The sequence below is a fragment of the Panthera tigris genome, chromosome B2, assembly GCF_018350195.1.
Source record: "Panthera tigris isolate Pti1 chromosome B2, P.tigris_Pti1_mat1.1, whole genome shotgun sequence".
Classification (NCBI taxonomy): Eukaryota; Metazoa; Chordata; class Mammalia; order Carnivora; family Felidae; genus Panthera; species Panthera tigris.
Window position 1 is genome coordinate 44,789,131 of NC_056664.1, and position 144,179 is coordinate 44,933,309.

The window sequence follows — 144,179 nt, forward strand, 5'->3', positions numbered from 1 at the left end:
AGACTATAGATGTTGAAGACGATGTGGAGAAACGGGAACCCTCTTGTACTGTTGGTGGGAATGCAAACTGGTGCAGCCGCTCTGGAAAACAGTGTGGAGGTTCCTCAAAACATTAAAAATAGATCTACCCTATGACCCAGCAGTAGCACTGCTAGGAATTTCCCCAAGGGATACAGGAGTGCTGATGCATAGGGGCACTTGTATCCCAGTGTTTATAGCAACACTTTCAACACTAGCCAAATTATGGAAAGAGCCTAAATGTTCATCAACTGATGAATGGATAAAGAAGTTGTGGTTTATATACACAATGGAATACTACGTGGCAATGAGAAAGAATGAAATCTGGCCTTTTGTGGCAACGTGGATGGAACTGGAGAGTGTGATGCTAAGTGAAATAAGCCATACAGAGAAAGACAGATACCATATGGTTTCACTCTTATGTGGATCCTGAGAAACTTACAGAAGACCATGGGGGAGGGGAAGGGGGAAAAAACGTTAGAGAGGGAGGGAGGCAAACCATAAGAGACTCTTAAAAACTGAGAATGAACTGAGGGTTAATGGGGGGTGGGAGGGAAGGGAAAGTGGGTGATGGGCATTGAGGAGGGCACCTGTTGGGATGAGCACTGGGTGTTGTATGGAAACCAATTTGACAATAAATTTCATATTAAAAAAAAAATCCTTGCTGGAAAAAAAAAAAAGATAACATGTGGGTGAGGATGTGGAGAAAAGGGAATTCTGGTACAGTATTACTAAGAATGTAAATTGGTTACAGCCCTTATGGAAAACAGTATCGATATTTCTCAAAAAATAAAAAATAGAATGACTATATGATCCAGCAATCCCACCTCTAGGAATTTATCCAAAATAATTGAAATCAGGATCTCGAAAAAGATATTAGCACCTTCATGCTTATGACAGCCCTATTCACAATAGCCAAAATAGGGAAACAGATTAAATTTCCATTGAGATATGAACGGATAAGGAAAATCTGATATATACACACAATGGAATATTTAGACTTTAAAAAAGAAGGAAATTCTGCAATGCATGACAACATGGATGAACCTTGAAGACATGATGCTAGATTAAATAAGCCGATCTCAGAAAGACAAACATTATATGATTTCACTTATGTGAGGTATCTGAAATACTCGAATTCGCAGAACCAAAGAGTGGAATAGTGGTGGCCAGGGGTTGAGAGTAGAGATAAAATTAGGAGTTACCAATCAAGGGGGCATAAATTTTAATTAAGCAAAATGAGTAAGTTCTAGAGGTCTACTGTATACATTGCACCTGTAAATTATACTGTACCGTATACTTAAAAACTTGTCATGAGAGTCAATCTCATATTAAATATTCTTACCCCAATAAATGAAATTTTAAAAAGAATGAAATACGGCAATTAAACAGAAGTGAGCATCAGAGAGGTAGCACTTTTTAATTTTAAATTCTTACTCATTTGTACGTTTCCATGATTTTATAAATTCAGGTTTGTACTACTACATACATACTAGCATAACTAACATAAAAATACTGACAATATTGAGGACTAGCAAGGATGCAGAACAACTTGGTCTCTTATGCATAATGCTGGGAATATACAATGGTCCCACCACTACGAAAACAGTTGGTCAGTTTACTGTAAAGTTGAAAAAGCACTTAGCATATTATCTAACAATCCTATACCTGAGTATTTACCCTAAAGAAAAGAAATTTATTTCCACATAAAAGTCTGTGCACAAATGGTCATAGAAGTTTTATCCGTAATAGTCAAACACTAGAAACAGCCCAAATGTATTCATGAATAGTTAACGAACTGTGGTACATCCCTACCGTGGAATACTACTCAGCAGTGAAAAAGAACGTGTTTGTATGTGCAACAATTTGGTTAGCTCACAATGGAATTATGCTGAAGGAAAACAAGCCAATCTCAGGTTACATCCTGCATGGAGCCATTTATATAACACTTTCTAAATGACAAACTAGTGACAGAAAACAGTTGTCAGGGTTTAGGGTGGAGGAGAAGGTGTCACTATAAAGGGGACACGGGGGAGAGTTTCTTTGTGGTGATAAAGCAGTTATGTATTCTGATTATGGTAGTGCCTTCATGAATCTACATATGTGATAAAATTTCATAGTACTACACACACACACACACACACACACACACACCAAAAAAACAGGGGCGCCTGGGTCTGGGTGGCTCAGTCAGTTCAGTGTCTGACTCTTGATTTCAGCTCAGGTTATGATCTCCCGGTTCATGGGATCAAGCCCTGAGTCAGACTCTGTGCTGACAGCGCAGAGCCTGGTTGGGATTCTCTCTCCCTCTCTCTCCCCCCCTCCCCTGCTCTCTCTCTCTCTCTCTCAAAATAAACATTTTTTAAAGAAGTGCATGTAAACACTGGTGTGAGCTGAGTAAGGTCTGTAGCTTAGTTAGTAATATTATATGAATGTCAATTTCCTGGTTTTGGTAATATCATGGTTATGCAAGATGTTATCCTGGGGAAACTGGGCAAAGGGTGGATAGGAACTCTCTATACTACTTTTGAAACTTCTTGTGTATCTTAAATTATTTCAAAGTAAAAAAAAAAAAAAAAAAAAGTTAACAATGTGAAAGCCAAACAAAAAAGCAATTCAACTTCGGTCGATTCCAGATGAGATGCTCTAGAAGGGCAGCAATCCAGTCCACCTAATTTGTCATTTAGGACCATGCTTGGCTCACCCAGTTCTACAATGGTCTTCCTGGCTCCACCATTTACTAGCTGTGTGACTTGGGGAAGTCATTATCTGTGCACCAGCTTCCTCATCAGCAGAAGAGAAATTCTAACAGCTCCTGCATCATAAAATGCAGGTTAGGATTAGAGTGAATAATACCAAGTGCTTTGGATACTTTATAGGAGGAGGAGTTGTTTCATGAAGGGACATATACATCTGGACTCCCAATATGTGATGTATGCAAAGCAGTCACATGACTGGGCCTCGCGTCTTATCATGATGGTCAGCCAATATTTAAACAATATGAACTCCTTGCTTGCATAATAATGTCTACAATACCTACGTTTTCCTTTTGGAAAACTTTCTCTTTACAAACTATCTCTCTCCCCAGAAATTTGGAATGTATGGAACTGTAACTGTCTGCCCTTTCTTTTAGTGCAATGTTCTTTAAAATTAGAAGGAAGACTTCCACTAAAGGATTTTGTGACATTTTTTCCTTGATTCATATTTCATTTCTAACTCTCCTAATATCCTCTTTGTATTTCTATCATTTCATTTAGATACATTTGATTATAATTTGATTTGATTATAATGTCCATGTCTGTTTCCTTTCTGAGATGTGACCTTGAGGTCAGGGCCTGCATGCTTTTATTTACTAAACATAGAGTAACTGAGCGCCTACCATGTTCCAGGCATTGTTCTAGATGCCGAGGATACAGCGATGAACAGACAAATGCCCTGGTGTCGACGGTCGTTACTGGCTTGTATAGAATTCTTTGTATTCTTGGCTCTTGGCTTAGTGCTTCACCCATAGTAGGTGCTCACATGTTTCATGGATGGATGAATGGAGTGACAAAATGAATATTTCTGTTGATGGGTACCCTGTGTTTAAACAAAAGGGGCCAAAACCTGGCATGAAATTGTTCTAACTTCTAAAGAGAATGAGACACAATTGTCATAGGACTTTTGGAAACGAGCTACCTATGTCCCTCTTCTGCCTCCTTCATGGGATTTCTAGTTTGGCATCTTCCTATGGACAAAGCACTAGGTGAGTGAAAACAAGACAATGCCAGAGCAGAACAGAAGCGTCTCCTTTGGAGAGACGAACAACTATCATCTCAAGAAATCTTTGACCTTTTTCCTCCTGAAGATCTTAATTACAAGTGATTCCTGTATTGAGAAATATAAAAAGATGGGCCTTCTGGCCCATATATAGCTGCTATGTTCCACCTGTCTGAATTTCTCGGTTTGAAGTCCCCCCATCTAAATTTTGCATTAAGTTTGTTGGGAGCCAAGTCCGGGAAAAGAATCTAAAATCACAGATGTTGGGGTTGGCGGTGGGCAGAACGAGACCCTGTCTCCCTTTTGCAGATTTTACAAAAACGCCCCTCACAGAACTATTACTAACATTTTAAGCCTGGTTCATGGGACTCTTACCTTGCTCTTCACGGGTGTACATTCCCTGGATGCCTTAGAAATATTCTAAAAATAGTTTTTATTTATAATTTTTCAAATTCCACACACAATACACACACATGGTGCAAAACTCAAAAGTCTCCAAAGAACAAACCGTGGAAAGAACGTGTCCTTCCTTTCATCTTCCTGTCCCCTGGATAGCTCGTTCCTTTCCCCAGACGTATCCATTGCCATATTTTTTATATCCTTGTGAGGTACTTTATGAAAAGCTGTTATTTTGGAAATAGTGAGGCTCTGGCATCCAACATGCTTCACATATTCGGCTACTTGAAGTCAAATAGCATAAAAACTGTTTTAGATTTCTAATGCAAGTAACTCTTGGTCAAATCGCTAACTTCATTTTCCACCTGCTTTCAAGAAAAGAGGCCAAAGAAGTATCTCGGAATAGTGGACGAGTACTGGCAGGGACTAAGGTAACTGGGGTCTGCCATGAAGTAGCAGAAATGAGCCTAGCTTCCCACCTGAAAACCGCAAGGTTTCTAGACAATGTCCAAGTTTCCTTACAAAGGTAAGGGCCACAAGTCTGCTAAACAAGAGACTGATCACATCTCCTTTTCTCAAATCGAAGTGTAAGATAGGTACCGGATACATCTACAGGACCGTACATCGAAACTGACACTCCCATAGCCCAGGTGCTACCCACAGTCTGAGATTCTATGACATAGTCAGTGCAGTTATGACTCATCAGATCTTACTTTATTTTTTGAAAATTGGCAAACCTTCAATCAAATAGATATAGAAACATAAATCAGAAAAACATCACATCCCAAATATTCTTGATTAATCATACCTTATACATTATGCTCAAAGTCATGAAGAACTGGTCAGTTGCATCAATTAATTGTTCAGCAGTGCAATTAAGCCTTAAGATGTTGCCCATCCTTGCTACGTAGCGTATCAGTTCTTGACAGTTACATGTAGTTTTACAGTACGGTTATGGGTTCTAAAGCAAGCCTGCAGAGTTGAGTGGGATGATTTATAGCAAACTCACAATTGCAGATTTCCGAGTTCGCTCCCTGTAAGATTTATCCATCAGATCTGGGGTGAGGATTGCGAAGCACTCTCTCTTCACAAACTCTTAAATCAGTGGCTGCCCAAGCTGACTACACATTGGCATCTCTTGGGGAGCTTTAAAAATGCTGATTCCTGGGTTCCAGGCCCTTAGATTCTGACATCACCAGTATGGAGGTTGGCCTTGGCACTGGATTTCCCAGAGCCACCCTGCTGATTTCGATGTGCCGCCGGGATCAAGAACCACTGCTGTAGATCTTGACCAGGACTGCCTGATTCTGGAAATCTCTTTGGATCATCGGAAATCGTTTACTTCTCTCATTTGGAAATGGTGTCATCTTCTCCCACATCAGCACTACTCTTTGCATGAAAACGAGGCCCAGTTGCAGGCTACTCAATGTCGATCTAGAGACCAGCAGCATCCACATCACCTAGGTACCTATCCCCTCACCAACTGAAACAGAATCTGCATTTCAACAAGATCCCCAAGTGTTTCATGTGCTCATTAAAGTTTAAGGAGCACAACAAAGAGGCTTCCAAGGATGCATTCTAACAACCTCCTGGGTGCGGTGACAGCCCACAGTGGCAAGGATCTCAAGCACTGAGCCCAAGATTTTTCAGAAAAAAAAAATATGGGAGACACTTGTTCTGTACTTCACGGGAAACCTTCTGAATTGCACTCTCTGGGAACCTGCCTTTAGAACAGACTGCTCATTCCCAGGTGATTATTTACATGAAAGGTTGATAACCAGGTGAAGCACATCCAACTTTTTCCCAGAGTAGGAGATATTTTCTCCTTGGAAAAGCAGCCAGATCTAATTGTTTAAGAGCTCTTCTGCATTTCACCTAAATTGGCTTAGAGGAAACAGTATTACTCTCTAAAGAAAAATAAATTATCTCTTCCTTAGCCCTGCAAATAGCTGAAGATAGTCTTTCCCCTACCCAGATGATCTTCGTAGTCAAGTTTAGATTTCTCAACAAATGCTCCTGTCTCTGTTTCCTACTCTTCTGGTTATCCCTCCAACCCTGCATTGGAAACCTAGTTTAGCACAGCCCTCAAAGTAAGCTAGTTCACACCAGAGAAAACCTCCAAAGTGAGCCACATAATATATAAATCGGATTGTCATCAACTCTGACCAGAACATTATATATTTTTTTTAATAATGCAGCTTGGGTTTCCTTTGGGGGTAGGTGGAAAGCTATGTATTATATTAACTCAATATTAAGCTTCTGTTTAACCCTAACTTCCATGTCCCTTCCCCTTGTATCATCAAAAGATGCTACCCCCTTCTTACACTTCCACAATTATTCATTGAACTTAAGTATAAGGCTTTCTTTATAAGCCACATACATTTCATCACTGTGATCTCTGTATCCACGGCTTCAGCTTGACAAAATATTTCTGTTTATCAGTCCTGAATAAACACTTTTGGATTCAGATTCAAGTCTGATCTCTATCACTCTGTTGTAGAGCCTTAAGCAAGTTCCTTAGCCTTTATAAGCCTATTCTTCATCTATAAAATGGGTACAATAATAGTACCTATCTTAAAAGGTGGTTATGAGGTTTCAATGAGATATTGTAAAAGTCACTTTGTAAAGTACAAAGCTGTAAAGGTTAAGAAAATAATGATCTCCAAGCTAGAAGTAACTTACAAACTTAATAACTATGACACTGATTTGTTTTCAAGCCCCACAAAAAATAAGTCGCAGTCTCCAAATCCTCTGAAAAACCCATCTGTCTCCTTCCCTCCCATCACCGACCTATCCTAGTTTGTTTCCCTTTTGAAGAGTTTCTGTCTTCTGTTCACAAAAGAGGAAGGGAAACCTGGCCTGAGAACCATAAAACCACATACCAGAATTGTTCTCTAGAAACCAGCCACATGGGAGTGGATGAAAGCAGAAGACCCCTTCGATGTCCCTGACATGGGTGTCAAAGTGTCCAGACAGGGCACCCACTTCCAGTTTCTCACCAAAAGAGGAACTCAAAATTGCTGATGTCCTGGCCACTGGAATTCTATAGAGCCAGGGTTCCCAAGCTAAGGAGATATGATAACATATAATAAAAAAATAATATATATAATATGATGTAATACATCCATCATCATGAGACTTTACCTTACCCTATTGCCCAGAAAGCCCCTTGAAGTTACTCAGGGGCAATGAAGTTTCACACAGAAGTCTGTGAACTTGTACAGACCCCCTCCACCACCAACCCCCCCGGCCCCCGCGAGTGGTAAAATTCCTAGATGGAAATGAATAAGAATACACTCCAGGACCTATGTCATCGTTTATACCTTTCCACCTCCAAATCCTCTTTTCTTAAAATAGAGACAAAATAGGAGCCTAAGATTTACCCCCAAAAGACTAGGGAATGCTTGGTCATCTCTAACACTTGGTCATCCTTCTCTCTGAATTTCCAAATACTCTTCCAGACACAAAGCTCTGCGAATCTGCATGATTCACAGGTCAGAAATGCAGAGATTTTTAGAATACACACATTTTTTCCAAGAGGCTAACCAAAGAGTTGTAATTTGAGCACATGTACAAGGCTAGTAGTAAATACACTCAAACTACTCAAGTAACAAACACCTAATATTTATTAATAAATTAGTACACTTGAAGGCATTTTTTCTGCTATCAGTCCCTCCCCATGACCCACAAACCCCGCCCACACAAAGGGAGTCCACGCCACCTTTGCATTAGAGTCTGGCAACTGAGCGTTATTAGAGAGCATGTTTATAAACGGGAGCAGAGTTGCAAATATATCAGACAAGAGCTCTTACAGCTGCAGCCACTTTTAATTAAAGTGATTGAATGACAAAGGACACCCACCAAGACCAAGGCCTCGAGGGCAGACTGGCAGACTGGACCTACCGACTACGTGTGTATAAAAAAACAAGACATCTTTTAAAGCAAAACTGAGCGAATCCCCTATGGAAAAAGGTGCCACGGGCACTCAGTTGTGACTTTCCAAAGTGCAGCAATACGTTCCAGAATAGCTCAATTCCTAAAAGATGAAGTTCAAGTTCTTTGGTGGCCCAGGTGTCAAGCCACTTAAATAGCAAGGTCTGATGGCTTGAGGATTTCATGTCTCCAGCCCAGAGCATCATTAGCATAAGAGGGGCACAAGTAATCAGGCATTCTACACGGTGCCCAAGTGAAAATCATACAATCAGCAACAGTGTGGTCAAGTTTCAGCCATGAATATGAACTATACAACAAGGCATATTAAAACGGTAACTCAAAATCTATTGCATTACAGTAACGCAACGGGGTATTACACTTCTTTAACCCTTAAGAAAATTTGTAAATTACAAATAATAATAAAAAAAGTTACAATTAAAAAATAAAAAGCTGATGTGGATGTCGAGACATGAAGACTGCGTATAGAATTCACAAGATGCCATTACACTTTTAAGAAGTTCAGAGCCTCACAATCCAGTGTGCAGGAAAAGCCACACTGCATTTGTGGTACATTAAGTGAATTTAAAGTGCACAGAACAATTTTGAAAACACATAAGAAGTTGAAACAGAAAATATGGAACCTAAAAAACTTTAGTGGTGGGTATTTTTCAACAGTTACACCTTGAGTAAGGCTTATAAACTAACTTCCTAGAAGGGTTAAAAAAAAGAAAGAACTCAAAACACTGGCCATATACTCTGTTACACACACACACACACACACACACACACACACACACGTGCGTGTGCACATGCACACACACGCAACTAGAAAAACAGAAACAAAACAAACAAAAAACCACCCTGCCACTAAATTGAGTAATTTCCAGAGTGCAGTATCCCTCATGGTCTACAATAGATCGGGAAGATGGCTATACACAGAGTCCAAGAGGGTCTGGCTGGCTTCCTGACTCTTGACTCCAATAATCTCAAATAGCCGGTCCAGCTTGTCCTCAGCCTGAGGAATCTCTTCAATCACCCGCAGCTCCTCAGGATTCAGAATGTGGAGCATGTCGTCAAAAATAGGCTGTAAGTCACAGGGGTCCAGGCGTACCTGCCGCAACACCGTGTCCTTCTTTTCTGCAGGGAGGACAGGGAAGGTAAGGGGCGGTCAAGGGACTGGACTGGGGAAACAGAACAGCGCTAGGAGGGGCAGTTCCCCTCTCCCAGGCCGTCCCCACCCCCACCCCAAGGTGTGTGAGTGAACCCCTGGCACATTTTAAACGATACAATAGTTTTTACTTGCATTGCGCTTAAGATAATAAGATCTGCCTAACAGAGAGCAGACAAGGAACCACTTGCATGGGTTGTTGACTGTCCTTAGCGCGACTTTTGTCTAGACCTAAAAGACTTCGGGATTCTTCTATAACTCAGCAGAATGCTGAAATACTTAGAGAAACTTAAGGAAACAAAACAAAAAAAACACTTTTCCATCTGCAATGTGTTTACTAAACAAAGATCAGTCCGCCCTTTTCCCCTCAAAAATTCCAAGTCCATGTAATCTGCTTATCTGACTTTCAAATTACATTGCCACATTTCAAAACTAAACTACAAGGGCAAAAGCACACAAATAAGAAAATACTGCTTCTTGGATCACACCTTACAATGAGACAAGGGACTGTAACATATTTATTACTCCTCTAAAAAGCTTTCTCAAAAATATAATATGTAGCATAAAATACAAACTAAAATATAAATCTTTCCTATAAATATAAAATAGATAAATGTAAATAGGTAAGGTATATAAGAGAGAACATATTTTATAAACATAAACTACAACATAACATGAAATATAACCCTTTCTTTAAAATCTAACTGGAATTACCCAAACGGGGAAATTTCGAACAAAAACCCATTACAGATATAGTGTGCCTGCTAATTCCCTAGCCTGCCATGAAATATCCGAAAGTGGGAAATTATTTACCAAAAGTACCAATCCTCAATGTTTAAAACCTTGTTCTCTGCAATGATTCTGAAGAGAGTGCATTTTAATTTGAGTCACTGAAACTTACACTTCTGACCCCCAAGATAGGTTAGACTCTAAATCCTTGGATTCTGCAAACCCGGTCTGGTAAATAATTTTCAAAAAAACCTGCCAGACAACATTTTATCGGACCTTCCCCGAAACACCTTCGATAGCATCATGAGGATAAAGGGCGACCAATGCAGGCTCTCGGCCAGATCAAAAGAGCTGTAAAGACTTCCTGGGTGGGTCCCCGCTGTCTGATGCCTCGGTTCCTCTGAGGCCAGCCTCACCTTGGGGTCTGTTATAGGTTTTCCTGGGCAGATCACTCCCATGAGGCAACTACCTGGCTGTGAGCCTGGCCAGGGAGAAACCCTGGGGGCTCCTCTGGGGGAGGTTTAAACAATGAATATGCCCCGCTGCCGTTCTGCCAACGTCTGTACCTTTGGTAATAAAGGAGCCCGTCCTGCTCAGAGCCGAGGAGCCGCTGGATGTGGAGTCACAGCGAAGAAGAGGCTCCGACTCATCCACGAAGAAGCCCTTGTTCTTGTCCAGCGGGGAAGGCTCCACCGTCAGCAGGGTGGAATTCTCAAGTTTCGTGTTGGGGCTGGGGATGGGGCTCGGGCTAAGTGGGCTGGGGCTCATCGGGAGGGCCAGTTTGTCAGTTTCCAGCTGTGAGGGGAAACAAACAAATAAAAATGTTTCTTATTATATACTTCAAAAACTGTAGAGGAAAACAATGAAATCAAAACACCCTCTCAGATGCTATTTTTGTTCCATTTACTATTTTATAGATGAATTCTGCCATTCTAACAGTCTGTAACTTACATTATTGCTAGACACACATACACACACGCTTTTTAAACCGTCAAGAATATACGTGGTTCTGGCTAAGCGTTAAGCATTAAAAATTAGGAAGCATGTGCACAAAGCCGTTACCTCACAGGAACGGAATTGGACAAGGGAGTGAACAGGAAGATCTCCAACTTAGAAAAAAATGGATTGAGCTGGTGTAGGTCTTAGATAACATCTAGTATGCCCCCTCTGTATGAGTTGAATTATGTCCCCCCAAATTCATGCTGAAGTGGTAACTTCCTGTACCTCAGAATATGACTGTATTTGAAGATGGGGCCAACTAAGTAAGTTTAAAAAGAGGTGATTAAGGTATAATTGGGTTCTAATCCAATAGGACTGGTATCCTTAGAAGAAGCCTTTAGAAGAGGCACACAGCAGAAAGACCATGTAAGACACAGGGTGATGGTTACCGTCTTCTACAAGTCGAGAAGCCTGAGGACACCTCAAACTTCTAGCCTCCAGACCTGTGACAAGATAAGCGTCTGCTGTTTAAGCTTCCAGTCTGCGATACTTTATTACGGTAGCCCTAGCAAACGAACACATCCTCTTTTTACAAGTAAGGAAACTGAGGTCTAGAGAAATGACATGACTTTCTTAATTATGGGCTCCCAAAGAGTAAGGGGCAGAGCTAAGACTCATTCCCATTTCAAAGCAGCTCAGGAGAACACCAGAGGCCAAAGCAGCTGGAAGAGAGTGAGGACCACCCCACTGGGGCCAGTATAGAGCTCCTAAGGACTTAATGGAGACAGTGAAGCTTGCATTCTGGAGGGGAGGGTCAGAAAGACAAAAACAAGGAAGCAAACAAACAAGATGGTTTCACATGGAGATGGTGAGCTTCATGCCCATTGGCTGGTATGCAGAGAATGGATTTTGGGGGGCAGGGGAGGGTGGGCAAGAAACAAAAGAGAGAGCCCAGTTAGGATGATGCTACAGTGGCCGGGTCAGGTAAAAGCATGGTTTGTACCTAGGTGTGCAGTGGGGAAATGATAGGCGATATCACCCCATTTTACAGATGAAATGACCAAGGTCCAGAGAGGGCACACAGCCCTTGGGAGAAGGCCGGTGCTCAACTCAGGTCTGCTTAATACCTCTACTTAGCTTGTCATCTGACACTCTGCTTTAGAACTCTGGCAGGCATTTGTGGCATCTCTTAGTCCATTGACTTGAATCTTTTTATTGGCTCTTCTGGCATGGATGAAAATCTGGGGGCCAGGGGGCCAGATCGCACAGGGCAGGGTTCAGGGAGTGCTAATCACCACTTCTTAGAACCCTCATGACTTCACTCAGACACGACAAGCAAAACATTGTCAAGTTCCTCAATCAGGAAGACACTGACCCTCATTTCAAAGTATTGTGCTGAAGGGCTGTAAAACGCACAAGGCAAACACAGCTGCTTCTTTTACAACCTGTAAGGCCTGAGGAATTCTTGCAACTGACTGGAGATTCCAAAGACCACGGATTACTGCACCTGCCCACTGTTCCAACAGCAGTTTTCCTCTGCACAACCACCCACACCCTGCTTCTGCTTCCCCAGTACAAGCTGAAGACTTGCATAACGCATTCCCAGCTGCCCCCTTTCTGATCCACAGACAAAATTTTATGTTTCTGCTTTTACACTTTTAATTCAATAGGCCTTGGCATGTGCCCCTCCTCTCTGAAATGCACATGGCCATTCATGCCAATACACATTTTTTATTCACTCAATTAGACAAAGAGCACTTGTCTACACTCTGGTTCTCAGGGACCACATTACATTGGACGACATGGTCAGTCAATATAGTGCACTGTTCTTGCTTAAAAAAAGAAATTCCTGCCCACAAATCACATGCCAACAGACTAAGGAGTCCACCCACCTATTTCCTGAACTTAGCTCAAAACTTTAAATATTTTATTTTTCCCCCACTTTGGCCAAAGGATCCTATCAGTGGAAATTAAGTACGTGATTTCCAACACAATTCAGTGAGACAGAATGCTGCAGTGATGCTCTCTTATAATCAACGATGAGTCCAGCGAATAAGAAAATGTCCCTAAGAGTGGTTTTACCGTCCTCACCGTAGGGCTAACAATCACAGCCAAAGCCAGAGCTCATGTGACAATCATCTTTCTAGAAAATCTATTCAGCTACTAAATATAGGTATCTCTCCCTTTATGCAGGATACACAGCAGCTGGTTGATTTCCAGATTTCTCTAAAATTATTTGCACTTTTCCTATAAGGAAAAAAAAAACCCTGCTCATAGAAAATTAACTTCTTTCCTCCCTTTACCTTACTATTTACAATATCCATCAACACTGGGTTACAACACAGCAACTCAAGCATTGTATTACCTACGATACCTATTAGATAGCTCTAAATGGAAATTAAGTCATTGGGGGTCACCTGGGTGGTTTAGTCAGTTAAGCATCTGACTTCAGCTCAGGTCATAATCTAGCGGTTCATGAGTTTGAGCCCCACATCAGGCTCTGTGCTGACAGCTCGGAGCCTGGAGCCTGCTTCAGATTCTGTGTCTCCCTCTCTCTCTTCCCCTCCCCTGCTCGTACTCACTCTCTCTCTCAAAAATAAATAAAACACTTAAAAATTTTTAAAAAAGAAAATTAAGTCATCAGGATATGTGGAATAAATTAATTATTAATTCAGAAAGTTCATGTTCATTGTTGAGTTGATAGCAAATAAAGAATACTTATTAATAAGATTTAGATACTAAAAGACAAACACTCTAAACAAGAAAGCCAGAAAAGGGTCCTCTTGTTAAATCTTTAAGCATACACTTAGCCAAATATTCACAAAATAGATTATGAGGGACTTAATTTTTTCCTTATGCATCTTTGGGCCTTCCAAATTCTCTACAGGGACATATCAACTTCTATAACTATAAAACCAATACAAGTTATTTTTAAAAGAAGTTACCACAATGGGGCGCCTGGGTGGCTCAGTTGGTTAAGCAGCCAATTTTGGCGCAGGTCATGATCTCACGGTGTGTGGGTTCGAGCCCCACATTGCACTCTGTGCTAACAGCTCAGAGACTGGAGTCTGCTTTGGATTCTGCGTCTCCCTCTCTCTCTGCCCCTCCCCCATTCTCTCTCTCTCTCTCTCTCTCTCTCTCTCTCTCTCTCAAAAATAAATAAAATACTGGGGTGCCTGGGTGGCTCAGTCGGTTGAGTGTCTGACTTAGGCTCAGGTCATGATCTTGCAGTTCATGAGTTCGAGCCCCGCATCAGGTTCTGTGCTGACAGCTCGGAGCCTGGAGCCTGCTTCGGATTCTGTGTCTCCCTCTCTCTCTGTCCCTTCCCTGCTCATGCTCTGTCTCTCTCTGTCTCTCAAAAATGAATAAACATTAAAATTTTTTTTTCAAATAAATAAAATATTTTTAAAAAATTTTAATAAATAAAATAAAAGCAGTCACCACTGATAAGTGTATTTTCTATTTGCTAACTTGGAAATATTATGGCTACAGTAGCTCTTATTTATTTATATTGGTAGCCGAGGAACAGGACCACCTTGGAAGATCACCTACTTGGCAGAGCACCTCGCTATACTTCCGTTAAGTGTCCACAGGCACAAAAGGGTAACATTACCCTCCAATTCACTGCAGCGAGGTAGACACTCGACTTAAAAGAAAGGCCTCTGGAGAAATCTGGCCAATGAAGGCAATATATCCACCGGATATTTGAAGTCCTTTTGCAGAAACTTTAAAAATACAATTCTTTTTGCCTTACAGCCAGGAGACAAATCATGCTAACTTAGAAGACTCACTTGAGAAATGAAGTAGAGACGGTAAGACACACGGAAGGGGGAGGCAGCAGGGATAATGAGGGGAGAGCTCCCCAAGCAGCCAAAACCAGAACGGTTCTATTGTGCGGACTTCAAGAGCGTGCAATTTACTTTCGCCAAATGAGCCCCAAATGTCCTCCTGATGAGTTTCTATGCAAGTACACTTAGTCCTGCCAGATACTGTATTTATTAGTCCCAAGTGATAGGGGAAGGGAGATAGATAAATGATTCACCTACTCAACAGCTGAGTCACACCTAAAGGTCCACTGCTGACCTGACTGCTTTCCTTTCTGATTAGCAGAACCACCGAGTACAAGATACCATCCAAATGGATGAGGGAACCAAGGTATTGATTGAAATTGGTGGGCTTGACCATCCCGGGGCTGTAGAGGTTTGTAGCAGTCCTTGTAAGAACAGTGATTTAACTTGTATTTGGGCTAGACCGGGATGAGCCATTCATTTCCAGCTGTGTCTTTGTGACCCTCCACTCCTACGGCATCCAAATGAGCACCCACTCTGGGTGCTCAGCTCAACTACAACCTGAAACTGAAGCTCAGAAGTAATTCCTCTGTTTTAGCATCAAACCCCAAATCGCTTTCCTTGTTGACTAGCCTTGGGGATGGCGTAGCCAGGGATGGTAAAGGAAAATCCTTCCAAGCCTCAGTCATGGCAAAAGTGGTTTATAAATGAAATGAAATAAGGTTCCAAGACTACTCCCAAATATAGTCTGCAAACAGGAATCGGCCAGAGAATGCCAGCCTCAGAGGCTGTCTTTCCAGCATGCATTTCATGTGCCCCACAGTCAACTCCTCAACATCAAAATCATTAACATCCTGGAAATTCCACTGCAAGAGAGGAAAGGAAATCGACTTCCAACTAGCTGTGTGGTCTTGGAGAAATCACTTCCCTCCTTAGACCTATTTCCTCATTTCTGAACAAAAAAGATTAGACTAGGTCATCTCTGTTGAAATTATGTCTTATTTATTGTTTGCCATACTATGGCTATTTCTTTCTCTCCCCTCAACCCACCCACCCCCAACTCCCTTTCTCCTTCCAAGTTACCCCTAACTGGTTCACTCAACGAAAGTTTACCACTGAGTTATTTTCAATTACTACCCAATTATAATCTCCCTGTGGTTGCACAATCTGTTTTCATAAAACGAATTCACAACTTTGATGCATCAATGACCCCCTGAAATGAAGCATTAATTACCCAGCCTAGATGCTCCTTGCCAATCTGCTAAAATGGTTCAACTTAACCCCTTGGCTCCTGGCACTAGCCAGTTGGGATTCCACAAGATTTCATATCCCACCGATATGCCCGACAGCCTCAAGAAGAGAACTCCTCACAATCAAAAGCTACCCTTTCAGCTGAACTTTCCCTCCAGGCCTCCTCCAACACTTAGAAAGATGGGAGAATCCTATGTCACATTTGCGACGTTTTCCATCACTTTAATAATGGTGTTTAAAAGCCCATTTGCTAAATTCAATGAAAACTAATTGCTATTCCATCTGAGTTGACCAGCTTGTCACTCAGATCCAGCAAACAACAGGGACTTTAAGAAATAAACCATTACCAGTACTGTGCTTAAATGATTCAGTGTGAAATACACATATTCCATTTGCTGTGAAGGTAGCTCTTAGGGGCTTCATTTTACAAATGAAAAAACTGAGGCTCTAAGAGGTTTGACTACCCTGCCCAAGGTCATGGAGCCAGGATTCAAGATCAGGTCTTTCCAGTTTCAAAGCGACCCTCTTTGCTGAGCCATGTCACTTCTCTGTCTGGACCCACTACGTTTACAGAAAAATGACAAACCCCGTAACCTCAGTATGAGCAACCACATGACCACAAGGAGGTGCCCTGGCTGCTGAGCCAAAAGGAAGAAGCAAAAGGCTGGGTCTGCAAGGATCTGTAACTCAGTGGCAGAGCTTAGACTCCGGCTGGATGATGGCCCTGAGATAAAGATGAGAGAGAGATTCTGTAAATATCAGACACCTCAACAGTGGACCAATGACTTGCATTTGTATTTGAAAATATTTCCGATCCGACAGACCAGGGGCTGTTTAAAAAAAACAAAACAAAACAAACAAAAAAAACACGTAATTTCCACTGAAGTTTTATCTCAAAGGAATTACAGTCACAAATAAATACATAACTAAAATTATTTGAGGATTATGATATTATCTCAAGCTTGTTTCCCCTGCTCTCCCAGCTGCTCGTGTAATCAAAATCAAATTAGATTTCATGACGTCCTATAGGTCTGGTAGATATGTAAGCCGGGGCTCTGATAAAAGCAAGTGCTATCTTCCCCGCCCATATAAGCATCTAGATATCTGAATCTTATGCAGTCCCTTTGTTTAGAGAACAGGAATCCAGATGATAAGGAAACCTTTGTCATCTAAATCTATGTGGTTCCAGGATTTCATATATAAGTAAGGTTCAGATAATGATGGTTACCAGCTGTCTCTCAAAAAACTTATCTGAATCTATTCAATTCCTAAGTTCAGATACTGAAGAAAACCTGAGAAATACAACGATTTCTCTCTTTAATAAATGAAATACGGTGGTGATCCCAACAACGAAAAAGAGAAAAAATGGGTGGGACACAATGGCTTTATTCTTCTGAGTGTGAGTTCTTATTAAATTCACTCAGAGTAAAGGTGTTGGCAGGAATAATCCAAATTTACACCTAGTAAAATTATAAAATTTTCTTTTCACAAACAAAAAGAAAAAAAAGGAAATGGGAAGATGCTGATTCCTCAGCCTTTAAAAGAAGTGTTATCAGTTGTTAAGAAATTTGGAGGGAAGTCTTAGAAATGGGAATATGACCCGGAAATATACATTCATGTATATAGATAAAGCAAAGATGTTAAAATGTGAGTTAATTGTTAAATCTAGGTGGTTAAGCTTATGGGTATTTGTTGTACTGTGTTTTCAACTTCTCTTTGTTTCATAAGCCTTATTTTCTTAATTGGGAAAATAAATTTTAAACAAGGGCTAAGAGCCAAGTAACTATAAGACAAAAATTCCCCAAACTTTTCCTAGGCTTCTGATTTTTTTTTTTTTAATTTTATTTATTTTTGAGACAGAGAGAGACAGAGCATGAACAGGGGAGGGGCAGAGAGAGAGGGAGACACAGAACTGGAAGCAGGCTCCAGGCTCTGAGCCATCAGCCCAGAGCCCGACGCGGGGCTCGAACTCACGGACCGTGAGATCGTGACCTGAGCTGAAGTCGGACGCTCAACCGACTGAGCCACCCAGGCGCCCCTAGGCTTCTGATTCTTTAGTCTGTTGTCATTCCGTCTTTCTTCTCTTGCCCAGCCCCTGTCCCAGGAAAGGGAAACAAGAGGGGGCTTCCGTTGCATAAGCAGGGAACAGGGCTAACACTTAAATCTAAATCATCAGTTGGCAAGTGGGCATTGCTGGCCTCATGCTGTCTAGATCCCCCTAGGGCCACCGGAGGTCATGGGATGGAAGAAGGAACAGGAGTGCGATGCCAAAAAGCCCTGCTCGTCTTCCCTGGAAAGCCCGATGCCAGCCCACAGCAGTAGCAGAGCTCAGTGGACGCAGAGGTGTGCACTGTCCCCAAGAGCTGGGGACCAACAGCAGGACCTACAGTACTCATCCTCGGGAGGCTCATAGGATTAACTTGGCCCAAGAATGGCAAAGCCACCGGGAAATTATTTTAAAAGACACCTCACACCCACCCTAGATCTGTCCAAGCATAGCATCATGAAAGTATTTTGTATCGACTGCAACCTCAGTTAAGCCTATATTGAAACTGCATCCCAGGTTAGCTGGCCATAGTGTGTTTCTCCCTTAACTACGCCAAGCCCAAGTCAAGGCAGTTGCTACAGTCTTGTGTGTATATGTCATTTCTAAGAGTTAATTTCTAAAGGGAATCCCAAAGGCTACAAATCCACCCACATTTATGTGAAGGTGACTAATCCTTGCCCTAAGCAAGAGAACTGTTCCTCTCCTGAATGCAGAGGGGAAAAGCCACAGGAAGCCACAAGTAGTGCTGTATGAAGCTGCCAGAGCTGGTAAGAACCAGCTGGCTCTGGAAGGAGAAGGAAGGGAGGGTGAGCCCCGCCCAGCTGCTGGCGCTGTGTCTGCAAGCTGTCCAGCCTGCTGACATCAACGGTAACATTGCAGCCCTGAGCTGACTCACTGACTAGCTTTCTCGAAAAAGGAAGCGATGACAGAGAGAGTAAGTGGGTTCTCTTGGTTCCAGGCTGGAGCCCACTCACATCCAAACATACTGCTGAGCCTTACAAGAGCTCGGCCCCGTGGACACATGAGGAGGTCACGCTGCCGGGAATGACGTGGGTTTCCCTACATTTCACTCACTGAGAACCCATGAGGAAGCCTTTCCCACAAAAAAGTCTTTGACCAATTCTAACCATGAAAAGGAGGTGCATGAATCTGACAAAGCTTGCCTTAAGGCATTGTGGAAGACAGAAAGTAATTTCACAGGAAACTCATGATCTTGAGGTAAGAAGGCTCAAGCTCATCTCAGTGACTCAACTGTTTTGAACTTGCTAAGTTTGATCAAATTAGTATTATTTAATAAAATCATTAGTTGGATGCATGCCATTAGAATTGGAATATACCTGGTACATAATTCCAAAAGGAGCTACTGTGAAAAATACTTCTCCCTTATTAATCTCTGACTCACAGTTCTCATCTACTCGGTTCCCCTGCGGGTGGTGATTCTTACCAATTCCTCACGTGTTCTTCCTCCCAGTCGATACTTACACCAATAAAGAGGTATTATATAGTCTCTACCCTTCCCCACCTCTTCTTTAGTTGTTACTATTTTTCTTATTTTACTTTTTTTTTTTTTAACACAATACTCGCTCCTCTCGACAAATGCATGCTGTTCCACTGTCCGGGCGTTCCACAACTTCTACAACCAGTTCTCTGTTGAAGGTCATTTATGCTGCCTCCACTCCTTTATTACAGATGACGTTACAAGGAATACTTTACTTGGGACATTCTACACACATGGCAGAGGCACGTGGGACTATTCGTAGGACATAGTCCTGGAAGTACCAGGTCAATCATCAACTGCCATATACTTTGGTAGATAATACCAGATGGCTCTCCATAAGGGTTGGGCTCATGTACACACACATCGGCAACAGACAGTATCCCTTTTTCTCTGTACTCTCACAACACAAAAAATGGTGTCATACCTTCTCCTCCTTACCAATCTAAGAAGTTAAAATTGTATCTCTGTGCAGGTTTCCATTTTAATTTTTCTTGTTCCGAGCAAGGCTAAAAAAACTGTATACCTTTAGGAACCCTCACGATTTCCTTTTTTGTGAACTGTCTTGTTCACAGACTGCCCAATTTTCTTTTGGGTCCTTGGTCTCTTCATTAATTTGTAAAAGCTCTTGATTTTTTTAAGGTTGTTAACCCTATGTTGCAAACAACTTCTCCCAGTTATTATTCTTTTGATTTACCTATGATGTTTTCTGGCTTATCCATTTATTGTTAAGTAGTCGAATCTTACTGGTGTGACTTCAGTGTTTTCTATCCTTCTCAAAAGAGACTGACCTACTGTTGGGATAATAAGAACAAAGAAAAATTCCCCCACGTTTTTTTCTAGTACTTTTTTGGTGACAAGTCATGTTCATGGTTGTTCACTGCAGACTGTCCCCTGACAAAGTCCAACTGTGGGTAAATCAAAAGTTTCTCTGAAAAAAAAAAAAAAAAATTTAATGGGAAAGTCAGGAGTGAAAGCTACCTCTCCCAAAGAATATGAAGAATTAAGCATTGAAAGTGTTGAACTGAAATTAACTGGTATACAATAAAACCTACTGCTGGCCATGATGCAATTCCTCACCAGCACGTGTACCTGCGATTGGTACATGTGTGATAACAGAACAAAAGATAGTCTCATAAACATAAAATGGAGAAACTGGGCCCGAATTGGAAGCTACTAAGCTTTATCAAGATATGAGTTTTGGCTTTAAAAATAAATTAAAAATATGATATCCAGCACTGGTAATTGATGGAGAAAATAAGCTTCTTTTCGCCATATTGATTCTGATTTCATTTCAGTGGATTCTTTGAGAAAGCCAGTGAAGGTGTGGATTAAGCAATGGAAAATGTCATCAACTAATAGACTGCCTTTTCTGAACATGGAGATACCGTGCCTCAGGAAAAAAATAAAAGCCCACTTCAAGTCTACAGAATATCCTTTAACGTGGGGCTCAAATACCTACCCCTCCTGTAAAACTGACAGCAACTTGAGGGAGGATTCCCAGGTTTTGTGTTTTATGTGTGTCTTATACGTAAATGTTTCCATCTAGTATCTCCAGTGTTGGACACAGGGCTCGAAACATAATGGGCATTCCATTAATGTTTACTAAATAAGTCGGTTATGTTAATCCATCTATCCTCAAAAGCAGTTTTAAAAAGGAAAAGAAAAAGCATGTGCAAACACGTGTTGGGAGAGAAAATGTATCAATCTCAAGATCCCCAAGAAGCTCCTTATAAACTATACACCTCAAGCTCAACTACCATACTGGATTAATCCTACGATATGTATTTTTTCACATTTTAACATCTCTCAAATAGGGATAAATCTTACAACTATAATTGGCAGTGTTTTAATTGCTACCTTGGTAGTATATGCAATAATGGTGCATCTTACAATGGACATGGCCTTGAACTAAATACAAAATGATGTCTTAATTCTCATACCTACCTATACCCTGCAGAACGATGAAGCTTGCTAGATAATCACAGATGTAAAGCACCCAGACAGCATTTGGGACACAACAGATACTCAGCAAATGTTGGCTCCCTTTCTCCTTAATGTGCATTTATTGAAAGTAGAGTGGTATCATTTGCTCTTGAGTTAAAAACGGAAGAATATAGACTTTAATTTCAACACAGAAGATAGTAGCAAAACTGTATTGAGCCCCCACTGAATGGCAAGTGCAGGACTGGGTATTTACACTCCTGATCTCTAGTATACACACTCTGGTTCCAATCTTCCCCAGATCCTTAGAAGACAGCCATGAATTCACGAAGCTGAAAGTCAATTTGTTGGATCCGCCAATTAGTTCTATTAGTTCTTAAAGATTCAAAGTTCGAACTTCAGCACTTCCGTGAAGTGGGGCATTGGAAACTTATTTATGTACCTTTAACATTGTGCAACAGTGAAAGCTTTCTGAACAGCTTGCGACGGAGCAAAACAAAACAAGGTTCTCAGTAAAACAAGTGTTCTTTGCAGAGTCAAAAGCTTGAGAAGCCCTAAGTGTGATTAGGTAGGGCTTCCTCAGCAGAAACCAGACAGAAAATCTCGGGGAAGAGGACCAAAATACAGTCTTGAAAGAAACTACAGTCTGTTTTTTTAAGAGTGCCTTTTTTGGGGGGCACCTGGGTGGCTCAGTCAGTTAAGCGTCCGACTCTTGATTTCAGCTCAGGTCATGATCTTGCAGTTGGTGGGTTCGAGCCCCATGTCAAGCTCTGTGCTGACTTCGCAGAGCCTGTTTGGGATTCTGTCTCCCTCTCTCTCTGCCCCTCCCCTGCTCATTCTGTCTCTCAAAATAAATAAACATTAAAAAAAAAAAAGAGTACCTTTTTTTCCTTATTTATTTTGAGAGAGAAAGAGACAGTGTGAGTGGGGGAGGGGAAGAAAGAGAGAGAAAGAGAATCCCAAGCAGGTTTCACACTGTCAGCGCAGGGCCCAACGTGGGGCTCAAACCCACGAACGATGAGATCATGACCTGAGCCAAAATCAAGAGTCAGATGCTTAACTGACGAAGCCACCCAGGCGCCCCTAAAAATGACTTTTTCAAGTGGACAAATATACGTCTGCTATTGTTTTCTGTATTTTTGGGTAGGTCAATACCCCTGCTTTCTGCTACAACCTTATAATTTCCTGTGTACCCTTCTGTTATAACATTTGCTTATCACACTGAATTGCACATTATTTGCACAAGAGTCTTCCTCTCGGTGACCGAGCTGCTCAAAGGCCTAGAGACCACCTTTCTTCTTTACAGAGTACCAGACACACAGCTGGTGCTCCACAAAAGGTTGTTGACCAACTGAATGAAACCCTGGAATGTGATAATAAGTAGAATGGCCTGAAATGACATTAAAAACCTAAAAGCTTATTCACAGAGCTTGCTTCTTTATACGCGATGGCCGCCCTAAACACAAGCACCACGAAATGTACCTAAGCCTATCGTGTAGCAACAATCCCTTTATAAAGTCCCCTTGTCACCACACAGGGGTGTTCCCCAGAGCCCACAGTCACACCCTGCAAATTAAGTGACTTGACCTTAAATGACCCTCTATGCTGTGGTAACACGGCCGGCCGAGGACAGGCGCGAGATACAGGCTGAGTTCAGCTAGCGTCTTAGGGCCTTGGGATAATAATCCCTATCTTCTCAGAGATGACCAACTGGTAAATTAAAGAAGAAGACAAATCTGAATGGCCAAAAAGCCAACAGTTGAACATACAGCTGGTATTCGCCTTGATTCGCCCTCACTATGTTAAGTGTCTGAAAAGAGCTGGTCTCAGTCAGACCTTAGGTAAGGACAGCTGCATCCTGCAGCTGGTTAACAAAAAAAAACCCCAGCAACTGTAGTTCCCTCCGCCACAGAAACAGTGGCAAAATCAGAATGCCCAGTGCTGTCCCCAATGCAGAGACTGTCCCAGTTGATTATACAAAGCAAAGCCATCCAGTGTCCAAACAGCGTCGACTATAGTTGGGGGCCAGAGGGGGGGAAGACTCTGCCTCTGGGACGCAGGTCTCCTGCATGGTTTCTGGAAGGGATCGAGAATGTCTAACAAAGAGTCATTCTATTACCCAGCAGTCCACAACAACAGCACTGGCTTCAAGTCCACTAGTTACATTACAGCATAGTTTTGATCGGTCTTATCTAATGGAAGGCGGGCAGGAGGGGTAAGGTACCCAACTCCCCTGCTGGATTAGCACCAGTTCTTTACATTTGAGGATCGCTGGTCAAAGCAGAGAGCTGAAGTAACACTTTACATTATTTTCAATTGTTGCAGGTCTTCTTAATATTATCATTCTGTAAAAGGTGCATTCTATCCTTTATCAAACTGAGACAATAAAGGAATACTGAAATTCCAATCACAATTACTGTCGAACCTAGCCAGTAAGCATTGCTTTACTATGTCACTTTCTTACATCCCGCAGTTTAAGTGAACAGTACCTCATTCAATTTTGATAACCACTCGATCTTCCATTTTAAATAGAAAAATCTGGGGCCTTCAGAAAAATCTGAACCCCGTGTCGGGCTCTGTGCTGACAGCTCAGAGCCTGGAGCCTGCTTCGGATTCTGTGTGTGTGTGTGTGTGTGTGTGTGTGCGCGCGCGCTCAAGTGCACGCACCCCTCCCCCACTCATGCTCTGTCTCTTAAAAGCAAATAAAAGTTAAACAAAAAAAAAAAAAAGAAAAATCTGAGAGGGGAGGACAGAGAGAGAAGTTGAAGGGAGGGGAGGGGTGAGGAGGGGTGAGAGTAAATCTAGAGATTCAGTTGCTCAATTCTGTTTCCCTTTTTCTGACAGCCACTGAGAAAGCAGACCGTTATCTTCACACATACCATCACCTTTGTTTCTTCGCTAGAGAAAACATCCCCAGCCTAGGAACATTCGCTCAGGCAGCAAGGAATAAATATTTACCATTAGTGGAATTTCCAGTTCTTGGGCACTGAACCCAGATGGCAACCTGATGCTCAACCGCCCACTTTAACCAGTGTTGGAATGGGAAGTACCTCCCCACCCGACACTAAGTGGATGGATTTAAAGGATCCATTATGTGTATGAGTTGGAGCTACTTAGGAACACTTTTTCCATCTCTCTTGCCTCTAGAGCCCGGGGAATAATGGCAGCCATGAACAGTAAACATTCACGAAGTGCTTACTGTGGGGGCACACTCACCTAGCTCTCACAACACCTCATAGGACAGGCACTAATGGCGCTCCCATTTCCTCAGGAACAAACTGAGGCAGAGAGGCCAGGGTTCCCCGCGACGTGCTGCCAGGGCAGGAACTTCACCTGGCACACATCTCCACACTGAGGCTCCGATCTGGAGCCTTACCAGCTGATTAGCTGTATATCCAGCAACCCCTCCTCCCACCCTTGTGGATTTATTCCCTCACACTCCCTAAGTATATAGAAGTTTCTCCCATTGAACCATAAGCTTCCTTGACCGCACTGACTCTAAGACTGGTCTTTGCATTTGCCCCAAAAGTCTGGTATAATACTGCACATCTAGTCTGTTAGGTAATAGAGATTTGAACATAAAATCACATCATCTCCTTTGCTCTTTAGCAGAGGAAACTTACATACAGACATGAGAGCACTGGAAAGAAACAACGGTCCCACTAAATTCTCTTTTCCAGCTATCCTTCAAAACCAAAGGGCAAATAATGCAATTTATTTATTGAGTTGGCATTTTCCAGACACAGAAAAACAGAATTTATTGCCGGAAACCTACCCTAAGTATTCTTGGGGCCAAAGAAAAATGATCTCAGGTAGAAGCAGACGCTGCAGAAAGGAACAAGGAACAACAGAAAAGATCAAGATGCAGGTGTTATCCATGGGAATCCTGACGTGAAAAATCGTAATAATTGTGCCTTTTGGGGGCTAAGAAATGTGTGGTGTTAAAATTCAAGACAATAAAAAACATAATGCAAGAGAAGGATAAATAGAATTAAGGTCTCCTAAGGCCGTTGTGCTGTTTAGAAATAGTAAGAAGTACGCACTTATGAAACATCTCTCATAATTTAAGTTGTGATCTCTACGGTAACCATTAAAAGTACAGTAAAACATGTGTAACTAGCAAGCTAAAAAAGGAAGAGAAGTAGAATCATAAAAAATACTTGATTAATCCCAAAGAAGGCAAGAAAGAGGGGGAGAAAAAGAGATAAGACAAATACAAAACAAATAATCAGATGGTTAGATTTAAACCCAAATACATGAGTAATTACATTAGAAATGTAACCACACTAGAATTCTCTAATTAAATGACAAAAAGCTGTCGGACTAAATTTTTTGAAACCTTAAATATATGCTACTTACATAAGACTTCCTTTAAATAATGCCACAGGGGGGGAAAATCAAAGCAAAAGGTTGGGAAAAAAGAGATAACATACAATTTGGAATGCTGTATTGGGGTTTTTAAATAGCTTTGGCAAAGTCCCAATAACTTCCAACTACAGCCCCACTGCTGCTTCTACCAAACGCTGATGCCCTGGAAGGGAAAAATAGATCCGATTCTAGAAGGCTTTAGATGTTGAACTCCAAGAAGAGAGTACTGAAAAACAACTCACACCTTAGATAAAGAAAGAGTCAGGTAGCTGAATGGATTAATAAACTGGTACAACTAAACACTGGAGTATTATTCTGGGCTAAAAACAAATGAGCTATCGAGTCATGGAAAGACACGATGGAATCTTAACTGTATATTGCTAAGTCAAAGAAGCCAATCTGAGAAGGTTACATACTGCATGATTCCAACTATATAACATTCTAGAAAAGGAAAAACCATGGAGACAGTAAAAAAAAAAAAAAAAAAAAAATAGTGGTTGCCAGGGTGGGTGGGGTAGGAGAGAGAGATAAACGGGCACAGCATAGAGGATTTTAGGGACAGTCTAAATACTCCACATGATGGTATAATGATGGATATGTACCATTATACACTTGTCCAAACCTGTAGAATAGACACTTAGTGAACCCTAAGGTAAACTATGGACTTTGGCTGATCATTGTATGTCAATGTAGGTTCCTCCTTGGTAAAAAATGTGCCATTCTGGTGAGTGATATTGACAATGGGAGAGGCTATGTATATGTCGGAGGAGAAGGTATATGAGAAATCTCTGTACCTCCCTCTTGATTTTCTTTTAAACTTACAACTGCTCTTAGAAACTTAAGTCTTAAAAAAAAAAAAAAAAAAGAACACGCCAAAAAGTGAATTTTATTATGTAATTTTTTTAGTACATAAAAACAATTTTTTTTAGGTCAGACTATGGATGTGTTTAACTAAAACATGGCTAATAGGCCACCATGGTTAATAATGGCCCAGCTGTCCTTGCCAGAGGTAACTAAAAGGTACACCAGGCTAATCCTTTGAGTGGAAGCTAATGTGGGTGCTCTCGGGTTCATGAATAGCAAAAACTATTAACCATTTTTCAACATACGCACGCATAGTCATTTTTACACATTAAGCTTCCATTAACTCCTAGGGCAAAGTCTCAAGTCCCCAGCAGTTACCACAATACACCAAGAATACAAATCCATCATAAAGTGGGAAGAATAAGTCTCAGTTATGCCCCCTGCACTCTGTGTCTTGTTTGACTCAACTAATCTCAGAGATAAGCCGCAGACAATTACATACTGTGTGATTAATAAAAGCTGGCAGCCAGAAATCCATGCTCATTGGCTCTTAAAATGAGAGTCAGAGCTGGGTCCACAGGGTTGCTAGACAATGATGGCCATTATGAAAACACGGAACAAGAAGCTTCATATTGGCTTCTCAGACTCCATCATCACACATAGGCTACCCCAGGACTACAGAGAAAGCTAGGATGTGTGATGCCACTGTTCCTTAAAAAATAAGTAACAAAATAGATATTAGAATCTTGTTGGATATAGAGGAGATAGAAGAAAAGCGCTCAAGGGTACAAGAGTCTGGCACTTCAGGACTCAGTATTTTGTTTTGTTTTCGGATTCACTGACTCAGTGATTTTTGTTACGAATCACTCTCCTTGATACACAAACACAATCGCCTCCACAGAAACTTTGGAGCCTACCTCTCCCAACACCTGTGACAGTGCCTGGAATAAAGTAGGTGCTCAAGAAACACTTATGGACCTCAACGGAATCATCAGAGAAACATCCAAAGGTCATTTTTTATAGTCAACACCCTACCACCATCACCACCACCCCCAAAAGAGAATTACCCTGAAGATTAGGACTGAGTTTTCTAAGTGATTGCTGAGTATGCACAGAGAAATGAAACAGATTTGCAGAAATCAAAAAGTGAAATAAGTCTCGGCGATTTTTTTGGCAAATCTAACCCAACATCACAAACCTCAAGTCAGTCCTTGTAAACATTTACAAGGAAGATTGTCACACAAATATGGTCACACTGTCTACTCTCCCTAAACTGAAACAGGATGGCCCTCCCTCTCTCAATTCAGCAGTCAAACAAAGCCCTACCTACCCTTTCGCTTGTGCCCTTTCAGCTCAGTCATTTAAAACATATTTTAATGGGGACCTTGAGACCAGAGAGGTTTAGTAATTTGTCCCAGATCACACAGTGGGTAAATTGAGGATCCAGAATTTGGACTCTACACAGACTGATTCCAGAACGTACTTTCTTCAAATCTATACCAGCGACACATCTTTCAATTGTATGATTGGGGGTGAAGAGTGGGTATCACTTGATTTATGAAATCAGTATGTGAGGATAACTTGAATATAAATAAGTCACATTTGGGGTGCCTGGGTGGCTCAGTAGGTTGAGCGTTCAACTTCGGCTCAGGTCATGATCTCACACTCGTGAGTTCAAGCCCCGCGTCAGGTTCTGTACTGACAGCTCGGAGCCTGGAGCCTGCTTCAGACTCTGTGTCTCCCTCTCTCTCTGCCTCTCCCCCACTTGCACTGTCTCTCTCTCTCTCTCTCTCTCTCTCTCAAAATAAGTAAATATAATTTTAAAAACTTAAATAAGTCACATTCTATTTGCCATTTAAATAAATAAACTTTAAATCACAAAAGTAATGTGTTTTCATTACAGAAAAAAATAAACAAGAAAATTCACTTCTCACTGTACCACCTGGATTTAATGACATAACATTAATGCTTTCTCATTTCCCTATGTTTATATTTTCCTACGCTTGCATTTTTTTTTCTAATAAGACACCTTCTTTTCCCTTAAAAATTCATCATGATCATCTTTCTACTTTACCAAAGATTCCACTCGACCAAATGCTAACATTGCATCGATCACAATTTACATTTCTTGTAGGGATCATCGAAAAACCTAGAGGCTTATTCTCCAACATCTAAATCCTCAAGTCTCCTGCTTGCCCTGCCAGCTCTTTCCCTGAGTCAATATCCCAAGGAAGCCAGTTCATGTTTGCCTCTCAACTCCCTTATTCGAACGGCAGTCATTTCATCCAACTAGAGATTAAACATCTTCCTTTCCTTTCCCCCAGATCCAGCTAACTCGAAGCCAGCTTTAGTTGTGAGCCATACTTTTGGTCTCATTCTCAGGAAGTCATAAGACACTACTGTGTGCCTTTGAATGTTTACCACTGCATCTGTTCATAATATTTTTTTCTGGGGGCACCTGGCTGGCTCAGTCAGTTAAGCATCTGACTTGATTTCAGCTCAAGTCATGATCTCATGGTTGGTTCATGGCTTCGAGTCCCGTATTGCCTCTGTGTGACAGCACAGAGCCTGCTTCGGATATTCCCTCTCTCTCCCTCTCTCTCTCTCTCTCTACCCCTCCTCTGCTCACTCACACACTCTCTCTCTCAAAATAAATAAATAAATAACAATAAATAAATAGATACTTTTCCTGAAATTCCACATTTCAAAGAAGCTAAAAATATACGAGGAGTTTAAAGACCACCTTCAGTACCAATTAGCACCTATAAATTTTATCCACTCGCTTCGATAAAAGAGCCACCTCTTGACTGTTTACTTCAATGGTGAAGAAAGACTACACTGTTAGTACAAAAAAATAAAAGCACTTGGACCTCTTAGATATATAAAATTGAGTCTCTTGATACACAAAATTTGGTACAGAACAGTAATGAGTTAGAGTTGATGGGGGGAAAAACTCTCTCCAGCTCTTTAGGTAATGAGTTTGGAGCACTGGAAAATAACATCGACACAATGGCCTTTTAAATTTTAAGTGGGTTTTATCAGGTCTCGGTGGCAACATTTTCTTTACTTTGGGAATACATTCAGAAACTTCAATCGAAGTTTGTGACAAACAGAAGTCAATACTCAAATTTGTACTTAATTCATGGCCTTTCAGGGAAGCATATTATGATTAAAGGAAAGGCTAAGTAAAATCAGGTATGTTATGATCATAACTACCATTTGTAGAACATCTTCAACATATCAGGACTTCCATATACTTTATTTCTAATCTCAATTAGCCCTATAAGGCTGGCTTACAAATGAGAAAATAGAAGTAGAGAAAGGTGAAGTAACTTGCCCTTGGTCACCCAGATAATAAGTGTCACAGCCAGGATTCAAATCCAGCGCTGCCTGGCTCCAAAGCCAGAACTCAGTGACCAGTGACTATAAATAAGTCACACTCCTGGGTCCCCTCTGTTCCCGTCTGATGTACAGATTGAACAAGCCCAAGAAGAAGGATTGATCAATCCTGTTACCTACTGCTGTCAGCACCACGTGCAACCTCAGAAGGTAAGATTGAGTCCTCCTAAACTACATCACAAAAAATATCCTGGGGGAGGGTTGGGAAAGGGGAGAATAGGGGAAAAAAAAAAAAAGTCCTCCTTCTTGGATTTGTTCAGGTGTGTTGTGCAAAATGAGACCGTACATGGGATAACGAGATCTGGCTGCATAGTCTGAAGACAGAACATACCCCAAACACGATGATTCTCAACTCTGCGCCTCCAAATTAACACCATTTGGAGAGCTTTTTAAAATACTGATTTCTGGGGTGCCTGGGTAGCTCAGTCGGTTAAGCATCCAACTTCAGCTCAGGTCATGATCTCATGGCTTGTGAGTTTAAGTCCTGCGTCAGCTCGGTGCTGATGGCTCAGAGCCCGGAGCTTGCTTCGGATTCTGTCTCCCTCTCTCTCTGCCCCTCCCCTGCTCACGCACACTCTCTCTCTCTCAAAAAAAAAAAAAAAAAAAAAAAAAAATTAAAAAAAAATTTTTTTTTAATACTGATCTGTGGTGCTCCACCTACAGATTCTGATCCGACTGGTCTACAGTGGAATCCAAGTACCAGAAATTTTTTAAAGTTCTCTAGATGATCATAACGTACAACCACGGAGAACCACACGGTCCCAGAAGGGGAGTGCGTGTGACCCAAACACCCAATATCTGTATTTTTCCTTATTATACACACCTGGTAAAATCTGAACACAAGGACCCAAAAGTTAGTTGGAAAGACCAACAACCCAGGGACATTACCTGGGCCGTATCTTCCATCAGTCCCCGAATCTTCTCCACGACATCGTTGCGCCGGTGCTGGCGCAGGGCACTGATGAGCTGGGCGAGGCTGGCCTCAGGCCCCCGGATGGTCCAGTGCTGCAGAGCTGCGTAGGCCCGCTCGTGGTCGGCCGTGTACCCGTTCGAGAAAGCGGCCACCTCCCGCTCACTGGCATTGCACAGAAACTGATAGATATCCTTCCACTGGCTTCCCACTTGGGCTGCTACGAGCTTCAGGATGTCAATCCCTAAACCAGAGAGAAAATAAAATGAAAAACAGACACAGGCACACGAGGGAAGGTCTTTATATATGGCGACTGTTTTAATGACCTAAAAGAAGCATGCTCTCCCCTTGTAATAACATCCAAGGGAGTGGACTGCCTTCTATAAGCACTTAACATACACAGCCCCTCCTAGGGACTAGCCAGGTACCCTCCTATAAATTTCACTTCCTGAGTATGGAACCAGAAGAAGGCACATTCCTGGAAGTACAATAAATAGCCCCCAAAACGATGTTTTGAAAGCCAAATCCAAACAAAAGAACCAGGGACTCCTTTGTTACTGCTAAAAACAAGTGCATCCACAGCTCCTGAGTGGCTCAGCTGCTTACGCGTCTGACTCTGGTCATCACGATCTTGCATGGGTTTACGGGTTTGAGCCCCACATCAGGCTCCGTATTGAGAGTGCCAAGCCTGCTTGAGATTCTCTCTCTCCCCCTCCACCGCACATCCTTTCTCTCTCTCTCAAAATAAATAAATAAAACTTAAAAAAAAAAAAAAGTGTAACCAGAGGCCCCCGGACTAAAAAAGTGGTGAAATTAAGAAATTAAGAAATTCATGAGATTAAGAAAAAAGTAAGCCATGGATTAAAAGCGCAGTGGACTTTATCCAGAACCATCTGGGTAGAGTGTTCAGATTCTGGAAATAATGTCCTTTATGTCAACTGACGGTATGCCCAGCCATTCCAGCCCAATGGAGGCACTCCTTAAGAACCTCTGGCTCCTTGTGCTCTAATCCTATGCTCAGCAAGCAATTTTTTCATCTATTATTCAGTCTCCGAAGCTGACTTGCACAGTTAAAATGGAGACAACAACCAAAGTGAGACTATAATAACAATAGCTATTATCTCCCCGGTTTTATGTCTCAGGCACTAGCTCTTGGAACATCTTTATAAAGCGTTAACATTCCAATCACACGGATAAGACCACAGCACCTAGAAAAGTTAGACAATCTGCCCAACAGCACAAAGGCAGCTGGGTCGGAACTGAACCTGACTCACTGGGTCACGTATTATATGGTCACTCTGGTGGATCGGTCACTTGTAAACTCCGTCAGTGTGGGTCTACGGGACCCAGAACTGATGAACGCAGGGTGAAATGCTGAGTCAAATCCCGGCAGCTGCAAGCTCGAGGTGAGTGCCTGACATTGACCCTCTGTGAGGTGTGGCTCTCCCTTAGCAACACGCTTTGGTGTCTTCCTGTACACAGCACCTTCTCTCGGCATTTACACGTTGGCTTTGCCCAAATTGATCCACGGCATTACAGAGAACCTCACACCTGGCAGGCAGGTTTACCACAACAGGGGGTGAGCCCTCTCAGCCAGTACCATGTCTTTGAATGAGGCCATGCTCCCATGCCCAGATACCGGAGGTATTATAGTTAACTGTTATGTCTTTAAAACACTAACTACTCAAAAAAAAAAAAAAAAAAAAAAAAAAAGGAGTCAAGCTCCCACGTGAAGCTTAGGGGAAAAAAAAGAAAAGAAGAAAAGAAGAGAAGAGAGGGAAGATTCCTGGGATCGAGAACTGAATTTTTTAATTAACTAGAGGTTAACCAAGGGGAAAAAGTCTTTTTTTTTTTTTTTTTGATTCAGTCAGTTCTTGGGGAAAATAATTATAAAACTAGCTCTCAATGTTTGCCTAAGAAAAGAGCAACACTAATTCCAGAAGTTTCTTTGAAAATGGAGAGCTTTGTGTTTCCTCGATGTCAATCCTTACTCTGCCATGCAAACCTATAGAGGCAGATTTATCTGCAAGATTGCATACATATCCTGAACCAACCCCCTGCAACTGGCTTTTAGAAATAAGTTCCTGGTAGAAGGCTGCTTTCTTGTCAATTCTAAGAGTAGAATGCCACAAATCGAGGCATTACTGTACTTTCCACACGATTTTCCCTGGGCAGTGTGAAATACACTTGAACTAGTTGCTTTTCAATTTTCATGGCAATGTTTAGCCAGATACAGAGCTTTTGATTTCAAGCAACAGACACCTAAAAAAAAAAAAAAAAAAAAAAAAAGTCTATGTCCTATTTAAAACCCTGCAGGTAACTTTAAGGAGACAGCCAGCTCTTTGTGATTGATGCGGTAGGTTCTTCCAAATACCAAGAGGCTTGTTCATCCCTGAATCTTAATTTAGGTTAATTTGACTAAGGCCCACAGTGTCTTACACGAAAACATGACTGCATTTTCTTGTACATGGGACTTTTGCCTAAATCTTCATAATGCCCGTGACAGTGTGGCTTTGGGCAAACCACTAACTGTCATGTCCATTTCCTCATTTGTACAATGGAGATACTCACGAGAGTCCCTGGGGATGGGCTGATTAACATTTTCTATAGAGTTGATTTATTTTTGGAAGCACCCCGTCATTATAAATGCTCCATATGCTAAACACTAAAACTTAAGACTAAATGCATTTCTGATGCAAATACACAGCCTTTATAGAGTAATTACAGAGTTTAAAAGGCTCAAACCTAACAACAGTTCCCTCTCCCCAGACCCAGTATTTATACTTTGTTTCAGTCACAAAACAAAGAAAAAGGAGGAAAAAAAGAAAAACACAAAGAATGGATACAATGAAACTTTCCTTCAACTAACTGACTGGAAGCTAAATTTAAGGCCCACCGATCAGGTCTCATTTTATTTCTTTATTTATTATTTTTTTAATGTTTGTTTATTTTTGAGAGAGAGAGAGAGAGACAGAGCGTGAATAAGGGGAGAGAGAGAGAGAGGGAGACACAGAATCAGAAGCAGGCTCCAGGCTCCAAGATGTCAGCACAGAGCCCAACACAGGGCTCAAACTCACAAGCGGCGAGATCATGACCTGAGCCAAGTCGGACGCCTAGCGGACTGAGCCACGCAGGCGCCCCTCATTTTTTTTTTTTTTTTACCGTGAGAAAAAAAGAGAGTCAATGCACATGAGCTGCTCTGGGTCAGCAATGTTCTTCCCCACCACCACCCCTCCCATTGCACAGGGGATAGATCTAAAACAGCAGCCTTTCCACACCACAGGGGATCACAACCCAGCAGGAGACGGGCCAGTCTGAACTGGCCCAAGAGCCTACGGCCCCTGGTCCCCATCCCCACAAAGGGGAAAGAAAAACCTGTGGAGTATTTCAAGAATATTTGCTGAGCGGCCACTGCGGCTTACTGTGTTTGCTGGACTGATGACCCCTACAGAATTTTAATGCAGAAAGAATGATATCGCCAAGAAAGTGAAGTAATGCCAATGAAATGGAAAGTGTGATGGGCTCTGGAAGTGCTCTTTACTTAGAAAGGAGTTTTAGGCAAAACTAAGCCATACAACTATAGAGAAAAGCAGTAGGATAACTAAACCACATTGAGATAGTTACGTGGGGGCTGGGGGAGCGAGGCGGAGGTTACCGGGTAACGAAACCAGAAGGGACTTCAGAGGTAGTCACAAGGTTCTCTTTGTCAAACTGGATGCCGGGGAAATGGGTCCTCTTTTTATCTTGTTACTTTATTATTGGTTCGAGATCAGCTAGCCAGTTAGTAGTACCTCTACTGTTAATAGAGAACGTGGTGTAGGACAGGAGCTTTATTATATGCTGAAATTATGAATGCACTTGGGGTTGGATACAGTGTGTATGCTTCTTCCCGGCCTGTTATTACTGACCAAGCAGATGCTGGGAAAGTTTTCTGTGGGGCTAGTAAATTTATTTCTTTTCTTTAAAAATTATGGTGCCCTTAGAGGGGAAGAAAAGGGAGGTCAGCACAGGTTTTCCGTAAAGGACAACAGTAAATATATTAGGTTTTGAGTACCGCCATGATCTCTGGCCGAGGTCTCTTCCTCGACTCTGTTGTAACGTGAAAACAGCCATAGATGATACACGAGTGTGCCTATAAGAACCTTTATTTACAAAAACTGGGGGTGGCCTATGTATGGCCCACACACTGTACTTTGCCACCCCCTGAAGCAGATGCACTTAAAAGGGACCATAGCTTGGGGCGCCTGGGTGGCTCAATCGGTTAAGCGTCCGACTTCAGCTCCAGTCATGATCTCACAGTTCATGAGTTTGAGCCCTGCATCGGGCTCTCTGCTGTCATGATTGAGCCTGCTTCGGATCCTCTGTAACCCCCCGCCCCTCCCCGACTTTCTCTCTCTCTCTCTCCCTCTCTTTCTCAAAAATAAACATTTAAAAAAAAAAAATAAAGGGAACATAGCTAGATTATCAAATGGCATAAAGATTTAGAAAAACATCTTGTTAAAAGAAACACCCTGCCGACACACACACAAGACAATGAGAGTTCTCGCCCCAATCATTAATGTGAAATGGGGGTAACTGAAAGAGAGACCAACCCTGGTCCTGGTCACCTGTCCTATCCAAGTCCCAAGTTTCTATCTATCCCGGAGACAGAGGAGCTGAATAGATGGGACTCATTTAGCTGAAAGGGATGCCACATCTCATTCCTTAGGTTGAAAAATAACACATCCCTCCACCCACGGAAGTGCTGACAAAGGTGTGAAGCTTAACTTTGCTCTTCCTGTGATGTCAGGTCCCGGAGCTCAGAGAATGAAGCTTCTAAAGAAATCAGCATAGGAGTCAAACAAGCCCTTATCTGCCAGATAGTTGCTAGGGGCTGTGTGTGAGAAGGTGGCCCTGGCCCCAGGACACGGCTTTTGAATTTTGAGGAGCAGGTAGCGGAAAGATCATGAACTTAGTCATCACAAGATACGGTTTCAAATGCCATGACTTGTTAGTTGTGTGACCTTGGGCAAATGACCACCCCTAAGATTCCAGGGTCCACATCAGTAAAATGACAATGCCACCTCTGATCTCATAGGGTAGGTAAGGAGATTTATGGGATCGGGTAGTAAAACCGTCCAGCCGAGAGCTTGAGTGCACATCGGTTTCGCTTCCTCTGTCCCCTCCACCTCTGCACAGACAGGTCGTCGGGACAAAGGACCTGAAAGGTGGCAGGGGTTTTGCAGAGACCTAGGGATTATAGGTCTACTTGACAATGAAGGCGAGCACCAGCATCCTGGCTTCCTGTGCTTTTTGGAACCTCACTGGCACATACCAGAAGGGGCACCGCCACACAGAAGGGCACCATCCACAGAAAGGCAGATGTGAAAGAAAAATGTTTCTGCCCCTGCAACATGCAGGGCATCCTATCAGTACTCACTGCTGACCTTGCCCAGATTGGCCACCAGGGAACTCAAGAACAGAGGCATGAAGAAGGTCATTGACTGAGCTATTGTGGAAGCAATGGCATTTTTCTAGTGCATCCTAAAATCCTGAATCAGATATCATCTGGGTGACAACATTAATTTGAGGCTCATTTTGTTAAGCCCAATGTCAGCTCCAATATGCAAAAAAAAAAAAAAAAAGAGTTCCACCTCTTTTCATAAAAACCTGAACTGACCTTTATAATCAGAGAATGTATTAAAGCTCTTTCCTTTTAGAGATAAATAACTGAAATGAGTGCCATCATTGAGAACCCACATTAAAGCCTCCCCGGACAAGGTATGAAGGACAGTGATGATGGAAACAAAGGCCATCTGTAACCCACAACACAGCACCTGGTTTCATGCCGTGCACCCGGCTTCAACAGAACGGGTGCGTGGAAAAGATGAGTAGGTTACAAGCTTTGTGATGGTACCAAATTCTCATCATTTAAAAGATTCGAGCATTCCCACTGCATCTCCCATACTTGTTAAATGTAATGTCTGTTCTCATTATTCTTCTTAGAAAGAGAGGTAGAGCGACGAATAATGAGAAAATTCCCATAGAGGCAATTAATACACAACTTCCTCCTCCCTGGACAGATAACTCCATAATTATCTCTATGCTGGTTTCTCTACACACAGCCATCTCCTGCGATGTAGACACACGAAAGAAAGAAGGAAAGAAAGAAAGAAAGAAAGAAAGAAAGAAAGAAAGAAAGAGCAGGAGAAATGAGCTCAAGATTATCTCCCTTCTACCATCATCCTAATTCCTACCCCCCCCCCCCCCACATTACTCTTTATCAACACATGCTGTGACCTCAAGCTTACAAACTGCAGGTACGGGGGCAAAGATGGATACAGCATGTTTCAACGTATGTACAGAGCAATGTACAGCAAGTTGGAAATCTAAATAAAAGCCTGGCTTTAGCATTCCTAGAATTGATGTTCTTCCCTGTCCAATGGTCATGTCCTCATTGGTGCCTTTTCTGACCTCCTTCTTCTGCCTGAGCCCCACGTTGGCTGTGACTACCATTATCCCCAACACCTGCCAGAGCCTAGCACATAACGGGAATTACAACGAACATCTTGAATGAATGAATGGGAGCCTTTTTTTCTGAAGTTTCCCCTCTTGCCTGAATACCCCCCCCCCACCTTTTATCATCTCATTAATCTCTATAACTGCAGCCATCGAGAACCAGAGGGGCCACATGCTGACACAGCCTCGTCATGTTACCGTGCCAGATCTCATGTGGTCAACAATGGGTGGAACCTGGGCTTCCTGGCACGGGGACCCAGTTCTTGTGCAAGAGCCTCTCCCTCTGGCAGTGCCCTCTTCCCAGTGAGGGTGGTCCGCCACAGCCATGTCAGGCACCAGAGGAAAAAGTCTCCCAGACTGTGTGCCCCTGCAGCCAAATCCTCCTGCGGAGAGAAGCTGTCTAGACCAAGGTCTGTCTGGCCCGATTACACAGTAAGTGCTTCTAAAAGCAACATACCCGGGGCGCCCGGGTCACTCAGTAGGTTAAGCGTCCGACTGCAGTTCAGGTCATGATCTCGTGGTTCGCGACCTCGAGCCCTGAGTCGGGCTCTGTGCTGACAGCTCGGAGCCCGGAGCCTGCTTCGGATTCTGTGTCTCCCTCCATCTCTCTGTCCCTGCCCCACTCGTACTCTGTCTCTCTCTCTCAAAAATAAAACTAAAACAAAAAATAAAATAAAATAAAATAAAATATAATAAATAAATAAATAAAATAAAATAAATAAAAGCTACACACCAAAAACGTGCACCTGTGTTTGGTAGTAACTAGTATGGTTACGGCATGGTTTTAAAAATGGGATATCAACAGGAATCACTCTCAACGCATCACACGGGAAACTATCAGCACTTGGGAGCTTAGTACGCCCCAAGTTAAAAATACTCCTTTCCTCTAGTTGAAGTACAAAAGTTGAAAGAACTGCTTAAACTTCATTTTAACTCGAAAAGTAACTTCCGAAGCAGAATTAATCACTATCTTGTTGAAGGCTCAATGGACAATCACTATAAGCTCAGATGAATCTCAAAAGCTACTAAAAAAAAAAACCACTGTGCAAAGGTCTCATAAAGCTAATGATGGGCCGTCTACCAAAGACAAGTTCTATGAAAACAGTAGACAATTTTCCAGATGGAAGAAATAGATACCACTGATGCTGTGGGGAAAACTAATAACCTTGTATTTCACTCCATGGAGGAAAACAAAAAGCACAAGGCCCAAGATGCCTCCTTTCTCCTGGTCTTAGTCTGTGTTTGAAGCTGTTCATTTATTCATTCGACAAAAACATATCGAGCCCTTATTCTGCACCTGCCACTGTCGTAGGCACTGGGGACACTGTGGTGTACAGGGCATAACAAAAGCCTTTCCTGCATTCCACTGGGAGATATGGAAAGTAGTAAGATATTTAGCGTGATAGACAGTGAGGCATGCTGGGGAGAAAAATGTAACAAAAAGTCACTGGAGACGTTTGAACCAAGGAATGGCACCATCTGACTTCCATTTGAGCAGGGTCATTTTGGCTGCTGTCAAGAATACATGGAAGGGATACAGGTAGAATAGAAGCCACCAGTCAGAGGTCACAGCGATCTCCCCAGGGAAGGGACAGTCATTTGGGCCCGAGGGGCAAAATGATAGGAATATTACTATCTGAATATAGATATATTCAGTAATATAAAATATTACTTCTGAATATATTTTGAAGGGAAGGCTGATGAGATTTGCTACTGGGTTTGCTAAATATGGGGGGGAGATAGAAGGAGTCACTCTAACATTTTGGGCTGAGCACCTGGAAGGCTGGAGGGGCCTCTTTCTGCAATGGGTAACTGATGTGGAGGTGTGGTTTGAGATTCAGTTTAAACGTCTTAGGTGTCAAACGTCTAGACATCTGGGTCTATCGGGCAAGGGAGAGGATATTTGTATATTACTTTCAGGTTCAAGAACCAAGATGCACTTGGGAATCACCAGCAGATAGACGGTATTTAAAGACCTTAGCCACCAAGGAAGGGAGAGTGAACAGGTAGGAAAGAGGTGCAAGTCCTGAGTTCTGGGGCTGTCCACTGTTTTATAGGTCAAGTTAAAGAGGAGGAACTAGCCAAGGAGATGGAGAAGGAATAACCAGAGAGGTGCGAGAAGAACCAGGAGAGAACAGTGTCCTGGAGGCCAAGGTAAAGAAATGTTTCAAGGAGAAGGGGATCAAGAACGTTAAATGCTGCCAATAGGCCATGCAGATTCAGAGGAAACTGAACTGAACAGACAAAATCATGTGGTCAGACTCTACAGAAAAGACACAAGATTGTAGCTAAAATACTGCCATATTTCACTGATTCTAAGACATCTGAATGCATATTTCAGTCAATGCCTTTTCATATCTTGGTTACAGTGGATTTTCTTCCTTAGTGGTATTATATTTTTAATGTTTATTTAATTTTGAGAGAGAGAGACAGACAGACAGACAGACAGAATCTGAAGCAGGCTCCAGGCTCTGAGCTGTCAGCACAGAGCCTGACGTGGGGCTTGAACTCACAAACCACAAGATCATGACCTGGGCCAAAGTTGGCCGTTTAACCAACTGGGCCACCCAGGCGCCCCCCTTAGTGGTATTTTAAAAAATGTTATGTCACCATCAGTGGTGTCTTAGGTTTGATAAAATATAAAGAGTCATTATCTTTTTAACTTATAAACTTGAACCCGCCTATTTTTTACAATACGACACAGCATCCACACTTAATATGTCAAATTCTGTGCATACCCTGCAATGTTAAAAACCAATTACTCAAGAAGAACAACCAACAGAAATCTAGAAATTCCTCCTCCTCTGCAAAATCTGCTTACATAACACCTGACCAGGTTGATTCAAGGGCACTGATTTTTAAGGATTTTTTTTTTTTTTTTTTTGGTTTGGTTTCTATTTGTATTTTAGCCCTCTGTGGGGGAAAACACTAATTTGTTTTCCAAAGAGCTTAAATGCAAAAGCTGTTAGTTAGATAAATTACAAAATAAAATATACACTTAAAACTAAATACCATCCCCTTAAAGCCCAGAGGAAGCATCATCAGCGGGTGGGCCTGGGGAGGACAGCAGCCTGCGATTCCCAAGGGCAAAAGCCCATCCCTGGCCACTTTGTGCACGAGATAATGCTTTTTAGGCTCCAGTGATAAGAGGCTTTTCTCCTGCAACAGTTCTTTCGGCTGCATAATCCTCAGACATCCTCAGAGGTTAAACAGATAGGTGCTGTCGGCGGGAAATGGCATTAGTGGAGGCAGAGGTGGAAAAGGCGGAGGGGTAAGGGGGGGAGGTGGAAAAAACGTCTCTTCCTGCCACTGTAAAATAACTATGGTGGGGCAGCCCCAGCGATGGAGCAAAGGACACAGCGGCCTCTTAAAATGGAACAATCTGCTCCCTTCAGCCCAGCTTCCCGGTGTTTACATTTCAAGTCTACTTCCCATAGGAAATTTGGGCTGACAGAGAGGTGACCGTCTGGAATTTTTAGTCAAGGAGGCTTGAGGCAAAGAAGGAAGGTTTCTTTGGTTGCAGCTGTCTGCTGTCTGGGGCTGAGAACACCACCAAGTTCAACAGATGTGGCTTCAGATTAGCAGGACTCCATCACCTCTGACTTATCTGTAACGGCCTTTATTTATTTATTTTTTTTACGAGAGCCCTCCAAGCCTAAGCTTAAGAGAAAAGTGAAAAGTAGGAAATCGGTGTAACTTCTACAGAGGAGAACTCATTATTGATGACAATTTTGTAGTTGTTTTATTTCAGACAAGTTGGGTTTTGCTAAGGGAAATAAAATTTTCTTAATAGAACATGATAAAAAAAAAAATCAGGCATAGAAATTTAGAAGTTTCTAGCCTCAGGTGATTCATGGGAAATTTCAAAAAATCTCTCAAAAAATAAAAATCAAATACAAAATTCGTAGAACAGGATATGCCACTCAGTAAGCATGAGGTAAGTCTTTGTTGAAGCAAAGTAAACAATGGAAACTTAATGGTAACAGAAGCCTTTCTTATAAGGCTAGAAAAATATATTTACTAGTCACAGTTGTACCCCAGAATTACTCTCACGATCTTGCCTATGTCAGCACTAACAAGCATCCCGTAACATCACTTTAGGGGGAAAAAAAATGAGTCGAGTACTTATTATCAAATTCCTAACACACTTCACTTGTTCATCATTTCTGAATGCTGCATATGGTAGTTTCCATAATTCGATTGCAATGTTTTAAGTGCTCCCTGAAACCTGACTGAAGAAGTCTATTGATATTGTTCAAATATATCCAGGGCACGGCTTCCGGTTACTCAACCTCTGTCCCCTACCAACTACTGCAACCTTGGGGAAAGATTTATGCCAGAAACACAGTCCCAACTGGACTGCATCTGGCTGCTTTCCCCGGAAAGAGGATGAAGGCTATGAGAGCTGGGAATCCAAGAGACAGGTTTCCTTCACAACCCCCGTAAAGACCCATTCTCTCATACCTGACCCATCCTGAAGGAGGAACCACAATTTGGGAAGAAAGGAAACACATTTCCTAAGCCTACTGTTGGTATTCATAAGGACCCAGAACCAAGCATGATGCTCGTAAGTAACACTTAAAGAAGAGATAGGTTTTACTTATTTGCTGGGTAGTGCTTTGCTTGAGCAGCGGGGTAAGGATAGAGAACAGGATGGAAGAAACAAAACACATATTACCAGAAACTCAACCCCTAAAATATAGCTTCGTTCAAGGACAGTGTCTGAACTTTTTAAATAAGTGCACTGGCAAATTATGTCCGGGTTCTCAGGCAGCACTGTTTTCCCAAAGAACAGTCTTTACAGACAGACTGGGATATCAATCTTAGACAAATAAAGTTATGCAATCAAGTTATGCAAATAAGAGGTTTAACGACCAAGCCAGCTGAGCTGTACTTGAACTTGAACTCCATCTTCAGGTTTCAAGCCTGAGACACGGAAGCAGTTTGGTGTTTGGTCGTGGGTCGTTCTTAACTTCACTGGTCAGTTTTTGCAGCGCTGAAGGACAGGATTTTGGAACGGAAGATGTTAGAGATACTTGAAGCCAAGCCCTTCATCCTACCAGTGAGCAAAACCGGGCTCCACATGGTCACAAGGTCCTTCCCTCTGCATAGCCTCCCTCCAAGCCAATGCTGTCCTACTGCACATGTCCCCTGAGCATGGTGGGTTCCTCCCCCCTCCCCCTTGCCCCAGGCTGCACTGTTGAGGCAACCACGGGAGCAGGCTGGGTGAGCAAAACTCCTTCCTCTCGGCCTCGAGAATGCTGAGAGTCACAGACTATGTGCCACACTGTCAGTTTCTTTCCAGCTCTTTTTGTTCTGGTCAGTTGGGCTTTGAGGCACGTTATGGCCACCGTTCTTAGTGTAGATTTTTTTTTTCCCCTGCAGCCATTTCTCCTGACCCACAGGACTCATTAAATGTCACCCTCGATGGAGTTCTACTTGTCTTAAACATCGGATACAACTGTCCCTCCACCCTGGCCTCAGCTCTCCACGAATGCTTAGTACAGCTCAACTTCCTGACCTTCCTGTGAGGAAAGAGAAAGAGAAGCAAGCCGAGCTGGCAGCTTTATCAATATTTACATATGATCTCATAATTTAGTCTTCATCAACAACACCATGAGATAGGAGCTATGTCCACATTACAGATGAGAAAACTGAGGAGAGGTTTGGTAGCTTGGCATAGTTGCACAGTCAGGACGGAGAGTCAAAACCGCAGGTGAATCCACCCATCAGCCCACATCTCTCACTGCACCATGATGCCTCCCGGGACCAAGCATAGTGTTACCCACCCTGTCCTTCTTGAGTCTTGGTTGCTTCCCTGAACATAAATCTTTTGAATATGTCTCCCGCCAACCCCGACTCCCCTTCATGGGGTCACAGGAAAGGAGACAAGTGGAAATAAAGGAGAAATCGGTTACAATGATAGATTGACGATAGCCCAGGTTTCAACCTTCTGCCCACTCTTCCTCCTCCAAACAATGGAGAGACGTGGGAGAGGCAGCGGCACATGCTAGTGACCAGCTCAGAATCCAAGGCCAGCTGCGTGCCAGTCCTGGCTCACCACTGGCTTGACGTGTGGACCTTTGTCAAGTCACGTAATCCTTCTGTGCCTCCGTTCTTAATATGCTGTAGAATGGGCACGGTCCTGCCATTATAAGGTTGTTCTGAGAATTAAATGAGAAAGTACATATAAATCCCACAGAACAGTACCTGGCACACAGTAAGCATCCGATAACCCTGGTGTATTCTTTCTCTCCCTTCCTCCAAACCAGTGTGTCAATGCCAAGGCCTTACATAGGCTCCCTGAGAGCAATTTGCTTATAGAATAATCCTAGGCGAGGACATTTCTGAGTAAAACCGAGTTAAAGTCAGAGGATGTCAAGAGCAGCCAGAAAGGTGCTTGAGTGCCTGAGAAGCAGGCCATGAGGGTGTAAGGAAAGGATCAATGAAAGGAGAATGCCTCTGCCTCTTCAAGGTCAAGGTGGGAAAGTTCCATGTATATTGCAAGAGCTTTAAGAACTTCTTTACTTTCACCTGCAGCCAAGATCTAATTCATCTCCAGCTCCCAGCTTCTTCACCTCCCGCAGCCGGAAATCATCCAATTAAGAGGCTCAGCAAAGGTAGCGGAACACCGCCACCACCTGCAGCCCCCCAAATGAATGACCACCTAGGGACCATCACCATCCCCATGAAGGCAATCCAGGGAGACGTCCCCTTCTGAAACATGCCTTCGTCTCTCCCCCCCATCCACTTCTGAGTCCCTGTGGCCAAAGGGCTAAGTTCTTTTGCTCCCCCAGCCTCAGCCTTCAGTATTCTCACAGGCAAACAGCCTCTCCATGCTGTCATTTAAGAAACAGGAGTAATTGCTTTCAAACCCCGATAGCCTCTGAACTGAGCAGGACCCTGCAGTCCTTTGACCAGAGAAGCAACACGTGAAATATAAAAAGCACTGTCCCAGGAGCCAAGAGACTCAGCCTTAGTTTCTTCTCTAAGCCTACTGGCCACATGACGTTGGGCAAGTCACTGTTCTCGTCTGGCACTCAGTTTCAGCTTCTGTAAAATGGTAGATTAGACAAATACACACACACACACACACACACACACACACACACACACACACGATCTCCAACTTGAAGCTCTCCCCAAATAAAACTAAACCAAATACCTTCTATGTTACTAAAGCCTAGTCCTTGGACCGTACCTTAACCTTGGTGTTCACACACACATAATTAAATGAAAAATAACAGAAGTCAAGCAGTTTAATAATGAGTCACGTTTAAAATTTCCTCTTTTTTTTTTTTTTTTTTTTTGTTTTGCCTTGGGATTCCTTAAAGGTAACCCTGGTTACAAATAGGAAGAGTTTACTTCAGACACTATAGTCCCCTACTTCAGCCAAAGTACAGCTAATTCAGAATCAGGCAGATTGACCATTGAGTTCCTTTTCAGGAAAACAAGTCAACATCTGGATGACAACTCTGAAACGGGAGATAATACAGCAAAAGACTCAACAAAGAGGGAGAAATATGTAACTAAGATGGAGACTAGCTCCTCTCCAATCTAATGTCTCTCATAGCACTTTCCCCTGAAGAAATAAGAAATGCCTGGCTGTCGAGGCGTAAGGCAAAACCTGTGGACAAGAGCTCTGCCTGGGCCTCTGAAGTACCCAGCAGGGCGCCTCGCCTATTCCCTGCAGGTGAAACCAGACTTGGACATTGCCTTTCTGGAAGCGAGATAAATTCTTTCTATGACCCCAGCCTTCCACTGATCTGTGAGTGACATTTTTTCCCTCATCCTCAAGGATTATTTTTGGATTATCCTGTAACATTTTAAGCATAGTCCCAACAAATTACAAAGCTGCACGGATCTGTGCTAAATGTGTAATTTAAGAACCCCTTGACAGGGAGAGTAATCCTCCCTGAGAACTAATAAGAACTTGTAAAAATATATATGAAAGTTAAAGAGAGTTTCAGCAGAAGTCTGAACTTATTCATTGATACTCAGCTAGACTGCCAGGGGGTATTGCCCCAACATGTGTATCCTGGAAGCTGCCTTGACAGATGGATATGACAGGTGGATATGAGCTGCTGGCCGCCCTCCAGCCAGGACGAGAGTCGACTAACTTTTCCAAGGCAGGAAAGCACTTACCAGGTATGCTCTCTGTGTCACCAGGGTAAAGCTGTTCTCAGGAGTTCTGTTGGGAATGGAGTCCCTCGCCCATATGAGGAGACCAAGGCCTTCCTCAGCATAATAATTCAGAAATGGATGAGAGCCTTGGACACAGCTTCACCTTAGGCAATCAAGGTGACACATCTGAAGGGACTGAAAGACTCAAAAGTAGCTCCCCCCCGGCCAGTCCCAACCACGCTACAAAAATGTCTCACATGCTCTCCAAAAGCATGCACGATTATCGGCACGTTCCCCTGGTCCTCCCTAGCCACGTGTCCTGACTTAGGTGGAAATTTCCGCTGCCCTGACCTTACTCTAGGGTAAGCGCAAGGGAAAGCTTTACTGCGTGGCAGTGAGCACGCGGTCCTTCTTTGGCATCAGTTTGGGGTTAAGCCTGGCCTCTTATCTCGGCCCGGAAGCCCCTGTACTCCACTCTACAGCCCGCTGCAGGATCCATGAGGGCAGATCACACTGGGACAGACAACAGTGTGACGGCAGTGTCCTCGGTTACAGTAAAATGATCATGCAGACCAAAATCTGATGACCCTGCTGTGTTGGGTTCAAGTTTCCTCATTCTTCAAAGTTGAGATTCAAAGAGAGCAAGTCTTCCTCCCAGGATCAAGCAGCCTTTTAGTAGAAGACCCAGATCGGGACCTCAGGTGTCACAGTCCAGTGTCATTTCTGCTGCCGTGGCGCCTTCTGGGCACCGCGATCCAGCCTCTGAAGAACAAGCCCGTGGCTCCACTCAACCAGCTCATGCTTGTTGAAGGGACTGTATTTCAGATATTCTTACTCTGTGCAGCAATCCGGCATGCCTCCCTTCCAGCTCTCCTCAACACCACTATTCGGACACTGAACGAAGAAAATATTCAATGCAGCCGTGCACGCTCTCAGCTTCTGAGGAAAGAAGGGGCGCGCTGCAGCGTATAGTTGGTTGTGCGTGTCCACTGCCTCGCTCGGTCCCTCTCTCCACACAAAGCACATCGTCCCCTGAGCGAACGACGAAAGGTAGGCGACCAGACTGCACCCCAAACCACTGCCTCCTCCCTCTATGGCTCTGGTTTGCCTAAGAGGCAAGATATAGCAGGTGCATGGCAGGTACCCCCCATGAGGTGGACCCACGAGGTGAGACTAAGGTCTCTTGGCAAAAACTAGTATCTATCAGGAGGAGGTGGAGAAACCCTGGAGTAATTTTTCAGCAAAATACAGGGTAACTGCCACCTTTTCCTTGCCCCCCCCCCCCATATCCGATGGTCCTGTTTTATAACTCAGCCCTTCAGCAGTCAGACTGGGAAATAGTTGCTGCTAAACATAAGGTGGAACACTGAGGCTAGAATTCAAGCAGCTGTCCAAGAAGAACCAGACTGCTTCTCCAAGCCATACAAGGCACCGGGAGGCAAGATACAAAAAGAAGTGCTAAGAGGGGCGCCTGGGTGGCTCAGTCGGTTGAGCGTCCAACTTCGGCTCAGGTCATGATCTCCCGGTCTGTGAGTTTGAGTCCCGCGTGGGGCTCTGTGCTGACACCTCAGAGCCTGGAGTCTGCTTCAGATTCTGTGTCTCCCTCTCTCTCTGCTCCTCCCCTTCTCACACTCTCTCTCAAAAATAAATGAACATTTGGGGCTCCTGGGTGGCTCAGTGGGTTAAGCGTCTGACTTCGGCTCAGGTCACGATCTCATGGTTTGTGAGTTCGAGCCCCACGTTGGGCTCTGTGCTGTCAGCTCAGAGCCCAGAGCCTGCTTCGGATTCAGTGTCTCCTTCTCTCTCTGCCCCTCCCCCACTTGTGCTCTGTCTCTCTCTGTCTCTCAAAAATAAATAATAAATAAAAGTAAATAAATAAACAAACATTTAAAAAAATTTATTTTAAAAAAAGCTGCTAAGAGACAACACTATGGTATACATCAGGGGCTGGCCAACTAGAACGTGCAGGACAAGCCCCCTATTTCTACAAATAAGATTTTCCTGGAACACAGCCACGTCCATCATTTACATGTTGCCTATAAGGCTGTTTTCATCCCATAAAAGCAGAGCCGAGTAGGGGCGCCTGGGTGGCTCAGTCGGTTAAGCGTCCGACTTCGGCTCAGGTCACGATCTCACGGTCCGTGAGTTCGAGCCCCGCGTCGGGCTCTGTGCTGACTGCTCAGAGCCTGGAGCTTGTTTCGGATTCTGTGTCTCCTCTCTCTCTGACCCTCCCCCGTTCATGCTCTGTCTCTCTCTGTCTCAAAAATAAATAAACGTTTAAAAAAAAAAAAAAAAAAAAAAAAGCAGAGCCGAGTATAGCAACATAGACCTTATAACCTTCGAATGCTGAAATACGTCCTAGCTTGCCGACCCCAGTAGAGCGTAGAGAAAATATTACCATGGAAAGGATAAGTCCATATCTAAATATAAAGCCAATAAGGAGCCTTGTTTGATTGTCTATGAGGCTTTCTGCCATTTCAGAGAGCACTGCCTCCAGCAGCAGATTAAGTAAACCAAGAAGGAACCATACCCTGCATGGAGGGAAAACCACATTTCCAGTAAGCTCTTTTAAGGTAGCAGTTTTGACGCTATGTAAGCACAGCTGCACGCACTATAAAGGAGACTCGTGGCCATTATTTCTGTGACTGAGTCAGGAAACAAACCGAGAGACTACCAGAGAGGACAGAAGTGACGATGACGAGTCACTTCTCGACCATCCTCATCACCGCCCTCAACGCTGCCAGCACTTACAGACCACGGGCCACATGGCCGGCAACGTACTGAGCGCTGGGCACACACTCCATTCACTCCCACAACAAACGATCTGTTAGTATGATTCCGATTCTATACACATGGAAAACGAGGCACCGAGTGGCTAAATAACTGGACCTTGATCTTGATCACACAGCCACTAAGTGGAACCAGACTCCAGAGACCTTGCTCTGAAGTGCATATGAGAACAACTTCTTTCTAACCTTCTAAACAGAGGCCCGGAGAAGTGAAAGGTCTTCACTGAAATGGACAGGGAATGGCAATTCTAGAATTTTAGAACCCAGCTTTATTGCTGTCATTTCCAGGGTGTAGTGTAGTGTAGTGTTGCTCTCCTCCCCAAACCCCTGGCCTCCACTGCCTCTGCTGCTCTCACCTCCGACCCAACCAAGGGCCGCCTCCCACTGGCTTCCTTGCTTGAGGGCACCCACAAGACTAAGCCATTTGCATTCTGCTTAAATGCAAGCACCGGGAAGCATTCACGAATTAATTCCCTCTCTTCACGTCACCCAGCTCTCCAGTGTCCAAGAGCCCAAGTGTTCCACATTGAAGAAGCATACCAGATGGAGGAATATCAGCAAATTTTGTAGCTGGTTTTTGCATATTTTAAAGCACTACTGTCACGAAAGCTTCCTTTAGCTCCGAATAATAACTCTTGGTATCTACGGCAATTTCGTGTAAAGAAGCCACCTTAAGATCTTTATGTGAAATCCCTTACACCAAATATGATTATGAGCCAAAGGAAAAAAATCCAATATCTGAATTGAAAACAATGCAACCTGGAAAAGGATTAGGTAGATTAATTAGTTCATGGTTGCTCTAGACCAGTGTTATCCAATAGAACTTTCTATGATGGAAATGTTTCAGAGCTGTCCTGTCCAATCTGGCAATTACTAGCTACATGTGGCTATTGAGCCCCTGAACGGTGGCTGGCACAACTGAGGTACTGATTTTTTTTTTTTTTTTTTTTTTTTAGTTACTTTTACCTTTACGTGCAATAGCTCGGATGGCTACCACACGGGCCAGCTGGACTCCGGACCACCCGTCTGAGGGCCCTGTGCTATTGCCCAGGCCTGGGGACACACAATAAAACCCAGTGTCTGCTCTCTAAGAACTTAGAAACAATGTGGGGAGACAAACCACATAGACACAAATAGTTAAACAGCGCCAGACAATAAGAGCAAAAGGAGTTAAGAAATAGCATCTTAGAATCTAGTTCTACAGAATGAGTCCTTTACCCTTTTGTTGCGAAAGAGTTGCTTGAGAAAGAGTGCACCAGCCGCGTGTACTATTGTTTTTGCAGTCAATTTCTAGGAGATGCCGCTGTCCTTATATGTCATGTGCTTGAAGTAGCCACACCGGAAGGGCTCACTGTCCCTGGCCAATGCTTACTGTCTCCCCGAGACACAGAACTCAGAAGGTGCTAGTCAGGAGCCAAGTTCAGTTTAAACGAGATAAATCCACTTCCTTTGGTCTCTCACTCTTTTATTCCTCATTTTTCTCCATATCCTGAAGTCTGAGAGAGAAAGGAAATACGATCGAGGAGAAATACTGTCCATTTTTTGTTCCCTTTATCACCTCGCAGAGCCTCCTGTCTGTATTCTCCTCTCTTATCCATAGAAGCATTTTTCAGGGTGACTTCCACTCCCCGCCCTGCCTTTCAAACTTCCCCTTCCAAATCCCTCGGACAATAGGTTGCTCGGGATCGCAACTTCACACTTTTTGCAAATAGCTAAAGAGAAGGGGGAATAAAGGAAGGAAGAAGAGAGAGAAGTGGGAATGGAGAGAGAAGGGGAAGAAAGGAAGGAAAGGTAACTAGAAATGGCCCATGAAGGAACAGCCATGAGAGAGCGGCGACAGATTCCCGTCGTCAGTCATCCCCTCAGCTACAGTTCTCTCTCTTCCATGGTTACCAGGAAGGGAATAGAGAGACTATTTTGAGACCATTTGAGCCTCTCGCATTGCAATGTATGGCCAGTTGTGCACAGGCTAAATTTCACTATCTTTGCTTTTGTGCTTTTTGTGACAAAGCAGATCAAACAAAAACTACTGTTTCCCATGTGACCTCCCAATGAATGTGAACCCACACCTCTCTTCATTTTAAATTAAATGGAACATTTTGGTCCCACCATTGACCCATTACGTTGGGGTTATACTACAGAAAGAAGGAACGTTTTTAAAAGTGACAAAACGATGACAAATGGACCATTAACAACAGACATACATCTTGAGGACACTCATGATGCAGTAAAAGAGAGTGACATAGATTTTTATGTATAAAACTTCTGGGGCGTCTGGGTGGTTCAGTCCGTTAAGGAGCCTACTCTTGATTTCAACTTGGGTCATGATCTCATGGCTCGTGAGACTGTGCCCCACATCAGGCTCTGCACTGATGGTGAACAGCTGTTTGGGATTCTCTCTCTCTCCCTCTCTCTCTGCCCCTCTCCCGCTCCCGCTCCCGCTCCCACGTGCGTGTTCTCTTTCTCTCTCAAAATAAATAAATAAATTTTTTAAAATTCTGAAGGGACTTCTAATTCTGTTGCTGCAATAGACGCATTACAGGAAACCACAGTCCAGACCCAATCAACCAGACATAAAATTGCTACGACTTCAAAAAGGAAGCATACAAGTACCACAGCACCTTCGGTCTTCGAACCTCTTGGCCATATAACATCTCATCTGGTGTTTCCAACACTAGGATTCTGTGAACGCAGGATTGCAGTTTGCAGGAATTCAACTTTAAAACCCCTAACCTGGGGCGCCTGGGTGGCTCAATCGGTTAAGCGTCCGACTTCGGCTCGGGTCATGATCTCACAGTTCGTGAGTTCAAGCCCCGAGTCAGGCTCTGTGCTGATGGCACAGAAAAAAATTAAAACCCCTAATCTAAGTCCATAGTAGGTAAAGAGGGGTGAGTGGGGCCAAATAAAGGAGAGGCTCTTGTTGGGAAAATGGATGGGAACCAATGGCCCCGCGTCAGAGTGCTGAAGGTCTATAAGGCACTCAGGATCACAGCCAGGGTTGCTAAGGTAGGGAGAGATAAGTGACGTCCTACATGTACATGATCGCTTATAGAGCACGCCCCAGGGCTAGGTGATTTTATCCCCTCTCATCCTCATGAACAACTCATTGTGAAATGGGTGAGGATCACAAAAAGATCTTATTATACAGGATTATCTGCTGCCCAGAACTCACTGCAATCAGATCAACAAGGTATTGTTTCTAGAGGCCTCTCTGAGCCCCTGGGACGGTTATTAAACAGAACCTCGCTTTGTAATGGGATTTTACCTGGTTGGGCCTTTGAGAATAGCAATTTGGAAAGAAGAGACCTTCCTTAGGTCTTCACACTTTTTGCAATATAAACATTGCAATGCAAAAACCTGGGGGAAAAGTTTAAATACGGGAAGAGATCATTGTACCCGAATGAGACTACTGTGATTTAGCTGGAAAAGCATAATCCCGAAGTACTGATTTGAATGCAGGAGTTATGGTTTTATTTGACTTGGCACTTCCATTCTTTTTTACGAGACAGGAGATTGTTTCAAGGACACAGGCATGGGACACAAGGGCACAGGACACAAGGTGGTCCTAAGAATGCCTAAAGGTCACTGAATTAAGCTGCTTTCTACTGCCAACCAGTTTTACTTCTTCAACTCAAAGTGTTCTCAAGAATTCTGACAGCTATGACCGCGATCTAATCTGTAAGTGCAAATACTACAGGAATGGAGTCACGTTTTTAATAAGGTAGGAGGAGGGTTCCGGACACTTACGGAATCCAGCAAGATGTTCTTTGCTCGTGTTCTCCTAATTAGATATATCAGAACAAGTGTCCTGACTGGCCATTTAGAAGGCAATTCAATGAAATAGCTGATCCTAGACCGATCCTGGACCAGAGGAAAAAGGTACACTATCCATCAAGGGCTTTACTGGGTCAACTGACAGCACTGGAATATGGGCAGTGAATTAAAATACTGTATCCAAAAATAAAATAAATAAATAAACCCAGGAGCTCTTGATAACGTTAAAAATAAATAAATAAATAAATAAATAAATAAATAAATAAAAAATACTGTATCCATGTTAAATTTATTAAGTTTGAAAATGACTAAGTTTTTTTAAAGAGAGTATCCTTGGGGCGCCTGGGTGGCTCAGTCAGTTAAGCGTCCAACTTTCAGCTCAGGTCACGATCTCACCCTTTGTGGGTTCGAGCCCCACGTCGGGCTCTGTGCTGACAGCTCGGAGCCTGGAGACCGCCTCCGATTCTGTGTCTCCCTCTCTCTCTGCCCCTCCCCTGCTTGCACTCTGTCTCTCTCTGTCTCTCAAAAATAAACATTTAAAAACTTAATGTATACTAACGTACCTAGGCTTAAAGGGCCATGAAATGACTCAGAAAAATTATTGTAGGCATGCACATATGTATATAGGTCTTCCTTAACTTGTGATAGGGTAACATCCTGATAAACCCATCGCAGGTTGAAAGTATCATTTAATACAGTAAGTGGAAAATGCATGTAATACACCTAACTCATTATTCTCAACTAAGAGAAAAATACACCTCACCTATCAAACATCACGGCTAAGCCTAGCCTACCTTAGACATACTCAGAACACTTACATTAGCATACAGTTGGGCAAAATCATCTCACACCAAGCCTAGTTTATAATAAAGTGTTGAGTACCTCGTGTAATTTACTGCATACTGTACTGAAAGTGAAAACCAGAATGGTTATTTGGGTACATCAGGGTTATAAGTGTATTGGTTGTGCACCCCCGTGACCGTGTGGCTGAGAGATGCCTGTCACCCAGCATCATGACAGAGTATCATTCTGCACATCACTGGCCCAGAAAGACCAGAATTCACAATCTGAAGTACAATTTGGAGCGAATGTGTATATGTATCACTTTGGCAACGTCCATAATGTCAAAACACCTGAAGTTGAACCATCATTAAGTCAGGGACAGTCTGCATATATACACTACGTATTATGTAACACTATTTTATATATATTATATAACATTATGCTATATGTAACAAACTCGTCTGTGTTATTACGCATGTCACAACACAAAGTCTGTATGTAATTTTATATAAAAAGAGCAAATAAGCAAAAGGACAAAAGTTAACCACCGGTCGATCTGGGCACAGGTATATCGGTATTCTTTGTACTATTGCCAATATTTCCATAAGTCTGAAATTATGTCCAAATAAAACTACGTTTTATGAAAAAGGAGGGGAGAATTAATTGAAGCCTTCCTTCCCCAGCTGGGTTGCCTGCAAAGAGACATCTTATTCAAATCTATGCAGGCTCTATCCCAAACAGGATGTTCCCCCCAGTCTGACTTTCACTCAGACTAGCAAAAGGAAGCAAAATGAGTTTTGGGTTTGTTTTTTTTTTTAACTTTCCCTAAATTTCTGATTATAAAAATTGCATGAGCTTATTATAGAAAATTTGGGGAAAAGAACAGAAAACTAATAAAGAAGGGGAAAACAGCACTCAAACATTCCACTATACCCCACCAAACTGGAAGAAACATTATTTTTATTCTGGCGTATTTCTTTTCAGTCTTTTCCCAACATTTTAAGAGAACCAGGATTATATTGTGTAAAGTGCGTAGCCTGGGTTGGCTATGTTGTTTTTCTTTTAAGCTAGTGTAAACATTTCCCTATGTCGCGGGTAAAAAGAACAACACCTCATTAAATCGTCAATGTCAACACTGTATTCCACTACATGGATATGCCATAATTTACTTATTCATTTCCCTAAAACTAGGCCTTTGATTATTTTCAGTTTTTATTTATTACACAACATGCTGAGTTAAAAGTTTAAGGTCTTTGGGCTCAAATCTTTTTTTTAGTATTTCCGCTCTATGCCTTTATGAGAGATTCACAAAAACTGAATTACTGGGGCAAAGGGCATAAACATTTTTAAGACTCAACACAGGGGTTCCCGGGTGGCTCAGTCGGTCGAGCGTCTGACTCTTGATTTCGGCTCAGGTTGTGATCCCACTGGATTGAGCCCCCGAGGATTCAAAGAAAGGGAAGTTACTACCACAAGTTAAAAACTGCACTCGTCACATCAAACTTAGCTGCTGGGACACGTCCTGTTAGCTGTTTTTAGCCTTCGAAAAAAGGAAAAACTGAAATATTCTACCCTGTATCAGCACACACTGACCACTCGGTAGAAGACACAGGGTCCAGCTTCGGATGATAACCAGTAGAGTAAGCTTTGGGTGTCTATAATCTAAAAGACTTTCCTATCCTCCTGATAGAAATGGGATCCTCAAAACACAAGGAGGGGAAAAGCACTTGTGAGAAAGTGACAGGAATCTAAAAGCAAGGTTCAGATTCAAAAAGGCAAACTTAACGAAGACAAGATGGGTTTTTCGCCCTCTATTTTTCCAGCAGCCTCGTATTGTAGAAGCAAGGGACCTAACAGTCAGGAGATATGGAGTCAGTCCCATCTGGGCTGAACAAACAACCAGCCTGGGTCAAGGACACAGCCAAACTTCCCTGAACTCTATCTCCCCGCTTGTTAAATGACACGGTTGAACAAAGTCCCTAAGGGTCATTCTCAGGTCTCTGATTTGTCAACATTCTCCTTTAAATGTGCCGGGGAGAAAAGGGCAGAGTGGTTATTGTCTGTGAATGTATTACGTCAAATGCGGACCACCTCATTTTTCATAGCACAACTAGAGCCAACAGCACATGGTATACAGTAGCTTCCAGAAACTTTGCATTTCCCACTCCTTCAGGCAGCAAGGACTAAGAAAGGACAGGCATGGGGATCTGTGAGCAAGGAGAAAAGAAGGCTCACCATGGCCATTGCAGTAGTAGATCCACTTCTCCCGGTTCTGGGTTGGGGTCATGGATTTCTTCAGCCCTGCCTTTTCCACAATGGCGCTCGGATCCTGCCGGGGCCCCTTTTTCAGAGTCCTTGAGCTTTTCCGGATACTGCATACCACTATCACCACAAGCACCAGCAGCAGGAAAAGCACAATCATCCAGGGCAAATGTTCATTGATGTCAAAATGCTTGTGTAAATTCTGTCTGGGGTGACCCCTCTTGAGGCCTTTGATGGGCGTGCTGGACTTCTCCCCCCCAGTGGCCTCCATGGATGGCAGCAGCTTCAGGATGTGTCTGTGGTGGGGGCCTTGCTGGTGGTTGACTACCTGGAAGTTTGGGAAGGTCTGGTTCACGCCTTCCTCACCCCTCGCTGAGCTTGTGTTGTTGGGGACTGTCCCTTCCTGGATGCCACTCGGTACCTTTGGTCTAACAGAGGCAGAAGAGCTGGATTCTGTTGAGTTCATGCCTAGAAAAAAGGAGGGGGGGAGAGCTTTTCTATATTTGGGGATCTGTATATTCCTCCTCTTCCTGTTCATCTTCAAACCAGGCCAGATAACGCAAGATGTGAACTGTTGGAGCTTAAGAGTAATTTATACTGCACGTTTTCGTAAGGACTCTAACGGCACTTTTACGTGGAAGGTAAAAACTAAACCTAACAGCTAAACTCACTTCCTCATGGCAAAACCAACAGCATCCTCAGGGACCCAACATCTGAGCTTCAGGGCAGCTTCTCCTATGCTTCACGTTCAGAGCAGAGCCATGAATGTTCAGGGTTCTAGTCAACTCTTAATTGTGCTGATTATTCACAAAACTAATCTAATTCCTTTACTCCTCCTCCTTTTGACCATTTCAGGATACAATGGTAAAATTGAGACTATAACTAAGGTAGGGAAAAAGAGCTCAAACTCAGTTCCAAATCCAACCAGGGAAAGCTTTGGTGAGAAAAGTCAGTGAGTAAAACAAAGCAGGACTTAGCATCTGCTATTAATAGATTAGTAAATTTTGGGCAGCTTAGTGGACTTCTTTCAGAGAAGCTTGCACATACTCCTGGTGTGAGAGCCAGGGATTTCGAGTCCCAAGAGACAGGACCTAGCCTGCATCCTTCACTGAGAAAACCTGGACAGTTCATTTGAGCTCTTTGAGCCCATTTCTTCATTTCAAAATGGCGGTTGTGAGAAGGCCCTCCTTACAGAGTTATCATGAAGGTCCAGTGTAATCACACACAAAGAGTATGCTAGAAAGCACAACTCAAGTTGGCTATCATCTCATGAAAATTAATCAAAAAGGACTTGGAAATAAATAATAAATTTTATATTCTGCCTGACGTCCAAATCCTAACAACTAGGATACTTGATGAAGGGCATAAAGTTAAAATAATTGGAAAAATTAAACTTATAGGTGCACCTGGGTGGCTCAGTCGGTTGAGCATCTGACTTTGGCTCAGGTCATGACCTCACAGTTTGTGGGTTCAAGCCCCATGTCGGGCTTTGTGCTGATGGTGTGGAGCCTGCTTCAGATTCTCTGTCTCCCTCTCTCTCTGCCCCTCCCCCAGTGGCTCTCTCTCAAAAATAAACATTAAAAAACTTTTTTTAAAGAAAAAAAATTAAACTTATTATTTTCCAAATGTGAATGCCAGTTATGTTCAACATGCTACAAATGTGCTTGTTTCCTGAAACTTCTTTCTTTCTCCTTCTATGCCCCAACTTGTTTCTAATATTCATCCTTCCCTTCCAGGCATCATGGTATTTTCTCCCCTTATCCCTCCTTCTTTCCTTCTGGCTGTGTCTATCCAGGATTGATTCCATGTTGGAAAACTGAGTCTGGATGGAACCTTGAACATCATGTATTTAACAAGTTTGAAACCAAGGCCTGAAGAAGTGACTTACATAAGGCCACACACTATCTTTATTTCTCTCGTTCTTATTTTTAAACTTGATGTGACCTAGTTTTTAGATATTTGATTCCCCCCCTAACAGAAAACCTGAGTCTAAATGTTTCTAATGCATGCAAAGAAGCCAGATTAAATTAGCCACGAAATGGAGGCCCTTCCTCAAAGGGTGACTTTGGAATATACAAAACGGAGAAAACATCCTCCGTACAAGCCCATTTTCGGTAGTTCCACTGGGTTCAAAACCTTTTTCAAATAAGTAACTCATGAGGTTAAGTTACCTTTGGGAATATAGGTGGAGGAAGGGACTTCATGGGATTCCATGTGCTCCGGGTATGAAAAGATGGCTGTGCCAGGGGAAGGTGAGGTCGTGCTGGAGGACGAAAGTGTGCCACAGACGTTGTCTGCTTCCTTGGTCCCCGGCTTGATCACCACCAGGTTCTGACTCAGACAGTCTGTGTATGCTTTGCATTTCATCACACTAGAAGGCACATCAGAGAAGGTACCCCGAGCACACTGCTTACACCGCACGTCCTCGGTCTCTGTCCCTTTCTTCCGCACACCCCAACCCACAGGACACACCGTATGGGGGGTGCAGGTACCATTAAACTGGAACATGCCAGGTGGGCAAGTGCATTCTCGGTCAGTCAAGGCAGCACAGGGTAATTTCTCAACCATCGGCCATGGGCATGGCTGACTACAGTCATGGCATTTCTCTATGCCATTCTCATGCCTGGTAAAGGTCCCCACAGGGCAGCTACTACAGACACGCAGGCTTGTGTTGGTACAGTGCTCGGACACATATGTTCCTGCCGGACATTTGTCACAGGTTAGCACCTGGCCAGTGGCACGGTCCACATGGTGGTATTTGCCAATGAGATTTGGGGCCTTCTGTTCTGGCTGAGCTGTGGTGGTGCTAAGGAATCCAAGCTGAAAGAAATAAAAGGGGAGGGAGAAGGGATAAAAACCAAGAAGGTGTTAGATGGGAACAGAGGAGAAGAAAGAAAAGAACACCACAACCACCATCGCTCCCATTAGAGATCCAACCAGTCCCATAGCCTCTTAACACTACGGCAGCAACACAGTAGGAAGAGACCAAGACTCTGATTCCATCCTGAGGCCTGATTTGGTTTTGTTGCGTGACCTGTGCCTCAACTTCCTTCTTTTTCTGTCTGTAGTGACATGAAGTTGATAATACCGCTCAAATCGATTACAAAAAATCAACTGAGAATATGAACATGAAAACACTTTGTAGTTCATATTCAAAATGCTGTATAGGGGCGCTTGGCTGGCTCAGTTGGTGGAGCTTGCAACCCTTCACCTCAAGGTCGTGAGTTCAACCCCCATGGTGGGCATAGAGCTTACCTAATTTTTTTTTTTTTTCAAATTAAAAAAAAAAAATTGTTTTTAAATGCTGTGTAGAAGTGAAAAGTCCTAATGCAAGAAGAAACTAACTTCCTGAATAGTTGTCTTCCTTCTCGTGGCCCAAATGTTAAGTTGCCATTGCTTGGTACCAGGACAAAGCAACTGAGAAGTATGACGGCGTCTATTTAAGCTACTTCTGCTTATGGTACCAGATTACCCACATGGGGTTAACTGATAATGCATGATTTTTTCAAAGCTTTTCTCTATGCAACGCCAAACGTTCTTTGGTTTTGTTTTATTTGCAAAACAGAGGCAGGCCCTTGGCATTCTTAATTTGCTTTCAACAATAGAGTCGATGCTTTTAGATGTACATCCTGTTCTGCTCAGCCTCTGAAGACCATGGTTGCAGGAGCATGGACCTACAGACACCTAGGGGGTCCAAACACAAAGCTGGGTCCAGCAGGGACTCAACAGATGTAAATTTAATTCATAGGACGGAAACTTCACCCAGCTAGATTTTACACTAGCTTCCAAACTGAAACCTTCAGAGAAAGTAAATTATATTTGTGGTACTAAATCTTGAGGTCCTTCTGAGAGGGGAGAAAAATATTTAAGAATGAATATTAAGAGAGAGCTTTTCTGCATGAATGAAGGTTGAGAGGGTCCAACAAGAACGTTCCCACTGCCCTCCTCAAAATGAAGAAAGGTCAAGCGTCAAGAAGATAATGGCTGCCTCAAACTACCAGATACCCATCAGGGCAATTTCCTTCTAAATTAAAACCAGTAACTAGGAGAATGAAAGCAGAATTTTTTCAAAAATTGATCAGAATTCCTGTCTCCTTAGCACCCTGCAACTTAACCCAAGATTCAGTTCCCCTCCACTGCAAAATTTAACTAATTGAATCAAAAGTATCATCCCTTACTCTCGCCCAGGGCCACCTCCAGTTAAACAACCATACTGAAAACAAATTTTTAGCTTGTGAGAATCTAGTCATCGTTTCTTTAATCTGAGACACACAAAAAAGAGCTAGTGGTTGATTTTTCTTGGTAAGAAACTTAACTGCAGGTTGGACTGTGAAGAAAAAGAATCTCCTGCTTAATAAGGATAAATTCTCTACTATCATCCCCTTTTTTGCTTCTGGCTTTCTTTCCTTTTCTTGGTCATTCTGTTTGCAAAATCAGCCCAGCCACACTCTTCTGAGCATTGCAGACGTATTAGATTGAGGGAAGAAAGCCCATCACCAGCGTGTGGAGCCCAAGTTCCATTTGTCAAGCACATGAGGACAAATCTCGTCCCCATCTCCTTGACACTAAGGACCGACCCAAGAGGTCGCAAAAGTGGCCCTGCTCTGTGTTGCTCCAAGTTCCTTTATATGTAGCTTCTAAGTGCAAAAGCACTTCTAGATGGACACAATGTTCTGGAAGTTTGAAAGATGTATAAACAACCCAAATGGCAGGTTATTACACTTGTGTAAAGGAGATAAATCGGAGAATGTACGGGAGATCTGGCCAGAGAGTGGTGGTCAGGACAACCACCACCTTGCTGTGCAACGTATGGGCTCTGAGTCTGGCCCCTACCTGTGCAAGGCTAGACAGTCAGCCAGGCATCTACTCCAGGGTGGCTCTGCAGAACAAGCATAGTGGTGAATAGCAGTGTGTGTGTGTGTGTGTGTGTGTGTGTGTGTGTGTCCAGGCGTGGGGTTGGAGCTTGTCTTCTATAGCTTCACTTCACTCCCCAGGGTGCACCCTTCTCAGGGATGCATCAGCCCCTGACTACCGAACTACCAGAGGTCCCCACCCCTCCGGTGGCACACAAAACCCATTTCCAGATCCCACTGCACCCCCGCTCTTCGCCACTCATTAAGTAGATGTTTCAGTTCTCTGTTCCTTTAGAATAATTTGTCAGATTTCTAACTGAAGCAAAGCTCGGGGCTCTTTAACTGCATTATACTAAGTAACCCACTTTATAGACAATGGGGCTCTAAAAACGGACCTTTCAATTACCTCATGTTACAGGAGGCAATTCTGCCTCCTACACACGGAGTTAACAATGAGGCCTCAGCATCTCACCCGGACTGAACGCTAGAAATGAGATTTGTGCAGAACTAGGCATCTTGAACGCACTGGACAAACGTGCAGTGAAGACCTACTACGTGTATACGAGGCACCATGTCACCGGCTGACAACGGAGCCCTGTGAACTCCATTCCAGCCCCATGCAGTGCACCTTCTAAAGCAAGGTGGACAGAAACAACGAATTACATCAGGTATTACTTAATTCCAATTGAGATTACTGCTAAGGAGAAACACAGAGTCCCGTGAGGGGGAGGTTAGCACATGCTTCCTAGCTCAGGGATGTTATGGAAGTGTTTGGAGTCGTTCCGAAGGACAGAGAAGCAGAATTTAATTCTGCACAGGGGGAAGGGAGGGCGGATTAGGCAGAGGGAGCCCCACAGCAAAATTCTGAAGCAGAGGGGCGCCTGGGTGGCTCCGTCGGTTAAGCGTCTGACTCTTGGTTTCGGCTCAGGTCATGATCTCACGGTTTGTGGGATAGAGCCCTACATCGGGCTCTGCACTGACAGTGCAGAGCCTCCTTGGGATTCTCTCTCCCTCCCTCTCTGCCCTTCCCCTGCTTGCATGCTTTCTCTCTCTCTCTCAAAATAAATAAATAAACTTAAAAAAAAAAAACTGAAGCAGAATAAAGCTTAGCTCAAGAACGAAAAAAGTTTAGGTGGCTCTACGTCAAATGCAACACAGTGGCCATAGTTAAATTTGGAGAGGCTCTGAATTTTGATCGTAATTCAAAACGCAATTAGAAGTCACTCTGCATTTATATGGGGGGGGGGCGACATATAATCACATTTGTGAATAAAAAAGTTAACTGGCAGCAGAGTAGAGGGGGAAAGTGGCTGGGGGGAGAATGGATGAAAAAAGGTGAAAGCCAAAGTGAAAGTCAGGGGTGGCTGGGATTAAGGGGGTGGCCATGGAAAGAAGAAGGCAATGGATTCGAGAGGTCAGAGCAGCTACATTTGGTGAACAATTACCTATGGAAGGAGAGAGAAAAAAAAATCATCTTCATATCAGACTTGAGAGCACCGTTCTCGAGGCTGCCCCTGAAGCCAGGAGGGTGCACCTGTGGGCCATGGCAAGGTCAGGAGGTAGGGCTCTGAGCTCCCCATTTCTGCCCCAAACACAGCAGCTCTGATTTACCAATTTGCTAAGGGGGCTGGGGCTCCGAGTAAGAACTCATTTGAAGGAAGGATTACTCCTAAAACAAGTTTGCAAATCACTGCACTTGAGGGACCTCTAAGATCTCCTCCAATTCCAAAGTCAATGGCAAAAACCCATCTGAGCTACAAAGCTGGAGGACAGTCCGTTGAGTGTCCGACTCCTGATTTTGGCGGGGGTCATGATATCAGGGTCGTGAGATCGAGCCCGGAGCCAAGCAGGTGTGGAACCTGCTTGAGATTCTCTTTCCCTCTCTGTCTCTCCCCTGCCCCTCCCCCCACTCACACTCCCTATTAAAATGAATCTACTATATAAGTATTGTCAGCCTGTGGGAAGACCAGACCTGAATAAGAAAGGATATGTGCACTAAGGTTTAGAAAACAGAAGACGTGTTTTTGTCCGGGTTCTGCCTTAAGATCAGTTGCACCTTGCCTCACGTGTGTGTCAAATTAGGTACGTTGTACTAGATCCTATTCAACTCTAACCTTCAAGATCATATTCAACTCTGTCTGCGGCTATAGGTCAAGTTCCACCTCCTCCACGAAGGCTTTACAATTACTCCTATGTCTAGGATTCCAAGCAGATGAGCAAGCTCTTCATCACATTTCCTGTTTCTAGTCTTCATTTCGGTGACTAATTACATCTTGCTGGTAATGTTTGTTGATGGCCTCATAAGTGTATATATTTATCTTCCCATAATGATTATAAGCAGCTCAAGGCCAGGGACAACCACATGGATTGCATTTCCTTCCTTGCTGAACCACTTCAATAATGACGACCATGGAAATCATAAACAAAGCAACCTCTGAGCCAGGGGTCAGCGAACTAAATCGCACATGCTACTTATTCTTGTAAATAAGTTTTACTGCAATGCAGCCATTCATTTAGGTATTGCCTATAGCAGCTTTCAACTACAAGGGCAGAGCCGGCTAATTCCAAAAGAGACCAGATGGCCCACAAACTTAAAAATATTTACTATCTGGCCTTTTACAGGAAAAAAGCCAACTAATACCTGGTCTGAGAAGTCAAAAGAAATGTCAAAAAACGCAGGGACCAGGAGCCCACTCATCGGAACCCTCAGACCTTCTCTCAGTCTAACAATCAGTATTGAGTTCTTGGCTTCCTTTGTTGACACACACCAAATCTGATCCATTTATCCCCTGCTTAAAACAATAGTTTCGAGGGACGCCTGGTAGCTCAGTCAGTTAAGCAGCCAACTCTTGGTTTTGGCTCAGGTCACGATCTCACAGTTCGTGAGATCGAGCCCCGCATCAGGCTCTGCGATGACAGTGCAGAGCCTGCTTGGGATTCTCTCTCTCCCTCTCTCTCTCTGCCCCTCCCCTGCTCATGCTCTCTCTCTCTCTCTCTCTCTGTCAGATATATATAAACTAAAAAAAAAAAAAAACAAAACAAAACCTCAGTGGCTTCACATACGACTTAGGATGAAATGCAAAATCTTTCACAGAGATCGGACTTCCTCTGCAATATCATCCCTGCCCTTCTCTTCCTAACTTAAATCAGGTTTCACGTTGTCCCCTCCCCTTTTTTCCTATGAAACCCATAATTTTGCAGTGGTACATCTGTCAAGTTTAGGTGTGCCTTCCCACCTGGACAAGCTCCATGAGGACAAGGATAGAGTCTGTTTCACATACCGATGCTAACGCAAGCCCTCAAGGCCTGTACCCGATTCATGACATACCTGACGAGTGTTTATTGACTCAATGAGTGGATGTGCAGACCATAAACAATTAGAAGCAACAAATTACAGTGTGATGGTACAGAAGCGGCTGCTGGAGCACAGGTATGAGAGCCAACGTGAGAAAACCAAAAGGCCTCCACAAAGTAGCCATCAGAATCCAAGTCTGGCAGCCTTCGGTGGGCGGGCACACAGTCTGTTTCACCTCCAAAGACACTAAGGACACATGACCGTTTTAACAGAACCATGCCTGATGTACAAGAATTACGTTGGGTGGGGCGCTTGCGATGACAACCGGATGTCATGAAGAATTTAAAACATCCCTCTTCCTTTTATAAAAAAAAAAAAAAAATCACAGTAATGTGAGACTTGGATTTGTGAGAGGTATAATGAGATTATTCTTCAGAAACTATTTATGTTCCATCCTAGTCGAAACTTCAGTTCTTGGGAAATTTTCATTTATCCGGGATGCTGATTTCACCGGCCATAATGGATAAATAACCAAATGTCAGTGTACCAACCCTCACCGTACAGGATGTGGGAGTGCTATAAATGCTTAATGAGTAGCCAAAAGGCAAACCCCAGGATAAACCAAATTGCAAAAGAGGAAAGAGGCAGCTCCAAAATGACCAGCTGTAAAGGCCCCCAAGGCTGCCACACTCACCTTGGTGGCCCACATCACACCGGTCCTGTTGTCACTTCTCCTCTAGGGCACTGGGATGAGATTGAGGACCAGAAGCACCCAGATGTGCAAACATAGGTCAGATTGCTGATGTTTATAAATCTTGAACAAGTCTTATCCCATGACCTCATCCTTCAAACCAACGGGAAAGAAAATCCCCTGCGGTTTACCTGTACAATGTATTTATGCCATTCTTGCTCTGGATGAAATTCCAGTAATTTTTCATGGAAAATGAGTAAGCTCAAGGCAGTGACAGACTTCTGCCTATTCACAATGGGCAAGCAGGAAGACTGCTTTTGAGTTTGCTAGAGAAAATGTTTAATGGCACGTCAAACTATTATTTTAAGAGGGATCTCAGTTACTGTGATATTCTAACAAAGACAAGGCAAGCAAGTTATTCCTGAGATGGTGACCATAAAGCCTGCCAACTGATGCTCAAAAGGCAAAAGCCAGGCAGAGCTAGGCACCCCCAGAATTTCTGACCATTTTATTATGAGAGTCACATCAAATTTATAAGAAGCAGACATTGCTGGGAATTCTCCAAATTTGAAGGGGAAAAAGAACGGTATGAAGAGGAAAGCTGCAAGGACAAAGCTTCCACAAAACACAGATCTGTTCCCAGGTATGTTATATAAATTTGGTCAGCTTCTTGCATTCCCTATTATCTACGCTGCCTTAAAAAGGTCTTCTGTTGCTAGGGCAAAAGCAGGGACTGCTGTTAACGTCGGCGAATATAAAGAAACACGGAGGCTAGAATGTGCTGACTCCAGGGCTGGAAGGAGGCGAGCTCAGGGCATACTGGGAAAAGGAAAAACACAGGCACAACTTAACCCAGATGCTGTCTGGCCTGGAACCTGCAATGCAGAGGAGTGCCCGCACCCAGCACTGAGTCCTTGGACCACAGATTTCAGCTCCTTCCATCTAGGCCAGTGGCTAATTCCGTGGGCCAGGACCCCCGCCTACATGGGGAAGCCACATTATAAACAAGACAGTGGTCAAGGTTTAGGGGAAACACTTTTCTGCGCTCCCTGAGCATTTATAGAATCCTCATATAAACCAAGGCAACACTAACAACACCAGCCAGGGCAACGGTCCCGGCAGGAGAGCATAAACAAGACCTATTTTAGCCTGGCGTGTGCCCTGCAGGCTGGCTCCACCAGGTCCCGGCTGTAGGATCTTGGCGAGTGACCCAACCTGCGTCTCCATGTCCCCATCGGTATAATGGCGAGAACTACTCTCCCAAGACTGTTTTCAGGATTCATTGTTAATACAGATAAAGCGGGTGTAACACGCGAGACACAAGTCAGCCCCCCGGATATTTTAGTTATTTTAATCATCACTCCTTCTACTTATCACATTACTACATGGTAGCTTCATTCCCTTGGGATTAGACAGTCTCCTAAAACACCCCAATTAAAATGCAAATGTCCAGTTCCTGAGAAGTGCATTAAAGACACCAGATTTTAGAGGCGTCTGGGTGGCTCAGTCGGTTAAGCGTCCGACTCTTGATTTCGGCTCAAGTCAAGATCTCAAGGTTCGGGAGTTTGAATCCCACAGTGGGCTCCACACTGACAGCATGGAGCCTCCTTGGGATTCTCTCTTTCCCTCTCTTTGCCCCTGCCCTGCTCATGCTCTCTCTCTCTCTCTCTCTCTCAAAATAAATAAAACGTAACAAAAAAAATTTTTTTTAATTTTAAAAAGACACCAGATTTTAGAAAGCTGTAATCCTAAAACATTCCCTACTAGCCTTGGAGCATGCTACAAAAAACAAAAAACAGAAAACAAAATACAGAGTGCACGGTGAGGAGTTAAGAGACAAACAAGGGCCAACTGACACTTCAAAAAAGGTTTAACGTGTAAACAATACATAGCAAACGAGAAAACACAAGAGAGGAGAAAGGATTTACTTTCAATAAAGTGTACTTCAGACAAACGGAGCAGCAGAATTTCAGCAAGCATGTTCCAGAATGAGTTTCCCTGACCTGGTCCAACAGGATGCTCATGCTCTCGGGTCTGAAACTCGGGGGAGGAAACTCCCGCCAGTCCCCTGCTTTTTTATAGCCCACGAGCTAAGAATGATTTTTACATTTTAAATAGTTGCGGGCGTAGGGGGGAGGGGGTGGGGGTGGGTGGCTGGGGTGAGAATCAAAAGACGAATAAAATTTTGTGACACATGAAAATTTGAAATTCAAATTTCAGTGTCCACAAATCCAGGTTTACTGGAACACAGCCACGCCCATTCTTTTAGGTATTGCCCAGAGCTGCTTTCAAAGCACAAAAGCAGAGTTGAGCGGTTTCCACAGAGACCACATGCCCCTCAAAGCCAAAAAAAACACTATCTAGCTCTTTACAGATAAAGTGTACCAACCCCTGGCCTAAAAGTTTAGGAAATACTCCTGATGGCAGCCCTCCCAGAGGCACAATTCATATTAGCCTGCTGTGGCTCCAGGAGGCTCCGCAGGAGGGCTGCAGAAAATAGTGACTTCGCTGAATCCGGCATTTCCCAAACTTTTTTGGGAACTGGCCATACAATCCTTCACTCACAAAAGATGGATGAACACCCCGCAGAACACACTGATGCAGTTTCCACCACCAACGTGCTGCTCGAGACCAGAAAAGTCAGCTAACCTGACGTTAAAAAGATCAAGCATAAAATTCAAAGCCGTCAGAATAGTCGGTTGAGCCCGACTGTAAAGAGATCCATTTCTGACTATTAAAACAAAACCAATGACAACCAAAGACACTCTCGGACACAAAAAAGAGGAGGTTTAAGAATTTACTCACCTAAGTTTTTGTTATTAAATATAATGTTAAAAGTAGAACATAAAAATGTGTGCCGTACACAGCTAACAAAAGCTTATAACCAAAAATGTAATGAATGAATGCAAACGAGGTTAACATAAATTCCACCCAACAGCTGAGACAGAGGACAACATGAGTAATTAATTACAAAGGTAATTATCACATGGACAAACTTATGACACCCTAGCAATTACCGAAATGTAAACGTGGGCAACCAAGGACCCTTACATATCTATATTAAAGCCGCATAAATAAATTAAAATGATAAACTCCAATGTTGGCAGCCTTGTGGGATAGAAGGCACATTTATAGTTCCTGGTGGCACTTTAAATTAATTCAGTCTTTCTAAAGACAAATCTGGCAGTATGCAGCTAGAGCCATAAAACGGTTCATTCATTTCCCGTGACCCAGCAATCCACTTTGGGGAATACACCCCAAATATACCTCACTTTTGGGAACAACCCAAAAGGAAAAAGAGCGGTTGGTCTGTACAGAGACAACTTCATCAGTGCTGCTCGCTTGCAGAACAATGCCAATAACCCGAGCGTCCACCAACGGCAGGGTGGCTCAACACATGGCCAACCGGAGAGACGGCTATTTAAAAATGGCAGGCGGGAAGGCTTGAACTGCATGAACCACAGGCACCTCCAACTTACCAACACACATCCAAACTTTGGGTTCCCGAGCCCACCCACCCCTCTCCCAGCTTTCCCCTTCAAAGTAGTCAGACCACCAAAGACTCCACTCAGGAACCAGGGAGTCCGGCTTGATGACCGAGTGAAAGCTGTCATGCTTTCCTTCAGCTCCTGCCCCCTCACATCTCATGGTCAGTAAACCCTCTCCAAAATCTTTCAAATCTATCTAGTAATCCCCATCTTCCCTGCCCCGACCCCAGAACCACAGTCTTTCCCCTGAACTAACTGCAAAAGAATCCAACTGGCCCTCCTGTATCTCCAGGTCCTTCCTTCCTTCCTTCCTTTCTTTCTTTCATGTTTATTTATTTTTGAGAGAGAGAGAGAGAGAGAAACACACAGAGCATGAGCAGGGGAGGGGCAGAGAAAGAGGGAGACACAGAATCCAAAGCAGGCTCCAGGCTCCAGGCTCCGAGCTGTCAGCACAGAGCCCGACAGGGGGCTTGAACCCACGAGCTGTGAGATCATGACCTGAGCCGAAGTCGGACACCCAACCAACTGAGCCACCCAGGCGCCCCTACAGGTCCCCTTTCTAAGCCTTACTCCACAGAACCGCCAGAGTGATCTTTAAAAGAAATCTCATTAAGGGGCGCCTGGGTGGCTCAGTTGGTTTAGCAATTGACTTCAGCTCAGGTCATGATCTCATGGCTCGTGAGTTCAAGCCTCTCATCGGGCTCTGCGCTGCCAGCACAGAGCCTGGAGCCTGCTTCAGATTCTGTGTCTCCCTCTCTCTCTGCCCCTCCTCCACTTATTCTCTCTCTCTCTCTTTCTCTCTCTCTCTCTCTCTCAAAAATAAACATTAAAAAATTTTTGAAGAAATCTCATTAAAATCATATTACAAGGTTGCTTACAACTGTATGCCCAGCGACATCCTGACACGTTCACATCTTTAAAGGGCTTGTCCAACCTGACCCCTGCCTGCCTCTTCAACCTCAGCCCACACTCCCTTTGCCCCTACTCGCCGAGCACCAGCTGCAATGGCGTTCGCCTACACTCTGAACATGTAGACTCTTTCCTACCTCTGGACCCTTCTACATGCTGTTCCCTCTCACTGGCATCCTCTTCCTTGTGCTCTTTCAGAACATCGCCCTTCCTGTCTTCCCTAATAAACTATGAACTCCAAAAGGGAAGGAGTAAAAGGCCACGAAAGGCCTTTTACTATCACACCCAAAGTCTAGCAATGCCTGACATTTTGCAGTGCAATTTAGCAATGTGTCGTAAATATTTATTAAATGAAGGAAAATGTCTCTATCAGATAAGATAGATGCATAAAGGAAAGCAGGATACAAGCAAGTATGTATACATTAGTTTTAACTATTCGTAATTGTGTGTATATCAAAGAAGAAAAATGAATTGGGAAGAGAAATCCATACCCACTTGGTTCCTCAAGTCTGCCAATTTGCTTAAGTTTAAAATGTCCTTTGTTAATAACTCAAATACCCTTCAGTTGTAGCTCAAAGTGTTGAGATGCAGCTCAAGACCCAACTACCCTCCAGCCTGTCTAGAATGAATGGTTAGTTTAGAGCGAGATCCTGGACTCCTAGAAGTAAAGGAAGAGCAAAAAGTGAATGATAACCAGTTAAATTATTCTGGAAACCTGTTACCATTTGCCTTTGAATCTTTTCCTCCCTCCCCGGCCCATTTCTCTTAATCCTGGTGAAGCCAACTTGGCCGTACCTAGGATGAAATCAAATAATGGTCTTGTCTCAAGAGTTCTTTGAGAAACCAGAATTCCAACCTCTTTCCCAGAACCAATGGTTAAACTTCTCCTCATCCTTGGCCTTTCTCTAGTCTACTCAGCATCTACAATCTAGGAAGAGCTATGTTTAAAAGCCCGCTTAAGAGAATGCTAAAAGTGAGTGTCAGAAACCACACACAAACACATGACTTACGGGACCATGCAGACCATGGAGTTCAACCAGTTTCTAAGAGAACTGCAAAGTTACTGAAGTAAATACTACTAACAGATGAGGCAAACCCATGCACTAATCCTACACAAATAACCAGGCTGGCAGCGAAGAAAACCCTACCAGGTCCTCAAGTTCTCGGGAAAAGTGAGTTAAAACTACTTGCTAAGCAGAACCTATGTCACACCGTTACTCACTAAGCAAATATTTGTCAAAATGACCCAAGGCGCAGGAAAGCAAGGCATCCATTCCCTAGTTATAACATTTCAATTTGCAAGAATATCTTTCCATCCTAACCATGGCACCATCGACCGTCCACTTTCAGTCCACACACACACACACACACACATACACACACAGGTTGCTCTTACTTTATAATCAGCTGTTCTGGCTAAACTTCCTAGTGCCATCACAGGGCAGAATGGCTTGCCAGGGAGAAAGGGAAATGTTCGACTCTCAGGTAAAATCATTCCCTTAACGAGAAACAAAATTCCAATAAATGAAGGTTACTTGTTCCCTACCCACAACTTGGCCGAGAAAGCAGTGTGTACGAAGCCACAATGGCCTAGATGGGAATCCTCTCTCTGCCACTTGCCAATTGCTTGACCATAACTTCTCTCACACCTCAATCCCTTACTTATAATATGGGGCTAATGCTACTACATCACGGACTTGTAAGATATACTGAGATCATTTGTAGAAGGTATTCAACACGATGTCAATGGTAATGTCAATAAACAGGAGCTTACTAATATCCACATCAATGATTAATATGCACAGCCATTAATATTCCTCCTCTCTGGGCTCTCGGTGCAGAAGCCTTCTTGAATCCACAGCTACTCTCATTTGATTCCGGGACTCACGGACGCAAGCCTCTCCTGCCTCCTAAATCCATTAAACTCAGGTTCCTTCTCCCAAAACCGATCTGCATACAGCTCCAAGAGGATGACCCACCAAGCAGTTCTGGTGGTGAAAAGGCAAATGGAAAATGATATAAGATCGGGGAAAGAGCCCCTGCTATGACGTAGCTTACAAAGCCCCCTTACTTCTCTGTTGTTTTCCTTTTGTTCTTTACTTTGCAACAAAGCCTTAGACAGAATTTCCAAATCTCCTAAATTTTGTTTAATGTTTATTTTTGAGAGAGAGAGAAAGGGAATGAATGGGGGTGGGACAGAGGGAGAAGGAGATACAGAATCCAAAGAAGGCTTCAGGCTCTGAGCTGTCAGCACAGAGCCCGACGTGGGGCCCAAACTCACAAACCACGTGAGATCATGAACTAAGCCGAAGCTGGATGCTTAACTGACTGAGCCACAGAGGCGCCCCCATAATTTCCAAATCTTCTAAAGAGGAGATGGGGCTATAGAGGTCAGTGTCCTGACCACCCACCTATACCCGGCCCACTCTCACCCTGCTTGAGCTCCCTTGGAGCAAACTTTCCCTCCACTGCAAGCATCGGTCTCTACAAGGCCGGGATGCTGACCGGGGTGGGGACAGCCAGAATCCAAGGAGAATGGACCATTCCAGGAGGACTCTCCACCCCTCAGGAAGAGTGAGGTCAAAAGCGTAAATATCCGTGAAACCACGGCTTTGAATCAACAGCCTGAGTATCAGTGAGCCTCACCTGTCTGCAGCCCCAAGGTTAGGACACACTCACTGACACCTGCCAAGCTCCTCCCTGGTTATACCTCTGCCCGGGCTCCTCTCCCCTGGACTCAGGCCAGGAAACGGGAGGTGGTAGGAAAGCCAGGTGGCAGCAGAGAAGCCAATTTCAGACTCTTGTTTATTTTTTGGTACTTGACAAATACAAACACTCGGACAAAGCCAGTATTTATTCATGATCTAGCACCCCTCCCCAATTCCTAAAGAATCAAAGCTCAGCAGCTGCTACCCCGGCAGCAACAAAGCCCAGTGTCCTGCTAATGCTAAACACGAATCCAATTTGGGGGAACAAGTTGACTCCTATTAAGGCTTCTGTTTTCATTCCATCAAACACATATATCCGCGCCTGATGGCCCGGACTGAACCTGCTTCAAATGGTCATCGGGCATATGCCCAAAGGCGATGACATACCCTAGGCTCCTCCAGTCACAGAGCAGAAGCATCTGAGTTTTCCAGGAAGTTGCCAGTGACTTGGCCTCAGCAGAATTTGCCAGGCCTGTTTGGGGGGGAAGAGGGTCAACAGTGTTTAGTGTTTACTGGAAAACAGACGTTGCCATTTATGCAGTGATAAGTCACTCAATTCATACTGGCTCCTAAATAGTCTGGCGATCTGACTATTTCCCGGCATCCATCAATCAATCGATCGATCGATCAGGTTTACCCAAGCCAATTATGTGTTATAAAGAGCGGGTGGAGTACAAAACCAATTTGCAGCTTGTCAATGGAGTCACCAACGACTCACTTTCACCCCTCACTTTCACAGATGGACTCAAAGGCAGAGTTGAAGTGTGATGTCTCCACATTCTGATCTACAGTGCAGAAAGTACACAGACCACCTGTTAGAGAGCCCCTTAAGCCACGCCTACTTGCCTCTATCCAATAAGGCATACCTGGAGAAAGTCACCTTCTTCAACCTGTCCTGGAAAAGAGGGCATTAACTGTTTGGACCACATCCAGCTTGGGAGCCTTTGTGCAAATTTAGCCACACTAAAACACGTATAATTTCGCCAGTTGGTGATCTATGTCTATTTAGTCTCAGGTTTTTTTCCTTTAATTTAAGGTAGTGTACTTTCCACAAGGAATTTTTTTCTTGCTGATCTGGTTTGCCTGTGTATTTTATTTTACAGTAGATTTTTGTCTGTTTGTCTTGGACTGAACCTCAGGCAGATTCAGCCATATGCCTTTGGAAACAGTGCAGATTGAGAAAGCTTGATCCTATTCTACACATTTTGACAAGGGGGATGGGAGATTCACGGGGTAAGTCAGAAATCCTGCATTCCAGTACAAGTCGGCCCTCCCTATTCTTCTGATTATAAGTCACTTCCCCTACCAGTGCTAATGTAGGTTATTCTGAGACCTGGGAAGGTTTCTCTTCTGCTGGCTTTCAAACTAAACAAGCCAAAGTCACTTAAAGTAGTCTAAAGATTTTAACATCAACCACACGTTGTGTATTACTTTGAGTACATTCATCCACGGACTCCATATCAGCCCTACTGATAGCCATGTGCATTTTACATACCACAGAAACCGTGCCTGAGGATCAAGATCCAAATCCTAACTCACCCCTGGGTTCCCACTGCCTAGTACAGTGCCTCTCTCAGAGCAGGTGCTCAGAGTAGGTTTGCTAACATGGAAAGTAAATCAATTTCCCTAATCTAGGCTCTTGTCTTCCCTCCAGCTTTCCCTTGCCACTTTCCCACTCTATGATTTGGAAGTTATATTAAAGAAAGGAGGAAATCTTTTGGATATAATATCAGCTCTGATTCAGAGTTCTACTTGAACTTGCCATCAAGTGCTTCAGGACTTCAGGCCCCACCAGACCACTCCAGGCATGCCTAGCCCAATAGCCAAAGTCAAGTGCCAAGAAGCTAGATGATTAACTTCAAGAAGCGAAGGGCAAGAGGTGACACGAAGCTAGACATCCAGTCTCAATGACCCTGGCATTAATTAATACTTGGTACTTTCTAGGCCGGCACACGGCTGAACAGGCTCCTAGAACGAACGCCCCTCTATCTGGAATTTGTAATACATGCAGAATAGCAGTTTCCAAAACTTCAGACCTCATTTCCTTATCCATTACGGTTCCCTTGTTTTCTGACTGCCTCCCTGCCAACATTCTATCTGTCCGGTCAAAGCAAGCTCCCTGAGAGCAGGAGACCCCTGTGAGTGTGTCCTTCCTCCTGGGCATGCCCTTGTAGGGCATTCCTTAACAACGGCACAAACTTCAAGGCCTCACTTCTCTCCAGACTTTTGGCCTGGAACACATAACATTTCATCTCTCAGTTTCTGGTTTACTTTCCAATATCACGCCGACTCCTCAACCCATCAGAAACAGAACTGCAAGGAGCAGGAACACTTTCTTCCAAAGGCACTCGTGTAACTCTCATTAATACTCTGCAACAAACCAAACCACCAGTCTCAACTTTCCTCCGGTGAGCCTTCGGTTGCTACACTTCATCGTCTAGCAATTTGGAGTTGTGAAATGGGTAAAGTGGCACAGGAGTGAGCAAGAGTACGAGCCGAGGAGTCAGGCGCTGCTGGGTCCCGGCCCAAGTGCCATCACTAGTGAGCTGTGTGGCCCAGCACAAACCAATGAAGTTTTTGCAGCCCTAGGTTTCCTCATCTGTAAAATGGGCATAACACCACCTGCTTTGCAGAGATGTTGGGAGTAAATGAGATACGGTATATAAAGCTCCTGACACAGTGATTTATATATATATGTGATATTGTAGGTTATGTAGGTATCATAAGTTTTTTTTAAAGCTTATTAAAGAGATATGAGATTTTCATACAGTTAGCCTGTCATCCCGAAAAAACAGTGTCAAAAATGATGACAATAATGGGGTGCCTGGGTGGCTCAGTCATTTGGGCTGCTGACTTCAGCTCAGGTCATGATCTCACAGCTCGTGAGTTCGAGCCCCGCGTCGGGCTCTGTGCTGACAGCTCAGAGCCTGGAGCCTGCTTCAGAATTCTGTCTCCCTCTCTCTCTACCCCTCCCACACTCACACTCTGTCTCTCTCTCAAAAATAAACATTAGAAAAAAATTTTTTAAATGATGACAATAACAATTATAGTCATAAAAAGAAGATATTTGAAAAACTAGAGTAACTGAAAGCCATAATAAAAAGAATATTTTATTGAGTGCACTCTTTTTTAATCTAACTGCAATATGTGGGTAGAACACTAACTTCCCCACTTCCCCCACGAGTGTTCTGAGCACCTGCCATGGTTCGCTGGGCTCCAGTGCCTGGTGTCTGCCATTTTCACATGGCTAAGAACTCCAAAGGGATAAATAATCCTATACCAATATCATGAGATCATCATTTTACACATTAGTAATGCCTATCCTGAGGGCTGGGGCTTGCAGAGTGGGGATGGGAAAAAAATAAAAGACATCACCTCGTTGGGTGTTAGAGCAAAATCCCTGGTGACCCCTGGTACACCCTCTCGGTCACCCTCAGGACAACTGGGTCAACCCCAAGCCATTTCATGGACTGAAATTAGTTGCCAGGAGAATAAGGACTCTCACTTGAGTTAACAGCCTGAGATAGCCTCTAAGCCCCCCTATAAATCTCATTTTTAAAAAAAACAGCTACACTTAAATTCTCAGGTCTTTCGTTGCAAATCCAGGGCACAATTTTTAGATAAACTGAGTTTAACGATTTCAGAAAAGGAGCATGGTTCTTTCTCTGACGGTTAAAGCAGTGGAGACACTTTCATTATGTGGAGACCTTCCTTTAAACACCTATCTCATGCTCAAATGTAAAATGAATGAAACATCACACGGACTTAGGATTTAACCTAGGCATGGACTGTGTGGGGCATGTAATAATCAGATATGTCAGAGGGACCAACAGGCATGTGGTGGGTAGAGGAGCATGGAGAAATTCAAGGACTGATGTAACTCCACTGATGTTAGGGTCAGTGTTCCCATGGGCCGAGATGGGTTTCTCTCCTCACCAACACTGTCAACCCAGGTCCATTGCTTGAAGAGCCGCCCATCCCCACCCCCTTATGCTCAGCATCCCTCCCACTTGTTTCAAGGATACAGATCTTGACTTTGCCATTACTATTAATGGGCAGAAAAGACGCTGAAAGGAGACTGGGACTTGCCTCATTATAAATGCTAACAGCACCAAACTTTTCTTTAGCCTCTCTTTTCCCCTTAAAACCTACACTCACACAGGGAACCAGAGCGTCTGTAGGATGAATTCCCAGGCCATAGCAACTGCAATGCCCTGGGATCTAAGAGATCTTGGCTAACCAGCCATTAAGCCCTTTTCGGGAAGGAGACAGCGAGCCTGCCTTTCCCGTACACAGCCCAGCCATGAAAATAGGCTCTTGTCTTTTGTTTTTGTTTGGGTTTCAGCTAAGAATCTCTGTCCTCCCTCCAGAGACAAAAAGACAGGCATGGGAAGCTTATGGTGGCTCAAGGGCTTGATCTCAATTTTTCGTCCACCTGACTCGCCCCCTCCCTTCTAACATTTGGAAAGGGGAAGGGATCTGGGGAAGTTGAGGATAAGTTTTAGGTCAAGGGTGGTTTCAGGCTTTGACCAGGTAAGCGAAGGAGGACTAGGTCCAGGACACGCCCTGGAGGCTGAATGCGGCTCGGGTGAAGAACGAACCTGCTCCCCTTTGCAGGGAGGGTCACCTGCCTGGCCTCAGGTAAGCGAGCGATAGGAAAGGCTGGAGCAATTCATCTTCCTTTATGTGGGTCTCTCCCCCTCCCCCCACTCAAGTGGCAGCGCGCTGGCTGGCTGGGAGCCGGCGCTTCGGAGGCGCCCGACAGCGGGTCTAGGGGTCCTTTTTTGGGCACGCAGAAACTGCGACCCACCCGAGGCGCGGAGGAGAGGTGGGGGAGGGGCGGCCGGCGCGCCGCTCGGGAAGGCACAGCGCGGACGCACCTAGGTCTCCGGCGGCCGGGGCGCACCGGAACCGCTCTCCCACTGCGGTAGCATCCCGACACGACACTGCAGCTGCAGCACAGCGGCGGCCGCCGCCCCCGGCGCCCCGCCCCGCAGCCCCCGCCCCACGCCACGCGGAGGGCGCAGCGGCCGGTGCCTGTGCAGGTGTGTGGAGGGGGTGGGGGCACAGGGGGCCCGAGGTGCGGGAAAAGCCCCGAAATGCGCAGGAAGCCGGGGGGCCACCTCTAGCGCCTCCTCCAGCGCAGCCAGACCGCGAGGAAAACAGTTCGCCTTCATTCCAGAGTCCCGGCTGAGCCCGGTGGCTCCCCCAGACGACCCGGGTACCTTCCCCTCGGCCTGCACGCTCCGCCACCCCCACCCCCACCCCCACCCAGCCGGGCGGACCCCGCGCCCCCCGCAGCCCCGGCCCGGGGACCCGCCCCGCTCCCGGAGCGCGGCGCCTTGGGCTCCCGCGCGCCCGCCGCCCCCGGTCCCCCCGCGCGCTCACCAGGAGAATGGAGCCCGCGATCATCGTAGCTCTAGCGACGCGGCTGCAGGAGGCGAGGGCGGTGCTGCTGTTCGCGGAGGTCCCCATGGCTGAGCCCGGGGCTCGCAGAGGCGCCCGGGGCGCGTGGCCCCCTGGCAGCTGGAGTCGGCGGCTGCTTCTGCCCAGCGCCGCATCCACCGCCGCCTCCCGGGCCGGGAGCCCATCTACCTCCAACACCCCATGTGCACTGCGGCAGCCGGGCAGCCGGGCAGAGGAGGGAGGCGGCGAGGGAGGCTCCGGGGGCGCTCAGCACCTGCCCAGCCGCGCGGCCGCCCGGGCGGGGAGAGGCAGCGGCGGCTGCAGCCCGCGCCTCCCCGTGCTCTCCTCCGACAGCGGCTGCGGAGAACCAGGGAGGAGGGCTGGGCGCGAGAGAGCAAAGGAACAACTTCCCATAGCGAAGCCTCCAGCCACTGCCAACCACCCTCCACCGCTGCCCAGACCGGCCGGTGAGGGACTGAGTCGGGTGGCCGCCGGGCGCGGGGACACACGTGGTGGCGCCGAAGGGGCGGGGGATCGGCCCTTTGTGATGTCACCCGGGAGGAGGCCGGGCTCTTTGTGCGATCAGCACCGGGAAGGCGTTCCAGGTCGAGCGGGGAGGGAGAGGGTGCCCCTTGGCGTTGGCTGAAGGAATTGCAGCTGCTTTTTGACCCGGGGAAACCGCGGCGAAGGTGTGCCCACCCCTGGCCCAAATTTACTTGTTTTTTCTAAGACGATTCTAAGTAAATTATTTCTGCGACAGGCGCCCATCTGTGGTTTTTGACGCAGTGATCAACAACAGCCAAGCACCCTAGAACACGTAGATGAACTGCGTGCCAAAAATATACCAGTGAGTTGGTTCTCAAACCTGGCTGCGTTTTCGAATCACCTGAAGAGTTGAAAACACACGTATGCATGCCTGATCCCACCCCAGAGATTCTGATTTAATCGAAAATGGGGTGTGGCCCGAGCATTGGGATTTTTAAAGGTTCGCCAGGTCATTTTACTCTGGAGCAAACTCCGAAAACCTCTGGGCTGATGAGCACAGTTAAGGAAACCCAGACTAAGGGTTCCAGACTCAGAGTCTGTGGAGTTGGGTCCGTGGGTGGTCTTTGTGAGGCCTTGGAAATCCTTGAGATGTGTGGGCAGGTGTATCTTTCTAATTAAAGGATCCAGTGTTTTGAATCAGATTATCACCGAGATGAAAAACATTTCTCCCCCCCCCCCCCCCAAAAAAAAAGTGTTAACATTTTGTAGTTGAGTTTCAAATGCCGTTGTGGGCGGGTAGAAAGGAAGTTAGTTAGCACAGTGCTTCAGAAGTAGGAACAGCCAGAACGTTATCTTGGATAGTTAACATCTACATTTCTGAATGTGAGATACGACCCAGCATTCCTTTCTTAGGAGGGAGTTCGTCCCCTGACTGTGACCACCTTGTCTGGTACGATGGTGCCCATCGTCTAGATACTGACTGCTCATAGAATACTGTATTGAACCTTCCACTTTCACTCTGTCGTCCTCATTTGTGAGCCCTGTGGTGCTGGGCTTGTTCTAGCTTTCCTTGACCCCTTCTAGTTCAAGGTACACACTTTCTCAGTCGCCTGCTTCAAGACTCCCAGTACCCCTGAAGATAACCTATTAAAACAGAGGTGTGAACTATTCATTTTTTGATTGACATATTTGTGCTTTGGCCATTGTTCTGTGCTCTCTTGGAAGATGATAAAAAGATAGATAGATAGATAGATAGATAGATAGATAGATAGATAGATTCATTCCAATCTCTTATTTCAGACATCTGTTGGTAAAGAAAAGGATTATCCATAAATATTAAAGGGGGGGACCATAATGTGTAACCTCCGGTGAAATTAAAAGAACGTGTAGAAAATATTACCACTCAATATGTAGTTTGGGGAGAGGGTAATGTTTGGATTTGAATGTCTCTAGCTATTTCCAGAAGTTCAAGAGAGTGAGGGTTATTTATTGTGTCTCCATATATAAGGGTTTCAACTATTTCTTTAAAAACTCAAAGGACTGGTCAATATCATCATGTTTTTTTTAAAAAGTTACATGGGTGTAAAAAAATGGGGGTGGGTGGGTGAGAGTGACAGCCCTTGTTTGTTAGCTAGTTCATGTAACTCCTCACAACTAAACCTACCTTACTCAAAGCTAGAGCTGATTGATTTGCTTCATGAACTTGGGCAAATTTCGGGTTTAGGTTTTGGGTTACTATGCAGGTGTAAGGAGTCCTGTCTTAACTGTCTCTCTTCTTAAAAGAAGTTTGAATTGTGATTTCACCACTCACAAATTTTATCATTTCCCGGTGTGGTATTGATCACATCAAGTTGAAATTAAATATCCATTTTGAGGGATGAAAAATTCACTCAATCCTGTTTACTACTAACATTTAAGTAAATGTCCCTCTATAGGAGTCATAAGTGGATTATGGATAATTTGAATCTAAATGGGGTGTGAAACTGTTACTTTGAATTAAAATATATGAATGATCTTATTTCACTTCGTAAAAATTCTTCAACTATTAACTCATTGCCACATTTTCAGTATGGTCACTCAGATATGTTTATTTTCTGGGAAAGGATGGAAATCCAGTAACCCATAAGGATTAGCTTTGTCATATTTCTGCCACATCACCCTCCAACTCCCATCTCCTCATACACATCCCAGCTTTGGGCTTTTTTTCACATTTCTGCCATTGCTACACATTTCTTCTAGGCTTCCAGTTTCAAAATCATTGTTGATTCTTTTCCCTCTGTTAGCACATTTCCAGTCAATCTGCTTCTTCTATCCTCCTATATATATTTTTTCCATTTTCTTTGTCTTGCTGGCTAAACCCGGATTATATATTTGGACGCTGGAGAAATCACCAAAACTACCATCTTGCCTTGAGTTTTGCCTTATACTATTATTTATCCTGCACACCTGGGGCGGTTCTAATAAAATTCCAGTTTTCAAAAAGGTGAGCATGCCCAAAAATGCGAGCACCCAGTTTTTATAATGAAAATAGAAGTGGGCCGCATCCTGAGTAGTGTATGGCCAATATCCTGAGCTGATCCTCGGTGAAGGAATGGCAGGAATTGACAGGAATAGGTGTGAGCACGCAGAAGGTACAAGAATCAAAGGAAGCCAGGCTCAGAGAAAGAGCAGGAAACTTGTCTAAGCAACAGCAAGATTGTTTCATTGCAACACGTATCAAGTATCTATTCTGTGTCAGGCGCTGTTGGGTACTGCAAAAACAATACTAAGTGATCCTGTCTGAGGCGTTCACAGTCTCCAGGAGAAATAATAGTATAGCAGGCGTGGGTGGTAAAGATTGCTTTGTACCCCCATTACAGATGCACACCTACTGCAGGGGTCACGCGGCTGCCCACAGTAAGAGTCGACCTTTCCCAGCCTACAGCACTCCTAAGCGTGCACGTGTCTCACATATCAGTGAAGCAGAATTGTCCCGTGTGTCTTCTGAAAAACATTCCCATTGGCTAGAACTTATTCATCACCCCTCCCATTCAAACGTCACTAAAACCTGCTAATCCTATCTCAGTCAAGTCTGATCTGGTTCCACATCGAAAATTTCCCCCTTGCTCCTCCTCTGTAAACCTTCTGCCTCTTGCCTAGGGGGTTATGCAAACCTCCTGATTGCATCTCTGCCTCTAGTTTTCCTGGACCCCCTCGGTTCTGCAATAAATCTCTTCTTCACACCCTAAGGAAAAGGAGCTTGGTAGAACCCAAATCTGATCATGCCCTTCCCTTGCCGAAAGCCCAACAAAGAACCCTCATTAGGCTCAATTTGAAGTTCAGAGTCCTAATAAAACCATTCATATTCTGAACTCTGTTTATGATTCAACTGTCACCACTGATACAAGATTGAGTAAACAGGCACAAATATGGCACACAGAGCCTTTACGTCCTATATCCAGCTCAGATTTCCATCCCCGATGCTACCAGTCCCGCAAATCCCAAGGTCTACATACTAATCCCATTAGATCATTGTGTTTCCTGACTACTTTGTCCCTGTGATTCTTCCAGACCTTTGTTAGGTGGTGTTTTCATTTCCCCTCTTCCGCTTTTGAATTCCTGTGAATCCACTCTTTAAGACCAACCTCAAACGGTACTTCATCTAGGAAGCCTTCTGTAATGTCCTCTTTTCACCTTCTCCACCCTCATTTGAAAGATTTAGTTATTCCTTCCTTTCATTTTTTTTTTCCCAGGCAGCTTTGTTATAGCATGTATGACATTATATAGTTAGCTTACTTCTCTGTGTCCCCAGCCAGATATTGAGCTCTTTGGGGCCAAAGTTGATATCTTAATCATCTTCATATCTCCATAGTCAAGGTTCAAGATATTTACCTGCCTCAGTAAATATGTGTTGAGCGAAACAAACTTGGAAAAATTTGACAAGCAGCAGAGGAGTTAACATACCAGATTGTACGTTTCCTTTTTCCAAGCCTTAATTTAAACATCTTGAGTTGTGTTATTCAACAACAGGTTTAATCTTGTATATTACTAAAGGGCCGCGTCCCACACTTGGGTTAAACATATTGTCCGCAGGCTCTGTTTCCTTCAAAAATTCATTTACCAACTTGCTGTGCTTTGGCCTAAGAAGGAATATCAGCCATTCAGCAACAGATTGCAAGATTAAGTGCATGAGCATGAGTTTGATCAAGTCTCCATGGTGACATTCTACAAAGAAGGCACTCTTGGATAAGATCAAATGGGAATAGAATTGCAAAGCAGGCACAGTTCCAGAAGCTTCCTTGTCTCTTGGAGGATAAGAGAGGGATGATTTGGAAAATAAAATAGACAGCCCTTTGAAGGGACGGCACCTTTGTCTCACTCCGAAGAGCAGGGAGGTGACTAAATTAGTTCCCTTCCCCGAAGGAGAGAATCTATAGGGCTGGGAATAGTGGGGCTCACCTCGAAATGCCCATCATCCATGCACTTTAGGGTTCCCCACCCGTAATGTTTTCATTTTGCCATAAGCTTTTTCACTCAGGGCCCTAAATAATTTTTCACTTCATGTGAGAGTTGATGAGAAAGTTTAATAATTTTATATATAATACTTCATTTTTTAATTTATGTATTTATAAATATATCATTATGTAATTTTATATAATAATTTCATGTATGATATATTTATATTTTTATGTTTAACATTTAATAGTTTAATTGAAAGACAGTGGGTTTGAGGAGTGACCAGATATGGGATCAAATCTCTGTTACACCACTTACTAACTGGGTGGGTATGAGAAAGTCCCTTAACCTGTGTGAGCTTCTCCATGTGTAAGACGTGAGAACTATCTCACAGTGGTGATATGAGGAATAAATGGAATAAAATATGTAAAATTCCCAGCACAGTGCCTGTCCTTTCGTTTGTACTCAATAAATCCACTCCTTTTCTCCAGTTCCCTTTTGAGAGGACAGTATTTTATAAACTACTCTAACTACAGAAAAGCTGGAAAGTGTAATATTTCTTCCTAGACACATAAGAATTTGGCGTTGGGACAAATAGAAAAATTGCTTACTCTGTTAGGATGCAAAGTGGTGTCAAGAAAGGTGCAACGGGGGACGCCTGGGTGGCTCAGTCGGTTAAGTGGCCGACTTCAGCTCAGGTCACGATCTCGCGGTCCGTGAGTTCAAGCCCCACATTGGGCTCTGTGCTGACAGCTCAGAGCCTGGAGCCTGCTTCCGATTCTGTGTCTCCCTCTCTCTCCCACCCTGCCCCTGTTCATGCTCTGTCTCTCTCTGTCTCAAAAATAAATAAAACGTTAAAAAAAAATTAAAAAAAGAAAAAAAAGAAAGGTGCAACGGGACATCTGATTTCTGATCTTGGCTCTGGCAGCAGCCAGCTGTGCGAATTTGGACAATTCACTGCATTCCTCTGCATCTGTTTGGGTTTGTTTAAGCTTCCTGGTGTGCAAAATGGTAAATATGAACTAAGTAATCATTTATGATTCTTTCTACTACTAGGATTCTAATTGGCTCCCGTAGCATACTTTCTCCTGGCCGAGAGGGGTTCAAGTTCTTTAAAATCAGAAGGCAGAGAAGATTGACGAAGAGAGGATTGGGGGAGGAGGAAGTCGAAGCAGATGCAGGGAGGGGTGCGAGAAGCATAGAGCCCAACTAGCTTCTGTTCAGGGTTCACGTTCAACATGCTCGTCCAAGTTGGCAATTTTCAAGTCATTGGCTTCTCCCCTTTCCTCACTTGCTCCCTCTGATGGACCTTTCATCCGCTCAGTGACTCAGTAGTTACGGTGGACATTGTCTGGCTTGGTCCTCACCACTCGGTGGCAATCAGCCTTTTTTCTTTTACTTCTGTTTCCCTCCAATCTTCTCTTTCCCACCTCCTGGGCCCCTTGGCCCTCGTCAGATCACCTTGATGTAATGTGAGCTTCCTCTGCTCCCTTCTTCCCAAGCCTGCATCATTCTCTACCCTCCCTTCCTTTTCTTTCTTTACTTCCATTTCAGTGCTTGAAGCGCCTGTCCTTGGCTAGGCTGACGCTTCCTTTTAGGATCTTGACTTCACTGCTTCTGCCTCTAAAATCACAACTCCTTCTCGCCCTGCCTCTAGAAAGTCTCTCTTTTCTGGTTTTCCCATCCCTATAATATCCAGAGACCTTCGTCCTTAAATATATAAACCAACAAGTAAATAAGCAAATACACAAATAAAGAAAACCCATACACTTCTCCATTTCTAAATCAACCAACACCTCTTTTTTGCAAGGACTGGGCAGGGGGTGGGGGGCTGTTTTTTGTTGGTTTGTTTCGTTTCAGTGGCACCACATTTTTCTCATCCACAGCTCTGGATTCCCAAACCATCCCTGAGTCCTCCTTTTCTTTGCCTTCTCTCTCCCACCTCCCAACCCTTGCGTCTACGTTGCTGCTAAGATTTAGCAAAGTCTCGCGTGTCTTTGTATGTCTTTCCATTTCTCTCTATAATCAATCTCATTGAAGTTGTTAACATCTCTGCTTAGCTGAATTCATCAGTTTGATGACTGGGCTCCTGGTCTTTAGCTCATCTCCCCTAACACTCTGACACAGCAAGGCCAAATTTGCTTCCTAAATCACAGGTTTGATCATTCCTGCCGACGAACACTCAATGGTTCCCCATTGATTGAAAAGTTAAGCATGAAAATTTCGTTTTGGACTTCAAAGTCTCTACAGTATGGCTTCATCCTCCCTTTTCTGCATCATCTTCTGCCACTCCCTTAGCTATAGAGAATAAAAACTTTTCATCATTCCTAGCACACACCGTGCATTTTCCTAAGTGATTTTGTGTCGTCCGTTTTCTCTGCATGCGATCTCTACCAGTTGAAATCTCAGTCAAGACTCACCTTAATATTTCACCTCTCTTATTTAGTTCAATTCAGCAAACATTTACTGAGGACTATGTTCAATGCGCTAGGCTAGGCAATGTAAGTCATACAATGGTGAATGAAGGTGACTTCTGCCTTTAGGGGCTGGCAATATTATTGAGAGACATGATGTTGGAAACATACAAATGGCATTCAGATTTTCACACTCTGTCTTAAATGCCTAGCTAGGGCCTGGCACCCAGATGATGTGATGCGTGTTTGCTGAATGACTAAATGATTAAGCGTTCTGTGAGATGCAAACATAGTGCAGTAGTAGAGTATAGGAAGCAAAGATTCATTTCAACTGGGAGCACATCTGAGAAGACCTCAAGAGTGAGATTTCCAGGAGAGGGAGGCCCTGCAGTGTAGTGGTTAAGATCATCGGCACCACACAAAGTTGGATTCGATGCTGTTGTTCTGAAGTCTACTTGCTTGTCAAAGGGAGCCAAGGGAGTCAGAAGGAGGCCAGCAGCCTTCTCTGTCCTGAAGATTCCCACCTTGCTTCTGGGCCGGCCCTCTCTACAGAGTCCTTTCCAGCATCTTTTCTCAGCTTCCCTGCCCTTCTCCCAAACCTTTCTAAGGTCTCTCCCAAGAGAACCCCACTTTATTTTGCATGGAAAAACCTACACATCGTAGGGAAGAAATATTTTGCTTTTCACATCCAGCCCTTTGGCTTCCTGTGTCTTGACACGGAGAACCTTGCCTTGCAATTAGGCATTTTGCAAAGCAAACAGCAGCTTTCCCCTTTTGCCAACTTCAAATGAAGAAACCTGATTCCATTTATGATGAGAGCAAGGAGAGGGTTTGGGGCACCATAATCAGAGTAACACTAACCGTCAGCAGCATGAATTGAACATTTACCATATACCAGGCACCATATAAGCCGTTCACGTATATTATTTTGTTTGATCCATACAACGGGGTACGTATTATTAGAATCATCATCTCCCTTGCACAGGTGGGCAAACGGAGTCTTCCCGAGGTTTTGTAATTTGCCTGTGGTCACACACCCAGTCATTGGCGGAGACGGGATTTGAACCCAAGTCTTGTGGCTTCCTAGCTCACCTGCTCAGCCAATACACAGATTCTCTCACAACGGTAGGTTGTTGGTTGTAGACGATCCCTTGGAAAAGGAGATACTGCAGCACCTCTCTTAAGCCATTTTCTCAGCTTTTATAAATGGTAAAGGCAGCATTAAAAGTCTCTGACAAATGGACAGACAACTTCATCAGCAAGAGAAAACTGGATCCAGGGTCATTTAAGCAATGGAAATTTAGGTAATATGATCTCATAATCCAATTCACCACCCCACACACCCTGCCTCACCCCTTCAAAGGCCTTTGGGGTTTTCTGGATGATCGGTCTTTGCTGCCCTGCATGCAGCAACTGATCTCAGGGAAAGGGATTTTTTTTTTTTTTCTTGAGAGGAAACTTCCCCTTCTGATTAAATCTTTTTTTGCTTTTATTCCTCACAGCACTTACTAGGTAGAAGGTTCTTACAGAGAGTGCCCCCACAGGTCTTAGTGCAGTTTCAAACTTCAACGCTTGCAGAAGTCTATGTTGCAAACTTAATCAAAAAAACATTCCAAGGTTTCAATTTTAAACTTTGTACTGTGACTACATTTTTTAGTCTTTGGAATAATACACATTTAATTTGAATTTTGGACCTAACTGAAAATGGCAAACATTGATCAGAACACACACACAAAAATTAAAATAAAGCAGTGATTATTCAGAATTCACCAAATTGCATAAAGGTAAAATAATTGAAATGATAACACTTTCAACCAATTCGTTATTGTTTGTAACACATACGCTTTTCCAGCAATTAAATCTTAAAACCACAGTAAGGTATGGGGACATCCTATACATATTATGCCTTAGGCTCAGTTGAAGTCACTTGCTTGAATCTGAAATCATTTCCCAAGCAATGTGGACAACCAGAATGAGCTTGGAAAAATAATCATTTCACTGAAATATCTAAAGTACTTAAAGAGCTTAGTTTAACCAAAAATGTTGTCACTGCACAGTTTTCAGCCATCCATCTGCACAGCACTAAAACTAATGCTACATAAAGAATTCATAATGATGAGCACAAGGGACATTTGTATTGTAAAGTAGTTTATTTCTAGAAATGATTTATGAACAGTGTTACTTGAAAACCCATCCTCCTTACACGTCCACGAATCAGTTAAACTCTGTCTTTAACACGGAGCTGTTTACTATTTTAAAAAGTGAAGGGTTGTAGGGGCGCCTGGGTGGCTCAGTTGGTGCAGCGTCGGACTTTGGCTCAGGTCATGATCTCATGGTTTGTGGATTCCAGCCCCGAGTCGGGCTCTGTGCTGACAGCTCCAGAGCCTGGAGCCTGCTTCGGATTCTGTGTCTCCCTCTCTCTCTGTCTGCCCCTTCCCCACTCATGCTCTCTGTCTCTCTCTCTCTCTCTCTGTCTCTCTCAAAAATAAACAAAAAAAATAAAGGGGTTGCAAATGACTGTATTGGTTGCTAAGTTGCTGTCTTACACAATTTTTCTTTTTGAAGTGATTGTAAAAATGAGTTTCACGTTAAGGCATTAAATTATTGTTTCCCTAAAAAAAAAATAATTTATCTGTTTATGAGCCATGAAAAAAATAACCACACCCTCATTTCTCTTGCTTCTTTTTCAAATTCTTCTGTCAGTGAGCTGTGACGGAAGGATATGGAAGGCAGAGGACAGAACTGAAAGATGGAGAGGCAGGGTTCAGGGATGGAGTGTTATCTCTGTAGAGCTCTGAGAAGGTTATAACTTGAAATGTCATGGGTCAGCAACTTTAGCTTGAGGGAATACTATATGCCAGATATTTTCGCAGATATCATCTCGTATTAATCCTATGAGGTAAAAATCCTTAACCATATTTTACAGGTGAAGAAACAAATTACCAGAGAGACAAGCAACTGGTCCAAGCCCACATAGCCAAGTGATGACGCTAGAGTCCTTCCCAGCCCCTTGGGGAGGACACCTGTTGGTGGCAGGGACAAAGACACAGTTTGAGAAATGCAGTGCTAGCCAGCTAAGGATCAGCTGAGATCAGAGAAGAATCTGAGCTCTGTCTCTCCCTGACTGGTTGACCCCTTGCTGAAGACAGGTCTCCAAATTCACAATGTACATTGCCCCCAGCCAATATATATCCAAAGTATTCAGATTTTTACTTTCTCGTCGATACCTTTACTATCTATTCATTTCAAACATTGATTAATCGTCCACTATGGGCCAGCCATTTTTCTAAGTTCTGGGTAACCGACAGCAAACAAAACAGACACCTACCCCTGCCTTCTTGGAACTTACCAAGAAGCAGATAAAAATAAATACTTAAGTTATTTTTAGGGGCTGAATTGTGTCCCTCCCACCCTCCCCCCAACTTATATGTTAAAGTCCTAATCCCCAGTATCTCAGAACATGGCTATATTTGGAGATGGGGTATTTTAAGAGGCATGTAAGGTAAAATGAAAGCATTGGAGTGAGCCCCACATGACTAATGTCTTCATAAGAAAAGGAGATGAGGGCACGACACGTACAGAGGGAAGACTGTGTGTAAATGCAGGGAGACGGCCGCCATTTAAAGCCAAAGAGAGAAAGAGCTCAGAATCGACCGACCCTGTGGACACCCTGACTTCTTACTTCCGGCCTCCAGAACTGTGAGAAAATAAATTTCTGTTGTTAAGTCAGTCTGTGGTACTTTGTTACGGCAGCTCCAGCATACTGATATGGTTACACGGTATGATAGTGACAAGGCAGAGCGGAGAAAGATTGCAATCTCTAAACGAGGTGATCAAGGAAGACCATACTTGCATAAAGATCTGACACAAAGGGAGGGAAGGAGGGAGCCAAGCAGGTGTCTGGGAGAAGCAACACCCGCGGTAGCTCTGGCAGGAATGTCCCCATTGTTCTGGAGGAATCCCAAGAAAGCCAAGTGTTACAGAGCTGCTAGAGAGAGCTCAGAGAGAAAAGAGGGACAGGACCGTGATAAAACATTGGCTTTTTCCCAGTGAATCAAGAAGCCATGAGCAGAGTTTCATGATCTGATGTGTGTTTGTCCAAATCAGCCTGGCTGTTGTGTTGAGGACAGACCGTGGGGGAGCTGGAATACCAGTTAGGAGGTTACTGAAATAACCAGACTAGAAAGGGCAGTAGCTCGGACCCAGGCTGGCATCAAAAGTGCCAACTGTGTCCCACATCCTCATATCTTCTGTAGCTATAAAAACATCAAGCACAGGGAGAAAGGACAGTTAGGTGATTTGGTTCTAACTCAGTCTCTTTTTATGCATGGATGTCTGCACTGCATTATGGTCATTGTATTTCTGTAAGATTATATGTGAATGTAGCTAGAGTGCGAACCACTTGAAAGTAGAGACTTTCCTTGCTCATCTTCGTATCATCTCATGGCACCTGGAACAATGCTTTCTGTACAGAAGCTTGAAAAACTTGTGCTTATTTAACCAACTCAAGATTAGCAATATATCTAATCTTTTTCTGGACTACATTACTTGACTTGATATAAAAATATGTTTGCAAAAGTTGCCCTTCAGGAATTTATATTCTGAAAGGGGGAGAGGGGAGGAGAGAGAAAGAAAGCGGTGGGGAAGGAAAGAGGAAAAATTATGTAGGCTTTTCCTGCCTTGTTTTCTTCCTTCCTTTCTTTTTTTTCTTCCTTCCTTTTCTTCTTCTCCTCCTCCCTCTCCTTGTTATTGCTTTGAGTTTGGTATGACACCCATTATAAACGCTGACACATTTCCTTAGAAAAATGTCAGCATTTTTATTAAATTCTTTTGGTATGTTTGTACTTTCTAAGTATCTTTGGAATGTCATACGGCTCCTTAAAGAATCAGAAAGAAAAGGTGGAGAGAGGAAGGGAGGAAGGGAAGTTAAAAAGAAGTGAGAGTGGGCCTTACCTACACGTTAGGCAACTTGCTAGACATATGCTATTAGTTAATCCGTGCATTTGTAAGCCACATATTCTTATCCACGTTTACACCCAAGAAGAACTCCTGTAGGCAGAAATGTAACTATGTACCTAAAGTTATACAGTTGTTAAGTTCCAGAATTAAGACTTGAACCCAGGCCTGCAAACCTACTCTTTGAACTCTTTTTAGAAATATATCAGAGTCCAGGTGCCTGGATGGCTCAGTCGGTTAAGCATCCGACTTTGGCTCAGATCATCATCTCACCGTTCAGAGTTCAAGCCCTGCATTAGGCTCTGTGCTAACAGCTCAGAGCCTGAAGCCTGTTTCAGATTCTGTGTCTCCCTCTCTCTCTGCCCCTCCCCTGCTCACACTCTGTCTCTCTCTCTCTCTCTCTCTCTCTCTTTCAAAAAGAAACTTAAAAATATATATGTACCAGAGTCATGAGATCTGTCAAAAACAAAAAAGTTACATTTTGTTTTTGTTATAATTGTTATTATGAATATTTGGTTTCACCTTTTCAGTCCTCAATTTTGACCAGTGTAATTTTAAATTACAATTTTAAAACCTGGGGCACAAATATATACAGACATCTATTGCATTTCTGTAACAAACTATCAGAGAGAGAAATTAAGGAAAAAAATTCCATTTTAATGGCATCAAAAAGAATAAAATACTTAGAAATACTGGAAACTGTAAGACATTGATGAAAGAAACTGAAGACACAAATAAATAGGAAGATATTCATGCTCATGGATTAGAAGAATTAATGTTGTTAAAATATCTACACTACTGAAAGCAATCTACAAATTCAATGCAATTGCTCTCAAAATTCCAACAACATTATCACAAAAATAGAACTATCCTAAAGTTTGTATGGAATCACGAAAGACCCTGAATAGCCAAAGCAGTCTTTGAAGACAGGAACAAAGCTGGAAGCATTACACTCCCTGATTGCAAACGCTATTACAAAACTCTAGTGATTGAAACAAAAACAGATACATAGATCAATGGAACAGAATAGATGGTCAGAAATACACCCATGCATGTATGGTCAACTAATTTACGATAGAGAAGGCAAGAACGTACAATGGGGAAAAGACAGTCTCTTCAGTAAATGGGTTTCGGAAAACTGAATAGCCACAGGCAAAAGAATGAAACTGGACCCCTACCTTACACATACGCAAAAATTAGCTCCATAAAAGTGGATCGAAGACTCGAATGCAAGACGTGAAACCAGAAAACATCTTGAACCAAACAGGCACGAAGCTCCTCGATGTTGCTTTTGGTGATGACTTTTTCGATGTGACACCAACACAAAGGCGACCTACCAAATGGAAAATATTTGCAAATGATATATCTGATAAGGGGCTAACATCCAAAAATACATAAAGAACTCCTACAACTCAGTAACAAAAACAAAAAACAATCCAATTAGAAGATGGGCAGAGAAGGGCTCCTGGGTGGCTCAGTTGGTTAACTGTCCAACTTCAACTCAGGTCGTGATCGTGATCTCACGGTTTGTGGGTTCAAGCCCCACTTCAGGCTCTGTGCTGACAGCCCGGAGCCTGGAGCCTGCTTTGGATTCTGTGTCTCCCTCTATCCCTGCCCCTCCCTCACTCACACAGTCTCTCTCTCTCTCTCTCTCTCTCTCTCTCTCAAAAATAAATAAACATTAAAAATTATATATAAAAAAAAAAAGACAAGAGGGAACAAGTGTTGGTCAGGATGTGGAAAAAAGGGAACCGTCATGCACTGTTGGTGGGAATGTAAGTTGATGCAGCCGCTGTGGAAAAGCCAATACGGAGCTCCTCAAAATATTGAGAATAGACTTATGTCACAAGGTACCAAAGGTGCTAAGAAAACATAAGGGACAAGGTCATGGTGTCTAACTCTTTGCTCCCATATCATTTGCAGATTGTTTTAACATTGGAAGAGATTTGGGATTAGATCAAGGATTTAAAATGAATGTTCCTTTGGCTGTTCTCCTTTTTTTAATTTCTTACAGCAACACTGTTCAGAATGTCTGTCTTTACGTAGCTATGGTCCTAGTTCCTACGATAACCTATGGAACGACATAAAATCAATAAAACCTTGATGATTCTTCAAGCAAACAAGCAAAAAGCAAAAGCCTAACGCCCATTTTTCCTCCTCCACATCCTCAAAGGTGAGCTCCCCAGCCCTCGGACGTTTCAGCTGCAGGAGGCAGACAGGACTGTGCCACCGCTGGTGGGGACAGTCAAGGACATCCACTCTAGCCCCTGGATTGGGAAGAAAGCATTAACAGCAATGGTGTGGAAGTCGATTTCTCAGGGGGATCAGACTTCTCTCCCTTGCTCTATTTTGTTTCTTTACCCTTGCTTCAGTATGCTCTCAACTTGTCCTTCTAAGCTCCCACCTCCTCTCTGACCTCCCCCTGGCACCTTCTATGCTTTTGGGACCCTCTTCACCCCGTAGGCCAAACGTGCAAATCACGTAACAAAGGAAATCATAGGAGAGGTCAACAAAACTAGACAATGGAGGAGAAAGCAACATTTCTTTTCAAATATAGCAGAAAGAAGAAAATCCTCTAAAAAATCTTGACATGTGGTGGTGACTCATATATTGGAGTTTGGGAAGAGATGTGTCATTTCGACTCTCACAGAAAGGTAGAGCTGGTCCAATGCAGAGGCGGAGATCTTGAGAAGCAGTGACTTGCCCAAGGGGAGGTACGCAAGAGTCAAGGGCGAATACCGGAGGCTGTGATCAGGTATGCCTCCAGGGCATCCAAGAGGACTTCCCAGCAGAAGTGACAGAGAACAGGGCTCTGCTGAAGGCAGCACAGCTCTTCGGTTGAGAGGAGGAGAGGGGCACCTGTCTCCCTGACCAGAGGAGAGGCTGAAGACATAAAATCCTCCGAGAAGACCCTCCCTGGAGACCGTCCCAGCTTCATCCACCACTCCTGTCCATGCCACACTCACTTTCCTGCTGTTCCTCAAACTCACCAAGCAAATCCTGCCTCAGGGGTTTTACACTTGCTGTTCTCCTTGCCTGCCCATCTCTTTGTGAACTCCCTGGCTGCATCCTGGGCTCACAGGCCACCTCCTCAGAGAAGTTCTAATTCCTCTTTCTGAAATAGCAATCCTTGGAGTGCCTGGGTGGCTCAGTCAGTTGAGCGTCTGACTTTTGGCTTGGGCTCAGGTCATGACCCCAGGGTCTTGGGATCAAGCCCCACGTGGTACTCTGTGCTGAGTGCAGAGCTTGCTTGGGATCCTCTCTCTCCCTCTGCTCCTCTCCTGCTCATGCTGTCTCTCTCTCTCTCTCTCTCAAATAATAATTTAAAAAAGAACTTAAAATAGCAAGCCCTGTTATTCCCCATCCTCTTCCCTGTTTTATTTTTATCAGCATTTTTCTCCAACTGGCATTATTTTTTATCTTTATGTGTATCTTTATTTGTATCCTTATCTCTATCTCATTTCCTGTCTCCCCCATAAGAATGTAAGCCCTGTACTTACATGACCTTTTCCCCAAGCTTCTTAGCAGACCTGGAAAGATTCCCTTATTTTGAGTTAGCCACACAACTTTCCCTCTGCTGTAGAATTCCATCACCGAGAGGGCGTCACATAAAAACTCTTCACTGTCAGGGCAAATGTTCCTCACAATTCACTTTTTAATCCAGTTGCATTGTCTTATCTCTATTTAACATCATCTACCTTTTTTCCCCTCTCCTTTACTAATTATCTCAAACTGAATCATTCTACCTCTCCCTCTACCCCAGTCTATGCCCCGGGGTATGTCAAGAGCTCTGCCATAATGCTGAGGGCCCACTTCAGATTTGGGGTAGAAAATATTAGGCAGGACCTGCTGGCAAAATTGCATTTTTCTCCAGACTCATTTTGCTGCTTGGAGAAGTTGAGTTAACCGGGGATGAGGCTTACAACAGAAATGAGAGCAAGGGTGTTGAGAGAGTATACAATGGAGCCTCACAGACCATCCAGGAATCTACACTGGGGAAGTGGGGAGATGGGGACAGATGACGGATGGTTGTGGTGGGCCGAATAATCTCCCCCTCCCCCCCCCCACCAAAATATCCACATCCTAAGTCCCAGGACCTGTGAATATTGCCTTATATTGCAAAAGAGACTCTGCAGACAGAAGTTAGGCATCTTTAGATGGGGATATTATCCTGGGTTATCCAGTGGGTCATAAACGTAATCACTAGCATTCTTATAAGAGGGAAGCAAGAGGTCAAAGAAACAAGCAGGCAATGTGATGACAGAAGCAGAGATTGGAGTGATGCACTCGGAAGATGGAGCAAGGCCATGAGCCCAGGAACGAAGATTGCTTCTAGAAGCTGAAAAAGCCAGGGGAACAGATTGTCCCCGCCCCACCACAGCCTCCATGAGGAACCAGTCCTGTTGACATTTGATTGCAACATTCTGACTTCAGAAGTGTAAGAGAATAAATGTGCGTTGTTTGAACCCCACCTCCGGAAGGAAGAAAGGAAGAAAGGAAAAGAAAGAAAGAAAGAAAGAAAGAAAGAAAGAAAGAAAGAAAGAAAGAAAGAAAGAAAAGAAAGAAAGAAAGAAAGAAAGAAAGAAAGAAAGAAAGAAAAAAAAAAGGAAAAGAAAGAGAATTCTGCCTTCGGGCTGCTTGAGCACTGATAACTCCCAGGGTGTTCCCTGAGTTCAGTCAGGAAGCCAGTCTTCTTGAATCTCCATCACCATCCATATCATTAGCGTCTTTGGGCTCAACATTGCTACCCTCCATGGCAACATGCTCAGGTTTACTGAGCAACTGACCTTATACCAGGTTCTTCGATAACTATTTTACATGCATTATCTAATGCCATATTTATGATAGCCCTATATGGAAGGTACCTTACTCACCCTTAATTTTATTTGGGCTTCATTGGAGGCTGTGACTATTGCAGTTTGGATTTCTGCTGAGCTGGGAACTTAATAAATAGAACCCTGACCTTGAACCTGGATCACAGCTACCCCAACCTTGGGATGGTTTTGTCGGCTGTTTAGCCAAGCAAACTAAGGTATTTCATTCTGAGACATTCAGTTTCCAGAGATGAAGACAGGCACGTGTTTGGGGGCCATTATTCAGCCACCACATCGGGAAATGCAGATCAACCCAACCTTAGACCGATAGCCCGAGTCCCTCCCTCAAATCTGGCTTTAGATTCCACATCTTGTCTCACTATCCACCCTGTACCACCGCTGCAATTGGCCAAATTCACGAGAAATTCAACAATAAGTAGTTACGCAATGCCCTAACACGAGCCAGTCACTGCGTTAAGCTCCAGGAATGCCAGATCACATGTGGTACACCCAGAACCTGCTCTCCCGTCATGGATGAGAAGCAGAGGAAAAAAACAAGTAACAGTAACAGAGCAATAAGTAAAAAAAAACACAAAAAAAGTTTGCAAATTTTAGCAAGTTCTAAAAAGTAGCAACATTTTGTGACATGGTCAGGTAAGAAATCTCTGAGGAACGTTTAAAACTGAATCCTAAGGGAAAAGAAAGAGCTAGGTCACGGAAAGAGTGTGGAGAAGGGGCACTGGGATGGCTCAGTCAGTTAAGCATCTGACTGTTGATTAGCTCAGGTTATGATCTCACAGGTTCGTGGGTTGAGCCCTGAGTTGGACTCTGCCCTCTCAGAGCCTGGAATGTTTGGGATTCTCGCTCTCTCCCTCTCTCTGCCTCTCCCCTGCATGTTTTCTTACCACCCCCTCTCCGTCTCAAAAAGAGTGTGGAGAGGAATATTCTAGACATAGGGAAAAGGCCTAATTAAGACTTTTTAGAGAGTCTGGCATGGTTGAGCCACAGAAGGACGTTAAGCAAGGGAAGAGTGTCACAAGATGGCTGCAAAAGCAGTCTGGGGACAGATGGTGTGGATAGTGTAGGCCCTGGATACCATTCTAAGAGTAGTCAGAAGTCCATCGTGGGGCACCTGGGTGGCTCAGTCGGTTAAGCATCCGACTTCGGCTCAGGTCATGATCTTGCAGTTCATGGGTTCAAGCCCCGTGTTGGGCTCTGTGCTGACCCCTCAGAGCCTGGAGCCTGCTTTGGATTCTGTGTCTCCCTCTCTCTCTGCCCCTCCCCTACTCATGCTCTCTCTCTCTCTCTCTCTCTCTCTCTCTCTCTCTCTCTCAAAAATAAATGAAAGATTAAAAAATATTTAAGAGAAAGAAGTCCATTGAAAGGAGAATATGGTTCAAGCAGAGAATGAGAAGTGGCCGATGATATTAAAGGACCAACCTGTCCTCCTAACTCTGGTTACACATTTCTCCAAAAAAAAGATGGACAAAATGGAAGTCGGCCCTCAAGTGGGCTCCCTTCCTGTGAGAGAGGAAACTGAATGTGGACTCATCAAGTTTACCCCGTACTTGGGAAGAGGGTCCCACATCTTCTTTACCACTCCGTCTCAAAGAGAACTTCTTTCTTTGCTGGAAACATCATCATGCTTTTTGGCTCACTATTTCTAGATCTGGGGATCTACCTTAGGGAATAATAATTAATGTAAATAAGGATTTACGTAAAAGAATATTTACATCATCATTGCCATAGCGAAAACTGGAAAACAACTTAAACATCCACCAGGAGGGAAATATTTAATTTATACGCTATACTGAAGTGGTGGAATATTATGTAGGTTATTAGGATAACATCTTTTGAGAATAATATCTTTCTACATGTTCAGTTACATAAAAATTCTTATAAAGTGAAATTAAGACAAATAGAATATTAATACATATGTATGCATATACACACATATTCTCAATTTTATTTGAAACATGAATGAAATAAATGTAAAAATAAAAACACTCACAGTGGATATCTCCATGAGGGCTCCTTAGTTCTGTGCACTAATTGGCATTTCTTTTTTTTTTTTAATTTTTTTTTTCAACTTTTTTTTTTTATTTTTGGGACAGAGAGAGAGACAGAGCATGAACGGGGGAGGGGCAGAGAGAGAGGGAGACACAGAATCGGAAACAGGCTCCAGGCTCCGAGCCATCAGCCCAGAGCCTGACGCGGGGCTCGAACTCACGGACTGCAAGATCGTGACCTGGCTGAAGTCGGACGCTTAACCGACTGCGCCACCCAGGCGCCCCTAATTGGCATTTCTTAAACACTACCCACTCCGTAATAGGCATTATTGTGGGTTCACAACTCTCCAGGAATACAAGTGAACTCATTCCAGGTCTGTGAAAGATAGTGTACCTCTGCCTTGCAGGAGAGTGCGATGGGTAATAGAATGTTCAAGAATTCTTTAAATTAGAAACATTTTCCCTTCACCTTGTATTGCATGAGCTTCTTCTGGAGCGTAAGAAGTGGTTACATGTGCCAGTCTCAACATCCCTAATCTGGGTTGTGCCCAGAAATTTTATTAACTTCTTAATCTTCATCTGTGAAGTAAAGGTGGTGGTGACAGGAGATGATGGATGTAGAAGAGGCTGGAAGCTCTACTTACCGGCATACAAAACAAGTTGCGGTTTATATGGTAATTGGAGCGCCCTGGAAAATTTGCTTCCTCCCAGATTCTTCTTTCCTTCTTGAGCAGTCTAAAATGCCACATTAGAGGGTAATTTGCTCAGCTTAAGGCATTGTTAAAATGTAAATACCCAGGGAAGTAAACTAAGCCACTCTTAGTTATAATTACTTTTTCGGGTCCTTTTCAATAACTCCAGGCTCTGAGCGTGGGCCTTGCTCTGTGGGAGAGCGAATGCACCAGGAGGCCATGCACAGCATGAGAAGGTAAGGGACAGGGAGGTGGTAAGGAAGAAATACACGAACCATTGGGAACCCAGGCGAGCGTGGCATAATAGAAAGGGCGCTGAACTAGGAGTCTGAACCTGGATTTAAGCCCTATCTTAGTCACTAATATTTATGGAGGGTCCGCTTGGAGAGGAGGTTGGTTCAACACGGCCACCTGCACAATCCTGTCTTACGAAAGAAAACTCCTGCCATCCTGGCCACAAGGGAAGGGCCCACGGACAGCTGATCCACAGGCCAGGTGGCAGTCTCCAAGAAGGGCTGCCACAAGAATTTTGTCCACAAGGAATAACTATGAGACTAAATGAACTGGTCAGTGCCTCTCAGGGAGACTGAAGGCTAGACAGAAGGAGAGAGAGTTAGCAACAGACAAGCTGAAGGTTCCACAGAGGGAACCAACAAGGTTTTTTTCAAGTTATTAACATGAGGTGATAGAAGCAGCTGGAATAGTCAAAGCAGAGATCAGGAGGAATGGGGATATGGCAAGGCATACCCTTAAGTAGGAACTTAGAGTTCCTGATGCTGAGGGCATGGCCAGATGGCCTGGATTTGGTGCTGATTCAACTTCTGCAGAGCCTAAAGAATGTTCCAGCATCCATAAGCCTGCCTGTATGGCTGTTGGGATTGCATGTTACCTTTTCCACTTTCCCACATAGCCCCCGGGCTTCCTACCCCACACTCCTCTACAACACACACACACACACACACACACTCCCACAAACACACTCGCACACACTCACACTTTCTCATATCACTCACACACACACGCTCACACATATCCCCCACTGATTAAGGAACCAGAAAGTGCTCGTGTTGTTTTCAACTGCAGAGCCTTGTTGACTTTAGATAAATTTCTCTGAGACTTTTTTTTTTTCTAAAATGAAGGAGGTGGATTTCATTACACAGCCTCTGAGATCCTGTCCAGATCCTTACAAGTTCATGAATCTAATAAAGATGTGAGGAGATTAGGATCAGACCATGTTTTTATTACAGTACCTTCCCCTACATTAAGGGAGATAGGTTCTAAGAATTTACCCCTTCCTTGTTATGGCAATCCAATGAATATTATGGCTTGCCCTAACAAGAATCAAGACCAGACAACAGGAAAGAGACCCACTTATACGAAGTGTGTGTGTGTGTGTGTGTGTGTGTGTGTGTGTGTGTGTAGTAGGGGAAGGGGCTGAGGGGTGTGGAGATAGGGAAGGAGAAATTCGCTAGGGAGACAGGCTGAGAAGCAGAGTGAGCTGAGCCAATCAGGACTGAATTAGGAAGGTCTGAGTTTCGCTGCTCTCAAACTAGTCTTAATCATGTTATTTGAGTGTGTGTAATGGGTCTGGTGCCTTTTCTCCAAATGATGTTGACACATGTCTGCTCAAATAAATTAATGCTCCCATCTCCACTGACTTATTTGGTGGGACTGACAAGCACACATGCTGACTGGAATAGAGAGGAAGAGAGGGCACAGCAGTGGGGTGCCACAATTAATCAAACCTTCCCCTCACCACAGGATAACACCCAAGCTCCCAGCTGTGTGCCTGACTGGCCCCGCCTCATCTCCCTCCATCTTTGCCATCCAACCGTGCATCCTATGATCCCACCATATTAAGCATTTTGAGTGCTTTAATTATATTTCGTGCTATTTCTTGCCTTTGTGCCTTTGTATGTCCTATTCTCTCTACTGGAAAAGTCTTGACTCCCTTACCTGCACAGTGGACTCCTATCCTTCCTCCAAGATATGAATCAAAAGTCTATTCCCCTACTGGAATATAAACCTTGGTAGGGCACTGCTCTTTCTGTCTTATTCATGACTGTATGTCAAATGGCTAGAACAGTGTCTGGCACATAGATGATTCTCAGTCCGTGTTGGATGGATGGATGGATGGATGGATGAGTGGGTGGATGGGTAGATAGATAGATGAGTGGGTGGGTATATGGATGAGTGGGTGGATGGGTGGATGGATGGATGGATGGATGGATGGATGAGTGGGTGGATGGATGGGTGGATGGATGGATGGATGGGTGGATGGATGGATGACTACTTATACAGCTTTCCCTTAGTCCCCACAAGTCCCCTTGGGTGCAAGTCTCTCCTTTCCTGATACCCTCCCAGCACTTGGCACACATCTTTTTTTTTAATTTTTTTAATGTTTATTTATTACTGAGAGACAGAGAGACACAAAACGTGAGCAGGGGAGGAGTAGAGAGAGGGAAGACACAGAATCTGAAGTAGGCTCCAGGCTCTGAGCTATCAGCACAGAGCCTGACTCAGGGCTCGAACTCACGAACTGTGAGATCATGACCTGAGCAGAAGTCAGTCGCATAACCAACTGAGCCACCTTCCCTTCCCCACGCTCATGGCCCTCATTTGGGACCCCAGCGTCTCCCATGTTACTCTCAGGCTGCTACAATAGCTTCCTGACTGGACTAACAATTTATCGGCTCTCCATCGCTTTCCATCCTACCATCCACGAATCTTAAAATGCCATCTTGATTCTGCTCTCACCTGTGCCCTCTTATCTGAAGAATTAAGAATAGACTATGCACTCAGCATGTCTCCTGGGCTTGTTCTTCAAGTCTCCACTACCTCGGGCAGAGTTTAGTTCTTTCTCTTCTCTAGACCGAGTGCTTTTTACACTCCCCGACTGTTAGAATTAATTGTTTGTGTGTCTGCTTCCCCACAAGACCGTGATCCCCCCAGGACAAAACTGTGCCTCAGTTCTCTGCAGCTTTGTGGCTCTGGGCCACTGCACACACTCTATGACTACCTGTTGAGGGAAGGATGGGCATGAAATAAATATCATTTAAGTAATTAGGAAGCTACAGTATTCAAAGCTCCCTGCAACTTGGAGTGAGACCTTTGTGAGGCAGCGGCAAAATGAAGACGTGGGCTAGACAAACCCAAGTTTCAATCGGATCTTTGTGCCCAAATAGCTGTGTTGGATGAGTGCCAAACACGCCCCACGCCTCAGGTACTTGGACTTGGTTGTTATGAGGATGGGACGCAAGCTGTCTGTTTTCAAATCCTGCCTTGACCACTGGCCCGCTCTGAGATCTTGCACAGGTGATTTCCCTTCTTTGAGTTTCAGGTTCGTCACCTGAAAATGAGAATATAATGGCGCCTATCTCACAAAGTGGTTTGTGATATGTACATGCATGTGATATGCTTGGGAAAGTGCCCGGAAATGCAAAGTCACATTAGCTCTTGTTACTACAATACCCAAGCATACCCCATGCACATAAGCCTCTTACCTTTGTTTATGCTATTCCCGCCTTACTATTTCTGTTGAAATCCTACACACTTTCTTCTTTGAAAAATGTTTACTTATTTATTTTGAGAGCAAGAGGGCATGCATGTGTGCGGGGTAGGGGCAGAGAGAGAGGGAGAGAGAATCCCAAGCAGGTACAGAGCCTGCTCATGAGCCGTGAGGTCACGACCTCAGCCGAAATCAAGAGTTGACCCTTAACCGACTGAGCCACCCAGGCACCCCCAAATCCTACACATTTTCCTGATTTTCCAAGTCAGAACTTTTAGCTAGCTAATTTTTGATTGAACATCTATTTGGAATTTATGAGAAGGGCCGTGAAAATCATCCCCAAACTTGGCTGATCATAAGAATCACTTATGGCACTTGTAGAAAATACAGAGTCACAATCCTGTCCCAGAATGTAATGTGTGTTTTTTTTAAGTGGGTTCCATGCCCGGCAGGGAGCCCAGCAAAGCCCTGAGCTGAGGTCAAGAGTCGGGTGCTCAACCGACTGACCCACCCAGGCGCCCCTGTGGATGTGCACTTTTAATGTACCAGGTGGCTCTTCTGAAGAACAGGTTTAAGAAGCATGGTCATATAGCATAGCTCACAAATACTCTGGCTTTCAAGTCAGACCCATCTGCTTCTTGAACCTCCCTCTTTACCACACCCCAAGACCACCATAAGTTCATCAATGTAGACTCTAAGTGTTGGCTTAGACACTTATCCTTATCCGTAAACTGGGGGTGATCGTTATACATAATTAATAAGATTATAGTAAAGACGAAATGCAATAGTATATAATGCATTTCCCACAATGCCTGGCAGAGTAAATTCCCTATTAATGTAAGGTTATATCAAGTGCCTACTGGGTGCTCATTCTTGGCCCACGACCTTACTGTCCCTGCCGAGGTATCATCATCTTCAGTGTGCAGGTAATACTGACCTATCTACATACTGAATGGTTACTATGAGCAAATAGGTTCATACAATTTGGCTACCTTGTCCACGATCATAAAGCTAGCCACTGGCAGAGCCAGGATATCAGTCTAAAACATTTGTTGCTTCCAAGTCCACCACCTTGACACTGAACCACACTGAGACACACACAAGAGCTTTTCTTCTTTAAACTGCTACAGCACTATTTTTGTATCTCTCATGGTGTTACTCTGTTTCTGTTAAGTTTTCAACGTATTTGTGGTCATGTCTTGTTGCCTCTGTAGCCCAGTGTTCTCAACCAGGGGCAATTTCCCCTCTGAGGACATTTGGCAACGTCTGGAGATATTTGGGAGGGGGCAGGGGGAGACAGTGCTACTCGCCTCTAATACATAGAGGCCAAGGATGCTGCTAAACACCCTAAAGGAGCTCCTGGGTAGCTCAGTCAGTTGAGCATCTGACTCTTGATTTCGGCTCAGGTCATGATCTCACGGTTCGTGACATCGAGCCCCGTGTCGGGCTCTGAGCTGACGGTGCAGAGCCTGCTTGGGATTTTCTCTCTCCCTCTCTTCTCTCTTTCTCTCAAAATAAATAAATAAGCTTAAAAAAAAAAACCACCCTACAATGCACAGGACAGCCCTTCCCAAGAAAGAATTATCCAGCTCAAAATGTCAGTAGTGCCCCGGTGGGACAGCTGTAGACCGTGAGCTCCCTACGAGCGGGTGCTAGGAACCACTTGTGTTTGTATCCTCCACAATAGTCCTTCTCAACACGCTGCCTTTCACAACCACTTGGGAAGCTGCCTAAATCACCCCGAAAAGTCTGACTACCTGGGTCTGGGTGGCCTGGGCATCCATACTTTTTTTCAAAGCTCCTGACATGATGGAAACGTTCCAAAATAGGATTGCCACAATGTTCACACAACTCTGCAAATGCACTACAAGCCATTGAATCGTACGCTCAAAATGGGTAACGTTTAGGAGCATGTGAATTAAACCTCCACAAAACTGTTTTGAAACAAGGAAAAGCAAAGCTCACCAGTCTTCTTCTAGTCCCTCCGTGAGTGAGAACTGCTATCCATATGCGTTTACATAATGCTTTGTTCATGGTACCCACTCAGCAAACATGAATGTTGTTCATTGAAATGTAACTGGACTGATGTAAATGTATGGGATAAATGGCCTGTATGTTAAAGCCAAAATAGAATTACTTTAAGTTCCTTTGAGGGTTCGAAGCGCTTCATAGAAATCTGTACTACGTGAGGAGGAGAAAAGACCTTTGATTGGAGAGCCTGGGTAATTGGACAGCCCGGAGCTGGCCGAGTGATTGGCTTCCTGGGAACCGCTGTAACATGGAAACCGAAAAGGCAGCCCGTGTGCATTCCCACCAGCCAGGGCACCTGGCTTTCTGCACCCAGGAAAATGGGGAGCATCTCTTTTCCCGGTGAATCTTGAGGAAATGCGTCGATTATATAGCCATGAGAGCATCCATAAGGCTTAAAGATTTTATAAGAAATTTAGCTATCACTCCCTTCCCTTACCAGTTAAACTGTATTTTTTTCTGATTGGGAGCAGTAGGATGAGAGTGACCTATTTTTGTGCTTTGGTATATCATAGGCCCATGGGAAATTATGAGTTTAAATGAACTAGGAAAAGACAAGCCTTTTGACTGTGAGTACTGCCTTATTATCTGGAGAAAAGAATGATTATCTACTTTAAATTTATCATGGAAAAAATAAATTGTCCACCTTCCTTTGTGGCTGCAGATAAGGAGAAGTTGAGTCACCACTATGTGTGTGGAGGTGAAAGAAAGACGCAATTTTTTATTTTAGAGAGAGAAAGAAAGCACACAAGTGGGACAGGGGCAGAGGGAAAGAGAATGTCAAGCAGGCTCCACGCTCAGTGAGGAGGCTGACAGGGGGCTCGATCCCACGACCCTGGGATCATGACCTGAGCTGAAATCAAGAGTCAGACGCTCAACCAACTGAGCCACCTGGTGCCCCCCTCTCTCTCTCTCTCTTCTTTTTTCCCCTACCACTGATCACCAGTGGGGTATGTTAAGTCAAATGCAAAGGCCCCTCAGTTTGTATCTATTCATGATAATAACATGCAGCCAGGTTCCTATCCTAACGGGTTCACTCCCTAGCGGTTTACACAGGCTGGATTGTACACAGTCTTCCTCTATCCCTCTTCCTTCTGGCAAGGTGGGTTTTTCTTTTTCTTTTTTAATGTGTATTTATTTTTGTGATAGAGACACACAGACAGAGTGTGAGTAGGGGAGGGGCAGAGAGAAAGGAAGACCCAGCATCCAAAGCAGCCTCCAGACTCCTGAGCTGTCAGCCCAGAGCCCGACGTGGGGCTTGAACCCACGAACTGCAAGATCATGATCTGAGCCGAAGTCAGACGCTTGACCGACTGAGCCACCCAGGCGCCCCTGACAAGATACGTCTCTCTTTAATGCCTGTTGCAGTTTTGTGATCCTGCCTTCACGGGCTGGTAGTATCCAGTTCACCTGATTAGGAAGCTTCCTGAGACGTGCTCTTATGGAAATGCTCATCTCCCCCCACCCCGCCCCCCTAAGATTCCCTGGGGTCCCCTCTGACCATGTGAGGCCATGTGGGGCCAGGCCCTGGAGAAGTGTCCTTGCCAGCCAATCCCTGGCCCCATCAAATCCGGTTTCGAGGATTGGATGGAGAATGAGATTCCATTTTACCCATTTAGAAGTCTGAGGGAAGGAAGCTTCTAAGGGAAGCATTCCCATGCATTAAGACTCACGAGATGAGATAAGATTTTTTCTTCCTTATTTAACTGTGAGTGGTGGTGGAGCAATGGATTAGATTAGGCAGTGGAGATAGACCTTATGCAAGTTATGCAAGCTCTCTGTGCCTCAGTTTCCTCAATTGTAAAATAGAGGTAATGACAGTTCATATCTCATGGGCTTAAGCATAAATGGTCCGTAAGAGGGAGGTAATTTTATTACAAGACAATATAGAAATGGAGGCTTTGTCAGCAGAGTGAGGCGACAAAATTGTCCCCTGAGCAGCATTTTACCCTGACAAAAGAAAGGTTTGTTTATGGCTCTGAAGTACCCCCTTGTGAAGAATCCAAAGGATGTAAAGCCTCTTTCAGCCACACCCAGGGAACGTCTACACATACTCTGGATGGAGCCACTAATGATTCCCAGGGCACAGAGACCCAGAAAGTGCTTCTCTGGGAGTCCAGCAAAGCGCAAAGCAAGGAAAGGTTGGGAGGGATCGTCAGGGAGGAGAAAAGAGGAACCAGTTGGAAAAGGCCTCTGGTTGCCCGAGGTTGGCATTATAAGGACTAACTGTGGGCACACACAGAAGTACTTGGCACCACCCGCTGCATTGAGGTCGTGTGCCCAACAGTGACATTTTGCTTCACTTTCTGGTAATAAACTTTTCCTTCACACCTGTCCAGACATGTTGCCCCTGACTGAGATGTTTTCCTGGAGGCCTCTGGGAAGGCTGGGGGCATCCTCATCATCATGCCCACAAGGGTTTACTGAGTGCCAGGTCTGCTAGGCACAGGAGGCGGGAAACAGGGAGAAGAGCCAGGGGACAAAGTGAGAAGAAGGAAAAGACCGTCATGCCAAGCTCTTCCTGGTGAGATGAGACTTACACCATGAAATGAGATTACCATCAAGACAGGAGGTTATTGAGTTGCACCTACCTGTGTTGGGGAAACTCCAAGAAGGGAGAGGTGGACGGGGACAAGAGTAGTCAAGGCCTGTGAAGGGGAAATAATGTGTAAGTATTGATTTGAGCATCCGCTCTGATTCTTTCATTGCCACAACTTGAAAGTTAGGTATCCCCCACACCCCCGCCATTTTACTCGGGAAATTGCAGCACCGTGAAAGTTAAAACTATGGCCAAGTTCACGCAGCCAATAAGAAGTTGAATCTAGATTTGAACCCAAGTTTTTCTGTATCCAATGCCCTGGCTCGTTCTGCTCTCTCTTGGACTTGAGATGAAATTTGAAGAGTGATTATGAATTGGATGGGTGGTGTTGATCAAGCAGGGGCACTCCTGGATTTAGGTCAGTAGAAGTAAGTTTAGTTTGGACCAGTGTCTTATGAAGGAAAATGCTCATTTTCTCTACTTTGGGAATTACTGTGCAGAAACAAGAAAAGAAGAGTGAAAGTACCCTAGTGGCCTTCTCCCCTTAGAAATCCTCCTGATGATCTGGTGCCACAGAATTTTGTGGAGACAGTTCAACCCAGTGCTGGAAAGTTCCAACAGCTTCGCCATGATTTTATGAGCAGATGGCACCCTTTGGACCAAGACTTAACAGATTTTGTCCAGGAATTTGTTTCATTTTCTGTGTGTAATTCATAAGCACCTTGACAGCTTGCCTTACTGAAATATTTTCTTTTTTTAAACTCTACCCTCCCAGGGACACTTGGGTGGCTCAGTCGGTTGAGCGTCCGACTTTGGCTCAGATCATGACCTCACGGTTCATGAGTTCAAGACCCACATCGGACTCGCTGCTGTCAGCCTGTCAGCGCAGAGCCAACTTCATATCCTCTGTCCCCATCTCTCTGCCCCTCCCCCACTTGCGTTCTCCCCAAAATAAATATATATTTAAAAAATAAAAATAAAAAAGATAAACTCTGCCCTCCCAGTTGCTCTCTACCTGACTAAGCCACAGGCCAGTTAAAACGAATAACTAGTAATTTTTATAATAGTAATTCATGTCTAAGTTTTACAAAGGTAATTCAAACTGTAGTTTTCGTGGGAATCTTCACGAGTGTTTCTCGAATGTTTATCTAATCACTTATACATACATTATCTCATTTTATCATCATCAAAGATATTATGGGACTCGTGGGCACACAGAATTGCATAGGACCAACTAATAGGACCAATCAGGGGCTCCTGGGTGGCTCAGGTCATTGTCTCAGAGTCATGAGGTCAAGCCCCACATCAGGCTCCACCCTGAGTGTGGAGCCTGCTTAAGATCCTCTCTCCCTCTCGCTCTCTGCCCCTCCCCTACCAAAATTAAAAAAAACTAAAAATAAGAAAACATAGGGCCAATCATACTCCTTAGTTTGGAGCATATTATTTGGAGCACTACCAGCAGTCTTTTTTTTTTTTATTCCTCTGTGCCTTTGCCTAATCCATTTTTAATTTAATTTTAATGAGTTTATTTATTTATTTATTTTTTGTCATCTTCCCTTTCCCTTACCCGCTGCCATTCACCATCTGATCTCCACCACACATAGCCTCATGGGTATTATTCCACCATCCATATCTTTCTTCACAAATCTGTGTAACAATGGACAACATAAAGTATCTTTTTATGTTCTGCGTCAATTATGTCATGCCAAACATTTCATTTTGCTTTTCAGTTTTCATACTCAATATCACATCTGTAAACCATCTTTACTGACATATCTACTTCCTTCTCTTTCGTTGATACACTTATTTGATAACATGCATATACCACATGGGTTCATCCATTCTCTGTTGATGCACTTTTGGCAGATTTCAAATCTTCACTCTAACACATATTGATAACAACGCTGCCATGAATCACCTTCCTCTAGCTTCTCTGGGAAGATTTTCCAACGTATTTACCAGGCATGAAATTTCCTGGGTTGTAAGCTAAATGCATAATTGTTTGTATTAAATACCACCAAATTGCTCTCCAAAAGCTTAATCTCACCAAGAGTCTGTGAGGCTTCTGTTCCCCATTTTTCATCAGTATTTGACACAAAATAACTTAATTTGCCCTATTATTTGGATTAAAGTAAATATTTTAATTGCATTTTTAGGACTGCGAATGAGGCTAAGGCTCTCGCTCTGAACTTATTAGCTGTAAGAGTTTCCTCCATCTCTGAACCACTTATTCTCATCCATTGCCCATTTTTCTATGAGGTTCCACATCATTTTCTAGCAGATTTACAGGAATTCCTATGTATTCTGTATATTCCATTAAAAATACACCGTATTTTATTATTCATGTCTTCTGTAATTTTTTCTATCATAATTTGCCATCTGGTAGTCACCAGTTAACTACTTAAACGCCATCCATTCTTGAACAAAAAACCTTTCATTCTAATAGAGTAAACACCAGTGAATTCCCCCCTTTATGGTTTTAGTTTTGTTTTAAAAAAAACCATTACTACTTCCAGTTCCAGAATGGCAGCATGAGGAGCTCTGTGGAAGAGACTCAACAGGAAACAACTAGAATTTGGTGAAAAATATGTAAAAACGGCCATTTCGAGTTTCTGAAAATTGTCCTAATGGCATACAACGAATGAAGAAGCATTTATTCAAGAAAATCTACTAAGTAATCTCAGTAGTAACACCAAGGATCTGTGGCACTTGAACCAACCCGGCTCCTTTCTACCCTCAGCTGTAGCTCTGTGCAAAGACAGAGGCTTCAGTCCGGATGGGTGTGGCCAAGAAAACAAAGCTCCCTTTCCTCCCAGTTTCCCATCAAGGAATACAGTACCTTACCAGAAGGAGCAAAACATCATCATTTCTCATTTCCCTCCAGCTACAAGTTGCTGAACTTAAATTCTTGGTGAGTGTGACCAAAAGATAGGGGAGTCCCTTCCTCCATCCATCTCACACTTACAAGGGCACAGACTTGGCCCAAGATGTGTCACGTGGACAATATTGAGGCCCTGACCACCCTTGCCCCACCTCACTCATAGGGCAGAGATTCCATGCTGGGAAAAGCAAATGGAGAAGACCAGAAGCTATTACCTCCATCCAGTGCCTTGCTTGTTAGGGAGCAATATCGTTACAAGAGACATGAGCCACTGTTTCTATATCAAAAGCAGGAGCTCAGAGATTTTGAACAGGGAGAGAGGCAGTTCCTAAGAACAGAAAGTTCCAAGGCTACTCCCAGAGGAACCGATTTTATTTAAAACAGATTATGGGGAAGCTTAGGCTTACATTCACTCTTCAAAACATTGGAGATTTTGGGGGTAGCAGTTAAGAGGGAAGTTGGTAATTCCATTGGAGTAACATCTTAAACCACAGATCAGCTAGTTCATCAAAGAGAACCAGGAAAGCATAGAGCTAAGGAGAGCCCTCCAGGGGTCAAAACAAACCTCGAAGAATTGCCTCAAAAACTATCTCTGTGAAGGATTCAAATTTAGCTGGCTCTGAAAGACAGCAAGTTAACAACCAGGGTGTATAAGCAATAGAGCAATCAACCAGCTATGAGAGGAGTGGGAAATCTGGGTGTGAACCCCCCAGAGGCAGACAGCTTAACAGGGAGATCAGGGGGAGGGCTCAAAGTGAGTCCCAATGAAATCACTATCATCCCAGGTGTGACAATTTCATTTACAATAGTATCAGTAAAATAAAGTTCTTAGGAAAATGTTTAACCAACTTTTTGTGTACAGTGAAAGCTACAAAACATTGCAGAATGAAATTAAAGAGGCCCTAAATAAATCTTCATGGATTGGAAGACTTGCTATTGTTAAGACAGTAATATTGACCAATAGTCTAATCTGTAGATCAATTCTGCCTTTTTTGCAGAAATGGACAAGTTGATCTTAAAATTCACATGGAGGGGTGCCTGGTTGGCTCAGTTAGAAGAGCATGCAACTCTTGATCTTGGGGTCGTGAGTTTGAGCCCCACGTTGGGTGTAGAGATTACTTTTAAAAAAAATTGTAAAATAAAACCACAAACCTCACATGGAAATGCAAAGGACCCAGAACAGCTAAAATAATCTTGAAAAGGAGACTACAGGGCACCTGGGTGGCTCAGTCAGTTAAGTGTCCGACTTTGGCTCAGGTCATGATCTCATTCATGGTTTGTGAGTTCCAGCCCCACATTGGGCTCTGTGCTGAGAACTCGGCCTGAAGTCTGCTTCAGATTCTGTGTCTCCCTCACCCTTTGCCCCTCCCCCACTCACACTCTGTCTCTCTCTCTCTCTCAAAAATAAACATTAAAAAAAATGTTTTTAAAGAAAAGGAAACTACTGAAAAAGTGAAAAGGCACAGAGAAAATATTTTCAAATCATTGGATCTGATAAAAGTCTATATCCAGAATAATAAAGAACACTTATAATTTAACAACAGAAAGACAACACAATTTAAACATGGGCAAACAATTTGAATAGACATTTCTCCAAAGATATACAAATGGCCAAGAGACACTGTGCCTCTCTGTCTCTCAAAAATAAACATTAAACAATTTTTTTAATATATGAACGCAGGTGTAATTTTAAATTTCTTAACAGTAACATTAAAAAAGGTAAAAAGAGGGGCGCCTGGGTGGCTCAGTCGGTTAAGCGTCCGACTTCGGCTCAGGTCATGATCTCACGGTCTGTGAGTTCGAGCCCCGCGTCAGGCTCTGTGCTGACAGCTCAGAGCCTGGAGCCTGTTTCAGATTCTGTGTCTCCCTCTCTCTCTGCCCCTCCCCTGTTCATGCTCTGTCTCTCTCTGTCTCAAAAATAAATAAACGTTAAAAAAAAAAAAAAAAAGGTAAAAAGAAAGTGAAATAAGCCAGTCAGAGAAAGACAGACATCATGATTTCACTCATATGTGGAACTTAAGAAAGAAAGCAGATGAACATAGGGGAAGGGAAGGAAAAATAAGATAAAAACAGAGAGGGAGGCAAACCATAAGAGTTTCTTAAATACAGAGAACAAACTGAGGGTTGCTGGGGGGCTGTTGGGTGGGTGGGATGGGTGATGGGCATTAAGGAGGGCACTTGTTGGGTTGAGCTCTGGGTGTGTAAGGGATGAATCACTAAATTCTATTCCTGAAACCATTATTACACTATGTTAACTAGCTTGGATTTAAATTGAAATAATAACAACAATAATAAATAACAGTAAAAAAGATAAAAAGAAACTATTTCAGGTTAACTTTAATAATATATTTCATTTAAGTCCATATGTCCAAAATATTAATATTTTGACATGTAATTAATATAATACAGTTATTTATGAGTTAGCTTACTGTGTTTTTGTTTTTTGTTTTTTCTACCAAGTCTTCAAAATTGGGTGTGGGCTGGGGCGCCTGGGTGGCTCAGTCGGTTAAGCGTCCGACTTCAGCTCAGGTCATGATCTCACGGTCTGTGAGTTCGAGCCCCACGTCAGGCTCTGTGCTGACCGCTCAGAGCCTGGAGCCTGTTTCAGATTCTGTGTCTCCCTCTCTCTCTGACCCTCCCCCGTTCATGCTCTCTCTCTCTCTCTCTCTGTCTCAAAAATAAATAAACGTTAAAAAAAATTTTTTTTAAAAATTGGGTGTGGGTTATATTCATAGCACATCTCACTTTGGATAACCACAATTCAAACACTCACTAGCCACATGCGGCTAGTGGCTGCTACATGAGACCACGTATTTCTAGAGCAACCCACGCTCACCCTCCTCATAACACCTATCACGCAGGATTGTTATTCTGCTCTCCTAGCCTATCCCCTCTTGGGCTATAGCCCTCTGAAGGCAGAGACCATCTCAGGGCTGTTATATCCTTGGCGTTTGGTACGGAGCCTATGTGTTTGTTGAGTGTATTTGGTTAGAAAGTAAGTGTGCTTCCTAAGCATAAGTAAAGTAATGCACTGACAACTCAGAGCCTGGAACCTGCTTCAGATTCCGTGTCTCCCTCTCTAGCGGGAGCTTCTGTGTCTCTCTCTCTTTCAAAAATAAACTTTAAAAAAAAAGAAAAAAAACTTAAAAAAAAAAAGAACTGAGCAAGGAACTAGGGAATCAAGGATAGAGGGTGTGGACGGTGATAAGGAAAAGCAAGTCTCATTCTACTTGAGATTTTCACCTGTGTGGTCTTCACTGCCTCAGGGTACTCAGAAAACCGGGACTGGGGAGTCCTTCCCTGGAAGAAATGCCATTAGCACCTTCTCTGGCTAACATTAATATTAATCATCACTACTCTCAGCCACTTTCAGTTTTTCATTATGTTATGTGACACAAAGTCCCTGTGAGATGGGTAGAATGTGTTTATGCTCCCTCCCCTAAAGGTGAAGAAACTGAGGCTCAAAGATGTCAAGTTCCCTGATCAATACCCAGTGTTGTGCTGACACATTATTTAGCAACAAACTTTCTGGGGAGAGAAGTAGATGAGAAAGCCCTGACTGAGAGCATTTGTCAGTTTCCACGGTGTAAATAATCCCACCGCAGCAAATTCCAAGCCACCAACAGTGTGTCCCTTCAACATAAAGGGGAAGCGACGCATGCAACTCACCCTAGCTCCAGTGTGGGCCGATTCCCAACACGTCACTATATGAGACAGAGGATTTGTGGGAAGGATGTGGCAGCTGATGTTTTTTTAGTACCTGCTAAATACCGGGCCATCTCCAAGGTGCTTCACCAACATTATCTTGCTTAATCGTGTCAATAAACATTTGAGGCCGATACTCATTATCCCCCCACGTCAAAGCTGGGGAAAATAAGACTTTGGTGAAGTAACATGCCCAAGGTTGCTTGCTAATGTATGGGATGGTATCTTAGCTAAGCCAATGGCAAAACCCCCTCCTTCTCCTTTACTTCTCAACTGTCTCCATACATATTTTGGGTTCTCCATTCCTGGCCTTTGTAAGAGTTTTATTTTTACGTGGACTTCACTTCTATGCCAGCTGCCCAGGACCAGCTTGCCTCGCAGAAGATTCTAATAGCAGCAGCAGTCTTGCTCCAAGGAACTTTAGATGTTCTTCTAAAATATTCTAGGGATTCCACTGAACAGAAGGCTCAGGGAGGCTGAGGTGAGAAGCTCTCAAGGCCGGCAAATAAAAGTACCTGTGTGGTCATTCTGGTTCTAGAACATCCTTCTGCAGGCTTGCGTCCATAATCAATGCCCATGTGAGCAGGAGACGTGTGGAATAAGACAATATCACCAATGTGCACGGCATGAGAAGAGAAACCCCTCAGGAAGACACAAGCTTACATTTCATTTTTAATGCATTTCCAGTAAGCTCAACTGTAGCCAAGGGTGAGTCGACACGAAAGATGTTTCAGGAGAAAAGCAAAACCAAATGAAACCGATAGGCAAGGGACTATTTTTGAAGCAAAATTTCATCTTCAAAATCTATTTCCCAGTTTAACTGGTGGATAATAGTTTCTCCCAGCACGTAAGAGAAAAAATGGGCAACTTTCTTCCACCTGAACGTACAACAGGACTTATCACACTTAACCTGCTCTCTCCCCAGAGTGTCAGAAACAGTATCAGCTAGTAATTACTGAGCGGTACGACAGAGTTTTGGTTTACATACAGGTTTCTAATTCTAGTTCTAGACTGTTTGTATGGCGATCCCTAGTTTAGTCTTGGAAATAAGGCTCGATCATTTAAGTAACTTACAGAAAGACCCTCATCTGGGATTTCAATCTGAGCCTGCCTAACCTCCAAGCATGTGATGGCTCGATCACACCATCCTGAAACACAGGACCCAGACCAAAGCTCTGCTACTCAGCAGCCTCTCTTGGGCTCCTTTCCTGCTTTTTTGTTTCCCCGGTTCCATGCTTCGTTGCTTAGCTGGGCCATTTGATGCCAATCTCAGTTTGAACACTGGGCGACTGGCACCTGGCATGTGAGCAGACAGCTAATTAAAAAACACTTTCCACCTCTCCTATGTTCTCTTTGGTTAGGCAAACAGCAGCTTAATGAAGCTGACGTCAAAGTTATAGTCCTTTGGGAAGGTGTGGCGTTCACACACCCATTTCATAGATTGGGCAAACAGAGGACTAGAGAAAGAACCAGACACACTCAAAACAAATAGGTGGGGAAAAGCCTAGTGGTTTTTCCCATTGCCTCATCATTAGCACCTGTTCTCATAGATTATCTTTGAGATAATGTCAGCACTCCAAAACGTGACATCTAGAGGTACATTTCACAACTTTCCAGAGGGACAAATTATCTAGGGTACATGAATGTTTTCTGCCCGGACTAAGACCTAGCTAATGTGATTCAGCGCTCCCTTTCTTTCTTTTTTTTTTTTTTTCTTTTTCAAAGTTTATTTTTATTTATTTTAAGAGAAAGATAGAGAGCAAGAGGGGAGGAACCCCAAGCAGACTCCACACTCTCAGCACAGAGCCCCATGCGGGGCTCAAACTCATGAACCGTGAGGTCATGACCTGAGCTGAAATCAAGAGTTGGACGCTCAACCCACTGAGCCACCCAGGCACCCCTGGAGCATGTAGATTATTATCTTTTATGGCAAAATATGTGATTAAGTTAAGGGCCTTAAGAGGGGAGCTTATCTTGCATTTTCCAAGTGCACCCTGAATGCAGTCACATGCATACCTCATAAGAGAGAAACACAGAGCAGGAGACATCCAGGAGAGCAGGAGGCAACAAGTGACAAGAAATGCCAACAGCCTACTCAAAACTGGAAGAGGCAAAGAAGGAATTCTCTCCTGGAGCCACTGGAGGGAGTGTGGCCTTGCTGAGATCTTGATTTGGGGTTTTTGCCTATAGAACTGTAGGAAAATAAATTTCTGTAGTTAAGCCACCTCACTTGTGGTGATTTATTACAGCAGCTGTAGGAAGGCCTGGGTGGCTCAGCTGGTTGAGCCTCTGACTTCGGCTCAGGTCATGATCTTATGGCTTATGAGTCTGAGCCCTGTGTTGGGCTCTGTGCTGACAGCTCAGAGCCTGGAGCCTGCTTCGGATTCTTCACCTCCCTCTCTCTGACCCTCCCCTGCTCACACCCTGTCTCTCTCTCTCTCTCTCAAAATATAAACAAACATTTACAAATTTTTCTTAATTTAAAAATAAATAAAAATAAGAAGTAATTGAGTTGCCATCAATTTTCCTAAGGGCCTTTCCTAATCCTTTGGCATTCTGATCCATTTCTTGACAGTTTAATCCTGTCATTGATGTTGATCTTTTTTTTTTCCATTGTAAACCAGAGGTGCCCTGCCAGATCCTGTTTACCAAGGGCTTTCGCTTATGACGTAAGCAGTTTCCTATCAGTGAGGTGGGTGATTAGGTGGAGATTAATCTTATATAACGATATATATTTATATAATGATCCACTCTTTAGTAAATACTGCCAAATTATGACCACTTTTGCTCTCCTGGCCCAACTTATAAATGGAGACTCGGAATAGAGGACTTATCTTGTAAGGAAAGATCAATGTGGGCTCCATAGAATAATCAGAAACGTCCACAAAGAAATACTTGGCCTGTGTCCTAAATGATGGGCCAGGGGTTGGATTAGGGAGAGAGGGAATTGAAAAAGGGCATTCTAGGCCGTAGGTGGTTTAAGATCTGAGCCACTTCCCTTGCCAACTTTACTTGGTAGGTTGCCATGAAATGCCTTACTCAATCAAGCTATGGCTAAGGGTAGGAGGCTCACTTGGGCTTTGGTGATGCAGGAAGAATCAAAAGCAGAAGAAACAGGTCTGGGAGGAGCTTCCAGCCCACATTTTCACTCTGTTTACCCATCTCTTTCTGAGCACCTGGAGGGTGGCAGATGGGCGCCACTTAATTGCCTTCCCAGAAAGGAAGTGACAAGGGCAAACCCAGTTTTGATCTGCAGGCAGGCTCAATGGCATGTTCTGTTCCCTCCACCTACTGAACTCAGCTGCGCTCTGCCACCGGAAGCAGGCACCCGGGTCCCGACCCAACATAACAAATTGATAGCATAGCCCTTTCATCTATTTTGTAGGTGCATTCCTAGGATAGCCTGTCAATTAAGTTGATACAAACTGAACCTGATTTCCCCACATTTGGACACAGCATTGGATGCCAGAGTCAAAAATCTAGGTCAAGTCCTGGTCAATTTCATTTTCTAGATATGTGACTCGTAACTTTCTCTAGTCTTGGTTTTTCATGTCTAAAATGGTTACTCTCCCTCTCCCACTTAGATCAGGCGGATCGCCATTACATCTTGGAAACTGTGCTGTACATCCTCATGGGTCCCTGGGTGTTTTGTGGATGTTTATTCTTTTTCCCCAGGAAGGGGTTTTCTCATCTGCCTTTATAGGTTTTCCGAAGCCACTGTCATACTTCAGGGTTTTTTTGCAAAAAAGACATATCTGAAGTCCCCTTCATGAGTAAGTAAGCCATTCCCTGCCATGAAAGGGGGCACCAGGGGTGCCTGAGTAGCTCAGTCCATTGAGTATCTGACTCTTGTTTTTGGCTCAGGTCATGATCTCACAGTTCGTGGGTTTGAGTCCCGCATTGAGCTCCATGTTGACATCGAGGATCCTCCTTGGGATTCTCTCTCTCTGTCTGTCTCTCTCTCTCTCTCTCTCTCTCTCTCTCATTCTCTGCCCCTCCCCCACTTGCTCTGTCTCAAAATAAATACATAAACTTAAAAAAATCAATAGGTTCTAGGGATTAAGACATAGAAACATATCTTGGGGTCCACCATTCAACCTCTTACAGTGATCATGTTACAAAACTTGATGACACAGCAAAGAATATGTTTATTGTTCTAGCACAAAATCTTGTGAGGAAAGAATTTCAAAAGCAACACTTGAAGAGTTCATCCTTGTTTTTAGTTAATGATTGGTACTCATACCTAAGTGTACTAAATATAGGATAAAATACATCAGTGACTCTAAGAATGTGGTGATAGGACTCTGATTTATTCTGCTGATTACAGAAGTGTGAAAAAAAGGCATATGCATAAGAAATACTACCGGTATTACTTTTCAGAGTATCCTCCTGCCCCCTCCCCCAATGGCAATACTCCTTCTTTCATTTGGTGATTCATTCAAAATATCTGTTGAACCCCAACTATATACTAGACACTATTCTAGGTCCTGAATACAGGTGAGCAAGAGAGCAAGGTCTCTACCCTCATGGACTTATAGTCTATAGTCTAATAACCAGTAATTAGACTATGATAACCAGTAACCATTGTTTTTCCTAGTACAGCATAAATAATAAACAAATCAGGGAGTCCACACTCCCATCATCTGCTCTAAATCCCCTTACACAATTCTCTTAGTCTTGCCCATGTTCAACGGTCTATGGTTGCAAAGTTTACATAATGAATCGGCTGAGTCATGTTTAGAGGCCTTCAAAACCTAGCTTACCTCTCCGTAGCCAAATTTCTAACTAGTTCTTTAAGCCATGACAAACAAATTGGTTGAACAGAAATAATAAAGGCGGATCAAAGCTATTTATTAATTATCCAAAGGAAATTCAGGAAATAAAACAAAAATAGAAGGCAAAGCTCTTGTCCCTGCAGAAAGACATAATTTAAATCACAAAGAAAACATGCAGGAGGAACACATGAATAAGCGTCAATTTAGAATTCTAGGACTATATGCCATTCTGTTCTAGGCATGAAGGATAAAGCAACGAAGTAGGTAATGTCCCTGCCCTGGTGGGTCTTCCATTTCAGTGGGAGACAAGAGCAAGAAATAAATGATCAAATAATTATGTAATACGATGTCAGAGGTTAAGATGAAAAATTAAGTAAGGTCAAGAAACACTATTGGTTGGGGGATGCTATTTTATAAAAAGAAATCTGAAAAGGGTACACGGTGTACAAAGCATGAAGCATGAAAAAATATCTGGGAGAAGACAGTCTCAAGGGGAGACACAGACCATAAACCACGGCTGACATTTCAAGAACCAGAACAAAGACACTGAGGACAGAGGGGAACGCGTGGAGAGCCAAAGCCAGATTTTGTAGACTCTTTTAGGTCATGGTAGGGATTCCATCTGAAGACCTCTGTCCACCAGGAGCTGCATCATCCAGGTGTCGGGGCCTCTTGTATTCCTTTGCCAATTCTTTCAAAAGTATTGTTTTGATCTTCAATCTGAGAGCAGGAGAACAGATGTTAAAAACAGGTCATAGTCTACCATTAACGGAGTCAATTATAGGAGCGCCACTGGAGAGTTTGATTTTGAGGTATGGATTATTATCCTCTCCCACTTTCTTATCTCCAAATGCCTGCACTGGTAGTTCATGGAACAGAGAGAGACATCAGCCTTGATGAGCTGTACTTCTGTTCAGAGGGTTCCTACTTCTCAGGTCCTCATTAGTTTTTAGGTACGTTCTAAAAACTATTTGCGGATAATTTGATTAGTCAGATTCATTAGATTAATCTTCAGACAGCAATCACTTGATGTATGACATTTCTATTTGAAAGATAATAAAATTAAGTTTCAGGGAGGGCTGGTTACCATTCCAGTGTCACCCAACAGGACTGTGGAAGAGGTCTCAATACAGAGAACTCTGCTTCCCACACCAGGAGCTCTAGATGGTTTCAAAGTATGAGCTGCATGAGCGGTTGGATCCAAGTACACATCACTCAGGGAGAGGCTGACAGTGGTAATTACTTTAGGAAATGACAATAAAATACTACCAGCTGGAAAATGCACTTAAAAGATTTGAGAAAAACACCTTAGGGGAATTTTTTTTTCTGTAAGTGATTTTGCACCTTATCGGACCCCATAGTCCCCTTATATAATAAATATTTCGTAATGTCCCTCTCGCTACTCCAAAATAAAATTTACAGATGATATAACCTCCTGGTGGTTTGTAAAATGGAGATAAGTTCTAGCCCCAGATAATGATAAACAGGTTTTTCACCTACATCAATGTCCTAGGGGACATATGCAAGTTGGGTAGGATTTTGCAAAGTTGTATATAGCACATGGGTCAGCCCTTTTTCATTCAAGAGGTTCCCACACAGGGCAAAGTGATGAGCGTCCCAAACCCTCGCCCACTGTACCAGTAGTGCCCCCAATCGTCCTAATTCCCAATTTCCTAAACTCCCCCCTATGTGACATTACATTCCACGTCAAAGTTCTTTCCCTTTGATAATTAGTCTATTTGCCCTATATGAGAAAGCTGGAACATTTACGGTTAACCATTTGTAAGGGGTTAATGGTGGCTCCCAAAAAGGTACGTGAATGTTCCACCTTCTGGAACCTGTGAATGTGAACTTATTTGGAAAAAGGATCTTGACATGTAATTAAAGAATTTGAGCCGAGACCATTCTGGATCATAAAAGTGGGGCCCTAAATCCAATGACGAATGCCCTTATAGGAGAAGAGAAGACACAAATAAGAAGAGAAGGCCATGTAGCAACAGGCAGAGATTGGAGTTCTGCTCCCAATAAGACAAGGAATGAGAAGAGCCATCAGAAGCTTCAACCTTAGAGCTTTGAGAGGAAACAGCCTTGCTGACACCTTGATGTTGGACTTCTGGTCTCCAGCACCATGAAGGCCCACAAAGAGCCCTGAGCTCTCAGCAGTCTTTGAGACTAGCCTTCTGCTGAAAAGAGCTACCTTGGGGCGCCTGGGTGGCTCAGTCAGTTAAGTGTCCGACTCTCGATTTCGGCTCAGGTCATGAGCCCCACGTTGGCTCAATACTATGAGCAATACTACTGTGCTGAGCACGGAGCCTGCTTAGGAGTCTCTGTCTCCCTCCTTCCCTCCCTCTCTCTCGCTCTTTCTAAAAAATAAAATAAAATAAAATTTGAAAAGAGCTGCCATAACCCAGCTCGTGTCCCTTCTACACCGGAGCACAGATTGGCATAGGAGACAGAGTCCGGCTCCCTTGCTCCAGCTTGGGACCACTGGGAAGAGCTATCTCAGTTGCAGAGCCCCCTGTGAAGTTGGCTCAGGCCTTTCTTGAATCTGAATCACATCTGCTAACTTCTCCCTCTGCTTAATCCTACTTTCTTCCTTTCCCTCTCCAACCGATCCCAAAAGAACTCCCTAATTTAAACACACACACACACACACACACACACACACCATGCAGTGTCTTCCTCAGATCCGCGTTTCAGAGAATGTAAGCTGCAACACAGACTCACAGGTCTCTTCATACACAAAGATTAGTGGGTAGAACCACAATTGAAAGAATATTGAATGAACTGATTTCTTGGGTTCTTTCTTTTTCTTTTTTTCTTTTTTTGGCTGTAAAAGTAATGGATTTTTGACTGAAATCCCCCTACTGCCACTAATGAAACAATCAAAATGCTGAGCAAATAAACTTAGGTTTGCCAGACACACATTTACAATATATTTGACACTGTAGTGCTTTTCAGTCAAAGGTTGTACCATCCTTATGAGGAGCTTTGGGAATTGGTAACAGCGTTTTTTTTATATAATTTTTAATTATTTTGAAAGAGAGACTGAGAGCGTGGGCTGGGGAGGGGCAGAGAGAGGGAGAGAGAGAATCTCAAGCAGGCCCTATGCTGTTAGTGCAGAGCCCAATGTGGGTTCCCAGTCCGTGAACTGTGAGATTCTGACCTGAGCCAAAACCAAGAGTTGGACACTTAACTGACTGAGCCACCCAGGCACCCCTGTAACAGCATTTTTGTGGTCACCATGACTAATAGCAATTAGTATGTAGTGTTGAGGTTCAGAGATGTTACACATCCAGGACTAATCAAAAGAGTCCCAAAAGTGGAGGGATCTTCTTTGCTGAAGAGAACATAACGAGATATAAGATACAGTCTTCTCTATCTGCCCTTATGGAGTTTATTTTTTAATCCTGGAAAAAGGGAAAGTACTAAATATGAGAAGTGTACCAACAGGATATATATTATGTGATGATTAATTTTATGGTCAATTTGATTGGATCACAGGGAGGCCGGGAGTATTTGGCTAAACATCATTTCTGGGTATGTCTGTGAGGGTATTTCCAGAACAAATCAGTATCCGAATCAGTGGACTCAGTAAGTGGGCCCCTTCGTCAACGTGGGAGGGCATCACCCAATCTGCTGAGAACCTGAATAGAACAAAAAGGCCAAGGAAGGAAGAATCTGGAAGAATCTGGCTTCTCCCGCCCCATTGCTTGAGCTGCCATATTAATCTCGTTCTGCCATTGGTACCCGTGGTACTCAGACCGAATGTCACCACTGGCTTTCCTGGGTCTCTCGCTTGCAGATTGTGGATCGTGGGACTTCTCAGCCAATTTCCTTATAATAAATCTCTTCCTATATATACCTGGTTGGTTCTGTCCTTAGCAAATCCTCACTAATTTATATTGATAACCAAATGGTTTGCATAGATGGTAAATACAAAAATGATTTAGAAGTTGAAAATATTATTACAATGGATTGGGGTGTGCAGGAAGAGCTACAAGATTTTAGAAATTGGCAAAAAAAAAAAACTGAATCTTTAGGGATTTAACTCACTGAGAACTTTGTGTCTCAAAATTCGGGTCTCATAGTTTTGTGACAAGTTATATATGACTCTGCTAGTAATTGAGGAAGCCTAGATTTAAGTTCAGGGCTGTCTGATTCCAAAGCCTATTCATGCTCTCTCTGCTCTGCTGCTTTTATTTATGATATTTTAGTCTTTAAAAGTCCCACATTCACTTAACAGTGAACCTGTCCCCTCTCCAAATTGAAAAGTAATTGTTCTTCAGAGGAGACATAACTCACTTCTGTTGGTCACTACAGGGGATGCTGGAGGCCAGCTCTCCCTAGAATGCACTGGCAGGAAGTGTCCAGCTGTCAGTGTGGATGCTCCCGGATCCTGCCCCCATGATCTCTGCAGATATCTTCTGTGCCCATAGATATCATGGTGCTGGGGAAATGGCCATGTGGGCATGTTCTTCCTCACAGCTAGAAATCAAAGTCACTACGGTGATTCCAGACGCCAGCTTCCCGCACTGCTATCCACCTGAATTGAAGAAAAAGAAGTTGCCAGAATAACAGGAAGAGCAAAGATGTCTGAGAGTGGGAGTATAACATACCATTATGCCATATTTTTAGGTTGCTAGCTTCATGCCAGAAAGGTTATTTCCTCTTGAGCTGTGTTGCCTACTGAAGGTCTCCAGACACCAGGAAAACAGTCATGGGTTTGGTTAAGCTCCCGGAGAAACAGGAATCCTTTGCCATGGACGTGGTTTGCTTGAGTTGGAAATTTTGGCGTAAATAAAATAAAAACAGAACTACATATAAAAATAGCTAACTCCATCAAGTATTACTAATCTATACTAAGTCTGTCAACAAAGGATTAAGAATAGAAACAAATATTTTGTCTTTTCTTCACTCATTCTTACTAAATTCTTATGGTTCTAAATCATTTTGCATTGGTCCACTTTCCTTTTTATGTGCCAAGAAACAGTTAACCCGTTGTTCTCACTCATTGGACGCGATTCTCAGAATTTTCCCAGTGGAATCACTGAAGTCTGTGGAATTTTGGGGAGTAAAGACCCAAATTCTCCAGAGCCTTCACAACGAGCCAGCCCTCGGTCTCTCTTTCCCTTACTGGAAGCAGATTGGCCGGGATAAAGACATTGCCCTTTCTCCTGTGCCTGTCTCTTAGCCCTTTCTTAGTTTTCCTTACAAGACAGAAGCTAGAAAGCTTCTGGTGCCCTCCAACACAGAGGCACAGAAGATATTAGGTTATCTTCCCTTTTCACAGGTTTCCAGACAGCGTGTCACTTTGGAAAGAATCAAGTGACTTCTCTTGTCTTAGCTTTCTAGATGCCATTAAGAGTTTGCTTAAACAAAGTCATGTAAATACCGCATTTTTCTCCGCTGACAAGATTAAGCCTGGCAACGTGTTTTCACATATTAACAGCTACCGTTACTTTTTGAGGCAGCTTGAGCCTAGGAACAAATTCGAGCAAACACCAGGACAAGATTGTTGAAGTAAAGTTTAACAAAGTGTCTTTTTTTTTTTTTTTTTTAACAGATGTCTGGGGTTTCGCATCCTTTGCTATCTGTTAACTGACTTGGATGTAAGTAAATAAATTATATCAATAAATAATAAAAAAAAAAAAAGGAGTAAACATATTCGGGAAAAAAAAATACAAAACATATCCTAAATCTGCATCCCTATGCAAGGACTACCTAATCATTCTGCAGATTCCCTGAGTTAATTCTCTCCACGAGCATCCACCCATATGTGTTGCCAGGTTACAGAATGTCTAGTCCTTTGGAAGTTCCACACAAATGTCATTCACACCCGAGCATTTTGTGCCTCAGGAACTACAGGCAAGGCCGCATCATGAACGGGCCGGCTTCTTCGTGCATAGGCCATTCCTTAATACCCCCACCACTGTTCTCCCTGCTTCTCTGCCTTGGAGTGATGGGCACACTCTCCCCCTGTTATCAGCAGAATAGTTCTTTATTTGGATCCTGGAGGCTCATCTCCTTTCCGGGCGTGGCTTTAAATAAGCATCTTCCCAGCCATGGCGCATCTCAGTCCATAAGGAAACCTGTACCTGCTGTTATAAAAGTAGAGATCCTCCAACTCACTGTAAAAAGTCGAGAGGGTTCCGTGATGGGAGTGTCTGGGTATCCCCGTGTGAAGTTGAGCCACGTGATTCCGTTGTATAAGACTGGATTACCCAGGGGCACCCGGGTGGTTCAGTCGGTTAAGAGTCTGACTCGTGATATGGGCTCAGGTCCTGATCACACGGTCTGTGAGACAGAGCCCCATGTCAGGCTCTGGGCTGACAGTGCAGAGCCTGCTTGGGATTCTCTCGCTCCCTCTCTCTGTCTCTGCCCCTCCCCCACTTGAGCTCACTCTCTCTCTCAAAATAAATAAATAAAGATTAAAATTTTTTTTTTTAAAAAAGACTGGATTATACAAATGGAAGGTGTGTCCTCTTTGGGGCTGTAAAACATTTCTTCCACCAGTCTGTCACAACATCTGTAGCTCCCAACTTTGTTTATATATATATTATTATATATGTTAGTATATATTATACTATGTATAATAGTATGTATTATACTATGTATAATATATAGTATATATATGTTATATATAGTTATATATGTTATATATGTGTTATATATACATATATACATATATGTTATATGTTATATATACGTATATGTTATATACATATATACATATATAACATATATGTTATATGTTATATATACATATATGTTATATATACATATATACATATATGTTATATATGTTATAGGTAGTTATATATATAGTATATATACTATGTATAATATATAGTGCATATATATGTTAATATATGTTAGTACATATTTTATATATGTTAATATATTATATATGTTAATATATATTAAAATACACACACACACAAACAATGGCACCTGGATGGCTCAGTCATTTGAGTGTCCAACTCTTTATTTCAGCTCAGGCCATGATCCCAAGGTTGTGGGATCAAGCCCCATGGTGGGCTTCTCACTGAACTTGAAGCCTGCTTAAGATTCACTCTCTCTCTCCCTCTGCCTCTCCCCCCTGATTCATGCTCTCTCTCTCTCTCAAATAAAAAATAAATAAAATTAAAAAATATATAATGTGGAAATACATATAATAAATATATAAATACATAAAATAAATGTATATTATGTAAAAATATGTCTTTTTAATATATTTATTTTATATATATTTGTGTGTCCATATATTTGTGTATATATTTTATATATATTTGTGTGTCCATGTATTTAAATACGTTAAATACGTTATCGGAAAAGACCAAGCTCTGAAATATTGGTGTGGGTGATTCTGGCTATCCCTTTGGAAAGAGGGGAGAAGGGCATGAGAAAAGGCACCAGTAGAGACCAGGTCCATGTGGAGCGACTGAAAGAGAGAAACAGAGAACTCTGTGAAGATTGGACTCTTCACACAAAGGCCAGGCAATGGTGGAGCGTCTCAGTAAGGGATAGCTCTATTGGCCAGGGCTCTTTAGGTCACAAAAGAGGAGAACTAAAAAGGGAAAAGTGTTGGCTCACTTACCTGGGAAGGATACTCGGGCTATTCACATGCCTGAAGAGTGAGCTGCAGAAACCAGGCCTCCGAGAGAATTCCCTAACACCAGGATTCACTCTCTCTTCCTCCCACGCCCAACACCCATCCTGCTTGTTTCTCCACACAGCCTCCCTCCACCTCACACAGGAAGATGGCTTCCTGGAGCCATAGCCTCAGATCCACCCACAAAGAAGACTTTTTTCCCACCTCCCTTAGGTGAAGTTCAGATACGGCCCTGATTGGTCCTGCTTGGGTCACAGGACTGTGGGGGTGACGGGGTGGGAATCCTCCTCGCCGGTGGGGGAGGGGACCCTCACCAGAATCACCAGGAAAAGAGGGAACAAATACCAAACAGGAAGAGTGCTGTAACCTGAAGAAGGAGGATGAGAAGGTATGATAAGCAGACAAAACATCCACCAGCTATCACCAACCCCCCCACGAGTTGAGATTAGGCCTGAGAGCAGGAGGCAGCCAGGAAGAAGGTGTGCTGAAAGAGGGTGGTGCGAGAAGCAATGGTCCAAAATCTTTGAAGAAGCCATACCTCTCCTTGACCAGATGTATGCAGATGCCAGGAAATCTGAAGATGTGGCTTAGTGTGTTTTGTGTTGCCCAAGCAGATGCGTGCCTGGAGGAGTAGTTAACCGACAAGGTCCTGAAGAGTTGAAACTGGAATGGAAATTTCACAGTGGGAAACAAATACTGAATAGCAGCTGGAGACTCCGTCTAGAAACCACTATTTTCCAGTCCAGCAGATGGGGAACTTTCACAACTCCCTCTACTGTTGTGCAGCCAGGAACAGCTCTGAGATCAGAGGCAGAGAGAGCATGCCTGACATGATGATGTTGTGCCCCCTTCATTTTATATTCACGTACACGTGTGCATCCCTGAACCAGATGGTCATAAATGAACTGAAGGTATTGGGGCCCCTGGGTGGCTCAGTCGGCTAAGCATCCGACTCTCGGTTTCAGCTCAGGTCATGATCTCACACTTTCATGGGTTTGAGCCCCGAGCTGGACTCTGCTCAGGCAGCGTGGAGCCTGCTTGTCCCCCGCACGCCTTGTCTCTCTCTCTCAAAATAAATAAATAAACTTAAAAAAGAAAACTGAATTGAAGGTATTGTCCTGCCACTTGCTATGTCTGTTCAGCACTCTGCTTTTGAGATCTACCCATGATGATGTAAATAGCCCATTTCTTTTAATGACTCTCTAGTATATTCCATCACACAAATATACCAGCGCTTATTATCTATTCCCTTATTGATGGTCAGTTTGGTTAGCTGCAATTTTTTTTTTTTTTTTTTTTTTTTTACTCTTTCACTATTTTTACTACTGTAGTTTTAGGGAGGGCTAGAATGAGCATCTCTGAATGTTTTTCTCCTTTTGCAGACAAGTGTACGAGTTCCCCTTGAAGCATATTTAATTGCTGCACCAGGAAATGAACACATTTGGGGAGTTTTACCAGAAACTCCCAAATGGTTTCCAAAATGCTTGTACTTCATGCTCTTATACTTAGTCCCTGAGCACTTGGGAGAAAACAGTAAAACATTTACATTAAACTTTCTAAAGAGACTCTTGTTCAGGTAGCACTAGGTTGCAAACCCCCAGCCTCTTTGAAGGTGGAAAATGAGGCTCAGATTTGCAACAACGGGGATGGAACTAGAGTGTATTATGCTCAGTGAAATCAGTCAGTCAAAGAAAGACAAATATCATATGATTTCACTCATATGTAGAATTTAAGATACAAAACAGATGAACATAAGGGAAGGGAAGCAAAAATAATATATGAACAGGGAGGGGGACAATACAGAAGAGACTCTTAAATATAGACAACAAGACACTCTTAAATACAGAGAACAAACAGAGGGTTGCTGGAGGCGTTGTGGGTGGGGGGATGGGCTAAATGGGTAAGGGGCATTAAGAAAGACACTTCTTGGGATGAGCGCTGGGTATTATATACAGGGGATGAATTACTGGATTCTACTCCTGAAATCATTATTGTGCTATATCCCAACTTGGATGTAAATTTTTAAAAAAGAAAAAAAGAAAAGAAAATGAGGCTTAGGTTAGCCCAAGAAGCTTCTAGGCTTGCCATGTGTGGCTGGGAATAGAATGCAGCTGTTAAAATTGGATCTTCAAACACTATTGAAAGCATACAACATGGTAATAATATAATGTTTAGTAAAATAAATAAATAAATAAAAGCCGCAAAATAGTCTTACATTATATCCCGATTTTGTGAATGCATATGTATCTGAAAAATGGCAGAGGAACTAATCACAGCGATAACAGTGATAGTAGTCTCTCTTTCTGGGTGAGTTTTTTGTTTTTTGTTTTTTTTTCTTTGTAATTCAACCTCCCCTGGGCACATGTGCCCCAGGCGACTCAAAAGTTTTCACCCACCGCCGCCCCCCCCATGCCTGTCTGCAAATGACCACAAAAGCACTGTGAATAATGACTTGGGGGTTACAAAGAAATTTCAGCAAATAAGCAAATTTGCAAATACAGAATCCATGAATAATGAAGAAGAACTATATATACTTATGCAAATCAGTCACACAAATTATAAATGGTAGCAATATCTAAACAAGACCCTATTATTAAAACCCAATAAGTTGGGGGTATTCATTCAAGCGACAGACATCAACTGCCCTCAGTCCTGCTGAGACTCCTTCCTGTGGCATTTAGCTGACCACGTCACTTGAAGAGCCCATCCACTTAGCAGGTAGACATTTTGCACCCATGTCTGGAACACCCCAAGCCTCATGGGTCTCCCTTTTTTTTAATGTTTATTTATTTTTGAGAGAGACAGAGACAGAGACAGAGCACAAGCAGGGAAGGGGCAGACAGAGAGGGAGACACAGAATCTGAAGCAGGCTCCAGGCTCTGAGCTGTCAGCATAAAGCCCAACGCAGGGCTCGAACTCAAGGACTGTGAGATCATGATCTGAGCCGAAACCGAGTTGGGCGCTCAACCGCCTTAGCCACCCAGCTGCCCCTATTTATTCTATTAAAAAAATTCTTGTTTTACATTTATTTATTTTTGATAGGAAGGGGCAGAGCACAAGTGGGGGAGGCGCAGAGAGAGAAGGAGACACAGAATCCAAAGCAGGCCCCAGGCCCTATGCAGGGCTCGAACTCACAAACTGCGAGATTATGACCTGAACCAAAGTCGAATGCTTAACCGACTGAGCCACCCAGGCGCCCCTCATGGGTCTCCCTTTAGTCTTTCAACATAAAATACAATCAGGATATTTTGTTTTCAGGAATCTTTTCCTATTTAGAGAAGTCAGGGCTGTATTTGGTCTTTGCATTGGTTATTAAAATTCCACTCTACTTATTTTTTGTTGTAAGCAATCTCTGAATTTTCAAGTCTATAAAGGATCCCATGTGTACACTTTTAATTGGTTTAATTTCTCCCTGTATAAGGGAGAATAAATTTTAAGAGACGCATTTTTAAAATGAGACACTGAAGAAAGGAGTTAGCATACCAAAATGCAACCCACCATTTTGAAAGATTTCAGACCTCATATCTATTTTTTCAGGGCCTCTCAGTGGCTCAGTTGGTGAAGCGTCTGACTTCAGCTCAGGTCATGATCTCGAGGTTCATGAGTTTGAGTCCTGCTCGGGCTCTGTGCTGACAGTGAGGAGCCTAAAGCCTGATTCAGATTCTGTGTCTCCCCTGCTCTCTGCCCCTTGTCTGCTCATGCTCTGTCTCTCTCTTTCTCAAAAATAAATAAACATTAAAATTTTTTTTAAAAAGACCTCATATCTACTATTTTCAGGTGTGGCCCTCAAAGATGGATTACCCCAACAACTCTGCCAGGAATATGAACTAAGAAATGTTATTTGGAAAAAAACAGTCATTGTCTCACAGCTGACCTCTGTATGCCTGCCAAACTAATAACAAAACTTCAAACACAAGGGGCACTTGGGTAGCTCAGTAGGTTAAGCAACCGATTTCAGCCCAGGTCACAATTTCACGGTTCATGAGATCAAGCCCAGGTCACAATTTCACGGTTCATGAGATCAAGCCCTGCCTCTGGGTTCTTACTGAGTATGGAGCCTGCTTGATATTCTCTCCCTCCCCCTCTCTGTGCTCTTGCCCCTGCCCTCCCCTTCTGCCCCTCCCCTGCTTGCACTCTCTCTCTCTCAAAACAAAACAATTTCAAACACTATATTTTCTGATTTTTTTTTTTTTTTAGCAGCAGGCAAAAGTTTATTAGAGTATAAGCTCAGAAAATAAGAACAGTGTGAAAGCTCTCTTTGCAGAGAGGGGACATTCAAAAGTCTGAATTTTTTTAAGATTATATGCTTGATGAAAATTATCTTTTTAAGCCAGTCTAATTTTTAATGATTTTAATCATATTGTAGATGGGTAGCTTTTCTTTTTTCTTTGTTATGACTATTCTCAAGTCCTAAAGCATTCCAAGATAAAATTGCAGGAAAATGCACTGGCTCCAAGAGCTTTGTGGAAAGTCCCCTAGAAACTCATTGATATGGAAAGGATGAATATTGAACGCGGTGAAAGCAATCACTTTGGTGGAGTCCCAGAAGATTCAAATGCATAAACATAAGCCTTGTGATGTTTGGGAACTACAATAGGCAATATAAATAAATCATCTGTAAAACGGTAACATGAAAAAAAATACAAGAAGAGATAGAAAAATGAAAGAAATTACTTTTACCAATATGTTTCTCAAATAACGGGAGGGAGGATGAGGAAATAAATCAGAGACTGTGGTGTTTTTAAAAAAGGCTTAGTAACAATTGAAGTACATTGTTTTAAATTTCTGAAAGTTACAGATTTTTCCACAGAAAGTCAGAGTTTGTACAACCCATGTTGATGATTTGTCTGACATTTGAATTAACACACACACACACACACACACACACACACACACACGTGCATTTTTCAAGCCAGGTCTTTTAAAAATCTCCCGTTAAGAAGACTTAATAAATGGAAAATGGCGTGAATTGTTGACTTACTTTACCCAAGCAATGAAAACCATGCAAATGCTTAACTTTTTGGTGCAGACATATTTCTGCTGTCAGGCCCTCGTGTTTAGATTCAATGGCATCAGTGCAGTTCTGTCTACAAATCTGAAATGCAACCCAGGCAATAGAATTAAAGGAACAGACTGCCTTGGACAGCAACATCAGAAACCGAAACACAGAGGTGCCTGGGTGGCTTAGTCGGTTAAGTGTTCAACTTCAGCTCAGGTCATGATCTCGCAGTTGGTGAGTTTGAGCCCTGCTTTGGGCTCTGTGCTGACAACTCAGAGCCTGGAGTCTGCTCTGGATTCTGCATCTCCCTCTCTCTTTGCTCCTGCCCCATTCACACGCTGTCTGTCTGTCTCTCTCTTCCTCTCTCTCTCTCAAAAATAAAAATGTAAAAAAAAAAAAAAGAAAGAAACTGAACAACACATGAGAATTTAGTTTTTAAATACATACAATATCCCTGAAGGCAAGTTGACACTATATGTTAACTCAAGAATAAAAAAAGTAAAATAATAAATACATACATACATACATACATACATAAAACATCTATGATTTCAAAGTGAGACCATCACCATGATTTTCAATTTAGGAGAGAAGTAGTAAGGTAGGGACCTGAATGTAGGAGAATGAATACCCAAAGAAGCAAAGACCACACTAACTTTGGTTCTAAAGGAGTACAAGTCAAATGAGGACCAAAAATTATAATGTTGAATCGAAGGATCAGAACTAGTTTGTAAAAGATGTAATCCTAAAGAATCAGGGCAGAAGAACCAGAAACTGAAGAGTCAGAAGGGTTAGACAATGTCTGGGGTGCTCCACAGTCAAATTGCTCTCCTCTCCCTGTGATTCCTTTAGCTCTGAAAGTTGGTTTGATTAACCCAGTTTCAGTCCAATTACCTTTTTAATTCTTCACATTTACTCTCGGCTAAGGTGCCCAAAAGCTTTAATTTCTTTCTAAAATTACCTCATTGTTTAAAAAAAGTGTCTTTAAAAACTCAATGCCTCTAAAAGATCTGTGTGAGCAACAAAACATCTTTTTCTTTTGCAAGTCTACTCACAATGAGTCTTGGGAAATAACCCTAAGTTTACCGTCAACATGAGCAGCATAAGCAAAACACGAGTGCTTGGCCAAGTGCTCCTAATGACACCAAAGGTCACAGGAGGGCAGGTCAGCACGTACCTTGAAATGATGACCATCCTTTGCATTTGCACAGTATGGTTAATATCTTTAGGGTCTGCTTTTATTGACTGGATGTTAAATTACAATGTACGTTCATTTTAACAAATAAAAGCCTACAGAAGCATGCTATAAAAGGATAGCAAAGTTACTAATCCCTCCTCTCATCACTTCCATTTCAGGCCCCTCAACCAGCACACCCCCTCTCCCACTTGCACACCACTTTGAATGGCAGTCAAGTCAAGGGCTCTTGACCACCCGCAAGTGTCATTTAGTGCAGGGTGGAACTCAGGTATAAGGGCCCCTTCTTCTCTTCTGGGGATAGACAAACTTGGGGTGGGTACAACTAGACACAGCATGGGGCTGTGCTCCAGAAGAGGGACCCCACCTCTCTCTGACCCTTCCTTTTTATGGGGCAAGTATTGAGATGTGCTCACAAATAGGGGGAAATAGCCTTGAGCTTGGGGACCAAAAGGATGAGCGTGGGTACCAGCTCCTTTACAAGATTCTAGGACCATTATTGTTGGCAGCTGGTAGTCTTATGAGAAATTGAGTTGGTATGCCAATTCACCACGCCATCCCTGGGGGAGGAGAAATCCCTGTCCTGGCCAGCTTAGTGCCAGTAACAAAAAGAGATACTCAGGGGTCAAAGATCCAAGCATTCTGTGCAAAGCTTGCTTTGTGTTTATCCGTGTATGCATATCCGTGTATCTTCATATAGATCTAGACATATATGTATGGGTCTGTGTGTGTGTATACATCCTCCCTATCTCTATACAGTTTATGTATGCGACACAACACAAATAGAAAGGGTTTGCTTTTTATATTATTGAAACAAAGGAGGAAATAGGATCATACATTATTCTGCAACATGTCTTTTCACTAAATGTATCATGACTTTCCTGATTAAAGCCGAGGAAATCAGGGACCAGAGAGGTAAAATGAGTACTCCGTAACTGGAGATCATTCAATGACCGAGCAGAATTGAAATCCTTATGCCCCGGTCCGCTACACTGCCTGGCCTGGACTCTCCCCTCAGTAGCACGGGCCCTGCCCGAGATGGGGTTCGGTAGATGTGAGACCTTTGTGGGTGCAAAGCTGTACAACTTCTGCTCCTCTGCAAAAGCGCGATTTCATTCCAGATCCCGCAGAGCTGAAGCATCTGACAAGACAAGTCCACTCTTTTTGTTTTGTTTAGCCAAAGGAAGACAAGTCCCAGGGAAGGTCCTTAGGGCTAAAAGGGTCAGGCGCCTCAGAGGCTGAAGAAGTAAGTGGTACCAAGGAATCGACTCTAAAAATTCCATCTTCTCTCATCCTTGTCTCAAAGAATGCATACATCTATTTATTATAGTGGAAGATGGCAGCTTTGTTTCACGAACCTCAGAGACGACAGTCCGAAAAATTTGTTCTCAGCACAGTACTATTTCTCAGTTTAGGGGAATGTTTTCTCGGTGTCTCTATCTTGTTATTCTGTATAATTTAGATTAAAAAAAAATCAGGGGGCAATTGTCCGGTGGCACACTGTATTTCTCAGGATTGTTTAAGAACAGAGGATGTGTATGCCCATAAACAACGGTGCCCATGATGAAATGAATAAATGATATTAACATGTACACAAGACCTTCTCAATGAACTGTGACATATCATATCACAACACTTGAGAAACAACAGTCTATTAGTAAATTAGTCTACCTGCTCTTCTCACACATCCTTTCAGTACATTCTCAACATAGTAACCAGAGTGATGCTGTTAAAACAGAAGCCGAACCCGCCCACTGAGTCCCAACTATGCTACAGTGGAGGCAATGCTGAGTGCCTTGAAGAAAAATAAAACAGGATGAGGGACTAGAGAGGGAGAGGCACTCCTTCAGATAAAGTAGTCAGAGACGGCCTCACTGAAGAGGCAGCCCTGGGGCAGAGTCTGAGCCCAGTGAGGGAGTGAGACACGGATATAATAGGGGCTGAAGGAAAGACAATATGTGAGTTCGTAGCAGACAAACAGCAATCTCAGTGCCTTACTTATAGAAATGTACTTCTCTGTAAATGGGCACTAGTTATTTTCCTTCCCTACACAGTTAGCCACACCACTGTATCTTCATATCTGCTCCCCAAAACGGTATTCAATGAAAAGTTCTCATATAACCGATGCCATGGACTCTCATCCCCCCTGGAGTAAATGCCAAAGTTCTTTCAATGGCCTCAAAGTCCTCCCACTCTGACCTGCCTCCAAGCCCCCACCCCCTTGCCCAATTCCCTCTCTGGCCCTCATTCCCCCTACCCTCCCCCTCCTCACTCAACTCCACCTCTCTGGCCTCCTTAGTGTTCTTGGAACATTCCAGCTTCAGGATCTTTGTACTGTGTTGTCATTTGTCTGGAATGCTCTTCACCTACCTGGTTTTTATGACTCGCTCCCTCACCTCTTTCTGGTCTTGACTCGAATGTTGCCTTCTTAGGAATTCTTTCCTGGCTAACCTTTATAAAACTGCAGCCCCACCCCACCCCCCTCCACACACACACACACACACACACACACACACACACGCACAGGCATACTCTCTCTCTCTCTCTCTCTCTCTCTCTCTCTCTCTCTCAACTCCTTATCTCTCTCCCTTTCTCCCCTGCCTTATTTTTCTCCTTATGGCTTCACATTATCCAGCATACTACAGTCTATAATCTTATCTAATTTTCTTATCTCTCCATGAGGTCAGGGATTTCTCATTCTGAAGGGGGTTTGGTATTGTTCGGTTTTTTGTTGTTGTTGTTTTGTTTTGTTTTTTTCTCCCTCACTGCTTTATCACCAGCACCTAGGACAGTACCGCGCAACGTGTTAGGCACTCAAGAAATACTGGTTTGTCGAATGAATGAGTGACAACTGTTGTCAACAAAATGATCAGCGTTTTTTTTTTTAATGTTTTTAATGTTTATTTATTTTTGAGAGAGAGAGAGATTGTGAGTGGGGGATGGCCGGAGAGAGAGGGAGACACAGAATCTGATGCAGGCTCCAGGCTCTGAGCTGTCAGCACAGAACCCGATGGGGGGCTTGAACTCACAAACAGTGAGATCAGACCTGAGCTGAAGTTGGATGCTTAACTGACTGAGCCACCCAGGCGCCCCTAAAATGATCAGCTTTTTGACGCTATTTAGCATTTCGGTGAGTGACACCAGAGCCATGGACACCTGAAGCCAGTTTTTCCAACCAAAAGAGTTTTTCCAACTCTTACTCTGTCGTAAGAGTTAACCAGGGCTTAGTTTACAACGGGTCAAATGCACCACGCGTTTCTTATATTAGGGTTTGCCAGGGTCCAGGATGGTTATAAGGCTGGGATGTTAAGCCAGCCAAATATTCCAAGGGGAGCCAAAGCATGAATGGACAAAGCTCTTGTACAGGGTAGTTCCAGCTGGAGGGCTGTGTCACTCTCTAGGGAGAAAGGCCTCTAGCTGCTCGGAAAAGACTTCGTGGAGAGTGGGCTGGACACTGTTAGGTTGGCTCCCAATAGAGCTGCTCCTCAAGGCTCCCATCCAAGAACCCTCAATGTAGTGGGTTCACATCTGCCCCTTTTCCTTCTCCTCCACCGTGCTCTACAACCAGAGTCCTCTCAACTCTGCTCCCCTTCAGGAACGTGTTCCTACCCTCCAATGGAAGGGTAGATAAGACCTATTTGTCTTTATTGCACTGTGAGCAAGGCAGACCCTGGTAACTCTGTGGCCTCCCTACAACCAGAAGGAAAATTGACCCCACCCAGCCACTAGAAGAATCTTCTGAAAATCTTCACCCCTTTGTTATCATCCTATGGCATATCTAACACTCTTTGGTTTCCATAAATGCTGGTTCATGAATTAATGATCTATTACTAATGTCTCCGGTCAATATAGAGCATTTATTTATTCCAGAGTTCTCTGCAAGACTGCGCGCATTATACCTTGTCGGTAATTAGATTATGCCCTAGGGATCTGTGGGTAAACCTAAGCCTGTCTCAAATGTCATGTTTCAGAATCCGAAGTATAAAAATCCATAATTGGCTGGCTTCTTAAGAACAAAGAGAATGATAGCTTGTCTGCTCCAAGAAGGATACGCGAGAGGAACACAAACAAAGGATTGTTGTATAGGGAAATGAGATTTTAAAAAGACCCGAGAAAAGCTGATGGTCTGGTGCACGCGAGTGAACCCTGCTAGTATGAAAACCTAGCTAGGAACATGGCTAATCAATGCATATGCAAATGCTCTCAGGAAAGCCCTCTGAAACTAGTGTGAGCTCTCTCTGGATGCTGGAGAATTGTGAAGATAATCACCTGTGACACTCAGCCTTTCCTTGAGACACAATTTTGAACAACTGACCTTATTTCTGAGCTGAGTGGATGCCAAAATTGAATTTCTGCTCAGCTGGAACCAAATTCACTCCCAGCCATCTCTCAAGTGAGTTGGCAACACTTGCTTTGAATTCTTTGTCCCACTTATGCAGAATTAATTTGGAGTCATTTTGAAGTCTTTCCCGTTTGGACCGGGCAGTGCCGAGGAAGAAGTGTGGTGTCCATCGGGTCTCATATTAACCTCTTTGTCTATGTGTCTGCTTGGCTTTCTATTAACTTTGGAGGCTTGTTCACTTAACATGGTGAACAAGGCTCCTCTAGGGTTCACCTGAATTCCACAAATATTTGTGGAGTAATCACCCCAGGTCGGGTACTCTGAAACACGCTGGGGTGGCAGGGCTGGGGTTTACAGACAGTGTCATGCAGGAAAGGATCTAAGCTCTGGAGTCAGACTCTGGCTTCTGATCCTGGCTCCACCCGCAGACCCGCGGCCGGGGGTAGGTAATGAACAAGTTACATGCGCACCACAAGCCTTTGATCCCTCAGCTGTGCAATCGGGGTGACGATCCCAAATTGGAAGACATTGTGAACAAATTCAAAACAGCGTAAAACAGAATAGCGAACAGCCCTAAATGCAACACGTAATAAAATGAGCTGTGACTTTATATCTTCAGTGCATTGTTAATCCCTAATCTCTAGAAGCTGACACACTCAAGCAGAAGGGAGCAGAGGCCAAATGATGACATTCATATTAGCCAGGACAGGAAGCAGCAGAAGGAAGGGAAGCCCATGTGAAAACGTACACTAAAGGACGTAAGTGCTGTGAGCGCCGGGAAAGCGCGTCCCAGTCCCCACCTGGAGGCCTCCTTCCCAACATTCACCCTCCAAGCCTCTCGCCACATAATTAGAAAATGTCTTCTTCTCTCTGTGGTGAGCATGCCTCATTTAAATTCCATTGCATTCCAGTCCAGTCACATGAGATCAACATATAAATTAAAAGCAGTTTGAATCTCTGAGATGAGATGTAATTTTTGACTTTTCTACTTGAGGGAACAGAACAGCATCATTGTTACTCTACTGAATAAAAAAGATTTTTTAAAAAATGTAAAAATTTAAAAAAATTAAAAAAAAAAATCTTCGAGCCCCCCTCCATGCTCCCATGGATGGTAAGGGGAAAGGACAGAGAAAATCATGCCTAAAGTTTGACTGAGGAGTAGTCTGCTTTATTAATAAAATTTCTCCCCATTGGTATAATTTTATAATGCACCACCATGAGTCTTACTCTAGAGAGAGAGAGAGAGAGACAGAGAGAGAATATATATATATATGATAGTAAGGGCGCCTAGGGGTTTCATTTGGTCAAGCATCCGACTCTTGGTTTTGCTCAGGTCACGATCTCATGGTAGGTGGGTTCCAGCCCCACAACCAGGCTCCATGCTGACGCTGTGGAACCTGCTTGGGATTCTGTCTCCCTCTCTCCCGGCTCCTCCCTACTTGCTCTCTACCTCTCTCTCTCAAGAATAATAAACATTAAAAACAAAAGCCTTTAGGGGTGCCCGGGTGGCTCAGTCGGTTAAGCGTTCGACTTCAGCTCAGGTCATGATCTCACGGTCCGGGAGTTCGAGCCCCGCGTCGGGCTCTGTGCTGACCGCTCAGAGCCTGGAGCCTGTTTCGGATTCTGTGTCTCCCTCTCTCTCTGACCCTCCCCTGTTCATGCTCTGTCTCTCTCTGTCTCAAAAATAAATAAACGTTAAAATAAATAAATAAATAAAACAAAAGCCTTTAAAAACTAGTAATATATATCTGTATATGTGATACTGTATATGTGCATGCATGTATATGTGATCGTATAATAACATAGCCAACTATTGTCAATGGACAACTTCTACAGTGTAACCTTTGGCCCACGTGAAGTCCCTTAAGGTCAGTGACCCTCTAAATGTAAAAACAGTACACGTGAAACCCCACTTATGGTTTGTTCAGAGCTCCAGGAAAACAGGTGACCTGTGAGTGAAACAGGTATTTAAGGCATCGACTATCCTCCACAAGTGAGCATTTCTGGGTTTCTGACTTGAAGATGTGGATATTTTCCACCTTTGGATTCCAAACTGCCTTATTCTTGTCTCCCACGGTGAGGCACACACCCTGCGAACCGGGCCCCCTCACCCAAGAAAAACAGCCTCGACAGGCCGCCTCCTCTTCATCTCACCTGGCGCTTGTGCATCTCAGCTTGTGCATCTTTCCCTGACATCGGCACGTTGACATGCACACAAATGGCCACGTCACTGAAGCTCCCAAACTGTCTATTAAAAACTAATTCTCCCTTAATTTAATAACACCAGTCTCTCTTTTAAGACCAGTTTCTGGCCAATAAAATGCTTGGGTCAAATGATTGTGTAATCAAATTCTTTCCCTGTCCTGCTAACACAGCTTGATGATTTTAATCAATGGCCGCTTTTAACTCCTTCATGCATTTTTGTTTTTCCCCTAAAGCATTTGTGATGCCAAGATTTCAAATAGAAATTTCCTCTTCCGGGCAGCTTTGGCAGACCACACCTTCCCCCCCACCCCCGCCCCTTCCAAGGTGAGCTTAGGTTGACTGTGATTTCATAATATCACTGATACAGTGTTCCCTTTTTAAGGAGGTGGATTAATTGAAGGTGTGGGGAAAGCTTAGATGTGTAGAGGAGGAAGCGTTCTCTTTTTACACAATTATTGAGTAACTTGGGAGGCACTGCAGAAACTATTTACATCTCCTCTGTAAAATGAGGGGGCTGAATTGAATTTCCTTTGTGTCTCCTCCAGCTTTGGCAGATTGTGAGTCCACCAGGCCCTTGACTTTGAACTCCTGGGGAGCAGTCAACAAGAATTAATCATCCCTGCACTTCCAAAGCCTCTCCCGAGGTCTGGCACCCAGTCCGGCCTTCGATGTTAATAAATGAATTAATCACCTTGCCTTTTTACAGGCTCCACTCCAATTCATTCTGACTAGAGCAAGAATCATAGGTTGCCATTAATGGCTCACAATTCCGTTCCAAAGATCACAGAATCTTGAGTGTAAAATTTTCCTCTGTTTTGCGTTTTATTCTGTTGCTGGAGGGTGCAGGCACGTTTCCTACGTATGGACGTAGTGCTGACGCTTTCTCTCGAGATGGACCCGTTCGTTAGTCCACACAACAAATATTCGCAGACACCTGCGAGGCAATAGTATTACAGTGCTGAACTACATACGGCTCTTTCTATCAAGGAACTTACAGTGCGATGAAGAAGTCAGACAAGTTAACATAAAACAAGTTCTATGAAGGCTAAGCACGGGTGCCGTGGGGACAAAAGAAGCTGACTGGGTCTGAGGACTTCAGGGAAGGTTTCCCAAAGGAAATCATAAACAAACTCAGAACTTTCAGCTCAATAGGAGTTAGCAGAGTGCATGTGGTGGGGAGGGTGGATGGCATTGAAGGCAGTGAGCGTGACAGGTTGCTGAATTGGTCTTTATTTACAGGCAGCAAAGGACCCTGGAAGAAAGTTCAAGCAGGGACTTGACATGATCTAAACTGTATCTTGGAAAGATGTTTCTAGCTGAAGTTAGAAAATTGGAAAGGGACGAGACCAGGGGCCAACGGCATAAGAAGGCTTTTAGGGGGGGCACTGAAGATAAAGTGGATGGCAGTGGACATGAAGAGAATTCAGTGGATTCTGGCTATATTGAGAAAGGTGGATGTACATGTGTGCGTGTTGGAGGGCGAGGAGAAAAAGACAAGTCAAGCCCGGTTTTTGCTTGGAGAAACTGGGTGGACGGGGTGTCATTCACTGAGATCAGAAACATCTTCTAAAGCAACAGTACTTTGGGAGGCAAGAGAAGTGATGATGAATTCCATAGGGCGGCCAAGGGATAGTCAAGATGAGATGCCCAGCAGTCAGTGGATTAGAAGGGTCTAGATCTCAGGAGAGAGTTTGGGGGTGAAATATATACAACTGATAGCCATCAACTTGTCGACAGAAACTGAAGCTATTAGAATGAATGTCTTGAGGAGGAGAAGAGCGGCTGGGGAACCTTAAGAAATACTTTAAAGTCATTCAAATACTTTGCTCACTGATTATTGTCACCTGCTTGGTCCCTATTGCAAAGACACCGTTTGACTCTAAGTCTTAAAAAATCTGGCCAGTCACTTTCCATTGTGGTCCCAACTTGGAGCTCTGTGGAGGACGGTGCCAAGCTCTAGGCACTTCAGATGTCTCCCATAAATTATCAATTTCTCACCCAAAAGAATTCACAAATATTGCTTGGTCATATGAGTGCGGAGAACAGGAAATATTACTATGAAACACGTGGGAGCTAAAACGTGTTCCTGAGTTTAATGCAAGAATGTTCTTATTGATTATATCGAACACTAGAGACGGAAGATACAGTATGAAAACAATCCATCTAGGGCGGAGATTCCTTGTGTCTGTCACTAAGCTGTTCCTGGGCGGGGGGGGGGGGTGGTTGCAGGTAGGGCAGAGGCGGCACAATTCTCTGCTTTTACCATCTTCCCAAATCACAGACACAGTTTAATCAAGGAAGAGGAGAAGACGGCAGCTGTGATGTAACAGCCAAAGTGATGTCCACAAAGAACCACAACCAAAAACAGCACTTACACCCCTGGTAACAAACTGAAATCAAAAGCTTTTGGCATAATCCTTGAGTCACATATGTATGATGTCTCAGTGGTCGTAAATGTGGGTCTCGGAGGCATTTTAGTAAACAGGGTTAGGCAGAAATTCATAGCCAAGCAAATAATAATTCCTTTCACCATTTTATGAAACCCTGGGGAGATTGAAGTTACTTTTTATTTTAGTTTGTTTTATTTCACGTAATCTGAAGTATTCCAGCGCCATTTAAGATCCCATCTGTTGAGAATTTCAAAGGTTTTGTCAACTTTGCAACAAATATTTTGATGTTCTAAGGAGCTTAAATCAGATAAGAGATTCCGGGGAATACAGAACCATCCAAAAATTGTTATCCCAAAAGATTTAGTTATTTTCTTAATCATGCATCTGCTACAAACTCATATTTTAAAGAGCTAACTTTTTGCGGGCAATCCAGTTCTGAGGATATAATGAATCCCTAAGATTAGACATCTTGGTAAAAATAGACATGTGGATTAGTGGCAAATAATAGGGTGCCGAAAATGGAATCATATATCCTGCTGAAAAACTTCTCCAAGTGTTGAACTCTTTGAACTTTAACAGGAATGTGGGCATTGCACATTGGTCCAATGATTTTGTAAATAAAAATCCATCACTCTTAATTTTCTTTGTAGAGGGATGTTCTAAGTAAAATGAATCTCTACTTTTTTTTTTTTTTTTTTTTGGTCTAATACTGGACGTTTCTTATATTTCAAACACTTAACATTTATCAACCCATCCAATCCTCACAGCCATGCAAAGTAGGCACTATTATCAGTCCCATTTTCCAGATGAGTAACCTGAGACAGAAATGCCGATCAATTTCCCCAAAGTTGCATAGGTAATAACTAGTAGTATTTAGATTCTGACTTTAAAGTCCTCATGCTGAGTCACTGGCATCCTAGAGGCAACAGTTCCCCCTGCGTTGTCCCCCACAGGACACACACATCAGTGTCACCTGGGGAGCTTGTTTAAAACTCCCAGCCCCTGGGGAAAACGACCTCTCCCTGCTCTACCTCACGGGGGCGGGGGGGGGGGGGGTCCCACCTTCCCTTTTCCTTCTGAAGCCTGTGGATATCATATGCCAACATGTCTCAGATTTGGGCTCATTAGAATCACCTTTAGAGTTTGTTAAAAATGCAGGTTCCAGATATTAACTTTTTCAAGTTTATTTCTTCCCTTTAAGTAATCTCTACATCGGACATGGGGCTCGAACTCACGACCCTGAGATCAAGAGTCACATGCTCTTCCGACTGAGCCAGCCAGACGCTCCTAGATAATTTTTTTTTAAACCTTTATGGTTATAATGATGGAAAACTTCCAGTTTTCCTGTTTCTTCAAGAAATGTACATTTTCTCCTATTCTGTGTTTAATCCTGCGGCTGTAGGGCACACACACACATATACCAAGTGTATATGCAGTGCTGACACTTTTGCTTGAGGGGAACTCATTCATGCGTCCATGCAACAAATATTTGCAGAGCACATACTAGGCAGTGGTACTACGAGGCTCAACTACACCCAGCTCTTTCTTTCAAGGACCTTAGAGAGTAATAAAGCCATCAGACAAGGAGAGAGGTTTATTGGATCTTTCCACGGTTTACACCATCGCAAGAGTCCAGGTACGGAGGTTGGGATGGAGCCGGGGAGCTGGCTAAGCGCAGTAACATAGAAGTTTATCTTCATAGTGAAGGGAATTGCGTCTCTGAAGATGTTTTTCCTGCAGCTGTGGGATGAGGTAAAACAGAACAAACGCCAAGAGGTCTGATTTCTCCATAGGGGAGATATGCTCAGGTGCACCCCTGCTGAAGGCAGATCTACTGACCCCTGCAACATCGTGGCCGAAGTCTAAGGAGGCAGGAGGTCGGTGGAGCCGCTGCAGATGTCTGCTTGATGAATTAACAACCACTCTCTAGTTTCACGGTGATTTCGTCTTATCTCCACTATCGGCTTATTAGTTACCTTGTTTTTTAAAATTCTGTTAGTGGTTGCTGCATGTACCTTTTGGCATCACAGTCTACCTTCAGATAATATATTACCACTTCAGGCACAGTGTGAGAACCTTACAGAACATTCCTTCCAATTCCTCTTCCCTGTCATTTGTGCTATATTTTCCCACATTCCTCTCGTACATGTATTATAAACTCCATTATACATCGTTGGCACGTTCGCTTTCGACAATCTACTATCTTTAAAGTCATTAAAACTCTCACTCCTCTCAAAATAAAGACACTTTAAAAAAATAGTCATTCTATTTTTCAAGGGGAAAGAGACTTTTCTTTTTATCCCTGTTTTTGCCATTTCTGGTGTTCTTCCTTCTTTTTGTCAGGTTTCCATCTGAAATTTCTGTCTGGATTCCTTCTGCCTGAAGACCTCCTTTGATATGTCTGTAGCACGAGTCAGCTGGCAGTTAATTCCCTCAGCTTTGGTTTGTCTGAAAATACTTGACTGCGCTTCCAGTTTTGAAAGTTGTTTTTATCACGTGTATCACTTCAAGTTGACAGTTTTTCTCCCAGTATGCCAGAGATATTATTCTGTTGTCTTCCCGTTTGCTCACTTTGTTGAGTTGTTGGGTTTTATCCTTGCTCTCTGCGATGAATCTCCTCACGGTCTTCAAGATGGTCTCATTATCTTTGGTTCTCCGTGATTCAACTATGTTTCATCCAGATGTGGGTTTTGTTGGTTTGTTCATCTTTTACTTTTCAGCTGTTTTGGGTTTTCACAATTTTTTTTTATGAAGTCAATTCTACCCCCAACAGGGGGCTTGAACTCTCGACCCCAAGATCAAGAGTGGCATGGCTCTACCTGAGCCAGCCAGCCGGGTGCCCCTATCTGTTCTTCTGTTTGTTTGTTTGTTTGTTTTTTACTTTACGTTTATTCAGTTTGGAGCTATCTGAGCTTCTTGGTTCTGGAGTTTGGCATCTTTTACTGTTTTTGTAAAGTTTTGGCATTATCTTCCAAATATTGCTTCTGCCGTTCTGTCTCTCAACTCCTCTTTCCCCTCTTCTCCTCTTCTTTCTTCTGGGATTCTAATTATACATATATTAGACCATTTAACATTGTCCCACATGTCTTGGGACCTCTTTCCAGCTTTTTTTTTTTTTTTTTTGCTTTTTCTTTTTTTCTCTTTGTATTTCCGTTTGGGTCATGTCTACTGAGCTATCTTCAAAGTTGCTGATTCTTTCTTCAACTCTATCATGTCCATGGATAAACCTGTCAAAGGAATTCCTTATCTCGGACATCACATTTGTTTTTATTTCTCACATTTCCGTGTGACTCTGTCTTACAGGTTTCTGATCTTAAATCATTCCATTGTTGTGGCAGATGGTTGTTTTTTCCTGCCCCAAATCCATTCCTTCTTTTTATTTCTTGTTTATACGCTGTGATTTTTGGTTGGTTTCTGTTTGTTTGTTCAGTTGTGCAAGTAGAGAGCAGACATGTATGGGTATAAATTAGTGTAGGCCTATACACATTAAAATTCTACTCTAAGCTACTCACATTTTATTGATTTTTTTTTTTTTTTTTTTTTTTTGGTGAAGACTTTTGGAAAAGCTCTTTGCTAATATCTTCTTAACATTTGATGAGTTATTTTTGGCTTTCCTAGAACTTTTTTTTTTTTTTTTTAACATTTATTTTGAGACAGAGAGAGACAGAGCGTGAATAGGGGAGGGTCAGAGAGAGAGGGAGACACAGAATCCGAAACAGGCTCCAGGCTCTGAGCTGTCAGCACAGAGCCCGACACAGGGCTCGAACTCATGGACCGTGAGATCATGACCTGAGCCGAAGTCGGACACCCAACCGACTGAGCCACCCAGGCGCCCCTGGCTTTCCTAGAACTTTAAGGAAACACTTTAATCACTAAATACATCGAGTCTAAAATTCCTGGCCTGACATTTTACTTGCCAGTGTTATATTGGTAGTATCTGGCAGACCTTAAGAGATTCATATGCTTGTGTTATTCTGTACTCAATCGGGGTGATCGTTTTTCAATTATGAGATTGAATTTATATTTATTGAATTAATTTCACTTTTCCAATCACTGATGAGAAGAATTCCTGCCTGGTCTGAAATCATGACATGTTTTTCAAGATTTCTTGGAAGACCTTGGCTGTGTGACGTCCAGCATTTTAAATGTTCTCATTTCAGAGAGTAGTTTTCAGAACGTAGTAGGTGAGGGGATGGGGCGAGGGGTCTGGTGATTACTTGTCTCATCTGTTTTGTCTAGGCTTCCGGGAAGGCAAGAGTCAGGACTGCTGAAAGTGAAGAGGAGAGATTTGTGTACAGAGAGCTTGGGTAAGGGTGTGGGGAAAACTAGGAGAGAAGAAGGTAGCATGTCACGTGTCCCTCTGGGTGATGCCTCATGTACAACCTCTTTGATTGTATCTTTCTCCAGACTGTGAGCCCCTGTCTCCTAGCACTTTCTACAATTACATTTGTGCGTGTGTGTTTGATTAATTTTTGAGCTCTCCAGATACAAGTTCTGTGGTTTTGTTCACTGTTTATTCTTAACCTCTGAAGTTGCGCCTGGCACATAGTAAACACTTTGCAGTTACTTGTTAGATGGATGGATGGATGGATGGATGAGCCCCTAACTTATTCCTGCTAGAATCTGATACCAAAGAGAAATACTTAAAACTGCAAATAGTGGAATATTGATAATGAAGAAGGCTATACATGTGTGGGGGCTGGGGGCATGTGAGAAATCTCTCAACCTTCCACTCCATTTTGCTGTGAACCTGAAACTGTTCTAAAAACTAAAGTCTATTCTAAAAATTGCAAATAATTATATGATTTTAATTGTTTTCTCACTAGATGATCGAGATTAATAATCTTCAGCTACTATTACAAATAGTGTTGCTTTCTAACATGAATACAGCTTTCAGTAGTAGAAAAATTTTGCTGTCATGAGTCTCTGCTCTAAATGTGCCATGATATTCTGGGGCATCTGGCTCAGTAGAGCATGTGACTCTTGATCTCAGGGTCGTGAGTTCAAGCTGCACATTGGACGTGGAGCCTACTTAAACAAAAAGAAAAGACAGAAACTGTAAATATGCCATGATATTCTGCTATTGACTAAGATTATAACCTATATTTCATGAAACAGAGATTAAGCTGCAGCCCTGGGGTATATCACAACCCCTCCAAGCCCCATTTGCGTGGGTTACAAGTGAATGTTATCCCCTGGAGCTGTGCAGTAAGGTCATCCTGGTTAAGGTCCGAGGTAAAACAACTGAGCTGATGATGCACTTTGGAGACTTTGGGGTTGGGATTGAAAATGAGGAGTCACTTCAAATAAGGGCAAAATTTCTTTGGGAGCTGATGGAAACGTGCTAAAATTATTGCTCTAAAATTATTGTTGGGATGCCTGCCTGGCTCAGTCAGTAGAGCACGTGACTCTTGATCTCAGGGTCATGAGTTTGACCCCCACATTTGGCGCAGAGATCACTTTAAAAAATTAGATTGTTGTGATGGTTGCGTAACTTTGCAAATCTACTAAAAGTCATTACATTGTACACTTAAAATGATTGAATTTTTTTTTAAGGCAAATTTATTTATTTTTTAATTTTTTTTAACGTTTATTTATTTTTGAGACAGAGAGAGACAGAGCATGAACAGGGGAGGGGCAGAGAGAGAGGGAGACACAGAATCT

At 43.5% G+C, this 144,179-nt stretch overlaps 1 protein-coding gene across 1 annotated transcript; it reads right to left on the minus strand.

The window, feature by feature from the left end:
- Positions 1–8,983: 8,983 nt before the first annotated feature.
- TNFRSF21 (TNF receptor superfamily member 21) lies at positions 8,984–77,030 on the minus strand. The gene is made up of 6 exons (XM_042986521.1): positions 76,511–77,030; positions 57,350–57,998; positions 55,152–55,646; positions 30,927–31,192; positions 10,570–10,798; positions 8,984–9,243 (listed from the first exon to the last, which is right to left on the minus strand). Exons 1-6 carry the CDS (start codon positions 76,595–76,597, stop codon positions 9,014–9,016), a joined length of 1,956 nt encoding a protein of 651 aa, XP_042842455.1. The 5' UTR covers positions 76,598–77,030; the 3' UTR covers positions 8,984–9,013.
- Between the last annotated feature and the right edge of the window lie 67,149 nt (positions 77,031–144,179).

What these genes read in the sequence shown, in the direction of transcription:
- TNFRSF21 (XM_042986521.1), bottom strand. Translation starts at nt 76,597, where the DNA reads ATGGGGACCTCCGCGAACAGCAGCACCGCCCTCGCCTCCTGCAGCCGC. An exon ending in CTACTACTGCAATGGCCATG is followed by an intron (nt 31,193 to 55,151) that starts GTGAGCCTTCTT and finishes TCTCTGGTTTAG; the next exon opens with GGATTGACATCCTGAAGCTC. An exon ending in GGGCTCCTTTATTACCAAAG is followed by an intron (nt 9,244 to 10,569) that starts GTACAGACGTTG and finishes TCCTCCCTGCAG; the next exon opens with AAAAGAAGGACACGGTGTTG.